Genomic DNA, 144,179 nt, shown 5'->3' with positions numbered 1-144,179 from the left:
CTGTGGCCTCCTGCCCAGGCCTCCTGACCCGGTCCCTGTCCTGTGGCCTCTGCCCAGGCCCCCTGACCCAGTCCCTGTCCTGTGGCCTCCTCCCAGGCCCCCTGACCCGGTCCCTGTCCTGTGGCCTCTGCCCAGGCCCCCTGACCCAGTCCCTGTCCAGTGGCCTCCTCCCAGGTTCCCCAAACCTGTCCTTGCCCAGTGGCCAGCTCCCTGACCACCTGAACTTGTCCTTGCCCTTTGTGCCCCCTTGGACTTCCTGCCTGCCATCTGTGCCCCCTTGGACTTCCTGCCTGCTTTTTGTGCCCCCTGGACTGTCTGTCTGCCCCTCGTTGCCCCCTGGACTGTCTGTCTGCCCCTCATTACCCCCTTGGTCTGTCTGCCCACCTCAAGCTCCCCCCCCAGTCATGGACATTTTGTTTTGTTTTATGTTACTTTGATCGTCTGGAATCCGATCCTTGAGGGGGGGCTATGTTAGGAATTCCTTGTCTTGTTTCACTGTTGCCCTCTGTCTGCCATTTTTGTCACCTTTGCATTCCATAGTTTTCACTTTTGTCCCTTGTTTAGCTCCACTGTCTCACTTGTCATTGTTTAGAACTACACTTCCCAGAATCCACCTGCCATCATCACTGCCATTTTGTTCATTGTTTTCACCTGTGTCTCATTCAGTCATCACTCACTGTGTATTTAAGCCTGCTTTTTGTTCACTCCTTGTTGTTCGTTGAATGTTGTTAGCCTGGTGTGTGTTCTCTGCCTGTGTTTTCTAGTTTTATGTTTATTTCCCCATTGAGGGTTTTCCTTTGTGTTTTTTCTTGCTTGTTTATTTAATAAATTGTAACTGCGTTTAGATCCGCATCTTCTCGTCTGCCTTGCTGCTCAATCGTGACTATATATATATATATATATATATATATAAAAACCAATGGCAACCTGCATTGAGCCTATCTTAGAAGAAAATCGATAAGGTTACCAATGACCACGATTCCCTGAGAGGAGGGATTGAAATTCTGTATCATCGCTGATGCAGTGGGTTTATTCCCACAGGTGTAGCCGATCTCTGAAACTCTTTAAAATATCACCAATTTTAATTGGCAGATAGCACTTTATGTTCTGCCTCCCTTGCGTGCATCAGTGGGCATATATAACAGTGGTGCACAGCGCTACCTCTTCACAATGTTCGACTGAAGGGTGCAAGCAATTCTCTGCCCTTGTTGCGAAGATTCAGAAGTGCGGCCAGCTGACGCAACATTTCATTCCCTCCTTTCAGGAAACCTTGGTTATTGTCGTAACTTTATTATTCCCTTTCAATTCGGTCATTCATGCTGTGCCATAGCTGATGCTGTGGGTAATGTATACCATCAGGCCATGCTACTGATTTGCACAAGTAAAGATAACAACTAGCCAATGGGGTATTAAAAAGCACCAACATAGTCTCCTCTTCATATAGCAATAATAAGTGAGAAACAGAATGATGAATGGATAGATATACATGCCGATAACACTAACCGATTCAGGTAGAAGAATTACATTACTAATATGTGTGAATAAGTGTATATATATATAAGGGACTAACCAAATGGATAGTGAGAACTGAAGTGACAGCTAACTGAGGTTTATGGGATGACCATGTATAAATAAGTTGATAGTAAGCAGCAGAATACACAGTTTAACTCTTCTTCACAGTAAGCACCTGGGAAAAGAGAGAAGAGACATGTAAAATTAGACAATGCCCATGAAGATGCCATGCCTCTAGTAGAGTGAGCTTTTACTCCAACAGGGCACTGTATGTCTTGCAAAGTTGAATGCGAGCACAATAGCATCCACTATTCAATGTGAACACCTTTGTTTGGAAAGAGTATAAACTTTAGAATGATCTGACGCAGACAAAGAGCTGATCCGAATTTGCCTTATGCGATCGACATATGCATAGAGTGAAGGAAGAGGTCAAAACTTTTGACATGTAGCTGTTCCTGTGTTTAAGAACAGCTTTTGATAAACCTGGTCCAAACTCGAAGCAGGAGTCGTTGAGTCCTTTTTTTTTTTTTTTAAACCTTTATTTAACCAGGAAAAGTCCTATTGAGTTACAGTAACTCTTCTCCCAGGGAGTCCTGGCCAAGATAGGCGGCCAAAAAGTTGCAAAGAAAAAAAATTACAATTACATACAAAAGTACATACTACACAACAAATCTCTATACATAGACTATACATATACAAACAAGACATTTTGTTTAACTTAAGTAAATACAAACATATAATTTAAAGGGTACCTATTTAAAAACAATTACACCGTTCAGTCAAAGTTGACTTTAAAAGGTTTTTAAAAATATGAATAGATGGAAGTGATTTTAAATTTAAGGTGTTTTGGAGTTCATTCCAGACATTTGGTGCATATGATGAAAAAGCTGTTTTACCAAATTCTGTTTTTGTTGATGGAATAATTAATAATATTTTTTTTGACAACCTTGTTCTGTAAACACTGTTTTGGTAAATAAGTAAATTTGAAATGTAAATGGGTAATTCACCCATTAGTGCTTTGCCAAATAAAAATCAATAGATAAAATTTTCTTCTGAGAGAGAGGGAGGGCCATTTTACAGTTTCATACAGAGTGCAGTGGTGAGTCCTAGCTGTTGCATCTGTAATGAAACGTAAGGCAGAGTGATATAATACATCTAGTTTTTTAATAAAAATGAGGTAGAGTGCATATAAATTAAATCACCATAATCCAATACTGTTAAGAATGAACTCTGTACCAACCTTTTCCTTGCTGAATAACTTGAAGGTCCCCGACACGTTTTACTGAAGCCAAATCGAGAAGCAGCGCAGTCTTTAATGAGAGTATGCATAAACTCACTGTATTCACTATATAGCTTGAACGGCAGGCCTGTGAGTGCTTTTTACACAAGCTGCAAGTAACAAACCGGTACGGTGATGGGGTGAGACGGTCTCAACCGCCTTGCGCCACATAAGAACTTCAAAATCAGAGAATGTCTACCTATTGTTAGGCCGCCCAGTGGGGTATGTCCAGTTGCTATGGCAGTGACATACACTTTGAGCGTAGACGGGGTGAGACACACGTCTAAACATTCTTGTAGAAAGTGAAGTATAAGCTGTATGGTGCATTGTACAGGGTCCTCGTCTCGAGAGGAGCTCCAGTTAGCTCTTTTCGCTGGCCACACATATAGTTTCCACAATTCTAGTTGTGGATGCCAAATCATGCCCCCTTCCTGCATGAGCATATTCCGAGTCGATCCCATATAATAAGAACTGTCTGAGGATGAAGTCTCCACTCTCCTTTTATAACGCCCTGTCGCAAGAGAAAATCTGCGCTACAGTTCAGGTGACCTGGATGTATTGATAGGAGATGTTCCTCATCTCAGAGGAGAAGCTGGCACACCAGGTTCATCAATGCCATTTATCAAACTCCCCCTTGGTGATTTATGTAGGCAATGACTGCCGCGTTGATTTTGATTTTGGATGGCTGATCGGAAAGTATTAATGCTAGAAATACTAAGTAGATCTAGACCATTTATGTTCCAGGTCGCTAAAGGTTGGTTGTCCATTGCACAGGGCTCCCTGGCCTGTGTTCTACGCATCTGTTATGACCACATTGCATCTGTATACTTGACCGAGTGCTACGCCCATCTGATAGAATGTGAGCATTTTCCAAATGGTCAACGCGGCTAGACAGCGGCATGACACCACAAGACGTAAGCGACAGTCTCGCCATGAATGATGGGGTACGTTCAGTCTGAGCTAGCACTGAAGTGTTATCATCAGCAGTAGTCCCAACAGAGTGACCCCTGTTGCAGAGGCCATGAGGCCCAGGGCCTGCTGAAAAAGCTTCAATGGAATTGTTTTTCCCAGCTTGAAAGTGTTCAAACACTGGTGAATGGAATGAATGCATTCTTCCGTCAGGTGCGCCACCACAGAGACTGAGTTGAGATTCATGTCCAGGAATATAATTTGATGGCTGGGTTTTAATACGCTCTTCGACAAGTCCCAAATGCTCCAAACGTGCAAGCAACAGGTCTCTGTTTTGCAAACTTGTTCCTCTGACTGTGTTTAGAGCAACCAGTCATCGAGGTAATTCATAAAGCGAACGCCGCTCAGCCTCAGTGGAGCGAGCGTCAGCTCACCACATTTCATGAATGTGCGAGGAGCCAGGGATAAGCCGATAGTGAGACAGAATTTGCTTCTGAGTAATCATTTTGAACAGAATGGTCGTGAGAGCTCGGTTCAAACATTTCAGATCCTAAATGGAATCTCGCATCCTTTTTGATGACTTACATCTTCATAATCTGCTTTGGGCACTGATATCGTCTCTATCACGACTTTTGCGAAGAAATGTAAAATATCTGAGCAGAGAATCGGCGCGACCCGTACATTACAGTGGAACAAATAACGCAGTTGAAGCAATGCGGTCTGTAACACATACCCCTTGTTCTATCGTCCTCAGCATTTAACTGGCAATGGCCTGAAGATGATGCCACAGTCTCTCGGGATTGCGATCTTGAGTTTGGGCAAGGGGCGTTGAGACATCACCTGGAGCTCTGACTCCAATTTTCTTCGCTGGTGGTGCAGCGGGTAAGTTGAGCTTGCGGGGGTGAAGACCCAAGTCGGAGGTGTTACAGAGCCCCCCTGCCTCTGCAAGAGGTGCTTATATGCCTGCATCTACTTCTGCGCCACCTGAAACATTTCAGTGAAAGTGCTAATTGTGTCACCAAACAGGCTCGGTTGCAACACCGGGGCATCTAACAGCACGGCTTTGTCCCTGTCATGCATCTCTGGCAAATTAAGCCAAAGGTGGCTCTCGGCGGACACCAGGCAACCCATGGATCTGCCGATGGCTTGTGCAGTGATCTTGGTAGCCTGGAGAGCCGTGTCAGTGGCATGGCGCAGCTCCATAAAGGACTCGGGATCACCACTCATAGTACGAGTGAGAAGTTATCGGCAGGAGAAAATTCTGAAGAGAAAGTGCTGTGCACCGCCGTATTATACGCCCACTGACACTTGCATGGGAGGCGGAACACAAAGCGCTATCTGCAAATTTAAATAGGCCAATGTTTTTAATAGTTTCAGAGATTGGCTACACAGGCGTGAATAAACCCACCGCGTCAGCTATGACACAGCATGAATGACCGACTTGAATGGGAACTGTTGTATTGCAACAGTGTTGTTGCAGTTGATTGTATGAAATTGTTTGAAATGAAGACATAATACTGTTCCCAGTACAGTGTCCTCACCACTCTGTTTTTAATTACTCTCTTTGGCCAGTGATATGATATTATGTATTGTGGGTGTCGCAGTATAAGTTGTGGGTGTCTGTGTTTTTATGATTAAAAACAAGTAAAGACAAACAAAAGTCTTCTTTTACAGCATGTCTGGCAAGCACATGTTCACTTTTCAATGTTTCCTTTTAGAACCAAAAGAGTGCAAATGTATGTAGCAGTAAAACATGAAGTTGTCTTTTACGTTAGTTTTTACAGGCGTTTGATTTGTTAAACAGAAGGGTGGATTTAAGGACACATAAGAACCCTCGTTTTGATGGTAACAGTTAAAGCAGATCACTGTAGGTTGTGTATTTACGAGTGCGTGTGTGTGAATTACCCAGTACAAATAGCTTTAAAATAATGCTGTTGTGCTTAATTGACCAATTACCTAAATTGATTCACGTTGTTAATGTTGGGATGCTAGTTGGGATTCATGTTGTAAAGGTGAATTGACCATTTAAGGACTATATATGTCGGTTTAAGTAAGTGATGTCTTTGTTCCTTGAACATTTTCTACTAGCTGTCGATCTCATTCAAAACAACTGCGGGAGGAGCTTCATTCATAGTGACTTTAACTCGATTAACCTTACTAACGTAAACATGATTATAAAATGTCATTCTTAAAATGTTGGCATGTTGTTTAGTGACTGGATACTCTAACGCAGGCAGCATAATTGAACAGCTTCATTTATTAATACTGGAGTGATCCAATATTCCTGATCTCTCCGGTGAGGAAATAATTGTGATCATCTAAACTAGGATACAATTTCAATACTCTGTTGTGTAGACGCTCAGTATGAACACCAAGTCTGGATAAGTCACATCTGGGAAATATTTGACGTTATTTGAGAAAATATGTTAACTCAGAGCCTTATTTAAAGGATCCACATCCTTTTAATGGTCTACATCCTTGAAATGGTCTTTAGGAAGCTTTATGTGGAACAGAAACAGTTTTAATTCTTTATTTTTTAAAGAAGTGTTAAAAATGTACCAGTTCACACGACCGGAGGTTCTACGCACCTGCCTTCGACTTCCCTGGTGCACAATATGTGTTTATTTATAGGTTTACCAGCACAAGACCTATACTTTATCAGTTTCTAGATCTCTAGTCTAGAGAGATCACTATCTAGTTTCTTTATAATTTCTAGATCCCCACAATGAATTAATAAAACCTAATGAGTGTTGCTTAGAAACAAAATATGTCCCACTGTATCTATGCCCCTCGGTGCCATTGTGAGTCCAACATTGCACAAGGAAAAAGCACCTTATTGAAAAATCTTCAATCTTAATAAAAATAATTCCCAATTTGAACTTCAACCCAGTCAAATGTTCCTGATAAAACTAATAACACTAAGAAGTTGCACCACTTTAATATTTCAGTGCTTTTGTATTTTCATCTTTTTATTCTTAAAATATTATACAAAACACAATTCAATATAAAGATATAGACACATAAAGGCAAAGATATACAGTAGACAAAGATATAGACCTACATACTGTGATAATATCAAAATCCTTAAATATATAGACATTACAAAGAAAGCACTTCAGGTAATAATGGCACTCATCACAAAAATCGAGAGTTTTGGGAAACTTGCTGCAAACTCGCCACTCATTATTTTCACATGCAAACGAGCTTTGCGGCAAACTCTTCATTGTCGCCAAAGGTATCCCGTAAGTTCATCTCTACAGGTGAAGAGCTTCAAACTTCTGGCAAACATTTGCGGTAAATCGCTAGCTCACTTGCACAAGAAAATAATGAGTGATAAATATGCTGTGAGATTTTTTTGTGAGGGATAATAAAATTGACTATCAAACAGTAATATGTGTTTATCTGCTGCCATATTGTTTCTTTGTACATCACAACATGACTGTCAAGTAAGAGCTTTCATAGAATTCAGAGCTTACAACTTCAATTACGAGTTTGACGAAGATGTGAACACTTTTGACAAGTCAGGATCTCGTAATTATGGTAATTACGACAAGATGTGGGTGCACCATAAGTGAGTAGTATTCAGCTGGTCATGTGATTCTAACATGGCAACCCCCATGAGGGGACCCTCTCCATGTAGAATGAAACAGCTTTAATCAGGTGCTCATGATTTTATACGTCTTAAAATTCTATTCATTTCATTAGAAGTGCAACCTTTTTAATGAGGAAAAATATACTCTGAACAAAAGAAATGAATGGTTGATGAAGGTGTCTGTGAGATGCTGATAATTGGACAGGTATTCAATATCAGTAGTCATTAAGGATCTGGTTAGATCCGGCTTTAGCTTTAGTCACACCTCATTAAAGAACCATTGAAACCACTGGAACACCATCTGTTATTTTATGAGTGAATGAGTGTGTTAAAGATGACAGACATCTTGTTTGTTATTCAAGAAGAAACTCACAGCTTAACCACTTCACATGTCATTGTGGAAACAATGGCTCAGACCTTGATGAAAATCCAGCCTGTAGCTGTCGTCATCAATCTAGCTGTTGAGTGATGCTCCCTTGAGCACACACAACATGGCTGCTTTATGTGCCACTGGGGCTCTTTTATTAGCACCCTGAAAGATTTATGTGACATTTAACAACCACACCACTTTGGTTTATCATAAGCAGGGCTGCAAAACAGGTGAAGACCACAATTTAGAAGTGTGCTCATCTTTTCTCAGTTTTGCATTTACACCGGTAGTCAACATGAAATGGCATTCACAACTCATTATACTTCAGTAATGTGACACATTTCATGAAACGGAAAATTCAACAAGAAATAAAAAAGTCTCTATAAAACTAAGATTGGAGAAGTTTTGAAAAACAAGAGGGCTTAATGATGTCAACCGAAAAGGACAATTATTTTAGAGACAGAGCAAGTTATGGAGTTTGATGTGAGATTACAAAAACAAACATGGTTTTCTCTTTGGAATAACATGATGAATTATTCACAATAAGACAAAGAATGTGTATTGAGCAAGTATATACGCTCAGTTTAGATTTCATGTTGACTTTACAGGTAAAGTATATCATTTGTGTGCCACTAGCTTCACCAAACAGAATTGCAAAAATATATAGGCTATAGTTGCAATTAAGAGGAAACCTCGACCTTGTCAGGTCTGTTGTGAGTTTATTCAACTGTAAATAGCTTCCTTTTGAGATTCATTTGGGAAAAACAATTTAATAACCATAGAAAGAACTTGTAAAATCACAAATGCTTTAAACCTTTTGCCAATGGGTGGCGCTGTTATCAAATTGACATGATACTGTCTGAACATGGTTGCAATGACAATCAAAGTTTCATTAATACTGTAATGTGTTGCTGAGATACAGCATCAGATCCTTTTTGGCCTCTTGCCATCAAATTTGTGATGCCTGACACAGAAACGGTTTGACCTCTCTAAAAGTGTTTAAACATTTGGCCAGCATGGTCTGACCCAAATTTGGAAAAGACCCAATTAGTAATTTACATATTTGGCAGACGCTTTTATCCAAAGCAACTTACAGAGCCCTTATTACAGGGGCAATCCCCTAGAGCAACCTGGAGTTAAGTGCCTTGCTCAAGGACACAATGGTGGTGGCTGTGGGGCTCGAACCAGCATCCTTCTGATTACCAGATTACCAGTTATGGTGCTTAGACCACTACACCATCACCAATCCTTTGTAATGTTAGAGGAGTCTGAAAATGGTTTTCAATGAGTTTCCAACAAGTTTGGTAATGATATGCCAATGTGTTTCTAAAATACAGCATTTTATGACAAAGTTGAAATGGTCGACATCCAATATGGCCGACATAGGAACATTAGGTATCATTCAACTCTGTATGCCTAACTATCTCATAATAGGCCAACCTATCTCATAATAGGCCAACCTATTAATAAGTTATAAGTAAATATAGCCATTTTCGTATTTATTGTACAGTTGGTGGCGCTGTGGCGAAACTACTCAGATAACAACAGATCATGATGACTATGACACAAACCAAGTTTTGTTTCAATACACCGTTTGTTGCCAAGATGTAGCTTCACATCCTTTTTGGGCCATCCAATTTGTATTACGAGACTGGTTTGGTCTATCAAAAACCTTTAATATCTTTTATATCTTTTGGCTATGATCTCATGCAAATCTAATGAACACTGTAGGAGGAGTTTGAAAAATTCAGAATGGTGGAAAATCCAAATGGCTGGGAATTCTAATTATGGTATCCATTTGACTCGGCTTGAGCAAAGGAGGGAAACATTTTCTTTATTTTTGAAGAATTGGAATCAAATTATTACATTTTCAAAGATTTTTGTGCAGACAGAAGGCACGCTAGTCAGCGTGAGTGTGCATGAGATATAAAAGCACGAGTTATAAAAGCATTTGGGACAGACTTTTAGACTTCAGTCTGATGACACATTTTTATACAGTATGTTTCTTACATACATATAATATTAAAAATGATTAAAACAGTCAAATGTATAGAAAGGAGAACACACCACCATAGATCACAGAATTCATTACCTTTATATGCACAACCACACTTCTGCAGGTATATATATTGCCGGCAGACTGAACATTACTCTTTAAATAAATACTATGAGTTTTGCTAGCTACAACTGTGAGCAGGAACTTATTCTCTCATGTCCAGGGCTTGAAGTGGAAGAAATAAAGTACTGGTACTCTCCATGTTAGATTTAAATTAGATTTTGTTTGTTTGTTTTTTGGTAAATTATACTCAGAGACCACTTTTATTCACGACATATGTTTATTTAAAAAATAAATAAATAAATTGTGGGGTTACGCGGCAGGGCTACTTTCTTCGTGGGCTAGATTATCCAAATGAAAACTCGATGGGGGCCAAACATTGTTCCATATTTTTCTTATCTAAATTTTACATTGTAACTAACATGTAAAACAAAACACTTTTAATATTGTGTGTTTGTTTACATAAAGAAATTTAGGGATATTTAATATTTTTAAGGTCTGGCCATAAATGTATTTATTTTCTCCCAATTTGGAATGCCCAATTCCCAATGTGCTTTTATGACCTTGTGGTCACATAGTGATTCGCCTCAATCCGGGTGGCGGAGGACAAATCCCATCTGCCTCCGGATCTGAAATGTCAACCTGCGCATCTTATCATGTGGCTTGTTGAGCACATTGCACATGTGAAGGCTTCACGCCATCCACCGCGGCATCCACGCACAACTCACCACATGCCCCACCAAGAACAAATCACATTATAGCGACCATGAGGAGGTTAACATTTACATTTACATTAATGCATTTGGCAGATGTTTTTATCCAAAGCGACTTACAGAGCACTTATTATAGAGTCTCTATTTTAGAGACTCACAATAACGCTAAAATCCTCTTTGTGAAACAACGATAGCAAAGGTTTAATTTAGTAAGTTACTTACTTTAATGAACACAAATCTTCCACAAGAAAAACTATTGAATGTAAACAGAATATGAGTGACTCCAAATCTGGTAAACTGAATAAATATATGTTTTTTAAAGCCAATTATACACATCACATCAAAAGTGAAGAAAGCTAGAGATCCTTCATTTACGATAAGAGAAAACAATTATTGAAATCACTATTAAATCTGCACTTGACATCACCGCGTCCGCCATGATTTTTCCTCAAGCAGGGAAACTGTAGTCTGCTTTGATTAGTCATGAGGATAAGCAGCAGGGACTGTTGAGTAGTAGTCTGCTGGGAGCTCGCACCGATGCAGGTTCATCCAAAGGGATCATAGAGGGCACAATGGATGAAATCACTAGGAGCAACCTTATGAGCGCTAAAATGTAAAATAGGATACCTACAGTCTCGTAGACTTCGCGGGAACACGCAAATGAAGGCCCCCAGACCACTAGTTCACATCAAGTGTGCCATGTGGGACAGGGCCATAGATTCAATACAGGGTTCCTGAACACTCCTCTCATCCTCTATCGGTCAGTCATAGAGATAGTCCCACTCCAAACTCACACAACTGGTTGAGATATTGTTGTGTCTGGCCATTCAGGATACTGAAAATGCTGCAAACTGGAATACAAGAAAGTATTTTAACATTGGAAAAAATAGCACACATCATCTTTAAAACTTCAAAGGCTGTAGGGTTCCAGCACATTCTGTGCCTTGGCAAAGACAGAACCTGATGTTGGTTAATGAGTGCTTGTTAAAAAGCTAAAGGGGTGGCTATGAAGCAATACTGATCATGTTTTGGAGAGGAACAAGCAGTTTGGCTCTTGTGAAGGCATATTGTGTTAGGTGCCTAAAGCAGTGATCAAATTGTGTAAGAGCACTTTGGGGGGTCACCCCTACACGCAACCAGTGTTTTTTCAGAAGTGGACCAGGGGTCCAAATTTGTCAATGTCATCAGAGTCAATGACGTAAATTACATGGGTCAATGAAAATACATTCCTTTTCTTTTTCTTTTTTTGTCTGGATTTATTAGTTTATTAAAAATGACAAATGCATTTCATACATGTTTTCAATTACTGAAGTAAAATCCATTAAAAAAACGTTTTTGTGGTGTCTAAAGACTGTTTTTAATGTTGACATATTATTTATGAAAAATCTAATAAGGAATAAATCAGTATTGTTTTATTTATACTGTATATATTTAGGGTTAGGTCAGAGTTGTGTACACTTACGTGTATTCTATCAGGAAGACTCGCAGACTTGAGTGAAATTGAAGATTACATTTATTTGATGAATATAAAACAGAAAAGTAATGTCTTTTTTTGGCGTAGGCCCCACCTGGCGGTCCGAAGTTGTAGTACTTGGAACCGTCATATCCTGCCGGAGATAGGAGGCAGGGGCGAGGAGCTTACCCCTGTGCGGGACGGGACTCAACTGGTGGAGGTGGGGTGGTGGAGGTTGCCTCGTTAGCACACTGAAACGTCTCGGGTTACATGTGTAACCCTTGTTCCCTGAAAAAGGCGGAACGAGATGTTGCGCTGCTAAGCGCTACGGGGAACAGCTTTAGCTGTGAGCCGAGCTGAATAAATGTGTGGAACACGTCAGTGAACATTGACCGGAATTTATAGCCTCGGCTGATGTAATCATTAGATGCACCTGAGGCCAGGCTATAAATGGATACGTCACCAGGTGTCGTCAGATACTTCTTTTTGAAGAGCAGTCCTGGGACGCCCCAGTGCGGCAAAGCAGCACAACATCTCGTTCCGCCTTTTTCAGGGAACAAGGGTTACACATGTAACCCGAGACGTTCCCTTTACAAAAGGCTTCACTACGATGTTGCGCTGCTAAGCGCTACGGGGAACGCAATACCCACGCCGCCGCACTTGGGGCTGTCCGGACCCCTACGGTTGTGCAGCGTACTCACAAAAACACGAGAGGTCTCAGACATGAGCTTCAGATGTCGACTCAAGGGCATAAGAGCCCGGAGTAGCATAAACATCTAAACCATTCAATTTTGATGAATGTGTGCGGAGAGGACCAGCCTGCCGCATCACAAACTTGTTCAGGCATGAGCTGAGATGTCGACTCAAGGGCATAAGAGCCCGGAGTAGCAAAGCATCTAACCCATAAAGTTCGATGAATGTGTGCGAAGAGAACCCTGTCGCAACACAAACTTGTCATAAAAACTGATGAATGTGAGCGGAGAGGACCAGCCTGCCGCATCACAAACCTGTTCAGGCATGAGCTGAGATGTCGACTCAAGGGCATAAGAGCCCGGAGTAGCAAAGCATCTAACCCATAAAGCTTGATGAATGTGTGCGAAGAGAACCCTGTCGCACCACAAACTTGTCATAAAAACTGATGAATGTGAGCGGGGAGGACCAGCCTGCCGCATCACAAACTTGTTCAGGTATGAGCTGAGATGTCAACTCAAGGGCATAAGAGCCCGGAATGCAGAACATCCAAACTAAAAAAGTCCAATGAATGTGTGCGGAGAGGACAACCTGCCGCATCACACATTTGTTTAGGCATGGGCTGAGATGCCGACTCAAGGGCATAAGAGCCCGGAGTAGCAAAGCATCTAGCCCATAAAGTTCGATGAATGTGTGCGAAGAGAACCCTGTCGCAACACAAACTTGTCATAAAAACTGATGAATGTGAGCGGAGAGGACAAGCCTGCCGCATCACAAACTTGTTCAGGCATGAGCTAAGATGTCGACTCAAGGGCATAAGAGCCCGGAGTAGCAAAGCATCTAACCCATAAAGTTCGATGAATGTGTGCGAAGAGAACCCTATCGCACCACAAACCTGTCATAAAAACTGATGAATGTGAGCGGAGAGGGCCAGCCTGCTGCATCACAAACTTGTTCAGGTATGAGCTGAGATGTCGACTCAAGGGCATAAGAGCCCGGAGTGCAGAACATCCAAACTAAAAAGGTGCAATGAATGTGTGCGGAGGGGACAACCTGCCGCATCACAAAGTTGTTTAGGCATGGGCTGAGATGTCGACTCAAGGACATAAGAGTCCGGAGTAGCAAAGCATCTAACCCATAAAGTTCGATGAATGTGTGTGAAGAGAACCCTATCGCAACACAAACTTGTCATAAAAACGGATGAATGTGAGCGGAGAGGACCAGCCTGCCGCATCACAAACTTGTCCAGACATGAGCTTGAGATGTCGACTCAAGGGCATAAGAGCCCGGAGTGGCAAAACATCCAAACTATAAAAATCCAATGAATGTGTGCGGAGAGGACAACCTGCCGCATCACAAACTTGCTGCAGAGGGAGACCTCTAGCCAAGGTTTTAGAGGAGGAGAGCCCTCTGGTAGAGTGCGCCCTGAAACCTACTGGCGAAGCTTGACCGCGCGCCTCGTAGGCCCGGGCAATAATGAGGATGCCTCTTTGAGGGCACCCCACCCACCAAGCCGTGGCAAACCGCAGTGGCCACATAGAACCTGGCAGTGGCGAGGCAAGTGCCCGCTGACAGTTCTTTCTACAGAAAATCCAGAACTGAAACAAACTGGCAGTTAGCTGGTTCTGTAATAAGAACTTTAGTAGAAGGAAACGCATGCAGGTGCATTTGCGTTACTACTTTCAGCCCCTCCCAAGGGGGAGGGGGAGGGGGGGACTGGGCGACTCGGGGAGAAGTAGAGGAGACATTGCGCTATCAACAGAGGCGAAGAGGTCCTTTTCTGCCCTGTAAAATCTACCCAGATCAGTTCCAAGTGGAGGGAGCCCTAGCACTTGAAATGGTCTCGATAATCTCAAGAGAAAACCCCGTGAACCTCATTTGGTACCCTTAGGGGCCAGACATGAAAGGTTTCACAATTCGGGCCGGGGATGAAATATCGTCCCCTGTGCCTGAGACAGAAGGTCCCTCCTGTCCGGAATCGCCCAAGGCGAGCCGTCGAGGAGAGATTTATATATAAAGACCCACAGAAAAGGATATATCCGGCAGAAGTTTCCACGCTGCCAGGATCTCTGAGATGGGTATTATATTTTAACACTTCCTGTTGAGGGGTTGTCGGGTGTTTCGCGTCCTGAATAAAATGCAGGAACAGCGAAAACACCCAATTTTGACGGAAGCCTCTGCAACACGAAACACCAAGAGGTGGCGGGAATGGAGGGGCTTCGAGGGGGTACCGGGAGGGGTGAAGTGAAGCACGCGCCCCGTCCCGAGGGGAGCTACCCCTAATCTAGGCGCAAGACCATCAGGGTCTTCTCTTACTAGAATTTATAGTCCTGAGGGCTGGCAAGGGTGGCGAGACTGTCCCCAATCCCTGGGAGGAGGAGCACGACTCGCCACGCTTTGCTTTTGAGCCTCCCTTCAGTCAGGACCGAGGTGGGTCTGAGGCTTGCTCGTCAGCGCAGAACCCACACTCAGGTCGTCCAGGAGGTCAGCCTGGTATGCCTGAAAAACAGCATAGTGTGCTGAGCAGCACCAGCCTGACCTGCTGCTTGATAAGCCCTTCCCACTAAAGTGGAGGTTGTCCTATAAGGCTTTGAGGGAGAGAGGGCTTCTTAAGTGACGATGTCGAGCCCGGCGAGAGATAGCCCGCAAGCGTCTCTTCGACCGGCGGCATCACTGAATACCCCCGTGCCTCAGCACCCACGATAGTCGAATATAATGACGTCGAGGGTATGTGAACACGGGAAGAAAATATATATATATTTTTTATATATTTTTTTTTTTTTTTTAGGGGTTCTCCATGAGCGAAAAAGCTCTTCAAGGAGGTTATCAAAGAAAGGGAAGGGACCCATGAGGCGTTCCCTTTCTTAGACTGGAAGATAAAATCTATCCCCTAATTGGAGCGTTTGGGGGTCTCTTTTTCGCGTGGCCAGTCCAATCTGGCAACCGCACGAGTAACAACATCGAGCAATTCCTCCGTAGATTTTTTATCGCGGACGGAAAGCTTCGAGGCGGGAAGAGAATAGCGATCCACCTCATGATCCGAAGAAGCGTCGGAGCAGCCGAGATCATGTGAAGGACCAGCTGGGTTTGGGGAGAGAGTGAGAAAGGGATCAACCCGTCTCTTGCTCCTCAGCCAAATCCATGCACGAGCCCCACGAACGATCTTTTACGTGAGTGCTGACTCCGGAAGCAAGCGAGGCGAGCACGCCCTGCTGCAACGCGAGAGCAGCGTGCTCTACCCCCAAACAAACAGCAAAAACTGATGTGTGCCGTCTTCAGCTATAGAGCAAGAAGAGGGGAACACGCACCGTTTGCTTTCAGTCATTCTCTCTTTCTTTTTTCTTTTTCTTTTTTTTTTTTAGAAATATATATAAATATATGTATATAATATTTTCTAAACAGAAGAGAAAAATAGAACAACGTTCACTGCACACTGCCTAACTGAATCTATCTCCTAACAGAGGAAAGAAAGTTTTGACAGGGTGTGTGAAACACACAGAAACAGAATCGCTCTGAAAAAAGAGTTTTTGACGACACCTGGTGTCGTATCCATTTATAGCCTGGCCTCAGGTGCATCTAATGATTACATCAGCCGAGGCTATAAATTCCGGTCAATGTTCATTGTCGCGTTCCACACATTTATTCAGCTCGGCTCACAGCTAAAGCTGTTCCCCGTAGCGCTTAGCAGCGCAACATCGTAGTGAAGCCTTTTGTAAAGGGAACAGCAATGTGATAGATTGTGAACAGACTTATAAAGCAATGGCTTACATGTGATTGGCTGGGAATTACCCAGCTAATGGTGCAATGATGTACAGCTGCTAATCTTCTCGCTAGAACTAAGCTGTGCTTACATTTCAAGATGCAAGGGCAGTATTTTAGTTTTACTTAATGGTTACATCACTGTGAGGGACAGTTTTAGATTAATTAAGTCTAAATTTTTATAGAAAATAGTATAACGTTTTAAAAAATGTAATGAAATGAAATCAACAAAAATTAAATTTCTAAAGTCCAATTCACACTTCCCCAACAAAATGGTTGGATTTTGTCGGATCAGTGTGTTCACTATGTTGCCGTTTGTTGGTGTCTGTTTTTAGAAATTCAACATGTTCAGTCGAAATTTGTCAGGTCTTGGAATGTTTGTGCAGTCTGGTATGATTTTCCAACAAATATCAACAAACTCTGAAATAATATGACTTTGTGAAGGAACGTTGCCATGGCAATAAAGGTAAGTGTCCCTGTCAACACAGTCAATAAATGTGCGCGGTTGCACTTTAGTAGAGCTGGAGAAATGCAGTAAATCCTAAAAAATAACAATTTTGTAGCAAACTTGATAAAGCATTATGTTAGTGTTGGGTTCAGCAGTTTGTGTGGAGGATGACCCTCATAAGGGAATATGTACTAATAGGATATATAAAGATGCGGACGGAGATTTGTGCTGAAGCACTTTTCTCACTCGCATGAAAAACACATATTCTTTATTTCTCTAACAGCGTCAAATCACACAATAAATGCAAACACTGAATTAAGATCTACAATAGTTAAAATAATAACTTCTCCCACATTTTATGGACATCATCTCATGTGTAAAATAGTTTTGATGCTGGATTGCTGTAAGTTAAAGCCTAATGTTACATTGAACACAAACTAAACATATTTAATCAATTACACTCATATATTTAAATATTAATTTGAGCATGTTTGGCTTCATCCACGACCTCTTCCTTGTTAGTCATCTTCTTAAAAGGCAAATAATGACACACAAAGACCCACGTTTGTTGGTGTTTGTTGGATCAGTGTGAACACAACAGTTGTGTTTCTCAACTTTCTAAATACAACAGTCTACTTTACAATGTTTGAAGTGCTGGTGTCTGTTGGGGCATTGTGATCTGGCCTTATGAACTTAGCCTGCGGCAAAATGTATTTCCAGCCAATCAACAGGTAGCCTGACTGAGCAAAAGCACAGCTGATTTGCTTACTAATTTTGGTAAGCAGCTTACCTTAGCCACTTTTATGGGTGGGCCTGAGTGAACAATTTCAATGAACGTGGTTGTGTCTACTCTAGGTGCACTGTAAAAAATAAATGTATTTTTACAGGAAAAAACGGTAGAATTTAACAGTATTATGACATTTTGATCAGAACTGTGAAATTCCATAAAAAGGATAACTTTGACATCTAATGTACATTTTCCCTGTTTTTTAACTATTTAAATTTGTTACTGCAAAAAAATGACATTTTCATTTAAATAACAGTAATTGTTGACAGTAATCTGGCGCTGGACTGTGTTGTTTATAAAATCATATTTTTTTAGTTTTTTGCCGCTGTCTTTAGTGGCGAAAGGCATCAGTTTTCTCTTGTGGCTGTTAGAGCATTTTATTAACGTTGGTTAGTGGTAGCTTAGTGGTTAGAGAGTCTGGCTTGTATCCCAAGAGTTGCAGGTTTGAGTCTCACGGTCGACGTGTTGCGACTGTTGTGCCCTTGAGCAAGGCACCTTACCCTAATTGTTCCCCACAATGCTCCGGGGGTGTGTGTGTGTTCACCACTCACTGGGATGGGTTAAAGAGGTCACATTTCGAGTATGCGTTTCACTTATTGGTATCCTCATCCAAACACACACTCCTGTCCAACCCACTTGTTACACCACTTCTGGAAAACCATTTATTGTTAAGGTAAGCTAATTGTCATGATTTCCATATCAAAATCCGAAATAACCAGCTGTAGATGCTATTTTCACTAAGTGACAATATCAGCATTTTTACGTAATGCTATTTACATTAGGTGTAAATAATTTTCATTTAATAAATATAATTATCAATTTTGCAGTAAGTGTAAATGCTAATTAGATGCTATCTATATTGGCAGATAGATGCACCTTAGTATTTTTGTAGATTAACAGGATCCAATAATTATCATAGAGTGCAAATGATTATATTTATTAAAATTGTTAAATGGATGCTACATTGTTGTGAGAATAAAAGCCCTTCTACACCGACCCCTAAGCCTACCCAATAAATACTTTATTTTTAATAAACACTCTTCTCTTAAAGGGCAACTAAACCCTAAACCAACTTTTTTTAGTTAATGATCTGTAAGAATGGGGCTTTATTAGTACTGGTCATTGATTCAAGTAATTGTTTTGACATTTGTGTATAAAGTGTTTTAATTCTACAATATATGTTGTAAAAACGTCTGAGTGCTGCCCTCTTCAGGTTGAACGGTGGCTACTGCAGTTGAATTTTCCTATTGGCTGTTTGCGGTACTTCGTGACGTAAGCGGTGACAGCTGACGTAAGCAGGTTCCACACCACGCCCTTGGTACGAGCTACCACGCCCATGGCAGTATAAAAAGCATCTCGTTTCGTCAAAACCACTGTAGCGAGTCAGGAGTTGGAATTGCGAGTATAGAAAACGATCAGGATAATGTATTTTAGCATCTATTTAGCATAGCATTTATATAGTTATTTAGATTATTTCATGTAGCCTAGGTAGTTAATTAGCATATTTGTTAGTGTAGTATTGTTAGAAGCATAGTTAGTTAGTAGCATAGTATTGCATCAGTTAGGATAGCTTCAAGTTAGCGTAGATTATCTGTATTTAGTACAGTGGTCAGGATGGTACCTAGGTGTAGTGTTTCTGGTTGCAACAGCACTGCTGGACTGTATTGCTTTCCATATAGACTTGGAAATTAGGCACCAGGGGTTGCACGTCCTTGTTCTGGAAGACCGTGAGTTCCCGCCTAGAGCTGGAGGAGTGTGCAAACTGCATTTTACGCAGGATTGCTTCTCCAACGCAATGGAGGTGGAAATGGGCTTCTCCAAACAGCTCGCGCTGAAAGCTGACGCAGTGCCAAACGCTGCTCCTCCTGCATGGACTCCACCACCTCAGCGGCGTCTTGAGGTGAGTGATCATATATATTTGAATCACAATTTATGGTTAGGCTAAAGTTAATCCTCTGGGGTCGACAAACGCTGCGTTAGCGATGCGGGAGTGTTAAACGTATTGCACCCTTATACGTTGTATTACGGTATTGACTGTATAGTTTTATTTGGAGGTATACGGTTTTGTACATGATGACGTTACGCTTTACGTCACATTCTTCTAAGTTGAGAGAACAGCTAACTGATGTTATGTTCAAGTGAAGCTTGCTAAATAAAAATCCTGCTAAAAGGATAAACATCACTGAACAGCATTTCGTTTGTTTTTCCTGCACGCGAGTGAAGGTGAATGCGCACTCGGATGCTCAACAGGGAGTTAAAACCGCAGTTTGAGCCAGCGGCTTGAATTGATATGGCTCCGGCCCTGTGTCCACAGACAATTCACTCTCCTCCACTTCAGGTGAAGGTGGGGGAGAAAGGTCCTCGACTTCAAAAGACCGCTCCGTGGCAAAGCTACTTGCGTCACTCCAGTCACTCTCCATTTTAGAGTCTGACAGCAGCTGTCAATTAATCTGTCACTACGGGTCTCAGGTGCACGCCTGAGACCCGTAGTTTTCATTGCAAATAAATGTTTTTTTTATCACAAAAAAGCCAAATCTATAAGCCAGTGGTTCTCAAACTTCCTCGGCGTGCTAATATTGTTTTTGGAAGAGAAAATACAACTGACTTCAGGATGAATTTGAATGTTTTCTACGAGTACACTAACATTGTGCAAGAACAGAACTGCAGCAGCTCCCTTCCATAATGACCAAATAAAAAATAAGTGCAATTAGCAACCATTACAGGTTAGGCACAAAAAGGGTTAAGGGATGCTTTTGTAAAGGAAATTTCCTACAAATGCATATCCAATAAAGATGCAATAATCACTGTACATGCCTTTCTATCAAGTCTTCTGAAAACCCTGACACATTCAGAAAGTGTGCACTGCCACAAATAGTTAGCAAATCTGGGCTTACATGTTTTCATGCCATAATCTTTTTCTAGTGAATTTATTTATTTAAACCAAATGTACAGGGACATATTTGTATACTGTGTGACAGAAGTAATGTTAAAAAACAAATAGAAATACTCTTGAAACACACATTTTAGTAAAATGTTATACAATAAATTATGGTTGCCAGAGTATTGCTGTAAACAACTTCAGCTTTTGATTATATAGCAAACCTTCAAGATCAAACAATGGAAAAACACTTCCCAGCAAAAGTCATGTTTTAGAACACAAATTTGTTCAATTAAATAAAATAAAAAATCCTAATCACATCACAAGGTAATAAAAATTATTTAAGGAACAAAGCGCTGCACTGAAGTACAAAAAGTCGGTCTGTCCTGTTCTTCAGCGAAATGTCAATCTTCTGAAAGACCTGAATCTGTGGGGACACAAACAGTTATAATTAAAACCCAAACCAAAAGAAGAGCAGAAACAGCAACAAGCCTTAACCAAATACTCTCAGTTTTGGCCACAGACAATTACATCACATTTATTGGAGTTAATTATAAAAATTATTGTCCTTTGGTGCACTTTATCATCGATGAATGATAAACACAGAAGATGAAGTCTACCACTACTATACAAGACAGAGCTTCTATACCCGTTACTCTCCCCAGTCAAATGAAGCCATTTTTGACGTCAGACTCAATACTCTGGGGTTGACAGAGTACGCTCTCTTTTTCTCTCTCTTTTCCACCTTGGTACCTTTATGAGGATTTATCCTAAAGATGCACCTTTAAAACACAACACAAACAATATCCTTAAATAATTGTTGTATGCTTCTTAACCAAAGGAATGCAGTCTATGAATTACCTTTGCAAGAATTCTAGTGTGGCTCCCAGTTCTACAGGGTAACTGATGTTCAATATATAGTAAAGAGAGAACATCAGATACAGGGCTTCTGTAAAACTCAAGAGATGGTCATTTACAATCATATGGTCTACTGCTATCATGTACACACTGGCTGTCAGTGGGTTCTCTCCTTTGAACAAACACAAAATCAGTAAGACATAATATTTAACAGAATGTGAGTTCTGGTCACCCGAAACCAGGAAACCACTTTCAACATTTGATATGTTATCTACATTCTATTGTGAATAAAATATAAGTTTATGAGATTTGTAAATTATTCCATTCCTTTTTTACTCACAATTTCTACAGTGTCCCAACTTTTTTGGAATCTGGTTTGTACATATACATATATCGCTCTGTGAACTGCACGTGTGGCACAATTTGTTTGCCAGGCGTGCTAAAGGCTGGGCATGCTCACATTGCAAATTCTCTGTATATGAATTACAAGAATCGACAAATTACATGTTTTGCTTTCAAAATGTTTGTGGATTGTTTAATGTTGTATCAGCGTTTTACTCACGTCTTCCACTTGAAGAGCTGGATGGTGAAATTGAGCATCCAGGAGCAGGTGAACCTGACGCATCAGAAGTGTATTCAGCAGACAAATCATTGGCAGTGTTTTGCAGAGTGGAAGCAATATCTACATGGCATAAACAAAAAACTGCATTAAAAACCATACTGCAGAAACAAGAAACACATTGACATACTGTAATACAAGTAAAGAGTACAGCTAACAAAGTACAGAATGAAAGAGACTGGGGTGTTGTTTTTCCAGTTCATCTAATTGTATGCATGTACACAAGTCAACATTTAAAGTGGATCAAACCTTTCATAATAGTTGTCTTAAAACCAATACCTGTTCTTGTGAACTTAATGAACTTTTTGATCTGCTTCAAATGTTGACTAGTGTATATGTAAAAACAACCACTGATTTGAAAACTTACTTGGGATTTGGGCTATTAGTTTTCTTGCTTCAATCGGTCTCAGAAAGCCACCTAGATCATCATCTTTCAAAAACTGTAGGTCATCTATGGTCTCCACACTTAGGCTGTTCAAACCCTCTATGGCTAGCTTTGAAGTCCATAATCATGCAAATACACTGAGGGGCGGGGAGTCACAAGGAAATTCACCTCATCATCTTTCACGAAAATCAGCTCAATCTGTCCAAACTGTAAAATAGAATACTCCTCTTCACATTTAAGGCAAATTAAATTTCCTTTCCTGTACAGGGTAGCCTTGTATTCTACCCGTGTTGAAACAAAGTCTGGTTCGTTAAGCAAGCTTGTCTCAACAGCTTTGCACACAGCATCACTGTACAAATGAGGAGAGTATGTGACCAAGTCAACACTTTTAAGCTTTGGTGAAAAAAATGACCGTGAGTGAAGATATGCTTGAAGAAGTTGATGGTTGTGTGACAATGTCTTGCATACATTTTTGAAGTTCTGTGTTCTTTTCACACTTCTTTTGAATTAGGAATGTTTGCTTTCAAATCTCAATGACCATAAACGAATTAAAGGTCCAAGACTTAAAATGAGTGACGTATAGTGAAGCATGTAATGATGTTTTGGTTTCAAATTTTCACCAGGAATCAGCTCCTTTCTTGTTTCCAGATATTCTGGTATTAAGACATTGAGATATGCAATCTGTGCAGTGGTAATCTTGGGAGCACACACTAGCTCAACCAGTTCTTTCAACTTAACAGTCAGTTGCCATACAGGGTCTTGTGACTCTACTCTGTCTCCAATTATGACAGGAAGAAATCTGAGGAGACACCAGTTCTCAGCTGCTTGACCACCTAACTTTCTGCCTTTTTCACATATCTGGGAGGGGGCAGAACCAGCATCAGAATCCAGATATTTGAATTGTGCAAGTCTCCTGTTCAGCTGCGTATATGAAAACCACTTCCTTTTTACAAAGTATTCCAAGAAAATGGCAAGATCAATAGCTACAACGCCTTCAAACAAGTCGTGGCCAAGGCATGGGGGAAGGCCAGGCTGAGCAACATGAAAATATTTGAGAGAGTTGAAAATGGAGTCAAACTTCAACCCATTTACAACATTTTCTTCGGGCGTCCTTAGAGTTTCCACTGCCGCCTTATAGGACTCAACTGTGCGATTGGGAAAGTCTACACACACATTTTGAAGTTCACTGCGAGATACCAAGCAATACCTACAGCAATGCTTGGCAGTACTGAAGTTCTGTGAGTAACCACCGATGCAGTGGGACCACAAATTATCACCGATAATAGCCACTATTGTTGCACATACTATGTCACCTGAAGATAACACAAATCCATGCTCTTCAAGTTCTTTGACATCTGCCAACAACTTAGCAAAAATCTTGGTTTGACCAAAATAGTTAAAGTCTCTCTCATAACACAAAAGTGATAACTGAATGTTATCAATGCATGATCTGTAAAATGGCTCAAAGTTGCCAAGTGTAAAATACACTCCAATCATTTTGTGTCTTTTTTAGCTGACCCAAGGGATTCACAATCTCAAAGGCATCCTGGTACAAGATAAGTTGGATTGTAATCTCAGGCTGCTTAAACAAGTCATTGGATTTGAATACTGAGCCATCACAGATGTCAGAGAACACAGAAGAGTGTACATGCTGATGTTTGGCACACTGCTCCCACACCACTGGGTCTATTAACATGGTTTTTAAAGTGTTCTTCAATGGAATATACTGTGCATAACGTTGGTTTCGGTTCTCATCACGACCAAGACACATACTTTGTGGATGCACGTACGAAAAACATTTCTGATAATACTGTCTTCTTTGGTATTCTGTGGAAAGTAATGAATTACAAGCTGAATGTAAATCTTGGCCTTGCGAAGTCTGCACCACAGATTTAATATCACATTGTGAAAGGGCCGTTTTTGACTTGAGTATTTCCCTGAACAGATGACAGATAGAATTTAAACCACTGAATTCCTCCACAATCATCTGAATGGTTGACGATGGCACCAGGTATTTGGCTTGTAGCTGCATATAAAACAGGCAGAGATTTTTCATGTACAATGACTTTGCGTTACATTTCGTCAGTGAGTCTGTGAATTCACTTTCATCAACCTCATCATCCTCAGTAACATCAAAAAATGCTGAAGAAGTTTGCTCAGATAAAGTATCCATAATCCGTAATTGTGCAAATGTAGAAGTCCTGTGCTTTCGTGAAACATGGGCAGTGAAACTTGATCTTAAACTGAAATTTTTGTCACATTTTTCAAAAGGACAACACACCACCTCTCCCTTGGCTAAATGTGACCTGAGATGAGAAAGGACATTGTTCATGTCTGTAAATTGTCTCTTATTTTGGAATTCAACATCAGAATGTCCTGAAACATTGTAGTTCACACCTTGAGAAGGTGTCCTCCCCACCTGAGGTGAAATTGGTCTGTGGAAGCTAGGACTTTTATTTTTATGATTTTCTGAATGTATGGACAAAAAAGGTAATATATGAGTTTTGGGGGGGTTCTTATTTTGGAATTCAATATATCATGCAGTGACAGGTTGTGAGGTGTGCTAAAATCTTTCTTTCTTTCTTTCTGACAGACAGACAGAATAAATGAATGCTTGTGAAATTGCCTTAGCAGGAATTTAATCTGTTTTAGTTCTGACCACAATAACCAGTGTATACGCACACCACGAAATATAGGTGCGGCTAGTTTGACCGCTCATTTCGAAGTGGCGGCTGGCTTGACCCCAGTATCCATATGGTTAAAGGTAACACACCTCATAAGATGAAATCCGTTGTCCATGCATATGGGTGTTCTTAAATGATTGTGAAAGCAACGTTCTATAACAACACAATTCTGAAACCTATTTAGTACTTTTTAATGCAACTTGCATCAAACATTAAGAATAAGATTTAAAAACGTATGTGATTAGCCATTGCAATTGTATTCACCTGTTGCCAATGAACTTTTAAATTACATTGGATGATACGTCAACAGATTTTTTTAAACACTTACCATTCACCACTCGACATCGAGGTCCATGATTGTTTTGATGTCATTCTGTTATATATTGCGTTCATACAGCAGAATATGTTGCCTAAACGGTCACGTTTACACACAAAGCTACTTAACAAAGTCACTTACGATTTTTGAAAACAAACTGATGCCTGTAAATATTCCAGCGAACCCAACAACGCTCCGTGTTTTAGCTTATTTGCCATGTCAATGAGCACGTTTCCCGACCAAAACAAAAACACAGGGATTTTTCCTTGAGGCATTTTTACGCTGTTTTGGAGCCATGATGTGCCTTAACAGGCTGCTGCTTTGTCTCTTGGCTGATGCCGACATGCCGTTGGGCCGAGGGCAATGATTGAGAAGCAGTTTGACCAATGGCGTGCGTGAAGGCGGACTTAACAAGAAAGGTCAAAACAGTGCAGAAAAAAAAATGTCTACCATAGAAAGCAAAAGGGGAAATTTCCTGCGACATTGTGAGGTAATCATACTGGGTAAATATGCTGGCATGTAATATTAAATATAAAATTGTAATCAACAAGTGTTACTGTATTTATGTTGTTTCTGCTGTTGCAGTGCACCCTTGGCCTTGTCAGTGGGTGAGGTCACATCACTAAACTGTCTGAAGAAGTAAGGTGTCCTGGACCATCATCAAATTTGTAAGTGTATTACATATTTAATGAACAAATATTTTTTTTAAGTAAAAAACAATAATTTTTTATGTAAGAAACGCAATAACATCTAAAAAGAGTAACATGATCAGACATTATAATGAATATAGATATGTGATGTATGATATCTAACCATTTTCTCTCTTATTTTTTAAAGGCATCAACATGGAGATTGAATTGGAGACCATTGTTCTGTTCGAAGTGTAGTTTGTGGAAGATGCAATGATTAAATTAATTTGAATTGTCAATGTTGTATTTTAAGCATATAAGCAATGTTCAGATGATGGTACTGTAGCACTGTTTAAAGTTTTTAATATTGTTGTTATTTACAATGGAAACTACTGTAACAGAAGAAAATAAAGAGGGAAAAATACAAATGATTTTCTCTAATGACTTTTTGTGTGACATATAACATACATTTCATGAACTACATATAAAATTATCTGTAAGCCATAATCAAAATCAAAATGCTGTACATGCCTTTCAAAATTATGGTCCATCACAGTTCATTTTTTCAAATAACGGTCAACACATGTTATTTCAATTTACAGTCAAACTCTGTTAAATAATTATTAAAACATGATTTCAGTTTACAGTCAAAACATGCTTTATGAAGTAATGGTGTCAACATGTAATTTATATCTACATTCAAATCATGTTTAGTTAAACAACTGCTACACCATGTTTTTACATTTACAGTTAAAACATGTTTTATTAAATAAGGGTTTAAACATGTTACGTGAACTTACAGTCAAATAATGCCATTACATTTAATTGTCTATGCATGTATTTGCAATTATACAGACAAAATATGTTATTTCTGATTATGTTTTAAACATTTTATAGTACTGTATGGTCAATGTTCTTTTTTATGTTGCTGTGTAAACATGTTACTTCAGTTCATGGGGTTTTACCATTATTTTCATTAATGGCAAACGTTTGGCACCCTGTGCTGCCATGCATTTGCTCATTTTTCTGTGTTTTTTTTTTTACAGTGTGGTAACACCCTGGTTGCCGAAAGTCTGGCGAGAGTCACATTTGACCTTCGCACACTGTGTTTATTGTGTTTATTTGGAGTCCCACAGAAACACTATACCTACCCTTGAATCTAACCCTAACCGTAGTAACGGTGAATGAATCAATTGTGAGACTGGCTGCCGGAGGATTACCTTCTAGACAACCAATGAATGTTCAGCATAGAAGGTCAAGGTGAAAAATGCTTTAAAACCATGTCAGACAATGCAAGACATTAAGTGCTTCTACCTGAGGGTAGCACCAAAGCAAATGAATGACTGCTTAGCCTGCTGCTAATTTTAACAGAACAGGCAGTTAATATTGTCAATTGTTTTTCACTATTCCATGCCCACTTTGGTTCTTGTGTTTGTGAACAAGATAACGCAGTGAATGATCGAAGTGTTGGCCCAGTGAAATCTGTAAACAACTTATGTGAAGGCATGCATGGATGGATGTGCTGTTTGCCAGTGTGTTCAATGTGTGAGTATTTGTGAACTTTTCCATGAAGTCACCACTGCAAATACTAAGAGCGCGTCTGGACCTGTATCACTTATTTCCAAAGCCGAGCGGCCACATGTCAGTAGTTCCCAGGGGGAAAGAGAGATTGTAAAAAAACGAGACAACAAAAGACAACAAATAACAGAGTTAACATTAGACATTAAAAGGAAGTTATTATTCAGGAACATGTCTTCATTTACATTATAAAGAAAAAGAAAGTTTGAAGAACCTTTTAAACACTTGTTAAGCCAAACTCCAGACTCTATAGAACAAGTGATCACTGTTTACCTTCACCTCTCTCTCTCTCTCTCTCTCTCTCTCTCTCTCTCTCTCTCTCTCTCTCTCTCAGGCACGCAGTTGGGGTGAATGTCACTAAATCGTTTTATAACATGTCCGGGTCATATTTCCCCAAAATGAGCATCAAAATCTTTGAAAATCAATTTGAACAACACAAAACATTACATAAAAGATATACAGTTTAAGCACCATTTAGATTTTTTTTTATTGTGAAATGTACTCACCCTCATTTCATTCCAAACCCATAGACATTGTTTCTTCTGCAGAACATAAAAGGAGGAATTGTAAAAGATTCCAAGTTCATAGATTTCCACACAATGGAGGTCTTCTGAAAGCGTGCAATAGGGTTCTTACCATAAAAACGTTACATGGTTACTACAGGTGTACTGCCTGGGGAACCATGGTTTTAAAACATATTTGTACCACAAATGAACCATGGTGTTACTATAGTAAACAGTTTAACCTTTTTTTTTTTTTTGGCTAAATGATTAAGATTTTTATTAAGTTTTGTTTTTCTGTATTATTACTACTGTATTACTATGAAAATCATCTTTAAAATATGGTTACAGTATTTACACAAGAAAATATTTTGGTTACTATGTTTCTACCACATATATGGTTTGATTATGGTTACTGAAGAAAAAACATGGTTATTTATTGCAAGGGAATCCAAACTATTGTAAGGGAATGAAAACTTTTGCAAAGCAACACAAAAATTATTGCAAGGGAATCCAAACTATTGTAAGGGAATGAAAACTTTTGCAAAGCAACACAAAGGGGATGAGGGGACACAAAATATATTAAAAGAGAATGCAAACTATTGTGAGGGCATGCAAACTTTAATGAAGGAACAAAAAACGAATTGGTAGGGAACACAAACTATTGCAAAGAACACAAAACGAGATGCGAGGGAACTAAAACTTTTTTGAGAGAATGCAAACTATTGCAAGAGAACAAATGTTTTTTGTGAGGAAGTGCAAATTTTTGTGAGGAAAATAAAACTAATTGATAAGGAATGCAAACTATTGTAAAGGAAAGCAAAAATTATTGTGAAGGAACAAAACTCATTAAAATGGAACACAAGTTATTGCAAAGAACACAAAACGTATTGAGAGAGAGAGCAAACTATTGCGAGGGAACACAAAGCTAAAAAGGTAGGAAACACAAACAATTGCAAAGAAAGAAAACGAATTGTGAGTGAATGCAAAATATCACAAGGAAACAAAATGTATTGCAAAATATTGCGAGGGAATGCAGAACTTATTGCAATAGAATGCAAAATGTTTTGTAAAGGGACACAAACTATTTAGACTATTTATTTTACTATTCGCTGAACATCGCCGTCAGATTGCGATAGACCTCGGGCACCCCAGTGAAATCTGCCGACACCTGATACACAAGATGAAAATGGGGAGAGAGCAAAGATAGGACATCAAGATAAGCAAAAAGGGCTCCAAGGCAACAAAGACCTCACAGCCCAGATTAAATGAGGTTTGTGAGTTACCAGCCACAGATGTCCCAAGACCACTGGAGCTGAGGGTGACTGGATGACCCAAAAACATAACACTTCCCAGAGATGGTAAGAGTGAAGGGTGCCCTAGCGCAGTGGTTCCCAACTCTGGTCCTGGAGTACCCCAACACTGCATGTTTTGGATGTCTCCCTTATCTAACACACCTGATTCAACTCATCAGCTCATTATTAGAGGCTCCATGAGCAGAATTGGGTGTGTCAAATAAGGGGGACATCCAAAATGTGCAGTTTTGGGGTTACTCCAGGACCAGGGTTGGGAACCACTGCCCTAGCATGTGTAACCATGGTGAGCAGTGTGCCGCAGAGCGTTCTAGCAGAGATGGGATCCTTGAGTGGTGATAGTGGAATTGACCATTTAGTAAACAGTTCAGAGTCCAGAAAATTACCCTAAGCTTCAGGATCGACGAGAGCGAAGATAGAGTGGACGGATTCCTTAAACTGCAACCTGGCCAGGAGGAGTGTCTTGCTTCTAGGGGATTTATGCAGAGGGGTAACACTCACTAGCAACCCCTTGTCTACCTGGTGAGCTATGTCTTTTACCAGACAGAAAGCAGCAGTTTGACCTGGTTGTTCACAGTTCAGACACTGACTAAACATCTGTAGTGTTCCTTGGAGGATACACTTACCCAACTTACATGGGTTCCTCCGACACAGGTTCTGATGGACTGGCCGATGATGTAAAACAGGCAGATGAGACAGGAACCTCCCTACATGAAGCAGCTTTGCAGTATCTTCGTCGAACAGCGTGGCGATTTTCCACTCTGATGTCCAAATCAACTAGATTAGAGGTATTTAGAGGTCCAGAACATAAATATAATCTATAACCTGGTCGGAGAGCCCATTCAGGAACAGGTCACACTGTGCCTGCTCGTTATATCCGCACGATACTGCGAGAGTGCGAAATTCAATAGAGTAGTCCGACACTGACCTGTCGCCTTGACGAAGTTCCGAAAGCACTCTCGCTGCCACCGTGCCCGTGGCAGCATGGTCGAACACCTTACACAGTTCGTCCGAAAATGAGCAGCACCGATGTCCGTTATCCCAAACCAACGTCCCCCTTTCACGAGCCCGGCCAGAGAGCAGTGTGATCACATAAGCAAACTTGCTATTCTCAGTGGGAAAGGATGATGTTGGAGAGTAAAAACCAGATAGCATTGTGACAGAAATTATAGAAAAGTTTTGTGCTCTCCGGATTATGGTGCTGGTGGATTCAGCCGGGGCTCAGAGGATCTGATGAAAGAGACAGTAGTGGGAGGAGCGACGGTGCGGGTGGGACTGGTGCTGAAACTGGTGTAAATGTTGAAGCACTGATGTTAACTCTGCTATTCTCCCTGCCATCTCTTCAATGGCATGACTAGCAGTGTTGAGCTGGTCCTGCCCGTTGACCAAGGAACACCTCCTGTTGGTCAATAGTGGTAAGGAGAGAGGTGTCCTCTGCTGAGTCCATTCTTGGCCAGATTGTTCTGTCATGAAATGAGTGGAGGACGCAGGGATGCAGAGAAACAAATAACAGTTTATTGAAAACACAGTAGAAAAATTTAAACAGTGAAGAGTTCCAGCTGAGGTTGCAGGTGACTGGAGACAATGTGCCAGAGGTGAGGATGAAGACCAACTTGGGACACCTGGGTGGAGAATAGATGACAGAGATTACGGTAAGTATTCCAAAGGTGAGTAAATACAACAGACAGTCCTCAGAGCGATAATCCAACCGATAGCAGAAAACTGGAAAAAACTGGCCGAAGACAAACAAAAGCAAAACAGGACAAGACCAACTGACTGAGATGCTACACAAACAAACAATCTGGCACTAGGCATGAGAACCGAGAGGGTATAAATAGAGTTAACAAGCTGCAGGTGGCAATAATCAGCTCATAAACGGCACAAATGAGCATCCCCATAGAAACATCAATCACGTCATTCACGCTGCAGAAGGAAAACACACGAGAAAAACCACCTCACTCAGACCCACAGGAAAAGACAGGCAGACCCACCGGATCTTGACAAAGATAAGTCAACAAATTGTTGCAGAGTCGTGTTTATTGAAACTATGAATGGGATGCAATCAATATAAGTGCAAACAATAAGAAAAACATGATATTATGTAACTGAAAACTGTGTGTATGTGAAATGTTGGACAAGAGACACCTGCATCAATGAACTGATGAAACAGACATAAAATCACATTTAAAACGCATAAATTACATTTATAAACTGGTTAAAATATTACAAACTTGACAGCATGTACATACAAAGGATTTTGTAAATAGCCTATCTATTTCAGCGCTAGGTAACATTGCATTTGCAAGTGAAATGTGTAGCCTCGGCCGTGATGCCTTTAACACACAGAACACAATTCGCATTACTCAAAAAAACATAAAGTATATTAATGTCCACGCTAATGCTCCTTAAACAGATGTCAACACAAAGCCAACAGAGCTGAGAAACCAGTGGAAACAATTCTCTCTCTCTCTCTCACACAAACACAAGCACACTCTCACACACACACACACTCACGCACACACACTCTCACACACACACTCACGCACACGCACACGCACACTCTCACACACACACACACACACACACACACACACTCACGCACACACGCACACACACACACACACTCTCACACACACACACACGCACACACACACACTCACGCACACACACTCTCACACACGCACACTCACGCATACACACACACTCTCACACACACACTCACGCACACTCTCACACACACACACACTCACGCACACACACACACTCACGCACACACTCTCACACACACACACACTCACGCACACACACACACTCTCGCACACACACACACTCTCACACACACACTCTCACACACACGCACACACACAATTTTCTTTACTAACACAAATTCCACACTTAATCAATTAGAAAGGTACACACATGCATATACATGGGTGACTCACAAAACCTGTCAAGAACATGTTCAGTCATATTTCAACAAAAATCATAAACATTTTTTTTTATATAATGATAATATTTGCTTGTCAATTAAAGGCCATTTTCACCTCAAATTCTCAAAAAAAAAAAAAAGAAAAAAAAAGATTTGTTTTAATTATTTAAATATCATTGTAGTATTTTTCATACCATCTTTCATTTATGCTGATGTAAATTAAACTGAACTTTTTACTGAGTATTTTGTCCTGTTTTCAATGCAGTAAAAATATCTAAACCTTCTTAAAACAAGGAAAATTTACTTTAGAAGCAAGATCTCATTACATATTTTGTCATGTTTTCAGATAAATAGGATAACCTTTATTCTGATAACATATATACTGTATATACTGTACTATAACATATATATACACACACAATCACACTGGCGGCCAAAGGTTTGGAATAATGTACAGATTTTGCTGTTTCAGAAGGAAATTAGTACTTTAATTCACCAAAGTGGCATTCAACTGATCACAAAGTATAGTCAGGACATTACTGATGTTAACAGCACCATCACTATTTGAAGAAGTCATTTTAGATCAAATCTAGACAGCAGCATCATTATTTGAAAAATGTCATTTTAGATCAAATCTAGACAGCAGCATCACTCCAACACCTTATCCTTGCGTTATCATGCTAAATTGATCATTTGGTGCTAGAAAATCACTTGCCATTATATCAAACACAGCTGAAAGATATTTGGTTTGTTAAATGAAGCTTAACATTGTCTTTGTGTTTGTTTTTGAGTTGCTACATTATGCAATAGACTGGCATGTCTTAAGGTCAACATCAGGTCAAAAATTGCAAAAAAGAAACTCATCAGTCAATCATTGATTTGAGGAATGAAGACTATACAATGCTTGATATTGCCCAAAAACTGAAGATTTCATACAAAGGTGTACACTACAGTCTTCAAAGACAAAATACAACTGGCTCTAACAAGAACAGAAAGAGATGTGGAAGACCAGATGTACAACTAAACAAGAGGATAAGTACATCAGAGTCTCTAGTTTGAGAAATAGACACCTCACATGTCCTCAGCTGGAATATGAAGGATCTGCAAAGCTGTCATTGCTGCACGTGAGGATTTTTTGATGAGAACTCTTTGAAGTATTTTAAGTATTTCAATTTCTCAAGTTCTGAACATTGTTTTCAAATTGTAATAGTAATTTTTCACATAATTAATGTTCTGACTATACATTGTGATCAGTTGAATGACACTTTGGTGAATAAAAGTACCAATTTTTTTCCATAAGAGCAAAATCTGTACATTATTCCAAACTTATGGCTGCCAGTGTGTTTATATATATATATACAGTATATTGGTCGATGCAATTAGAAAAAAACTGAATTCAAAGGAAATCAAGTACAGTTTTCTTACCCCATTGGCAAGTAATTGTTTTCAAGTATTCAGTAAATTGATTATTAGCAGTATATTGCAATAATTCTGTTTACTGTAATACAATAAAAAAGTTGATTTTACTGAATTACAGTAATGAGAATCTCCAAAAAATCACTATTAGGAATAATGTGTTTAAATAAAGTTAAAAAAAAAAGTGTTTGCAGTACAGAAATAATAATTTGTGGAGAAAATGTCATTAATTGCCATGCAAATAATGTCACAAAACCTTAATTATTTAAGCAAAATATAATTTATTCATTTATTTATTTGTTTTAAATTTTGGTTCGATTGACCAACATACACCTTTACTGAATCACTTGATGATGTAATAACGGACTGACTCTATTGAAGGGATTTCGAAAGGCGTGCTCCATTGACACTTGATAGTGTGCAATATTTAGGGGGCACATGACCACTTTAGAAAGTGGCCTCCATGGTCCATCGCTGTCATAAAGATGTGTTCCAATACTATAGTTTTAGTGTTTCTCAAATTCCTTCCACTTCTAAGTGATGAGACATCAACATGTTTTACAGCCAGAGTCTCTTACACGCACCTGTTCAGGTAAGATCCTTTAATGGAGGAAGCTGTCTGCACCAATAACTGCACATTAAAAAACATCAAACCATTGTCATGAACTCCTGGGACCTTCAGTCTTTAGTCTTCCTCTCAATCGTTGAGTGCAGACCGTGCTCCTCTCTTTAAGTGTGTTGTTTACTTTTGATCTACACATAGATGTATACTCCTGTGACATCATTTCCTTATACAGCACCATAAGAAATCTTCATTGTACATATGACATGCACGGCTACACGGCTGCCTCTATTGTACAATCAAATCATTAACCTAACCAGTAAAATAAATTAGGGTTTGAATAGTGTAAATAAACATCTAGAAAGATTACAAAGCATATATTTGGTTTAATATTGAGCTTGTTTGGTGAAATGTTGCATGTGATGTCAGTGTTCTTGTGCCGCTGTGGTGGGGTAGACCCTAGAAAGAAACCTAAAGTCTGCAGATTCATTTGTTTTCTTCACTTTTGCGAACTTTCCATCCTCGCTGTTTTTCAGTTCTCTCATCTCCTCATGTCCTTGGCCACAGAGACTTTATAAGTCCATCTCTTTGTGGGTCCATGCTTTTGCTTGTTTACCGTCCAGAGATAGAAAGAGAGTCATGTGAGCTCTTGGAGATGAACGGATGTTCTGTGGTTCTACATGAACTCTAACTGCACTGGCAGCTTTTCACCACCATGTTGGACAACTGCTCCACCTACAAGCAGAATCAAGACAGAATGACTCATGTACATTAGTCTTAGTCTTTCAATCAATGCTCTAATTCAAAGTTGGGACAAAAAAGCTCAGGGTGTTCCCTGGCACTTTTCCCCAAAAAGGTACAAAACAGGCCTTGGCTTCAATTGCTTAAAACTGTCAGTGAAATGAGATTAAGCTGAAGAGAATGTTGTTTTTCAAACTCAGGAGGTCAATCTATTTTTTACTTTCTGAGTATTTTTGTCTTATTTTCTGGTAGAAATTTCTAAACATTCTTCAAACAAGAAAAAATACATGAAGCAGAATGACTTTTTTTCATAGAAATCTAACAATGAATTGAAAGAGTTAATATATATATATACACTCACCTAAAGGATTATTAGGAACACCTGTTAAATTTCTCATTAATGCAATTATCTAATCAACCAATCACATGGCAGTTGCTTCAATGCATTTAGGGGTGTGGTCCTGGTCAAGACAATCTCCTGAACTCCAAACTGAATGTCAGAATGGGAAAGAAAGGTGATTTAAGCAATTTTGAGCGTGGCATGGTTGTTGGTGCCAGACGGGCCGGTCTGAGTATTTAACAATCTGCTCAGTTACTGGGATTTTCACGCACAACCATTTCTAGGGTTTACAAAGAATAGTGTGAAAAGGGAAAAACATCCAGTATGCGGCAGTCCTGTGGGCTGAAAATGCCTTGTTGATGCTAGAGGTCAGAGGAGAATGGGCCGACTGATTCAAGCTGATAGAAGAGCAACTTTGCCTGAAATAACCACTCGTTACAACCGAGGTATGCAGCAAAGCATTTGTGAAGCCACAACACGCACAACCTTGAGGCGGATGGGCTACAACAGCAGAAGACCCCACCGGGTACCACTCATCTCCACTACAAATAGGAAAAAGAGGCTACAATTTGCAAGAGCTCACCAAAATTGGACAGTTGAAGACTGGAAAAATGTTGCCTGGTCTGATGAGTCTCGATTTCTGTTGAGACATTCAGATGGTAGAGTCAGAATTTGGCGTAAACAGAATGAGAACATGGATCCATCATGCCTTGTTACCACTGTGCAGGCTGGTGGTGGTGGTGTAATGGTGTGGGGGATGTTTTCTTGGCACACTTTAGGCCCCTTAGTGCCAATTGGGCATCGTTTAAATGCCATGGCCTACCTGAGCATTGTTTCTGACCATGTCCATCCCTTTATGGCCACCATGTACCCATCCTCTGATGGCTACTTCCAGCAGGATAATGCACCATGCCACAAAGCTCGAATCATTTCAAATTGGTTTCTTGAACATGACAATGAGTTCACTGTACTAAAATGGCCCCCACAGTCACCAGATCTCAACCCAATAGAGCATCTTTGGGATGTGGTGGAATGGGAGCTTCATGCCCTGGATGTGCATCCCACAAATCTCCATCAACTGCAAGATGCTATCCTATCAATATGGGCCAACATTTCTAAAGAATGCTTTCAGCACCTTGTTGAATCAATGCCACGTAGAATTAAGGCAGTTCTGAAGGCGAAAGTGGGTCAAACACAGTATTAGTATGGTGTTCCTAATAATCCTTTAGGTGAGTGTATATATTTACACTATCGTTCAAAAGTTTAGGGTCACTTATTCTTTTTTTTCCACATTTTCTAATAATAGCAAAGTCATCAAAACTGTGTTATATTTGAGCATCTTCACAGTATTCACTCTTTTATTTGTCTACAATTTGCAGACATGAACTCTTGACATTTTCTCCAGCAACTTCTTGAGCAACTTGTATCACGCTGGGATGCTTTTAAACAGTATTGAAGGAGTTCCCATATATGTTGGGCACTTATTGGCTGCTTTTCTTTATTATTTAGTCCACGTCATTAATTTCAATTGGTTTTTTTAAATAAATGAATATGGTGACACAATGTGATGTATTCTCAGTTGACTTTTGTTTGTGTACTTTTATTTTGAAATTTCTTGTTAAAGTTCCTGTTCCCCAGTCATGTTCATATGTCCTGTTTTCCCTCCATGTTTGTGTCTGATTTTCATTGGTTCATTGTTTGATTACTTTATTTTAGAGTTCTGTTTGTTCATTGGCCTTTGTTACCCATGTCTTGTGTATTTAAACCCTCATGTTTGCCTTTGTCGATTGTCAGGTATTGTACATGTAACCTTGTTGTTTTTGCCAAAGTTTAGTCTAGCAAGTGTGCTTGTAACCTTGTTGTTCCAGGCCATAGCCTTAGCCATAGCCTTAGCCATAGCCTTAGCCATAGCCTTAGCCATAGCCTTAGCCTTAGCCTTAGCCTTAGCCTTAGCCTTAGCCTTAGCCTTAGCCTTAGCCTTTCATGTCGTGTCAAGTCTTTTCATACTTAGTTAGGCCCTTGGTTTCTTGTTTTTTGTTTCACTCACATTTATAGTTAGGGATACTGGTTTCACGTTTCTGAATAAACTGCACTTGGGTTCCATCTAAACTTCATCATCATTGTCTCTGCCGTTTGGTCAACACCGTTTCACACAATTATATTTTTGTCTACAAAACTAATTTAAAACATTTAAGCATACACCTTCAGATCAAAATATTTTTAAAATCATGAGAAATATTTCAGTCAAGTGTCTCAAAACCTGTGTGTATGTATATATATTTGTATAAAAAAAATTTTTTTTAGCCATGTATTGGCAAATAGTTTTACAGTATGTTGTTATAAATTAGGTTTCTCTAAAAATTAGAAAAAATATGTCATTTTGATTCTCAAGTAAATGTATCTAGTAAAATGATCTAAACATTCTTAAAACAATAAGACAAAATACACAGTAAGTAAATAATTTTTTTGCAGTGTAAATATTAAATGTTATATTTTAGTTTTCTTTTATATGAGGTTAGCAGTTTTTGCAATCCCAATACCAAAATATGAAACGTGTCTGAAATACTATAAAATATTTATTTGTGTGTTATTTTATGTATGAAAACTTATTATTGTTTTCATAAATGATATATATATTCCATTCCATAAAATGTATAGAATTAAAAATATAACAATATATATATATGTAACAAGGTTGCAGATTTGGCCCAGATTAAGATATCACTCAGTAGGGAATATCTACTTTGCACTTACAACAAGAAAACCAAAAACTTAATGTGTTAAGAAAAAAAAACTTTACTTTTAAGTTCATTTGAAATTCAATGGGAAAACAGTTTTATTTTTCTCAATCCTTTCCATTTCACTACAATCGACACAACATCTCGTTCCTTCCATCAGGGAGCGGAGGTTACAACAGTAACCATGACGGTTTCAGTTTCAGATGCCATTGTAGAAATGTCGTATTCACCATAGGAAATGATTATTTAATTAATGAGTGAAAGTGTCAAACAACAGGGCAGTTACTGAGATTAAGTCAGTATTATACAGCTGGTCATGTGATGCGGACCCTCTAAAACAGCTTTTACTGATATGACTGGAGTCTTCATTTTAATGTGAGTGATTCAGGTGATTTGCTACATATATTGTAAAACTACAATTCATGTCTTTTAGAGTTAAACTTTTTGAATGAAGAAAGCAATACTGAGTGCACCTTTAATTGTTTAAGAAGTAATTAAACACCAATTTCTAAAGTTTGAAAGTTACTCTTAAACATGAAGTTGAGATACTTTTAAAATAGACATGGACGAATTTACCTTATGTTGTCTTCCTACATAGTAAAGAATTGGCAGAGGGTCTAAGACTGCAGGTACACAGCAAGGCTGGGCAGACGCACCAGGGTTGTGGTGTTTGTACAAGGCTAATATCTGTGAGAAACACATACACACAAACACAGATAGATGATCGAACAAAGTATGAAAAAGAGAAGTAACATTTGAAGGTTTGAGAATTGTACATGTTATTTGCTAAATCGTGGCAACTCACACTGCAGTGAGACAGCGTTACTAACCCCTGAACAAACATAGAGCATATGATATGATGGGCAGTTTACACATTACATATTAGCTGTAATCCATTATTTACAGCTTATTTGTTCTTGATTTGGTAGAAGCCATTATTGTTCAATGCGAACTATTAATTGAAATAGAAATTTCAACAACGCACTGTGTTTTTATGTGGTTAAAAACAAAAAATGCCCTCATAAATGTAAAAATGACCCAGAAAATCAATTCCAGGGGGCAAATATTGCGCAATAAAAATAAATCTGACACTGTAGCTCAATAAACGTAGACAGCGAATAGACATTTTGTTAATACACCAATTAAACAGTGCTGTAGTGACGTTATACCAGCTGTTAAGCATGATTGGGATGATTCGAAAATACAAAAAGGGGCTTTAGAATTCAATATATTATTTAATTTCCATTAAGTAATTGAAAATAAACATAGCATTGGCCTACAGTAATCCATTTTGCATTTGAATTAGTCAATCTGTCTGAGGTACATTTGTTGTAAGGGCATCATGTCATGTAGGGGCAGTGGTGGCTCAGCGGTTAAGGCTCTGGGTCACTGACCAGAAGGTTGGGGGTTCAAGCCCCAAGATGCCACTGTTGGGCCCTTGAGCAAGGATCTTGACACTATCTGCTCCAGGGGCGCTATATCGTGTGTTGCCTGGACAGCTGAAGCACTTACTGCCCCTTGCTGACTGGGACTCACAAAAACAAACAGTTTTTTGGGCTGAAATAGCATGTACAAAAGTGGTGCAATTGTTTCGTGAATTCAGCCCTATGACCCTATCTGTCAAGATGCCTTGTTTAATTCAAATAAATATGCTTCAAAAAATCACTAGCTTTGACCAATTCGAAACCTTGATTCTTAATGTACATTTTTCCAATAAGCTTACTAAAAACAACAACTTACTAAAAAACCTGACACTTTACAATGTGCCTCGTCTCCCAGAGTGTCCCAGAATGCATTTTTGGCAGCAATCTAGTTCATGTAAAACTAGTGTAATAACACTGGTCAAACTGAAGCACCTAAATGTAGAACTTAAGAACCTGCAAAACAGTTGAAAATCCCTGTTATTATTCAAGCTGTAATGATGTAAAGTGTATGGCATTTTTGCCCTTGGGGTAACAAGTCATTCAAAACATTTCACTCTCCAAAGTAAGTACCTCAATTGTCTCTGTGGACACTAAACTTGCACTGTAAATGAAGTAAAACACACAGCCCCAGGAGCAACACTGCAGTCTTATTAGATTCCAACTCACAGAAATCTGTCATCGACTTCTTAGGGTGGTGTTATGTATCTCTAGCCTAAAAATGTTTCTAATGGGAACAAGAGCCAGGAAACGGTCCGGGCAGGAAAACAAACAGGCCCTGTGACCCATTTCACATACCATCTGTCCTAAATGGCATGCAAGATTAGAATTAGTGCATACCAAATCAACGTATGTTGAAAATATTATTGCAAACAGCGCCATAATGATACTTTTCTGGTGGAGTTTTGAAGTGTGCACCCATGCATACTTTTCAGCTAAACATATAAGGAGAGTTTGTTATGGTTCAGTTAAAGAAAAGTGCTGATGTAAGTGACTGCTTTAGCAGTATTTAAAAGTATGAACCTAAAAGTGACGTAATAATGAAGTTTAGAAAAAAATAACAGCGTGCCCCTTTGCACGTCCCCAGGAACTGCCAGTCAGTAAACAAAGCTGACTTCATTCCCGCCATTGCCAGTCAGTCAGCTCTCAACATCCTGATCCTGACCAAGACTTGGATTTGTCCAGAGGACACACTGAATGTGCAGCTATCTTCCTTCTCTTATGATGGCTGCCCGATTGTGTCTTTGTGACTTCAACATGCACCTGGATAAACCTCAAGCTGCAGAATATAAACTATAGGACAAACTTCAACCCCTGGCTCTGTCATTCTTTGTCAGAGTAACAACCATCAGCATTTGATTCTCACTGCTAACCCCAGCCAGAACCCAAATAATCCTAAACCTTACCCTAACCCTAAAACAACAAACTTAAAAACACCCACCACCCACATTCCTCTCTCTTATCTGTCTCTCCTCTTACAGAGGCTGATGTCTCTAAACTTCTCTCCAACCAACCGACTTGCCCCCTTCACCCTCTGCCCTCCCATCTTCTTCAAGCTATTTCTTTGACACTTTTACCCAAAACTGGGACCCGCTGAACTTCATGTACTACATAAAAAAGACCAGGTAATGTAGATTTGTCCTCTACAACATTAGGAAAATTGTTGTAGACCTTCATCTCTAGACCGGACTACTGCAATGCTCTTTCTGTTACTCCTCCTTTGTCTCACTCCACTGGCTAGCAGGTTCCACCTGCATTATGTGTAAGGCACTTGTCCTTTTTCACAGAAAGGTGTAAAGGTGGAATGATCTTTCCAAATCCATCAGAACAGCTCGCTTGCTAACTTTAGAAAATGCTCAGTTTTCTTTCTGTTTTCCCACCGTGTCTCACCTACATCTGATTCTGGAATTTTGGATCAAAGCACTTCTTGTAATACTTTTCCCCTTGGATGAATTGCATTTGTTCTACTCTATTGCAAGTTGCTTGGATTGCTTACTTGCAAAAGCAAGCATTATACAACAACGATGTCTGCGGTATCAAGATGCACTACTAGTAGTATGTCCCAATACTGGCACACTCTTTTGGTATGAACTCGGGACACAGCAGTAGTGTTTTCCTATTCTTGAACATACAGTGTGTTAGCCTAACTGATAACAAACACCCTAAAAACAGGCTACCTGTGAGTATTTGTTCTCTGTGTTCCAGATGTAGGTGCAGGAGCCCATGCAGTAGTTGGCAAAGTAGCCCTTGGGCTTGTGGATCCACTTCCAGCCCAAGTCTTTCCGGAAGTCGATATAAAGTTTCCGCATACAACAGGTTTCAGTTTTTCTGCCAGAAAATTTGGGGAATTAGGAGACAGTTTTATTATCATGTAAACTATTTGCAATGTCAAAGATTACAATTGAGGAACCGTAATGATTGAATTGCTGAATTTTGCCTCATCCACTGTAGACTAGAGCTATTTGAGAAGATTGAAAAACTGCTTTTAATATGCTTGTAGGAATACAGATAGTGAAAGATAGAGAGAGAATGAGACTTACTCATTGCAGGTTTCTTCAGTGCCAGTGGCTCGTTTCCTGCGAGCGGACGCAAGAGAGTTGCCATTAGAGGGCAAAGATAAAGCCAAGATATATGGTTTCACCATCATTCCTGCAATATTTTGAGTGTCACCTCTTTGCTTTTCTAGTCCTGAAAACACATACACACAGAAAAAAGGTATATATCAAAGGTTACATCCGCTTTAGATTTTTGGCCACATACTTTCAGCACTATATGTCAAACATTGAGATCATCATACCTGAAATGGTGAATAGGAACTTATCAGCACTCTGCTGGTCTTTGCCGGTTTTACAGCCACAGTATAACCTCAACTCTAAACTCACTTCATCTTCTGTTCAACACACACACACACACACACACACACACACACACACACACACACACACACACACACACACACAAACACTTATTAGAGATTTGAAGAACTCTACTTAATAAACAGTAAATCACAGTATATTACAATAATAATACAACTTTTATTGGTCAACTCCTGCTCATTGCAATATGATTTTAATTTTTCCCCTGTACCTTCAAGATAATCAGTAACACTATACATTAGCATTGCCTTTGTTAAGGGTTTATTAATGATCTATTGATGACTAATAAGTAATTTATAAATGCATTATTTACATTTATGCATCTGGCAGATGCTTTTATCCAAAGCAACTTACAGTGCACTTGTTAAAGGGACAATCCCCCCGGAGCAACCTGAAGTTAAGTGCCTAGCTCAAGGACACAATGGCGGTGACTGTGGGGATCGAACCAGCGACCTTCTGATTAACAGTTATGCGCTTTAGTCCACTACGCCACCACCACTCATTTTAAATAATTTTAATGCAGTTATAGCAACATTAATTAAAGGGCAACTTTCTCCCAATACTTGCCAAATAGTGAGCATTTTCACTTGCATGCTATAAATGCTTAATTATTACACTTATCTATGCTTATATTAATCAAAAACATAAAATGCCTTTATGCCACAATGTAACAGAATAGGATTTTATAGTTAAATTAAGGGGTGTCATTTTGCTTGAATCACTTGAGTTGAGTTGTCACATTGATGTGAAATGAATAGTATTTCCTAGTCCTAGTTACCTAAAGTCCTCTACAAAAACACTTTTCAGGTCTACACACTCATTCACAGAATATATAATCTAATAAAACCTGATGAGCATTAAACAATAATTAACTTTTATGAACAGGATTTTAATGCTTAATAAATGCTTCACAGGTGTCCCCTTTACATGAACAGATTTTCATAGGTTACTAATGTTGAATGTGTGTTATAATGTATAACATGTGTGGTAAAATGGCTTACTATTTGGAAGGTATTTAACAAAAGTCACCCTTTTTAAGTATGTTGTTATAGCCGCATATCATTGATTTATAATGCACTTGTAAATTAATTATTAGTCATTAAAGAACCTCTTTACAATCACGTCAGAACATTCGGCTTGATCTCATGAAAATGACATGACGGTGGCAAAATGTTTGCAAAACGAAATGACGTACTTCATTACATGTTTCGGTGCAGGTTCCAAGTGAAATGTCCAGTGAGGTGAATGAGTTAATGAGTAAATGCACCTCAAACTTCAACCTAAACCTAAACAATACTGTCCTAAACACAAATGAGAGGGGAAAGAATCAGATATCCTTACCCTAAACCACCACCTAAATCTAACCTATAGTGTCTTAAAAGCAAATGTGACATGGAAAGGACATTTTCTGACGCAACCACGTCATTTCGTGTTGTTTCTATGACAGGTTCATCTCAAGTGTCAGTTTAGGTGTTTATCGCACAGGCTAATCACATCTGAATAAGTGTGTAAATGCAGGTGGGTCTGTAAAACATGTGTTAAAATGTATCGTTTTTCAAATGATGCATCGTGGTAATGTTTTGATATCGTAAGATAGCAGTGTGTGAGTAACGGAGCAAAAAATACATGTTTATACAGTCATAATCAGCCATTGTATCTGTAGTATCCCACAGGTAAATGTAAGGCCCCTTAATATCATGGAGTATTTTATAGACACTCAAGAAGAGGATATTATGAGAAGATCATGTGGACTCTAATGCAATGCTCCTGCGCTTACAAACGCTGATTCAAATTGTAAAAACTGAGGTTGATGTAAACTAAATGCAACCGTGACCTCACCTGAACTTTGCAGCCATTCTGTGATTGTATGCTTCACATCAAACGAGAGCCAGCGATTGGCCAAGTCCTTTGAGACGAATCGTGTGCTCAGATATCGGGTCTGGTCACCCACTCCATGGTACAGCTCGACCCTCTGCTCCTGGTCCATGGTGGGAGTCTTGATCCGAAGCCTCAGCTCAGCCTGCGACAGCAGCCTGTAGTCAGGAATGCTCTGTCGCATTTCAGACACGTTAAAAAGCATCTGATATTTCGTACCATTTTCGGCTAAAGCAAGAGAAAGGGGAGAGAATGAAGAGGATCTTGGTTATGATTCAGTCCACCTATTAAAAGATGGGTGACTGACTGTCTACAGTCCATTCACTGACTGTATTATGTATATTATGCACAAGAACTGCAAATGGCTGAAAGTGCCAATTGAAATCTACTCCTTTAATTTAACTTCCAGGTGTCAGTTATGCACCAATCGAAGGCATTGATTCAATGAACACTCTTTGAGCAAGAACTACTCACTGGATTTACCAAAGCTTGTCAGGTTAGTGACACTGAATCCTTTACCTTTATATCCAGTTACAATGCTTGAGTTACCACTGCCATGATCAATAGAAAATCTGTCAATTCCATTTACTGCCTGCCTTCCGTAGGCAGTAATAGTGTATTCTTAATTAGTCTGTGTGGGCGGTTCTTGGCCAGAATAAGCTGAAAAATGGACCATACTTAAAGCTTATTTTCAAACGTAGCCAGACTATAATGCTGCCCTTGCATTTTGACTCTAGCTGTGTCATTTTGAGAGAAAGCCATCATTAGGCTGTATACAGGGTTATGAGCTATAAGGACACCATCTCAGACCCTATGTTTGAGGAATGGAAGTAGTGACACCCGCACCACTAATAGTAATGGTGATATAAACGTATTACAGTTATAGAACAGTTCAAATGCAAATATGAAGGTTTTACATTTATAGAAATGTTAAAAGTTAACCAGAATCAGAAATGTACTGCTTATTTCCCCCTGTAAAACACAACTGGTCACTATTTCTAAAACTTCCCCTAATTCTTCAGAATTGTAATACTTATATTTAGATATTTTTCCTCCAACTGTTGGGAAATTAGGGTTTTGGAATAACTGACAGGTCTTTTTCACACTTACTGTAAAATCGATTAAGCTGTATTTGCATTACCCTACTGCTTTTTAGCAGCTATATAACAGTTGCTCTGTGGAAAACAAACCCACAAAAGGTTTCTGCATATGACATTAAAACAAAACTCTTTTTAGTCTGACATTTAAAGGCAGAGATGTTTTTTTCAGAAAGGGGACTTCCTTTACTGAAGCCCCGGATGTTCTGAGAACAGATGCTGACATGGTTGAGAGCCATCAAAGGATGCTGGATAGAGGATGTGGGAGGATGGGTGGAGCATTTACACTGATTAATTCCACAAACCATCCATCCACATGCGTCCATGTATCTGACACCAAACCATAATTACTCTCCATGATCTGCCAACACCTACAGTGATATCAGAATACAGTACAAATATTGACTTTGTATAATCATTAATCAAAGACAGGAACTGTCTGTAAATTAAATACGAATATTACTGTTGTAACCAACAAAACAATAGAACGAATCTCACAAAACTTGTAAAAAACATGGTCATTTTTTACCCCTAAATTAAAATGAATAAGAAACATAAAGGCAGTTTTTAGGACTATTAAGCATTTTGGCATTGTAAACTTAACTGTAAAAATCCCAACCTGGTCCAAGTCATAATTATTAGTACAAGAGGGTGAAATAGTTCGAAATTGAATGCGTTTTCTTGTTCAAAAACAAACCACTTATACTTCCATAGAGAAAAATAAATGAACCAAAGTACAATGTTATAAAAAAGTGTTGTCACGGTACCAAAATGTCAGGAGTCGGAACCGATACCAAAGAAATTTCAGGGTTCTCAATACCAATTTTCGATACCACAGAAATCATTCTCCTTTAGCCTATTTGAAGTTCAATTTGCAACTTCAAACAATGAAAATAATGAATTAAAACATATGCATGTTTCCCTTTTGTGTTTCTATCACCTGTTTGTATTTAAGGATGGCCCTACTGAAATCTGTTTTATTTATTCCCCAAATCCTTTTTTTTTTTAAATTCCCAGAATTCCCTATTTTAAAGTTTAATTTAATTGAATTATTAAAATGGTTTAAAAAAAATGTCCTTAAACTTTTACAAACTTTTAACAAGAAAAACAATTGCTTATCAACATACCATTGCAATTAAAAAAAAGCACTCTTCTTGTCACATATTGCTAAATTTGTATTATTATTCCAGTCATTATTTATTATTATTATAATCATTATTATTATGTAAAAATAACGTTTCAGAGTGGGTTAGTGCTCTGCTCTGTCATCTCATACAACGTGAATGATGCTCATATATGTTTCATCTAAAGCTCATACGGACTAAGATTGCAGTATTTTATGGTTTAATAATCACACTAGGACATATCACGATTTTAATTTGATAAGTTGTGCATTTCAGTGTAAAAGGAGTAACAGAGCACACACTAAAATATGCGTGTTAGCATTTGAAATCAGTCGTGTGTCAGTAAGACCGGATTAAGTGGGTGCTCGATACTATCGGTTCTGTAGAATCACAGTATCGCTACATATTTTTTTATTTTAGTACCAACTTGACACCGAAGTACTTAATCTAAATGTATTTCCAAACCTAAACCTAACCATTCAGTGAAACCACTTACCACAACACTAAACCTAAACTAAAAAAATCCTGTAAAATAACAGCTGTGTATCTGTCATGTTCACTGTTGTCTTTTGTTTTTGTGCTGTTATTTTGAAGTTTAGTTTAGTTCCTGTTTCCTGTTTGGTTTTTGTAGTCCTCTGTAGTTTCTTTGTATCATTAGTCTTTCCCTGATTGCTTCCTCCAGGTGTCCCTCATTCCCTTGTTTGTTCCCTTCTGTATTTAAACCTGGTTCTTTGTTCAGTCTTTGTCGATCGTTGTTGAATGTTGACGTTTCATTTCATGCTCTTCGTATTCGCTGTCTTCGTTCGAGGTTTCCCTGATTTCTATGGATATTTCCCCAACCTGTTTAGCCCCTTTATGTTTTCCTCATTTAGTTTATTTTTCTCATCGTGGACTTTTCGTTTGTTCCTGAGTTAGTTTTTGTTTGTGCTTGCTAATAAAAGCTGCATGTGGATCCGAACCTCCCGTCTGCCTTCTCCTGATTTCCCAGATCATTACAGTATCAAGGAAGAACGAAAACATTGGGGTTTGCAATGTAACAAGGGAAGCATATTCCAGGTTATTGGCATGCATCAGTCATTTGTATTGCATAAATAGCCTAAATATGGAATGAGTAACCAAATGTGTTCGCAGATGTTTCCCTTCTTAAAAAAAAAGTTTTGGATTAGGCACGGCAACATGCAAAAGAAAGTTGCATGCCTTATTACACATTCGGCTGCAGTTTCCCAGTGAAATGTCCAGCAGGGGCCGACAGAAGTGAGTGAAATGAAGCCGTAATCAGATGAGGTTTTTAAGGTGAACATTAGATGAAGGATTTCATGAGTAAAACGTACCTACTTAAACCAAAACTTTACCCTTAACCTAAACAATAGTGAAAAAATCAAATGCAAGGTGAACAAAGCAGATATCGTCACTCTTAACCAACACCTAACCTAATTGAAGAGTCCAAAAACAAAATGAGAAATAAAAAGCACATTTTCTGAAGCAACCACATGATCTCATTTCACTTCTATGACACTCTTGTCTCGCATGTCAGCTTGTGTGCTTGACTGGTTTTCGAACTGCTTGTCTAATTATATTAACTCACCTGACATTAGATGGAAATATTGTCTTGTTTGAAACTATCGTGAATGTTGCATGCATCAACACCTGTGCCCACAAATAAAGATGTCAAGGACAGAAAGAGCGGCTCTTTGTTGCTGGTGCAGTAAGATGAGGGTGGAGAGGGATTTGTGTGTGTTTACGCAGGTTGACGTTCAGTTAAGCTCAGGACAGCTGTCCTAACAGGCATTGAGACAGGTCTATCATTACTGATGGGTGCAACCAGATTCCAGCAGGCTTAAATATCTGCCTCTCCTACACACGCTTTACCTATCCTCTCTTACTATATCCATTTTTTACTCTCTCTAGTTCAGAACAGTTTCCAGACCAAACAAGATGAGATTTTCACGTTTGTTTGTTTTTTATTAGGTGGAGGTTTTAATGAGTAAAACGTACCTCCCTAACCTAAAACTTAAACCTAAACCTAACCGATAGTGTCCTAACAGCAATTGTGACATGAAAAGCAATTGTTTTGAAGCATTAAGTTATTTTGTGCCATTTCTATGACACTTTCATCTCATGTATCAGCTTCCATGTCCAAAGTTCGACACAGTATGAGGTGAGCTACCGCACAAGCTACTCAGAAATAAATGTGCATTGTAAATGTAGTCTGTATTACATGCGTTAAAATGTATCGTTTTTCAAATGATGCCTTAAGAGTAAATGTGTTTCAATATCATAACAAAACAGCGTGAGATTAAAAGAGAGAAAAATATGTGTTTATAAAGTGTTAATCAGCCGTTGTGCTTGTGATTTGTGTGAATGGTAATAAAACGCACAGTTGTTGTAGCACCTCTAATGTTCATTCAACCACGAAACTGCGGCGAAACTTAAAACTCGGCACACAAAACTCATTTAGCAAAAATGACGTTACTGTATATTAACATTCACTCTATGAGACTAGGTTGGTTTTACTGTGTTATGTCTGGTGAATATGCATGCTTTTGTGTTTTATGAGCATGTGTTAATGCGGTCTGAAATGACATGAACATGGCATGTATGAAGATGTCGTTTTTTCAAATGCACAATAAAATGTTTGCCTATTTTGAAATCTACTTAATAAATGTCCAAGGAATTCGTTTTGTTTCTGAATGTATATTAAGTTACTATTGACTCAATGATGAGGTATTTATTAGTTATATACATTTAAAGAATAGCATACTTTAATTGTTTTATTTACCAGAAGTAAAGAAATATTTTTTTAGTGTTAAATAAGCCATATTGAATGTATAATTTGTAATATATTATATGTTCTTGATGTAAAACGTTTTGAATTTATCAGGGTTTACAGTGTAAGGGGCATTATTTTCATACACATGGTAAAAATGTGGGGCATTTTGTTCACTTTGAGTGGCTTTTTGCCCAGAGCCCTGGTTAGTTACTTGTTCTGTCTTGTCAATTGTCAAGCCACTCACACTTTAAACAGTAAACTAGAGTCAAACTACTAACAAAAATAGATAAAAAGCAACAATGAATATACATGATCATCAAAATAATCCATGTTATTGATGCTCTGTACTCAGGACCTTAACCCCCAAACCCCCCTTGGCTGTACTCCGGATCTTCCAGATACGGTGTGATCACTTTCTGTGAAGAACAGATCCAATTTTCAGTCTTTAACGTTCCTATTTGCCATAACAGTCAGATCCCAATGTGTGCTCATTTAAACATTTACAATTTCTAAATCAACAAGCATTACTACAGCTTTGACGTCAGTGAAGTCCAATAGCATTGGCTCTTGTGTGTCATGTAACTGACTGTGACATTCTAATGTTTGGATGTATATATTTGAATGAGATGCGACTGCCTTGACAGGGAGAAAGCTAATCAGAGATTAAAACCTTTAGTTTCACTCTGGGCTCAATAGCCCATTCAAATAAACAATTATAAAACTTCATAATCTGTAATGTATTATATATTCTACTACTTTTATCTGTTTGTTCTGCCTTTTATATGGTTAGTCGGTGATATTGCCATTATGTTACTGGTTAGGTTTAGGCGTGGGTCTAGGTTAACGTTACATTTACTCGCCTGTTATGTTTTATATCGTTTATAAGTGTTTATGGGTGGGGTTTCTAATATATCAATATGACAGTATAATGTAACTACGAAACACATTGCGGTTAAACATGCACGACAAATCCGAGGATTGCCAAACCTGTAATGGAATTGTCCAAACTGAGATGACAATGGAACGACAAAGACATTTTGATGGTTTTTGTCATAAGACTGCCCTTACCGTTTATACTTAGCGATTGTTGCAGAGGTTTTGCATCACTATACCTCTACTTGTTGGTAAAAGTAGCTTTTTACTGTGAAGCAACTCTTTTTAGATATAGTTTAGTTAGCATCATTCCACACACGCAAACCCTGCCACACTTTCCCGGCAGATGAGCTGTGCAGTCAGCACAATCTTTGACATGTAATAACATGAGATGAAAAGTAACATGTATGCAGCAAAACTCAGACTGATGACACTTACGAAGGACATGTAAAATCAGCAGTATACCTGCAGGGCAATGGCTGTAAACGTAAGTGTCAGTGAGTGCACTTTATTTGCCGGCATAATGTATGAATAGATAACTGCTTGGTCAGATCCCAAAACAAACAACCTCTCATTTTACATTAGAAACCTCCTGACGGATATTATGTTTATCAAGCCATACTAAAAAATAAGGTTTGTAAAGGCTGATGTCTTTGGAAAACATGGTTCATTGTTTTCCTCTGATTTTCTCCCCAATTTGGAATGCCCAATTCCCAATGCGCTCTAAGTCCTCGTGGTGGCGTAGTGACTCGCCTCAATCCGGGTGGCAGAGGACGAAACTCAGTTGCCTCTGTGAGCAGATCATTGGCACGAGTGGTTCTGTGATGGCTAGTGCCACCCTCGTGGGAAAACCTGCAACCCACCAGTTGAGAAACTCTGCTTTAGAAAACCATATATGCTGCATACTGATGGGTTGAAGAACCCAAAAACCAATACATTGATTTGAAGAACTTATAATCAACTGTCAGGGAAGCTACTTTGAAACTCTCCTAATAATTGAAATGAGTTAGATTACAGTCAAGATATCCTTTTGATGAAGTAATTAGCTATACTACAAGCTGCTATCAAAAAGTCAGAAGCATTGTAGCTAATTAAGGGGTCTTGCACAGGGCTGGACTGGTTATCTGGCATTTTCCCAGTGGGCAAACGCACATTGGGGCCAATCAGGGGCAGACTGTCCATCGGGAGAACCGAGCGGGCCAGTGGGTTGGCCACGAAACGTGCCGAATGGGCCGTGATATACAGAAAAGGACAGCGATGTAAAAGTTGCCATGTAAAATCCTGTGCCGATTTCTCTTCCCAGTCCAGACCTGGCCTTGGCATTTTTTTTATTACTAAATAGAGACAGGATTTCCAGTTCTGGATGCTGATTGATCCAGTGTTCCAGTTGTACTAAAACACCTGTTCACAATGTCACTGCGCTGCACCCATAGCTGATCTCTTTGTGTTTTGCTACATGTGGACGAAATTATGCAGAAGCAACCCTACATCCAGGAAAAAACTATGTTTCAACACACACTTATTGCTAAAGCAAGTGGTTCTATTCAGCCATCACGAGAAACATTGGACAGATGTATTTCATGTTGTAAAACACTCAACATAAGACTTTTATTCATGTTAATCAAGTGTAAACTATCGACAGATCTTCACAAGATCTGCTGAGAAAGAAAAACCTTTGTGAAGAAAACATCAATGACCTCTGGGCAACTGGCTCAGTGTAAGTTGAGTTACTGGAAGGAATTTAAAACGATATGACACATTCAAATAATGATGCCCGGGGCACTGCAGCATTACTGGCATATAAATGAGATGTAGAGGAGACACAGCGGTGCTAATTAACTGAGATTTTATTGCGTTCATGATTAGTCCTCCGAAATAATGTGTGGTTTTTGCCAAGATGTCAGATGAAAAAGGTGCTTGTTAGTAGCACAATGGTGTTGTGGTACTGGAGAGTTCAGAGGCAATGTTTCGAAGGATCCTTCTCACTGGAAGGATCATCTTTAGTTTTGCCTGTGCTTCACTACAGTATTTCAAAAGAGACGGTTCACGTGAGCTCAATCTCTTCACTTCCATTTCTAGTCGCTCTGCATTTGCAATTAGTTAAAACTTTACTCAACTTTGTTGCGTTGCTGGATACACCCACATGTCGCAAGCAGTCATTGATGCTCATGTCACTGTATGTCGGCAGCTTTGTTGCTTTCATTGTGGGCTGTACTATTCTCATTTAATTAAACATTTTGTGAGTAACTCGTCATAACAGTTTGTTCTACAGACATGAAAGATACCTCAAATCATGTACTGTAGATTTACTAGCTTATTAAAGAGAGGCCACTAAGCTATCAGACTTACAATTTTCACCTAGTGGACAATAAAAAAAGCAAATCATTCTATAGACTTACATTGATGGAGGAACCATACTGTATTTAGATGTATATATTCTATAGAATATACAGTATGTTACATTTATTATTTTTATTATACATTAAATTATATTTCATTTGACATTTTATTTTATATATTAAAGAGAAAAGCCATGCAATATATTGCTGTTAGAGGCAAAATTCAACATTCAATAATGGTAATGTAATTTCTTAATGGTATATTTCACCCAAAAATGAAAATTCTCATTTACTCACCCTCATGCCATCCCAGATGTGTATGACTTTCTTCCATCTGCTGAAAACAAATTAAGATTTTTAGAAGAATTTCTCAGCTCTTTCGGTCCATAAAATGCAAGTGAATTGTTGCCAAAATTTTGAAGCTAAAAAATGCTTTAAAAAAAAATCTCAAATATCAGCATAAAATTAATCCATATGATTCCAGTTGTTAAATCCATGTCTTCTGAAGTGATATGATAGGTAAAGGTGAGAAACAGAACAATATTTAAGTTCTTTTTCCAGCACTTTCACATTCTTCTTCTTGTGTTTTTGTTGATTCACATTCTTCATGCATATCGCCCCCTACAGGGCAGGGAGAAGTATTTCAAGTCAAAAGAGTTTCTCACCCATATCTAACATATCACTTCAGAAAATATGGTTTTATGGAGTTGTAAAACTTGAGTTGTATGGATAACTTTTATGATGCCTTTATGTGATTTTTGGAGCATCACATTTTGGTACCGTTCACTTGTGTTGTAAGGACCTACAGAGCAGAAATATTCTTCTAAAAATCACAATTTGTATTCTTCACAAGTAAGAAAGTCATACACATCTGGGATGGCATGAGGGTGAGTAAATGGTGAGATCATTTTCATGTTTGGGTCAACTATCCCTTAAACATTCACGCATCTTTTGCTAAAAGCAAGCCGTACTCAAACCACCTCCCGAGATGAGCACGTGTGGAGATTGATAGGAATGTTCACATCTGAGTCAAAATCGTGTAAATTGCACTCATACCTTTACGAATCAACACCCTTACAGACCTGGACATTAGCCAGTAAGCTTTGACCTAGCAACCTCAAAGTAACCAACTAGCAATGCCCAAGCAACCACCTAGAACATCTTAGCAACCACATAGCAATGCGCTGAAAACTGCCTACTATTGTGGCGGCAACTTTTGCTCAAACTCCAAACGTAGCTTTGCTTTTTGTGCTGTGCAAGAATAAATTCTTGCATTGCAACAGTGAGCAATTACTACAATTGTAATTGCTTTAAACAGTGAGAGGCATTGAAATTGCATCAGAATTTATTGATTTATTAATTTATGTTCCACCTTAAACAAATGCATGAAGCCAAGCCCAAACACAAGAGCATTAAGAGCTGTTCTGTTCCACAAGGGGAACCACATAAGGGGGAATTTTCAAGCTTGCTATTTGGGACTGTTTCCTCTGAACCTTTATCACGCCTCAGAAATAAGCAGCCCTCTTTCCTGTCAAATGCTTCTGTCCAAAACAAAGTGATAAAGAATGAAGGAATGGAATAAAAGACAGAAACAAAGAGACACTGAATAAAGACAGAGCTCTCAAGTTACAGGTAAGCCCCCAGTCCTGAAAAACCTGGCTTATCTACCCTCATCACCAGTTTCTCTTTGTTTGTGTCTTTGTCTTCGGTTTACACCCTTCGAGAGGTGAGCAACATCTCCTCAAAGGTCTCATTTATAGCATGTACATCTGAGCACAGGCCTGATGTTTATGTCTCTGAGTGTTTGAAGTGGTTAAAGGAGTAAAAGAGGAACAGATTATACTGTAAAAAAAGGGTGGGGAAGGATGAAAGCAGGTGGGTGCAAGCATCAAATGTGAAGTTATTTACCCATCAACAAACAGATGCTAAGCATTAAAAACAGGTCTATATGGTGCAATGTGAACAAACAACTGTCAGAACGATCAAACAAACCGATCTTTTAGAACAAACAGACAGAAGTGCACTCAAAATGTTTGCCCCTCAGCAAGAGCTTTAACAGCTTTGGATGTGGACACCAGACCTTTAACAATCTAATGCATGAAGCCAACAGCACAAACAAGTGGGCTATTAAAATACCACAGATACACAGAGGGAATTGCATGACATCTGAACACATGTAGGATTAAATACTGGCCCTCTACTGGCTCTGGAATTTCTGAGAAAGTATGAGGGAAACACATGCAAGAGAATGAGAGACAGGTTGGCATGATTCATTGCATGCAAGTCATTTCTGCTTTAGAGGACAACATTAAATAATCAAACATAATTTGCATGATGAAACTGGTCATGATGTTTTGATTTCCAAAGAGATTGACAAAAGCTTTGGTACTTGGAGGGAACATTTTCAGTTGTGGAAAATATACAGTATACAGCACATTAGTGTTTGATTAGAAAACTAAATATAAAATCAAAAATGTATTTATGTTAAAGAACGAAAGCACAAGTAGACATTTCAAGCACAACACTTCACAAGAAGAAACGTGGCACAGTCAGTGCTTGGGGTGGGCTTGGGGGGGCTTAAGCCCCGAATGTTTTTATCAACTTGTCTTGATCACTAATTTTTCATGCCTTGTAATAGTGTATGACTATCGGCATAAAAGGACATATAATTAATGCGATATTGGTATATTGTAGCTTATCTGCATCAAATGATTATTTAAAATGTTGTTGAAGCGCTCCGCTCTGTAGACAACACAGACTATATAAACCTGTTTTGTGGGCAGTACAACTAAGGTATTACATGCAGCATTTCAAATGCAAGACTTTGATATTTGGGCATGTATTAGGTTGAGACTCATTTGTGTTGCATTAATAAATATGGAATGAGTAACCACATTTTTGTGTATTGAGTAATATAGTTTCTTTCTTAAAATAGGTTATTGGAAGGCTAGCTAAAATGTTATGCCTGTATTGTACCAATTTGAAACTGTATTTGTTGATCGGTTGGTCTCTTGGGAATAAAAGTTGCACCTTTTAATTCGAGCCATGTCGTAAGCTATTTTAGGATTTCGCTGTCACATACAAATTGTTACCAGTTGTCATGAGACCATGTTGGACGCAGCAGAAGTTGAAACCATGCTATTGACAACATTTCCTGTTCCTCATCGCTTGTTGTGATCACGGCTGTTTGGAACAAAGGTCATGGAAGTTTAACATGGAAGAGATCCCTTTTATTGTGTTTTTCTTTACTGCATCATGCCTGGTTACAACACTGTGTGAGATTATCATCTGTAATGTATTTAGAAATAAGACACTTACCTTGCTTTATGATGAACTTGTGCACCTCCTTGCCAAAGTAGTCATCATCTTCTGGCTGCACGGGGACAGGCTTCATCTTAATTTCCTCACTCAGTTCCACCGTGCTGTTGTACAGTGAGAGTAGGTCATCTGGGATCTTCTGTCCTTCATTTTCTGTCTCAGCCTGAATTGGTTCTTTGGCCATGCGGAGTTTGCTGAGGATCTGACCACGAATGGCCTCTATCCTCTTCTTCTTCACCACCTCCAGGTCCAGGGTCTTACAGGTGGACATACCATCTGTTCCAGCCACCATGAAAAGGGGCAACAGTGCCAAGAACAACAACCTCATGGTGCCAAATCTGCATCCAAACTGTCCTAGATTTACTTTTAAAGAAGCCAAGAGGGATTGACGTCAAACAAACGCAGTAGTTTTGTGGAGGCGATGCTACCTGATGGTGATGCTGGAAAGCACCTTGAAATGTCTGTTGGCTTTGGGAGATTCCTGATTTTTCCGCTGTCTCTTTTCCGTTGTCTCAGAGCGACATTCAGTCCATTCCTAGGCTGAACCAAATTAGCCTTGACATATACAGACACAAGCAAATAGATAGCTTTTCATCCTTCGCACAACCTTAGTGCTGGCTCATTGCTGGCAGTTGCACACAGAAATACTTGTTCACATCCACACGTCAGTGATTGACTGACTCTCAAATGGTCTTGGACAAGCTTTCAGTCCTGCTGAAAGATGTCCAGTCACAATGATACGCCTGTAAGCGCGTTTGCTCACTAACTTTCCACTCTACTTACAACCGGCTTCCCTGGTCTTGGTGCTTAACCCAAAGGTTTGTCAGCTCACATAAAACCCCTAAACAAGTCCTGTTAACTCATTAATAAACCAGCATGCTGCTGCATGCATTCCCAATGAGACAATGGCTGTGTCAAATTAAGATAGCCGAGCGTTTACCTTAGTGGTTTTATCAGAGGATCCCCTGCCAGTCAGATTGATTTTTCTGAAGCTTTGACTTAGCCTCCAGATGATCAGATAACAGTAATGATGACTTGCAGGACTTAAAATACTTCAGCTAACATGCAAACGTCTGGCAAATAAGCTGCATTCAAAACAATACATCATTGGAAATTTTGTCTACCACCCCCCGCAAGTTCTAATAACTCCAGAGCAAGAGCTTCACTTTAAATTAGTAATATCAGAAGCATGTTTTGTTTAAACTTGGTTTCACAAAAGCTACTACCTCATGTTCCCTTCAAACAAGAAGTTCCCACTGCTTCAAAGACAAGTGGAGGATCCATTACATGCCTAATGCTGCACACACACTACTTCACTGTGAAATTGAAAAGAAAACAGATCCTCTTGGAAAATACCCTGACGTTTTGCCCTTGATGATGTAATATGTCAGGCAAATCAAACTAACCACGTCCAACCCACGAGTCTCGAGTGACAGACAGAGTAAATAAAAACAGCATCCAGAAGCGTCCAAAAGTGAACTGCAGTAGTGCCGGCAGGCAATGAGGTGCAAAGTCCTTTTGCTTTAGTTTTCTCACCTCACTTCAGTTCTCTCTGTATTTATTAGTTCCTTCTCTCTCTCTCTCTCTCTCTCTCTCTGGGTTCCTGTTGCTTCACTATTAGAGTCAAGAGCTCTCCGCCCAGGAAATGAGGCTAACGGACTCTCTGAAACATCTGCTGCTCAAACAGCCCTTCTCTTATACTGGCCAGGAAGCTTTCTGCAGCTTTTGAAAGACACACACGCACACACACATAGTGAAGGAACAGACAGGTAAATAACATGGGCATGACACTAACGTCTGGCCAAACTAACCACACACCTTACTAACTGAGTGCCAAGGTAGGATGATGACAGGCACATATAATTATCCAACAAACCAAACTAAACTCTGACAGGGGCAGCACAAATGGTGACTGTTATCAAGCACACATTTATGTAATGTGGTGAGTTTTCACCCACCTTTTTGTTGGTTTTCTGGTTTAAGACCTTTATATAACATATTTTGAAGGGAGAACAGTTTGTTATGAAATATTAGTCACATGCGATCCAAATCCACATTTTGCTGGATTGAGACTGAAGAAGAATGCTCCCTCTGTAGCTATATAGACAGCCATACTTTGGAAATATGTTTTGCTTTTTGTATTTAATGTAGTTGTTTGCTTAGTATCATCAGTAATTGCTGGTGTTTGCTAAGGTAAAGTATCAAAATGTGCATGCATTTTTGTTGAGAAGAGGTGTGCTATTACTTTTCTAAGTGATCAGAAATTGTGATAAAATGGTAAAAACATTAAGAGTGACCAGAGCCTATATATAGGGACCAGAATATCACAGAGACTTGAGGGTAGGCTCCTTTAACAACCACCTAGCAATTACAACATGACAGCATATTTAGCATGAACTAGCATCACTCGCATCATACATTTTCTTCAGAAAATGTCAAATCTAGTTTAGTTCTCTGATAATCTCACTGCCCAATGAAAATCAGTTCAGTCAAGGGGATCTAGGGTACATTTCTGGCCATGAGTATTTACACAAAACATACAAAGTTTTGGCTAATGTGTGAATTTGGTGTATACCTACAGGTGGTTTTTACTTACATTTGCATACATACATATCTCTCAGTGTTTGTTTTCAATGCTGATACAAAGGACAAAAATATCTATTGGTAGAATTTTGGTTTATTGTGTTTTCTGTGCTTTAGCAAGGTGTAATTGAAAGCGTCTGCATCGTGCTCTGACCGCATCCATGTTGGTTGGTTTCTGGCACCCCCTTGTGTTATTAAATGGGCAGTGGAGGGATCTGTTGCTTTAAATGTCTGACTAGAATTTACTCTTGCAGTTTTATGCACCTATTACCAATTTTTCTTTATAACTTCATCGATTACAAGCATGAAGACAAGAACATACTGATTTGGGGAACACTCATTACTGGAATGTAATTAGCCCAAATGTGTAGAGGGCACAAATGTAATAATTGGTCCAAAACACAACAAAAGCCTTAAGTGTAATAACATTTGCTCCTAAAATGTACTTGAGCCACTAAATGTAATAACTTGGTCCTAAATGTAGTAAAGTCCCTGAATGTAATAACATTTGGTCTTATAAGTGAAATAAAGGCCCTGACTTTACAGTGATACCTCCTGGTCCTATATGCAATGAAGTGCCTAAATGCAAACACTTTTGGTTCTGAACATAGACCATTTCAATGGCCATTTTGAGAAACATTAATGAATTAAAATGTGTCTAAACATGTGTCCTTTAATCTCAATGCATCCATCAGGTTAATGTGGTACACAAGTTTATCCGTCCAACAAACCAATACCATTTGTGTTTGTGGGTACAACCAGCACTGATCTGTGATCTCTCTCACAAACTGAAGCCAAGGACAGCAGGCTCCTAAACTAGAGAGTACTGACAGCAGCACCACAAACGTGTTGACTGTCAGGAAAGCTGGGGTCTGTAGATGTCACAGCGTACATTCTCAGAAGAGTGCATGAAAAAGAAACTGAAAATCAAATGTGACACTTGTGTGTGTATGGACTTCCACCAAAGATACTCTGAGAAAATAACAAGCATACTGACAGTTTGTGAACTACAAGGTGAATGGTTTCATAAACTACTGACAACATTTTTGTTTAGGTATTAAAACATTTGAAAGGGGAATTTTACATTTAGCTTGTTCTCATGAGAGGACCAAGCTTTAATGCATTATTTTGCACTTTCTATGCACAAGTAGGCTACAAAGTTGAGCAATAAAGGCAATTTGTTATTTTAGAGAGAGAGAGAGAACAATTAGTTATCCTACTAGAAAGGCAATTAGATACCGGTAAATGAATTACTGTAGATAAACTATTATTAAACTACAATAATCATAGCATAGAAATGAGTTTTTCACTGTATCCTAACATTTAAAATCATACAAGAATATTTTAATAATAATTCCTTACATTTATATAGCGCTTTTCCAGGCACTCAAAGCACTTTACATAGCATAGGGATGATAATGCAACAGCAGCCATAGTGCACCAGAACGCCCACCACACACCACACACCAGCTATTGATGGGGAGGAGAGAGTAGAGTGATGTAGCCAATTCAGGGATGGAGATTAATACAAGGCCATGATAGATAGGGGCCAATGGGGGGAATTTGGCCAGGACACCAGGGTTACACACCTACTCTTTACAAGAAGTGTCCTGGGATTAAAAAATGACCACAGAGAGTCAGGACCTCTGTTCAACATCTCATCCAAAGGACGGTGCATTTTTTTTTTTTTTTTTACAGTATAGTGTTCCCGTCACTATACTGGGGCATTAGGACCCACACAGCCCATAGGGTGAGCACCCCCTGCTGACCTCCCTAATACCACTTCCAGCAGCAACCTTGGTTTACCCCAGGAGGTCTCTCATCCAGGTACTGGCCAGACTCAACCCTGCTTAGCTTTAGTGGGTAACCAGGCAAGAGCTGCAGGGTGATATGGCTGATTTTTTTTTTTACAATAATTGAATTGATAAAAAACTTTTTTTTTCTGTCCCACAATATTTGCACAACCCTGTTACCTCATGATATTTAAAGTTGAACATTTCATAACATTTCAATACCCTTTCTACAGCATGGAGGGAAAACTAGCAAATAATCTCACTCCATTTCAATTAAAATTTTACACAAACTATATTGTTGACTGCATACATCAAGTTCAACAATTCATTTTGAGGATTATAAAACACACACACACTCACACATTCAAAACCGGTCAAAAGTTTTGAAACACTCATTCGTTATTACATATATATATATAATAAAAAATATACAGATAATTAAAATGCATTACATTCCTGTAGCAGAAGAGTTAATCATTAATAATATAATACAAAAAGCGTCTTTAGAATACAATGTATTGTTTACTACCATATTATTGATCATAAGTCAATCATTGACACACAGTTCACAGCAATCCATTACACAAGTGAATTTGTCAATCAGAGATTTATTATGAGGGCTTGTTTAAGAGCCCGTCAATTTACACCTACGTCAGATGTCTCGGGTGCATTGTGTCATAAACAGAAAATTTTTAGTTCACTGTTTCAAGTTAAATATAGTTTAATATTCAATCTTTAAACACATCTTGAGATCCCTTAGTTCACATTTGCGCTCCTTCAAGTGTTTTGAACGCAAGAATGTAATGCAAGTTTGCGTTGTTCTGCCTACTGAAGTGATTTCTTCACTGTATAAATTGTGTGTTGCTCACACAGCTGAATTTTTACTTACTGCCCTCTGGAGTAAACAGGTGGTACTACAAGCTTGCATTTCTCAGGACTCTTCCTTATTATGGTGCGATTAATTGCGTAAATTTTTTTAATGCGTTATTTTTGGTCAAACTAATCGCACTGAATTAACGCGTTAAAAACAGCCCTAATATATATATGTACAGTGGGTACGGAAAGTATTCAGACCCGCTTACATTTTTCACTCTTTGTTATATTGCAGCCATTTGCTAAAATCATTTAAGTTCATTTTTTTTCCTCATTATTGTACACACAGCACCCCATATTGACAGAAAAACACAGAATTGTTGACATTTTTGCACATTTATTAAAAAAGAAAAACTGAAATATCACACGGTCCTAAGTATTCAGACCCTTTGTTCAGTATTTAGTAGAAGCACCCTTTTGATCTAATACAGCCATGAGTCTTTTTGGGAAAGATGCAATAAGTTTTTCACATCTGGATTTGGGTATCCTCTGCCATTCCTCCTTGCAGATCCTCTCCAGTGCTGTCAGGTTGGATGGTAAACGTTGGTGGACAGCCATTTTCAGGTCTCTCCAGAGATGCTCAATTGGGTTTAAGTCAGGGCTCTGGCTGGGCCATTCAAGAACAGTCACAGAGTTGTTGTGAAGCCACTCCTTCGTTATTTTAGCAGTGTGCTTAGGGTCATTGTCTTGTTGGAAGGTGAACCTTCGGCCCAGTCTGAGGTCCAGAGCACTCTGGAGAAGGTTTTCGTCCAGGATATCCCGGCATTCATCTTCCCCTCGATTGCAACCAGTCGTCCTGTCCCTGCAGCTGAAAAACACCCCCACAGCATGATGCTGCCACCACCATGCTTCACTGTTGAGACTGCATTGGACAGGTGATGAGCAGTGCCTGGTTTTCTCCACACATACCGCTTAGAATTAAGGCCAAAAAGTTCTATCTTGGTCTCATCAGAACAGAGAATCTTATTTATCACCATCTTGGAGTCCTTCAGGTATTTTTTTTAGCAAACTCCATGCGGGCTTTCATGTGTCTTGCATTGAGGAGAGGCTTCGTCGGGCCACTCTGCCATAAAGCCCCGACTGGTGGATGGCTGCAGTCTGCACCGGTAGTGGTGAACCTGCAGCAAATATTTAGCAACAATGAAGAGTTTGCCATAAATCTCATTTGCATGTGAAAATAATGAGTGGTGAATTTGCAGCAAGTTTGCAGGAACTGAGTGTATTGTATATTGTGTGTCATTTGAGACACAGCTTATGACTGATAGAGTGATGGAGGATAAATAGCATGTGGTAGAATTATCAAGACAACATAATAAAAATGTTTTTTTTTTTTTGTTTTTTTTTTTGTGAAATTACATTTAGATGAAATTTGAAACATACACTATTGTTAATTATGTTAATTTTAATTATGTTGTTCTCGTGATAGAGCAAGTCTCTAATGCACATGCAAATCTAATAAAAATCATAATTATGAAATCATAATATTATGTTTGAATTAGTCTTTATTTCCCTTTCATTTTTACCCTGCAGTTGGACTGTTACACTCTTAGCCTCTTACACTTTGACCAACACTAGATTGTAGGATTCGTTTTCAATAGTTATTGCAATTTTTCCCATTTCCGCACTTCACAATCAGAGTAGAAAATGCGCAGGTTCTGAATGGGCCTCAAAGACGATATGTGGGTCGTGTTGAATTGCTTTTAAAGGTAACTTACACGTCCACCAGCTCACATCCCGATCAGCCTCAAGTGTTCTTCGTGTTGTGGATACACTGAAGTACACTAAAGCAAGTGCAGCGCTGGACACGACCTCACCGCCTTTGCGTACAAGAAGACTTCTGAAAGGAGCCGCTGGAGCGAACAAATCGATGAATTACCCTGTAACATGTCCAGATATTGTGATTGATCGAGTGGAATGACGGCTTGTGGTTACTATGGCAAAGCTCTCTGGAAGACAATGAACGAGGAAAGAGCAACAGACAGACTGCGGGATTGCCTCTCATGAGGAATATTTACATTTGCTACTCTCATATAAACTGGAATGATATTCGGATTAAATGCAAAGATGAAGGACTGTTATTCTTTAACATGAGAAGAGAAACGCTTCGGAAATGTAATTTACGCGAGAAGACTTTCTCCAGGTAATGTGATGTTTATGCATTTGAGAGAACAACTGTCTACATTTTATCTTATTTGAATGCGAATTATTCCGATTATTGTTTGTGTCACGGCCAGTCATTGAAATGAAAATACACGTTTCCATAAATGTTTTAATAATAAAAAAAAATTATAAAAATAAAAAGTTTAAACAGTAATCACGTTATTATGCATCTACATATCAGTATAAAATGGAAAGTTGATTTTAAGATGGGTTTTTTTTTTTTGCAGTCAAACAAGATGTCATCTAAAACTGTATATTATAATTATCATAATTAGTATATGCCTACATGCAATGTTTATGATCATATTAATAAATATAGTACGTGTAATATTTATTTATCACACAACAGAACCATTTAAAATGACCTAGAGACATATTTTGTTTTATTATTATTATTATTTTTAAAGTAGTGAAAATTGCGGAAATGTTAAAAGAAATGGTGTCCAATTAGAGGACCTGCCTACACTTTATAAATGCAAATGCTAACCTTAAATCTTGATGTTAAGACTTGGAAAGAAATGTTCATATCAGTTACCCTAAAACTAATAAACAACATAGGCTATACTGATACTATAAAGTACATATTTGTATTTTTTTACATTGTGACATTATTTTCATGACAGTTACACACATACCCCTAATTCTAATTACTAAAATGCAAAAAAAAAAAAAAAAAAAAACAGAAAGAAGAAGAAAAAAGATGGTCATTATGATTTTCTCATTACCGCAATATAAAAAAGTATATATATTATTTACATTGTAATGCATTTTATACATCAAGGTAATAACCCCTTGGTACTCCCTATAATTTCCACTGATATTATAGAAAAAAAATCATAAAAAAAAAAAACACACTGTTATACAACAGCATCTTTTTACTGTAATACAGTAAAAATGACTCTGTTACAGTAATGAGAATTATCATTGAAAACAATGGAAATAGTAAAAGTAAAACTTCTGTACGTTACGGTAATGATCACTGTTTCGAAAATGTGTTTAAGTGTGCTGAAAATAATGTCTCAATGCAAAATAAAAAATAAATAAAAATACAATCATTATCATAATGGTTCTTAATGTACTCCTTTATATAAAATCTAATATCATAAATAAATATATATATATATATATATATATATATATATATATATATATATATATATATATATATATACATACACACACTCTGCATTCAGAAAGTATCCAGCATTTTTTAAATGCTTTAAAAAAAATAATTCACTTCAATCTTACACTCTGTACCCCATAATTGCAAAGCAAAATAAACCCAGATTTTTGATAACTTATTCAAGTTTATTAAAATGTATTAAAAAGACAAAACTGATATATCACATTGACATAAGTTTTCAGACCCTTAACTCGGCACCTTTGGCAGCGATTACAGCCTCAAGTATTTTGGGGTATGATCCACCAGCTTTGCACATTTGGATTTGGGGATTTCTGCCATTCTTCTCTGCAGATCCTCTCAAGCTCTGTCAGGTTGGATGGGGACTGTTGGTGGACAGACATTTTTAGGTCTCTCCAGAGATGTTTGATTGGGATCAACTCACTGCTCTGGCTGGGCCACTCAAGGACATTCACAGAGTTGTCCCCAAGCCACTCTTGCGTAGAGGTCTGCAACCTGACCCGGGTCAGTTTTTCAAGTAGGACTTTGGGTTAGGGTCGGGTTTGTAATTAATAAAAAAATAATCAGGCTTATTGAACTTGTTTCACGCACATGCTCTCACTCACAGATGCACGAATGAACGATTTTGGGGCCGTTCACACCGAATGTGTTTTTTGCACGCTTCTATTCTTTTTTTCCATTTTTTAAACATTTGCTGGATGATTGTCTTATATGTTTGCATAAAATATAGCCTATTGCATCAGTACTTGCTAGGAGAAGAAATTAGATGGTAAGCAATTTCAGGTTCGGGCTTAAAATCTGATGGTATCATTGGGGCTGGGTAGGGTACGGTCTCAGGAACCCTACACGGTTCGGGTTTCATTTTAAGGCCCGTGCAGACCTCTACTCTTGTCTGTGTGCTTAGGGTGATTGTCCTGTTGGAAGGTGAACCATCATTCCAGTCTGAGGTCCTGAGCGCTCTGGACCAGGTTTTAATTAAGGATATCTCTGTATTTGACTGTGTTCCTTCAACCCTGACCAGTCCCAGAGTCCCGGCCACTGAAAAACACCCCCAAAGTATAATGCTACCACCACCATGCTTCACCGTTGGGATGGTATTGCACAGATGATGAGTGTGTGCCTGTTACCTCCAGACATGACTCTTGGAATTGAGGCCAAAAAGTTAAATCTTTGTATCATCAGACGAGAGAATCTTGTTTCACACAGTCTGAGAGTCCTTTAGGTGCTTTTTTATGTCTTGCACCGAGGAGAGGTTTCCATCTGGCCACTCTGCCATAAAGCCCAGATCAGTGGAGTGTTGCAGTGATGGTTGTCCTTCTGCAAGTTTCTCTCATCTCCACACATGATCTCTGGAGCTCAACCAGAGTGACCATCAGGTTCTTTGTCACCTCTCTTACCAAGGTCCTTCTCCCCCGATCGCTCAGTTTGGCCACGCAGCCAGCTCTAGGAAGAGTCCTGGTTGTTCCAAACTTCTTCCATTTAAGAACTATGAAGGCCACTATTCTTTGGGAACCTTTTTTTTTGTAGCCTTCCCCTGATCTGTGCCTCGACACAATCCTGTCTCTGAGCTCTGCAGGCAGTTCCTTTGACCTCTTGTCTTGGTTTTTGCTCTGATATGCATTTTCAGCTGTGAGACCTTATTTAGACAGGTGTGTGTCTTTCCAAATCATGTCCAATCAATTGAATTTTCCATAGGTGGACTCCAGTGTAGAAACATCTCAAAGATGATACAGAGAAATCTGTTTTTTGCTTTGACAATGAGGTATTGAGTTTAGATTGATGCGAAAAATAAAGCATAGCGAATGATGTAATCAAATGAAAAACAATGGAAAAATATAAAAATATTGGTTTAAAGTTATTTATTTTAAATATAGAAACAATATATTTTGATTTTATGATTTTTTTGTCCCCCACTTGCTTGTTTGCAGGATATAACCCTTCATGTTCTCTCTGAGATGGATAAGTATGAGAAGCTGGCGAAGATTGGTGAGGGCTCATATGGGGTGGTGTTCAAATGCAGACACAGAGACACGGGTCAGATTGTGGCCATTAAAAAGTTTGTGGAGTCTGAAGATGACCCGGTCATCAAGAAAATAGCACTGAGGGAAATCCGCATGCTGAAAGTACGTAGACATTCTCTTCCACTGTTGTATTTCAACAAAGACATGGAAAAACATACTGCAAATTCTACTCATGCACTTTTCGTTTTATATCTGTGTAGCAGTTGAAGCATGTGAATTTGGTGAACTTGCTGGAGGTGTTCAGGAGAAAGAGACGTCTTCACCTGGTGTTTGAGTTCTGTGAGCAAACAGTTTTGAACGAACTGGACAGACACCCAAGAGGGTCAGTCACTCTTTTCGCTCAATCTTCCATTACATTTTGCCTGTTTACAATCTAAAGGTGAGAGCAGGGCTAGCTGTCACATGGGAAAGTTTCCCATATAGTATGTCAACATGCCCCACTATTCGGTAAAAAGGCCAACACAGGTTCAATGAACAGTGTCTATTTTCCGGGAAAATAATATTCTATAGTTTTTTGTAGCCAAGATTTTGTAAAAAAGATTTTTGTTACAACATTCCTGATATATACTGTATTTCTGGGTGCACTGCGGGCACTTTCATGTACAAGGGTTGAATTTTATTAAAGCAGATTTTAACAACTTATTTCTTTTTGCTATATGAAGGCCACACTAAAACTGAATTGAATACTTTTTAACAGACCTTCATCATTTATATTTGAAACTTTCTAAATGCCTTTGATGTACAGATTCGACTGTTTAGCCTTGTCTGAAACTATGAAAAAAAACATAATAAAAATACTAATTATTACACGGTTAAAGCTATGATAATCAAAACAAAGAGTAAACAAGTATTTATTGTGAAAATGATTTATAGCTTTTTCAAAAATGATGACTGACCCCACAGTTCTGACATCACCACCAATCCCAACCATTTTGCCCCTAACATTTTTTTCTTGTTTTTCAAAAGTAGTTTTACTTCTTCACCAAGCTGACAAAAGTGTCACTGAAGACATCATTTTTGAAGACATTAAATGAAAGAGATTAACCGTTTTCTTTTAAAATATTATACAAAATATATTTTCCATCAGCTTCATGGAAATTACACTGTGGTGGGAATATTTAATATATTAAATATATTTAACACATAGTTATATGTGAAGTCCTTTTTTATTTATTTATTTATTTTGCAGGAAAATGGACCATTTTGATTTGGTTTCTCCAAAATTATGTCAACAACATTAACATTGTCTGCCATTTTGCTCCCTAAAGCAGCTATGTTCCAGCTCACTAAACAAACTCACTTGTGAGCACACTGAATGAAAATAAAATACCAAAAATGCAGAACCGTAAATTTAAAATTTTATTTACAGCATACACATAATTTGCCAGTGGTAAATGTGAAGATTTGTAATCATTAAACAATTGTGTTAAATCAACTGCAATCAATTTCTTCAGCACCGCCAATCACTTCTGCACCTACTGATTGACAACGATTGTGTTTTCATTCGAAATACTGTCACTCACATACATCATCGTTTCAATGATTGGGTGTTTTTGTTACATGGTTCAACCCATTTGAGAGCTCGACCAATCATCAGATAGAGAAGCCGGCTTCCAGGTGGGATAGAAATCCATTGATTGAAAGCCCACTGTCCAATCAACAATCAGATCATTTCCCTCTTGTAAATAGCACTAATGAAGCTCCCATAGACCCCCAGAGACGCACGCCGTCTGTGATTGACCCAAAAGGACACAAATAGAGCCTCTTTTCCAATGAACATTGATCTACACACAACATCAATGGAACGAACATCGCAAAAATGTTGTGTGCTTTTGTTAAATTAAATATTGATTTGGGACCGTAATCATCTGAATTATAGAGAAGTTATATGCAATTTGATAAACAAGTCATTGCGCAATTTTAATGAAATATAAAGGGAAGCAGTGCTTCCCATGTTGTCTTATAGCAATCACTATTGACACGTACAGTATATATAATCCATGTTTCTAAGGCCTCAGGGAGTCTGTGATTTATCCTAAATTTAGAATAAATGTGTGAACGTATCGACGAATTATGATTTCTGCATGAAAATGTTTGCACGCAGTTACACACAAATAGTGAGTGAGACTGTGAGAGTCAGTCTCCATTATGGAATTTTAATGTACAAGGACTTATTTATTGTTTTACTCACTATTTTGCTGTATTTATTGGGATTTTATTGTGCAAATGCTTTATCTGTCCAATTTACTGGTTTGGATTTAACTCTCATGCATCTCTTGTTCTGATGTATTTATTCAGTGATATTTGATTTAAGAACGGGGAGGGGAGGGTTCATTTTATTTAAGATAATTGAACAGTCCAATTAGAAAAGGCAGAAAATGTCTCTATTTAACCAATTCTCCACTTGGGGGAAGGACAAGATGGACGACGAGTGTTTGGAGCACAGGGACAAGGTTGCTAGTGCTGTTTGAGTGCAACCAAAATCTTTCTAGAAAATGTATCCACTGTCAGCCATCTTTGAAACGCTCTCAGGAGGCTATTTCCAGTCTTGTAGTGCAGCTCCCATTTACTTGAATGAGCGAACACTGAAATCTCAATAACAGTTGGTCAATATTGCGATCAAAGAACATACAGTATTTCAAATCATCATTAAAATGTGATAATATTACAATCTTAAATTGTGCTTCTTTACATCAGATTACATTAAAACATATTTAAAGCTAATGCGCATGCACGTTTTCGAGTTGAATGACAGGCAATGTCTGTATCTAAAAGGTGATTGGTTGTTTTACCTGTAAGGCAGGACTTCCTTTCCACATCCGTTGACCGTTGAGCGCTAGAGCTTCTTGGTTGGGCATTCCAATTTGTCCCATTCATTTAAATAGAATAGAAGCCAGGTTCTGCTTAAGAGTTTCTTGCACAACATAATCCAGCCTCCATTGTTGAGGGAGGGGAGTTAGTTATGCTTTAGTACCTAAAACGTTATTTTTTGTGTTTTTTTTAATTTTTCTTATTTTTTGATCGTAAGCTTGTTTTTATGCTCTCTTTTAAACACAATGTTTCTAAAGGCGAAAGTATACTTTGGTTGTCCAAGTTGCTGAACGCTCCTCTCGCAGTATGTGTCATGCAAATTTCGTCATCAGCACAGTCCGTTCGTGGCCTAGATTTTCTGGACATGTGCACTGTCCTCGTCTGTGTGCATCATCAGCACATGTGCCTGCTGTTAACTGTACCAAAAGAGTAACACAAAGCAATTGTAGTGCATATGAGTCAAACACGTTCATATTCACTCACGGTCAGAAGAGTATACTTTGAAAGGCACGTGATTGATCGGGCGCAAACTGGTCTGGAAGGCGAAGTATACCCGTGCCTTCAGACATACAGTAATTTGATTGTGCTGTTGGCTAAGCAGGTGTAACACAAAGATTTGACTTAAGGAACAAAACCAAGAGAGTGAAAGGCTTTGGTCCAAGTCGGCAATCTGCTAATGTATCTGACTCAGGACAGTAGACAGAGTTGTATCAGCTCTTGTTCTTCAGAGCTGCTGAGCTGGTCAGGCCGCAAAAACTGGTGCCCTCCCAACACTCTCTCTCTCGCTTTCCCAGAAGGTCTTTCAGTTGTAACCTTAGCTGCTCCTGAAAACAAAGGCGCTGGTCGCCAGGCACTGCAGGCCCATGGTTACAGCAGATACAAGGGAGCTTTCTAATAGGTGGTTTGCCCTTTAGCGAACAAGAGAATTGAACTGCAAACCTGTCCTGTAGCTGTCAGTGTCTCAGCCAGCAGTCTTGGTCTTTATGTTAACATTTCTCCTTTTTCCTTTTTTCCTCAGGGTTCCTGAAGCTCAACTTAAGAGCATTGTGTGGCAAACTCTACAGGCTGTGAACTTCTGCCACAAACACAACGTCAGTGTGCACAACCTCTCTTTTTCTAGCTATCAATGTCTCATGACTGCTATGTTGAAAGACAAAATGTGTTCCATTGTGTTGTGTGTTACTTCCACTGTTTGTGCACCACCAGTAGGGTTATCAATAGATTATAATATATAATATATGATATTATATTACTATATTATTAATGATTTTCTGTAGTTTTTAACACAGTACATTTTTAATTTACCTAAATTTGCCTCTTATATATATATATATATATATTTCCATTTTAAAATACAGTATCTTTCATTCATCAAATTCAAAACCTGCGTCTTGTTCACTAACCGCCCACAATAGAGCACTATTGTATTGTAAAAGTATTTTTCTTATTTCTTTTTTTCAATGGGAATTTCATAAAATCCTTCATTAAAGAGTTTTAAACCATGAACATAACCAAACAGTTCCGAGGTGAATCCCAACATTGCAAACTTGGAAAAACGTTTTTGAAAATTTGACAAAAAGACCAACGTCTTTAATGAGGGAATTAAATACAATCCCATAAAGCATAGCGAATGATGTAATCAAATGAAAAACAATGGAAAAATATGAAAAAATTGGTTTAAAGTTATTTATTTTAAATATAGAAACAATATATTTTGATTTTATAGCAAAATATTCAGATATACACACAAATAAATACAACCCCTATTCCAAAATAATGCTAATAAAACAAAAAGGAGTGATTTGTAAATTATATTCACCCTTTGCTATACTGAAAGCACTACAACTAAACATTACATGATGTTTTACCTTTGTGAATTAAATATATATATATATATACATTTTAAATAGTAATTGTACTTTTCAAATCAGATGATTGCAACACCTCCAAAAAAGTTGAGACGGGCAATTTAAGACTAATAACAATTTGATTTAAAAAACAAGGTGATGTGAAACAGGTGAGGCAATCTTGTCATAGTGTATAAGGAGCCCCTAAAACAGTCCTATAGGCGGATCTTTTGTGACGTCATTGTTTATGTTTGTCGCGTTGCATCATGGGAATCATGTGGCAGGAAACACCGCTAGATACCTGTAATTTGATTGTTTTGCACGTTTGGAGGGGGATTTAGAGAAGAGGATGGTTCACTCTTGCTGTGTGGTCGATTGTACGGCTCGTTGGGGGCCTGATAAAAAGTTTTTTCGAATTCCCTCTGAAAAGGATCGCGAATTTTCAACAATTTTTCACCATAGTACAGACGCCATTGAAAGTCTCACACTGAACACAATTGAATTGGTACAACAGTCACTACATTTTCAATAAATAAATAAGAACACTGATCAATGAAGACTTACCCGGCTTTGCAGTCGCAGTGAGCAGTGATTATTTCGCCGTTCTCTTTGGCGATCACCCACGGGAGATGCGAATCACGCTGTGACTCTGCTTGGCCAGGTCTAACCTCTGCTTTTAGCACGATCACTGCTTTCTGTTTGGCAGAAAAGATCGGCCCAACTTTTCGAGAAACAAAATAGTCATAGGCCTCCAGACATTTGAAAGCCTTTAATCTTTGATGAGTGAAGGGTCCAGGGTTTTCTATTAAATAAGAATAAATGTCTCCCCAGCAGATTGGTGGCCAAGACATGGTCGAGTCGGACCAACGTTTTTTGTCATCCCAGATCTCATATGGGCTTTGAATAACTTCGATTTTGTCACCAATACAAATTTTGAGCTTCTCTCCAAACCTCCTCCGGTCTTCAGATGTTAAAGTGCTTCTATATTGTGGATTTCGCCCGCTAACTCTCTTGAAAGTGCTCGTCGCGTCTTTACAGCCCGCCATACTGTTTGTTTTGTTGCCACACAACCACTCGCACATGCGTACAAAGATGTCAACAAAGATCCTCCTATAGGAGCAAGGATCGTTCAAATCAGAAATCAGAAAAAGCTTTATTGCCAAGTACGTTTTTTACGCATACAATGAATTTGTTGAGGTGTTGTAGGTGCATTCACACAGTCTCTAATATATATGAACAAGAATAAAAATAAGCAATATAAATATACATATGTCCACACAGTATCAATTAAAAGTAAGTATAAAATAAAAGAGAGCAGAGTAGTGCAGTGAAATGTAGAGCCAGAGGTGGAGTGTGGAGAGTGTCAGGGTGGGTACCGGGCATTGTTGATAAGGCAAGTGGCGGATGGGAAGAAACTGTTCTTGTGGTGTGAGGTTTTTGTCCTGATGGACCTCAGCCTTCTGCCAGAGGGTAGTGATTCAAAGAGATTGTGGCCAGGGTGGGAGACATCAGCCACAATCTTTCCAGCAGGCTTCAGGGTCCTGGAGTCGTACAGGTCCTGGAGCGGCGGCAGATTGCAGCCAATCACCTTCTCTGCAGACCGGATGACACGCTGCAGTCTTCCCGTGTCCTTGGCAGTAGTAGCAGCGTACCAGATAGTGATGGAGGAAGTGAGGATGGACTCGATGATGGCTGTGTAGAAGTGCACCATCATTGACTTTGGCAGGTTGAATTTCTTCAGCTGCCGCAGGAAGTACATCCTCTGTTGTGCTTTCTTGATGAGGGCGCTGATGTTCAGCTCCCACTTGAGGTCCTGGGAGATGATAGTTCCCAGGTAGTGGAAAGACTCCACAGTGTCAATTGTGGAGTCGCAGAGGGTGATGGGGGCAGGTGCAGGTGAGGCTGAGTTCTTCCTGAAGTCCACAACCATCTCCACTGTCTTTAGAGCTTTGAGCTCTAGGTTGTTTTGGTTGCACCAGGTCACCAGGTGGTCGACCTCCCACCTGTAAGCGGACTTGTCACCATCAGAGATGAGTCCGATGAGGGAGGTGTCGTCCGCAAACTTCAGAAGCTTGACAGACTGGTGACTGGAGGTGCAACTGTTAGTGTACAGAGGAGAAAGAACGCAGCCCTGGGGGGATCCAGTGCTAATGGACTGTGAGTCAGAGACGTGTTTCCCCAGCCTCACGTGCTGCTTCCTGTCAGACAGGAAGTCAGTGATCCACCTGCAGGTGGAGTCAGGCACACTTAGCTGGGAGAGCTTCTCCTGGAGCAGAGCCGGGATGATGGTGTTAAAAGCAGAGCTGAAATCAACAAACAGAATCCTGGCATAGGTTCCTGCGGAGTCCAGGTGCTGGAGGATGTAGTGGAGGGCCAAGTTGACTGCATCGTCTACAGACCTGTTGGCTCTGTATGCAAACTACAGGGGGTCCAGGAGGGGGTCGGTGATGACTTTGAGCTGAGAAAGCACAAGGCGCATCACCACAGAGGTCAGGGCGACGGGTCTGAAGTCGTTAAGTTCTGTGGTCCTTGACTTCTTGGGAACAGTGATGATAGTTGAAGACTTGAAGCAGGCTGGCATGTGACATGTCTCCAGTGAGGTGTTGAAAATGTCTGTGAACACTGGAGACAGCTGATCAGCACAGTGCTTCAAGCTGGATGGGGAGACAGCATCCGGTCCAGCAGCTTTCCGGGGGTTCTGTCTCCTGAAGAGTTTGTTGACGTCCCTCTCATGGGTGGAAAGAGTTGTCACTGGGGTGGGTGGGGGGGTGGAGGGGGGTACCTTTAAGGTGGGTATTGGTGGGGGTGCCCCAGCCCCTGCTGAGGTGGGGGAGGTGGAGGTAATGCACTGTGGCTGGAGCTGTTGGGATGTGTCATGAGGGATGGTTTCAGGATTGGCCCTTTGTCTTTCAAAGCGGCAGTAGAACTCATTTAGGTCGTTGGCTAGGCGACGGTCGTTGATGGCCTGGGGGATTTAGGCTTGTAATTGGTGATTTGCCTAAGCCCTTTCCAGACAGATGCAGAGTCGTTGGCTGAGAGCCGGTGTTGGAGCTTCTCAGAGTACCGTCGTTTAGCCTCTTTCACCGCCTTGCTAAACTTGTACTTCGCCTCTTTAAATCTGTCTTTGTCCCTAGTCCTGAAGGCCTCTTCCTTATCGAACCTTAACCTTCTGAGTTTGGCTGTAAACCAGGGTTTGTCGTTGTTGTAACTCACCCTGGTGCGTGATGGAATACAGCAGTCCTCGCAGAAGCTGATATACAGTGGGTACGGAAAGTATTCAGACCCCCTTAAATTTTTCACTCTTTGTTATATTGCAGCCAGTTGCTAAAATCATTTAAGTTCATTTTTTTCCTCATTATTGTACACACAGCACCCCATATTGACAGAAAAACACAGAATTGTTGACATTTTTGCACATTTATTAAAAAAGAAAAACTGAAATATCACACGGTCCTAAGTATTCAGACCCTTTGTTCAGTATTTAGTAGAAGCACCCTTTTGATCTAATACAGCCATGAGTCTTTTTGGGAAAGATGCAACAAGTTTTTCACATCTGGATTTGGGTATCCTCTGCCATTCCTCCTTGCAGATCCTCTCCAGTTCTGTCAGGTTGGATGGTAGACATTGGTGGACAGCCATTTTCAGGTCTCTCCAGAGATGCTCAATTGGGTTTAAGTCAGGGCTCTGGCTGGGCCATTCAAGAACAGTCACGGAGTTGTTGTGATGCCACTCCTTCGTTATTTTAGCAGTGTGCTTAGGGTCATTGTCTTGTTGGAAGGTGAACCTTCGGCCCAGTCTGAGGTCCAGAGCACTCTGGAGAAGGTTTTCGTCCAGGATATCCCTGTACATGGCCGCATTCATCTTTCCCTCGACAACCAGTTGTCCTGTCCCTGCAGCTGAAAAACACCCCCACAGCATGATGCTGCCACCACCATGCTTCACTGTTGAGACTGTATTGGACAGGTGATGAGCAGTGCCTGGTTTTCTCCACACATTCCGCTTAGAATTAAGGCCAAAAAGTTCTATCTTGGTCTCAATAATCTTATTTATCACCATCTTGGAGTCCTTCAGGTGTTTTTTAGCAAACTCCATGTGGGCTTTCATGTGTCTTGCACTGAGGAGAGGCTTCCGTCGGGCCACTCTGCCATAAAGCCCCGACTGGTGGTTGGTGCAGTGATGGTTGACTTACTACAACTTTCTCACATCTCCCGACTGCATCTCTGGAGCTCAGCCACAGTGATCTTTGGGTTCTTCTTTACCTCTCTCACCAAGGCTCTTCTCCCCCGATAGCTCAGTTTGGCCGGACGGCCAGCTCTAGGAAGGGTTCTGGTCGTCCCAAACGTCTTCCATTTAAGGATTATGGAGGCCACTGTGCTCTTATGAACCTTAAGTGCAGCAGAAATGTTTTGTAACCTTGGCCAGATCTGTTCCTTGCCACAATTCTGTCTCTGAGCTCTTCAGGCAGTTCCTTTGACCTCATAATTCTCATTTGCTCTGACATGCACTGTGAGCTGTAAGGTCTTATATAGACAGGTGTGTGGCTTTCCTAATCAAGTCCAATCAGTATAATCAAACACAGCTGGACTCAATTGAAGGTGTAGAACCATCTCAAGGATGATCAGAAGAAATGGACAGCACCTGAGTTAAATATATGAGTGTCACAGCAAAGGGTCTGAATACTTAGGACCATGTGATATTTCATTTTTTCTTTTTTAATAAATGTGCAAAAATGTCAACAATTCCGTGTTTTTCTGTCAATATGGGGTGCTGTGTGTACAATAATGAGGAAAAAAAATGAACTTAAATGATTTTAGCAAATGGCTGCAATATAACAAAGAGTGAAAAATTTAAGGGGGTCTGAATACTTTCCGTACCCACTGTATGACGTCACAGCCTCTGTGTAATCATCTAGACTGTTTGTGGCAGTCCTGAACACATCCCAGTCAGTGGTGTCAAAACATGTCTGGAGATCCTCCACAGCATCACTGGTCCACTTCCTTGATGTCCTCACTACAGGTTTGCAGAGCTTTAGTTTCTGCCTGTACGCAGGAATCAGGTGGACCATGACGTGGTCAGAGTTTCCCAGTGCAGCACGGGGGACGGCATGATAAGCATTCCTGACTGTGGTGTAATAGTGATCCAGAATGTTCTCCTCTCTGGTCGGGCATTTAATAAACTGTCTGAATTTAGGGAGTTCATGAGTGAGGTTTCCTTTGTTGAAGTCACCAAGGACAATAACTAAAGAGTCCGGGTTGGTCCGCTCCACACACAGTATCTGGTCGGCGAGCATGCGCTGTGCGGCCTGCACGTTGGCCCACGGCGGGATGTAAACACCGACCAGAATGAATGAAGCAAACTCACGGGGTGAATAAAAAGGCTTACAGTTTATGATGAAAGATTCCAGGTCAGGAGAACAGTGCTGCTGGATCACTGTCACATCGTTGCACCAACCGCTGTTGATGTAAAAACAGATTCCTCCACCTTTAGTTTTGCCGGAAAGTTCCGTGTCTCTGTCCGCTCTGTAAATTTGGAAGCCTGCCAGCTGCAGCGCAGAGTCCAGTATTAATCCACAAAGCCACGTCTCCGTGAAGCACAAAACAGTAGATGAAGAAAAGTCCCTGTTTTTCCCCAAAAGCAGTTGTAATTCCTCCAGTTTGTTGGACAGTGAACGCACGTTAGAGAGAAATATTCCCGGTAACGGTGTGCGTAATCCTCGCTGGTGAAGACGCACAAGCGCACCAGCCCGTTTCCCTCTCCTTCGGCATTTCACTGCTTGAGTAAAGGTGAGCGCACCTTTGACCAGAATGTCTAAAATTTCCAGTGTAGGGAGAAGAAAAGTAGGACATAAGTCCTCTGGAGTTGTACCCCTTATGTTCATGAGCTCATCTCTGGTGAAAGAGCTCCTGGTACCGACGCAAAAAACAGAGTTAAAACACAAAACAAAACAAAACAACGCACATACACACACCGAGGCGGCCGTCTGTGGCGCCATCTTGTGATCATTACCAATGTCAACTTGTCAATTTTCCAACAGATGCTTCAGCAAATAATCCAGCACTTTGAGAACAATGTTCCCCAAAGACTAATTGGGAGGAGTTTGGGCATTTCACCCTCTACAGTGCACAATATAGTTAAAAGTTTCTGGTCAAATATTGGTGCGTAAAGGGCAAGACGAAAACCACTTCCTAATGTGAGTAATCTCTGATCCCTCAGAAGCCACTGTCTTAAAAAACATCAATCATCTGTAATGGATATCATGAACATGGGTTTGGGATAACTTTAGTAAACCTTTGTTAGTCAACTCTACTCGTCGCTGCATCCACAGATGCAAGTTAAGATTTTACTATGCAAAGGAGGTATGTACACATTTTGGAGCAACATATACTGCTATCCAGCACCATCTTTTCCAGGGACATCCCTGCATTTTCATGCAGGACAACTTCAAACCACATACTGCCTGGATTACAAGTGTGAGCAGAGAGTGTGGGTGCTAGACTGGCCTGCTTACAGTCCTGATCTGTCTCCAATTGAAAATGTGTTGCGTATTATGAAGCGCACCATCTGGCAAAGAAGACCCCGTACAATTGAGTATCTAAAGTCCTGCATAATGGATGAATGGTGAAAATTCCACTTTCTGAACTTAGCAAACTTGTGTCTTCAGTGGCTAAATGCTTCATAAGTGTTATTAGAAGAAATGGTGATGTTTCACAGTGGTAAACACTCAATTGTCCCAATGTTTTTGGAGTGTGTTGCAATAATCTGATTTGAAATTACTGTACATTTATACAAAATAAAAAAAGCAATGAAATTCACAAGGAAAAACATCATATAATATTTAGTTGTAGTGCTTTCAATATAACAAAGGGCGAATATAATTACAAAAATAACTAATTTCTGAACTGCAGTGCTAATTCAAAATATTGGCGAGTTGTCTGCCCCGCCCCAGACTTGAAGCTCTTGCGGGTTTCCAGAATGAGGACATGCAACAGGAACGAGCAAAACTGAAAATGTCTCCAATATGTATCCTTGTTTTACTACGCCTCTGGTCATGGTGGTTTTTAGATTGATGGCGAGGCTTTTTAGGTCGAGTTGAATCTGGCAATCCGCCGGTGTCAAAATACTATTGGTGAGTGGGCAGTGGGCGGGATCACACAAGCCAAAACATAAATATAAATATTCATGGTCACTTTCTGCATTTTAAAGAGGTGATTCAGGTTCCAGGATCACAGTGTCAGAGCATTGATGTACAGTCCCAGTATGCCAGATCGAGATACAACTGAACACTCAGAACTGACTTGTAGTTGTGCCATGCAAATTAGCAATCAACACAGATTTTTTTGCCGCGTGTGCATCTTTGCCTCATTTGCTCAGGTGCTAAAAGAGTGCAGACAGTGCGTGCAAATAGACAATGCTGTCAGAGGACCCAATCCTGGTGATGCTAGTGGCAAAGTAATTGAACACCAAAATACTAAAAATGGCATGCACATCCAAAAATGGATACATGTGTGTGCAGGATCCAAAATAAAATAAAAGGAAATGAAAGGAAAGGAACCGCACACCATCACATTGATTTTGACAGCCCTATTTTTTACACAGACAGAATAAAATGTGCCTGTCTTTGTGTATCTCTAACAGCATCAGTATTTGTGTGTGTTCATCAGTGTATCCATCGGGATGTCAAACCAGAAAACATTCTACTGACCAAGACGGGTGTGATCAAGCTGTGTGATTTTGGCTTCGCTCGCATCCTCAGTAGGTTTCTCTCTCTGTCTCTCTCTTGCCCACTCACTCTCTAGTCATTTATGTGTATTTAGCATCTTCACTTGGTATATGACTTATTTATATTTCCTCCCTACATCATCTGTCATGCATCCTGAGCTCACTTTCAGGGCAGCGTAAAGCTGTACAGATGCATTCATGCACTCAGGCTCTGCTTACATGCATCACTCTTGGGTTTCAGCATATTGTTTCTATAGGCTAACACCAGGTCGATCCATCAGCATGTTGTAATCCTTCTGTGTGATGTATGTGTAACTCTATGTCTATATGGTTCAGTGACAAATAAGAATGTCAGAGATGAGAAGCAGAAATCTTGCTGAAAACACGAGTGTCACGTTTGGAGAAATGTAATCTTTGGGCCTCATTCATGAAACACGAGCAGAACTCATTTTTGTGTAAGTTGTTCTGCAGGAACATTTCTGATTCATGAAAGTTTTTGTATTTTCAAAATGTTAGTTGGTACGAACAATGAACAAACTTTCTCAGCCACGCTCCATTCCAAAACCCTGCCCTCCAAAGATGATTTTGAGACCAAAAAATGAGCAAAAGAGCTGCTTTGTTTGTTCCTGTGGCTGTCAAACTCAACAGTGGCACAATAGCGCCCGCAACTAATAAACATTATGAAACATAGTTTCAATTATCTGCTTCAAATCTGCTCAGTAAAAAAAGAAACGTCCTCTAACTTTCTACTGCTTTTATTTTCAGAAAACTTAACATGTGTAAATATTTCTATGAACATAGTAAGATTCAACAACTAAGACATGTGACTAACAGAAATTGAATAATGTGTCCCTGAACAAAGGGGTCAAAATCAAAAGTAACATTCAGTATCTGATGTGGCCACCAGCTGCATTAAGTACTGCAGTGCATCTCCTCCTCATGGTGGCCCTAGCCCTCACCCTCCGATCCAACAGGTCCCAGACGTGCACAATGGGATTGAGATCAGGGCTTTTCACTGGCCATGGCAGAACACTGACCTTCCTGTCTTGTAGGATATGTTTTCTTGTTGTTAACGATCATTCCTTCGATGATAAACGTGAGTCCGACCATCAACCCTGCTGAGACAAAACCATGACTCGTCAGTGAAGAGCGCTTTTTGCCAGTCCTGTCTGGTCCAGCGAAGGTGGGTTTGTTGCCGGTAATGTCTGGTAAGGACCTGCCATTCAACAGGTCTACAAGCCCTCAGTCCAGCCTCTCTCAGCTTATTGCGGACAGTCTGAGCACTGATGGAGGGATTGTGCGTTCCAGGTGTACCGTTCCCGTGCAGGTGTTGTTCCACGTGGTTTGCCACTGCGAGGACGATTTTTGCTACATCCTCAGACACGTTCAGGGAGATGAGCAGGAACCCTGGGCATCTTTCTTTTGGTGTTTTTCAGAGTCAGTAGAAAGGTTGCTTTAGTGTCCTGAGTTTTTTTAACTGTGACCTTAATTGCCTACCGTCTGTAAGCTGTAAGTGTCTTAATGACGTTCCACAGGTGCATGCTCATTAATGGTTTATGGTTCATAGAACAAGCATGAAAAACATTGTTTAAACCCTTTACAATAAAGATCTGTAAAGTTATTTGGATTTTTACTAAATTATCTTTAAAAGAATGATATTTTTTTGCTGAGACCATATGAGAACGAGCAAAATGATTGAGAGGTAAAAATCGTCAATGTCAGTGGTTTGCAGACACATGTTTGTTTGTTGTTTACAAAGTCTACAGCTGTCACAGAGACCGGTGAGACATCTCAGGACACTTATTTCATTAATATCTTTAAGGGAGTTGAAAATTGTTTTTGCATAATTTTCCATGAAAAAAATAATATCTTACAACACCTTTAAAGGTTTAATTTTCTTAGATGGTTTGGTGTCAACACCCAACTGATCAGTCTAAAATTAATAAATCTTCCCATTGATTAAAGCATTTTTTTTTTCAATACAAATCTTTCGCATGAACATTAACCAATGTAACACCAATGAAATATTGAAATGAACCATGTGAAAAAATACAGTTAAAATGTAAATTCATATTTTTATTCTTTTCAAGCTCATTCAAGCTTCCTCTGAACTTTGACCTTGGTAGTTCTATTCTAGAACTTTTTATTTTCAAAATACAAGTTTTTAACATTGATAACACTGTAACACTTCAAATTGGTCACATATATCATTGAGGGGAATCCATTCATCTAAGAGTGAAGTTTAAGTGTTTTTATAAAATTGTGATTCACCCTCATTTAAATATGTGACCAATTTGAAGTCTTACATAAAATTGGCACCCAGTGTGGGGCCCGAACCCATGACCCTGAGATTAAGAGTCTCATGTTCTACTGATTTAGCTAGTCAATATAATTCAGCATGAATGATAATCCGAAGCATAACAAGGCAATAATCCAAGTGGGTGACATCAATAGACGAATACAGTCAAAGTCTAATGTGTAATCCAGTTGAAATATCCTCAGCATTGGATGAACAACAAAGCACAATAAACCCTCTAAAAAAAACTACAAACAATGAAATAAACAAATGAGAGCGAACATTGAATCAAGTAACAAAATAAGAAACAAGCAGCAGGCAACTTAAATTGAGCTGTAGAACACAAGATGTTCCTCAACATAGGGCTTTGGTGTAAAGAAGCTATAGTTGAGCAAACACTCATATGCTGTGTCTTGTTTCGAAGGCTGCTTGCTAGGTAGGACACGTCCTTTGAAGGCAGCAGTATACTGAGTGTCCTCCTTAAATGAGAGTTCGAAGGACAAACGGAAACAGAACTTATCATGGTTGCTATGACAGCACGCCACTTTTTAACAAGTGAGAGCGCTCTGGAAGGTAATGTATGACAAAATTTTAGGAGAGTTATAATGATGTAGAGAGAAAAGAAAATACATTTTACAGGTGTTCTTTTAGCGTATAATACTTTAATTTAATAATATATTACTATAGTCGTACATATGAAATACTCTGGATTCGTCTACTGAGGTACGTGAACTTGGGAATTAACATTACTTGCATTTGAACGTCCGTCCGTGCGTTCACTGGCGTCCTCTATACTCTGCGGGTTCGCATTCGTCACTTAAACCACGCCTGCATCATACGCCGGAACTCGACTTTCTCTCGAGAACGCGCGGACAGCCGTTACCGGAAGCCAGTGATTGTTGTTTATAAAGTTATAAATATGGATATTTTTCTTACAAAAATGCATTGTTTTACCAGTTCTCAAAAGTCTTGTGAACAAATTACTTACATTTTAAGTTTTTTCAAAAACCATGCATAAATGTTATTTTCTCAAAAATACAAACCTGTACACACATGTTGCTCAGATATTATTGTAGCCCAGTTTGTGCAGAATACAGTGTTATCAGACATTAGTCATTAATGTGTTTTTATGCAACTGAAAAAAGGATAAAGGGTCCACCCAAAAATGAATATTATCCCATAATTCACTCACCCTCAAGCCATCCTTGTTGTATATGTCAGTGTCTGCACATACAGATTTATCCATGTATAAAGAGAGAGCGGGCAAAGTCATTCTTGAAATACCTTCAGCTTTAGCAAGGAGGGTTCGTCCTCTCAGAGATAGATCTCTCTAACCACAAATTTAATTTCCTCTTAGCTTTTTCAATAACTGGGTCAAAGTTCAATCTGCATCTGACTTTACCTTCTTTACATATGGATACACCTAGATAGATCACCTTTGACTTAACTGGAATACCGCAAAGAGAGAGAGCAGGACAGGTTTTAATAGCTAACAACTCACATACAGGTCCTTCTCAAAAAATTAGCATATTGTGATAAAGTTCATTATTTTCCATAATGTAATGATAAAAATTAAACTTTCATATATTTTAGATTCATTGCACACCAACTGAAATATTTCAGGTCTTTTATTGTTTTAATACTGATGATTTTGGCATACAGCTCATGAAAACCCAAAATTCCTATCTCAAAAAATTAGCATATCATGAAAAGGGTCTCTAAACGAGCTATTAACCTAATCATCTGAATCAACTAATTAACTCTAAACACCTGCAAAAGATTCCTGAGGCTTTTAAAAACTGCCAGCCTGTTTCATTACTCAAAACCGCAATCATGGGTAAGACTGCCGACCTGACTGCTGTCCAGAAGGCCATCATTGACACCCTCAAGCAAGAGGGTAAGACACAGAAAGAAAGTTCTGTACAAATAGGCTGTTCCCAGAGTGCTGTATCAAGGCACCTCAGTGGGAAGTCTGTGGGAAGGAAAAAGTGTGGCAAAAACGCTGCACAACGAGAAGAGGTGACCGGACTCTGAGGAAGATTGTGGAGAAGGACCGATTCCAGACCTTGGGGACCTCGCGGAAGCAGTGGACTGAGTCTGGAGTAGAAACATCCAGAGCCACCGTGCACAGGCGTGTGCAGGAAATGGGCTACAGGTGCCGCATTGACCAGGTCAAGCCACTTTTGAACCAGTGGCTACAGAGAAGCAGCACTGGACTGTTGCTCAGTGGTCCAAAGTACTTTTTTCGGATGAAAGCAAATTTTGCATGTCATTCGAAATCAAGGTGCCAGAGTCTGGAGGAAGACTGGGGAGAAGGAAATGCCAAAATGCCTGAAGTCCAGTGTCAAGTACCCACAGTCAGTGATGGTCTGGGGTGCCATGTCAGCTGCTGGTGTTGGTCCACTGTGTTTTATCAAGGGCAGGGTCAATGCAGTTAGCTATCAGGAGATTTTGGAGCACTTCATGCTTCCATCTGCTGAAAAGCTTTATGGAGATGAAGATTTCATTTTTCAGCATGACCTGGCACCTGCTCACAGTGCCAAAACCACTGGTAAATGGTTTACTGACCATGGTATTACTGTGCTCAATTGGCCTGCCAACTCTCCTGACCTGAACCCCATAGAGAATCTGTGGGATATTGTGAAGAGAAAGTTGAGAGACGCAAGACCCAACACTCTGGGTGAGCTTAAGGCCGCTATCTAAGCATCCTGGGCCTCCATAACACCTCAGCAGTGCCACAGGCTGATTGCCTCCATGCCACGCCGCATTGAAGCAGTCATTTCTGCAAAAGGATTCCCGACCAAGTATTGAGTGCATAACTGAACATAATTATTTGAAGGTTGATTTTTTTTTTGTATTAAAAACACTTCTTTTATTGGTCGGATGAAATATGCTAATTTTTTGAGATAGGAATTTTGGGTTTTCATGAGCTGTATGCCAAAATCATCAGTATTAAAACAATAAAAGACCTGAAATATTTCAGTTGGTGTGCAATGAATCTAAAATATATGAAAGTTTAATTTTTATCATTACATTATGGAAAATAATGACCTTTATCACAATATGCTAATTTTTTGAGAAGGACCTGTATATCAAAATTTAAATTTAAGCCAGAAGCTTTGGAGAAAAATGTAATGTATTCAATAGCAATTGGAATCTGTGATTCGTCTTTTAAAAACAGGGTAGTGTCATCTAGTAATACCCTGCAGACAACTACTCAAAAAAAGGAGGAGGTGCAGCTAAAACAAATCAATAAGGGGATACAAGGCAACCCTGACAAATTCCTCTTGACAATTCAAATCTAGGAGTGTGCCCGATTTAAGATTGATGGAACAATTGGCATTATTGTAAAGAGTTCTTATAAATATACAGAATGGATCACCAAACCCAAGCTTTTTAAGAGATAAATAAACTCATGTTCTAGAGAGTCAAAAGATTTGTAAAAATCTTCAAAGAAAATAAAACTGTCATCATCGACTAATTCGGTATAGTCTAATAAATCTAAAACAAGTCTTTTTGGCATAAACCCTGATTAGGTCTCATCAATAACAGAACTCAGGACACATTTAAGTCTTTTGGCCAAAATCCAAGCTAATATTTTATAATCATTTTTAAGGAGACAAATAGGTCTCCAATTATCTATCAGAGAAGAATCTTTTTCAGCAGTGCACATGTTAAAGCTGATCTGTGTTGTACTTTTGTTTGTAAATCTAACATCTTGGAATGTCTGGTATTCTCACTTTGTGGTCATGTACATTTGTTGAGGAATATGATATCATTTGTGGATGTTCTGTAAGCAGGTTCCTGGTTAGACAAGGAATAACAGCTTGGAATTGTGGAAGGAGGATTGTGAAGGATTGTCATCAGTGGTGGAATTAAGCAGTTGGTAGATCTGAAAAGATTTCAATCCAACTAATTTTATCCTGAACCATAAATATAATTTTATAAAAAACAAAATTGATAGACTCTTTGCCGATGTAACTTTTAAAATACTTTAAAGTGTATCCAGTGTATTATGATGCATGCATGGATGTCTCTGGGCTAAGCCCCAGATATCCACTGACCCTAAAAATGCCCTTTCAAAAAAATGGAGCGTTCTGGAAAACTAGCCGCAAACTTGCCGCTCATTATTTTCACATGCAAATGAACTTGTGACTCGCCACAAATGTTTGCCAGAAGTTTGCAGCTCTTCACTGGTAGTGGTGAACCTACTGCAACCCTTTGGCAACAACTGACAATTTGCCGCAAAAGCTCATTTGAATATGAAAATGATCATTGGCGAATTAGCAGCAAGTTTGAGGCAAATTTGCAATGAACTCCTGATTTAATAACTTGCAGTATTATTTTTCTTGTCATATTTACATCAACAGCATGTTTTAATTCAAACCGTTTCATTTTCACCATGATGCACTTTTCATGTTCATCATGTTTTTGTTATTGTTGACAAAATTAAAAAACATCAGCGAACATTTTCATCAGTAATTTCATTGACAAGATTAACACTGGTCAATGCCTATATGAACTGCATTTTTTAAGTATTTTTGAATAACTTCATAGATCCAGACCAACATGTTTGTGTCATTGAGTGTGTATGTGTGTGTTTTTGTGTGTTAGCTGGTCCAGGTGATGATTACACTGACTATGTGGCAACTCGGTGGTACCGGGCCCCGGAGCTCTTGGTGGGAGACACTCAGTACGGCCCCCCTGTGGATGTCTGGGCTCTTGGTTGTGTGTTTGCTGAGCTGCTGTCTGGAAATCCTCTTTGGCCAGGACGTTCAGACGTGGATCAACTGTATCTCATTCGACAAACGCTGGGTACAGACAAAGACTGGACAAAGACTTTTTGTAGAAGCATTAGAATATTGTAGAATATAAAGCGGGGGAAATCAGGAGGCAAACGAGTTGGACAGGTGGGGCAAATTAACAGATAAAAATGCAAAAGAGGGGTCTGGAACAAGACAGAACACATGAAGGAAAACAAACACAAGACCAAATCAAAAGCTAGAGCATAGGTGACAGGATCCTGACACTAAATAATAACTCAACAAGAGTGTCGTGAACCTGACACTACCCAATCTCCATGGGACGAATTCCATGCGTCCCAACCTGACCACAAATAAACAAACATGACAAAAGACACAAATAAGTTAAATTGATGGGGGAGGGAGGTAGGGAAGGATGGGCAGACTAAACAGTCCAGGGCGAGGCTGGCGGAACAGTCCAGCGTGGAGCAGGAAGACAGGGAACAGACCAGAGTGCCGGCTGGACAGACCAGAGGGGGAGGGGGCAGGCGGCAGGGAGGCAGCTCTAGGAAGGGGGCAGGATCAGGTGTTTCAGAAGCGGGGACGAGGTCAGGCAGCCTTGGAGTAGGAAGAGGACCAGGCAGCTCCAGAGCAGCTACAAGGTTGGGCAAGGATGAGGACAGGGTAGGCGGCAGCCGCTGGGGAGAGGACAGGGTTGGTGGTGGCTGTTGGGGAGAGGACAGGGTCAAGGGTTGCAGAGGAGAGGGCGGGCGCCTCCAGAGGGATTGCATCTACAAGCGCGGGCACCCCTAGGGGAGCTTCAGCGGTGAGGGTGGGCACTTCCAGGGGTCAAAAAATGCCTAGACACAGTAAAATAATGAGAATTTTGTGGGGAAATGTGTGTAATTGTCATGAAAATAATGTCATAATGCAAAACAGCTTTTGATAAAAATAGACCATGTTCTATTTTTTTGGAGTGAAATGTTATCTTGAGATGTTTTCATGCAATACATCTATAGATTAGTTGAGTGATTTTTCCATCGGCTCGGGAATTTTTTAAGAAGGTTCTTAAAAAGAAAGGTAAAGACTGGCTCTTAACCCCTGAACTTTGACCTCTGATAGGTGACCTGATCCCACGGCATCAGCAGGTGTTCCGGTCCAATGTCTTCTTTAGTGGAGTCAGCATCCCCGAACCTGATACCATGGTAACACAAATACACAAACGCACAAATACATGCATAAAGCCTTGTGAAAGTGTCTCAAGACTGAATTGTTTTGTGTTCTGATGCAGGAGCCACTAGAGAAGAGATTTCAAGGTGTTTCTCCTCATGCTGTTATTGTCATGAAGGTGAGCTATTAATAGTGACGTATAGGCATCACAATGCATCATTTTGGCTAAATTCAGCTAAATTAGAACCAGATTAATGCATATTGTGTTAAAGGAATATTCTGGGTTCAACACAAGTTAAGCTCCAACAACAACATTTGTGAAATAATGTTGATTAATATTATAGTATAAATCACAGTAACAGGAGCACATTTGCAGTACAATGAGTTCAACAGTTTTTAGGCGTGTTTCCTGTGGCTTAGCTACAGGAAGTGCAGGGCGGGCCTTCACCTATGACAGGTGCTTTTTGGGCCGAATTAATTTGCATGGTGCAAAAGAACAAAGTTGCATGTGACTGTAACATTAAATGTTTGTAACATGCTATTTTACAAAGGAGTGTCTAATTATGTGCTAGTGCAGTGTTTCCTAATCTTTTTTGCTGTAAGCAGAGCCAGAGTGGGATTCATATTCAGCCTGGGAATTTCATGTCCAAGTCCGTTTCTGTCATTCAGGATGTCCACCACCATTAACCTTCACTGGTTCAGTTTGCAGCACATGGCCAGTATAATTCCTGAAACTTCTCAAGGAAATCATCATGGTTGCAACTGGAAGAATCTTCAGAGATATTAATACAAGAATGTAAAAAGATATGTGACCAAAACGCTGTTAGATATTACAGATTTGCAAGCTATACGACAGAGTGCATGAGCATTAGCTTTGACTTTTGTGACATTGTGGGGACAATTTGATGGTCCCCATGTGGTAAACAGCTTATAAATCATACTAAATGATGTTTTTTGAACATGTAAAAATACAGAAAGTTTCCTGTGAGGGTTAGGTTTAGGGTTAGGGGATAGACTTTAAAGTTTGTACTGTATGAAAACCATTATGTCTATGGAAAGTCCCCATAAAACATGGTAACACAGTGTGTGAGTGTGTGTGTGTGTGTGTGTGTGTGTAGTCTTGTCTGGTCATGGATCCCTCTGGCAGACTGTCATGTGAAGAGCTGCTAGAGCTCCCATACTTCCAGGAGGAGGGTTGGACCGGTTGGGGCAGAGAAACAGATCGACCTGGACGACGCTACGAGAAAGGCTCTAGACGTAGAGCTCCCGGGGTACAAATCAACATAAAACAAAATATTATGTTAATGAGTGAATTTCATGAAACCCATCCAGAACTCCAAAATCTAAATAAAGAATATGTTGCATAAAGTATATGAAGCCTATTTTACGACTTTTATGATTTATGAGTTGTACCTCACTTAGTTGACTACTCATTGACACAGAGCCAAATTGTGTTTTCCAGCCTCAATACTTCCCACAGCTGACCAGCAGCAACATCTCACCAGCACCTGAACTGAAGAATAAACACAGGCACAAACATGACCACCATCTACCAAACATCTGACCCCTGCACCAGTGCAGTTGTGTTTCTTAGGGCACATATGCTTGCAGTGAATAGCGTGTCACTGGTGCATTTATTGCAAGCAAACCACAGAATAGTTTGAAGGACTGACATTTTAGACTGTATTCATTAACTGTGTTACTGAAGTAGCTTTTGCAACACTTACTGTATTCAGACTTAACCTGTATTGATGAGTTGATCAAAATAGACACGGGACCTGGTATTCTGTATGAAAGCAAAAAGAAAAGCTTTCAAAAGCAATAATTGTCTGCATGTTTGATAGCAGTTATTATACAGTTTTGTGTGCCATCCAGACCGTAACATACTGCTTTTGTGTTGTGGATAAATAAAATAGATTTTCTAGTTTATTTGTTTTCTTGTCAATTTCTTTTGTATTTTCCTTCTACAATAACCTATCTTAACTTGATCTCAATTCTCAGCAGAACAAAATACAATACTTAATGCATATAATAACAACTAACAATATGATCTTGCATAGTTAGCATTGCAAAATAAATAGGCTTACTGTAGTAAAACCTTGGTGCATTTAGATTACAATGGTTTTTACTACCAATACCATAGTTCATATATGGTATATGGTATAATTTCAGAAATATATTTCCTCCCTGTCCTCCAAAAGGGCTCCGTAACATTGTAGTCACAACTTTGTTTTACTAACATTTTGACTTAAACATTTTCACATTGAAATAATGTAAAGGAATAGCTTTTTCCTTTCTTCCTTGAAACACAAAATGAGGTGTTAGGATGAAGGTCTGAGCTTTATACTGTCAAGCTCCAAAAATGACTTCACTTGACATGTGAACAACTATTGCTTTAATGATTTGAAACAGAACAGAGACAGTTTAAACAATGTTGTTTCAGTTTTTTCTCAGTGGGTCAGAAACAGTATGTATACAGTATGCTCCAGCTCTCCAGTCATTAATATTCCACATGAGACAGTGACACTCGGCTTGACTGATTGTCTGCAGCTCTCATCAGATTACCGGCTGCTTGAGTGACGTCCAGTCCACAGTGTGCTGGCACTGACCTAACCTCATCACAGACAGCCCTTATACAGCTCCATTAGCATGAAGGCAATACATATGACTTCAGACTTTCAACCAAGCTCTCATTTTGTTAAAAATAAAAAGTATTTTTTTTTTTTACTGTATGGTTATAATTATTTCCATAGTTTTGCTTTTTTTCTGCTAAAATAGTCACTGTCATAAAACCATGCTACTTTATTGCAAAGGAATACCAAATGTACAATTAAACGAGGGAACGCTAAACATTTTGTTGAATGGGGAAACTACATGGGGGGAAAAAAATAAAAAATACAAAAACACAGAATATATTTAATTTATATCTATATAATATATATCTAATATATCTATATCTAATAACTCTCAGTGAGGTTTGAGAATTTTTATGAACTCTAATAGATTTAAAGGTATCTCCAAGGAAACGGCATGAATGCCATTGCAAACCTCCTACAAAATTGAACATTGAAAATCTGGTCAAAATTATGATATTTTTTTGGTTTATTTCAGTGGTTTGTAATAGCTTGTCAGGGCAAACATTCAGGACTTCTTACCTGCTGCCATTGGTCCACGTCATCGTTAGGTGTGAGCTGGAGCGCCACCTACTTTGAGGCCGACATCTAATTCCCATTCAGTCAACTTGAACACACCTTTACCATTATTCTACCCATTTACACTCTTTTTAACACCCATTTTTGCAGTAGTTTCAGTGTCATCATAAATCACAATAACAGTGTAATTGGTGCCTATTTAAGCCTCATATAATGTGTTAGCACATTAGCACTATGAACACAAAACATAAACAAGACAAATTTCACATTATCTACAGCATATATTACTTTAAATCATCATCAAGTAGTTAAAACAGCTTCTTTTACTGATCTCAAGTGAATTCGACTCATAGAATGAGGCATGAAGTCATTAATTACACATTTTAATGTCATATTAGTTGAAGTTTTACATGCAGTCTTGAGCGTCCTCATATTTAAATGCTCATCTAACGCATCCCACAGTGGTGTAGCCATTGTCTGAATGTTCACAAACAGTAGGTCATTGCTCAGCTGTTTCTAACTTCTTTTTGGATCTGAGCGAAGAACAAAGAGGAACTTCTTTGTAAGTGTGCCGGGGCTTTTAGATGTGGTCGTGTGCCACATGTTTCATGACAAAGGGTAGGCATGATGTTCAGCGGGGGGCGGCAATGAGCTGATAGAATCGAGGCGTGTTGGCGAAGATGCTTAGTTCAGGACTGGGATCAATGTCATCTGGACCATTTGGACTACTGAAATTGAACTTCTGAAGCAGAGACACGATGAACAGAAAGAGCTCCATACGAGCTAGAGACTCGCCAACACAAGAGCGTTTACCTGCAGAGATACAACACAGAGGAGACGACAGTGACCATTTATGCTAAAAACATTATGCAACTGTACCTCTTATAACAGCTCCTTTATGCTTAAACGAAGACCCCTTTGTGTTTAGAAATTATGCATTTGATGAACTTTGAATTAAAACCTGACATGAGTACCAGACATACCTGAACATTACAGCATTTAGCTTGTAATTGTGAATGTACAGTACTGTATCTTGACCTACATTATGAAATTAAATTTTACTTAATAATCTGGGAGGGACTATGGAACATTTAGTAGATTTTTAGCTTTAATTGAAGTTAACAGAATATTGTCATTTTATCCACAAAAATGACTGGATCAATCAATAATTGATGGACCCCTGCAGTACTGCTGTGAACCCCCTGTTGAAGACCCCTGATTAATGCATTTTGTGTCTCATGTGCTTGTTCTAAACATAAAATTCACAGAGACAGACATACATAGTTCTGCTTTCTCTCTTACCTTCATAAAGCTTTTAAAGGGTGCACGCATTTCCATCATTGGTAAGTTACCAATCAGTGGCAGCGCCAGTGGTCCCGGGGGCAAAGAAAGTTCACTCGCCTTCCTACACCATCTGACCAACATCAATATGGCCAATATTAAGACCAACACCAATAAGCCGGAGACTTCCATCTCTCTTCTCCAAACTGTTATGTGCAGCCAATGTTTTCTGTTTTCCTTCTTTCTGCTGGATAGCTCTCTTCTCTTTAGGGGTTTTATAAGCTCAAAGGGACAAGAGTACAATAGGGTTGGGGTGGGGGGGTCACATAAGATATGGGAGAGAGGTAAGGCTTGTGACCAGCAAACCAAGCCACTAATGCTCAAAAAACAAAGAACTAAGCAGGGTCTCATAAAAGATGTGTTTCGTTAAATTGCATGGTACATTGTGTACATTGGAGTCCAAAGATTAATTTTTGCATTTGTCTCATTTAGTAGATTTTTATCTTGTCAACATAAGAATTTGAGTGAAAACTTGTAATAAATCTGTACATGAATTTCAGAATTGCTTAGAAATGGAGACTTAGTTTGTTTAATACATACATTTAACATACTTTAACAGTGCATCTTTTATTATTAATATTAACTATGAATATCTTAATAATAGCAGATCCCTTTTCTCACATGTTATGAAGGTTCCAACAAAACTTCAGGCTGGAACAACAGAAATTCAAGCTCAACAACAAAGCAGACACACACACCCCCAAATATTTTTTAATATGTTTAAAATAAGCTAAATGCATTTACTGACATTTACAAATGGGAGAAACATCCAGGTAAACATTATCGTGCCATTACGGAGGTGTTACTGGTACTCACTCTGCTGTCTGTGTGGGTCCTAATGCCCCAGTACAGTGACAAAAAACACTATACTGTAAAGAGGCACAGTCTTTCGGATGAGACGTTAAACTGAGTTCCTGACTCAGTTTAGCGGTATAACCCCGCTGTCCTGGCCATATTCCCTCCATAGGCCCTCCTAATAATCCCCATCCATTAATTGGCTCTATCACTCCACTCTCTCCTCTCCACCAATAGCTGGTGTGTGGTGAGCGTACTGGTGCACAATGGCTGCTGTGGCATCATCCAAGTGGATGCTGCACACTGGTGGTTGTTGAGGAGAACCCTGTTCACTATGTGAAGTGCTTTGAGTGTAGTGTCAGAAAAGCACAATATATGTGCATCAATCATTTATATTCATTAGGCCTTGTAGAGAGGAGGGGCATACCGATAGTGGGTGGGCTTTGTGTGACGTCGATCTGTGAATGCAGATATGATGGCGATTGTGTTTAGATTACACACATATAAATACAGAGAGTAGAAGTAGCATGCTCACATCCAAACATTGAGGCAGATGCACAATCAAAAATGGCACACTGCTATAAACGCTCCAATATAATTTAATAGAAAAGACAAAAACTAAATTTCAACAAGTTGGGTCTTCGCCAGGCAGTAAAAAAACACCAGATATTGAAGGCCTATATAAATACTAACACCTGGCAGTGGGTGTGGGTAGCAAACAAGCAAACAATTATCTAATGAGGACATACGAAATCAATTTTCCTATCTAAAACAATCAATAGTGACCTACAATAGAGATCATACAACACCAATAACACCAATCCTGAAAGAATAACATCAGAACACCAACAATGTATTACAAAAGCAACTGAAACGTAAGTAGTTCAGTTCTCTTTATTTCACAAATATGTAGCAAATAGCTTCAGAATATATAATATTCAAGCAACTAAAGTATACATAAACACATTTCACAGAAATTAAGCCAGAAATTTTGGACAGAGGTTATTGAGTGTACATACATACAGTATATAAAATGCCTCTCTCTGAAAGGAGTTTGTTGATATCTTCAAGATAAACCGAATTTTTTTTTTTTATCATTTAGTCGAATGTTGCTTCTATGTTCAGCAATATTTGTTTTTAAACTCTGTTGTGTTTTTCCAATGTGAGCCAAACCACATGGACACATTATCATATAAATGACATTTCTGGTATTACTTGAAATTAATAATGAATTGAATTATACAGGACAAGCAATTGCTTTTAGATACGTTGTTTTCTGTTGAGGCATTCATTTTGACCTGTATATTCGAACGCAGCAGAAGCTTTTTTTAATCCAGCTGTGTGCATATCCTCTTTCCTGAAACACGTGGTTCAAATCAGTAAGTTGTTTTTATATGTTTCTTCAGAACTACAAATGTGACATACTGTATCCTATTGAACACATTTTTGTTAAAAGAGACCCACATAAATTTGCATAATTAGGGGCCATAGTGCTCCCCATTGCTGTTCCCTTAATCTGCAGATAGAAGTCATTTTTATACATAAAGTACCAGCTTAACAAATTACATTATGCAGTCAATGCCAGGAGTTTTATTAGACAAACAATCATGTAGAGAAAATATCAAAAGCATCAATGCCATCATCATGGGGAACGTTGTATATAGTGACTCAACATATAACGTGGCAAGTAAGAAGTCATTGCTGGGGAGTTTTACAGATTGTAATATCTTAATCATTTCCATAGAGTCCTGCACAAATGACCATCAGAATAAACACGTCCTAATGGATCTAACCTTTTTGCATTTCACACTACTGTAACCCACACACAAGACGAGACAGTCACAATGTCGGAGTAAAACTGCTTTATTAAACAGAGCAGGCAACAGTACAAAAAGGGCAAATCCAGTGAAGAGTAGTCGAGGGGAGCGTTGGGTCGAAGCCGGGGAATCAGAGTATATCAAAGGAGACGAGACAAGCGAGAGGAAAAGACAGGGGAAGCTAGGGGAACACTAGAGCTGGCAAAGCGAAGGGGTAAACTAAACAATAACCAACAAGAGTGAAGCGAAAGGGCAGCGTATAGGGGAAAACGAACAGTGCAGGTGAGACTAATAATCTAGTGATTAGAACGAGTGCGGGTGAAACTAATACTCTGATGATTGTGAGCGAGCGCGAGAGCCAGAGGGGGCGGGTGCAGGTGAAACTAATAACAGAGAACATGAACGCTAACAAGGGGACTGTGGAGTTAAATAAGGGACGAAAGTAAAACTTACGGAAGACCAAAAGGGACAAAATGGGCAAAGAAGAGGTAAGGGCAAAACGAGACAAGGTGAATGTTACAACTACAAAATAAAAAAAGAAAAGAAATCATGGACACTTTCACACATCTATATCAGTGCGCTGGCCACACATGAGTGGATGCAATTTTTTAACTGCAAAATTGTAATTTGATTAGATGCTATTTACCTGACCTTTTTGACATGACCATTGTGGTATTTCTACACTAGGAGGCGCACAAAACGACTTTGCCTGTGAGAAGCACATGAGCTCGCTATGAATGTAATTTGGCTGGACTTTAATGAACAGTAAATTTCAATGAACGGCTCAGAATTGTCTTCACATACCCCCATCACCACCTTGTGTTTGGGAAACACTGTCATAGAGTGTCCGCCTCCCTCATGTCAGCGCTGCTCTTTCCCTTCAACCACAGCCCTGCAGTCAGTCTCTATGTTTTACACACACCTTAGTCAAATACATTTAAACTCAGTTTTTCACAATTCCTGACATTTAACCAGAGAAAGCCTTCCCTGTCTTAGGTCAGTTAGGATCACTACTTTATTTGAAGAATATTAAATGTCAGAATATTAGTAGAGAGAATTATTTATTTCAGCTTTTATTTCTTTCATCACATTCCCAGTGGGCCAGAAGTTTACAAACAATTTGTTAGTATATGGTAGCATTGCCTTTAAATTGTTTAACTTGGGTCAAACAATTTGGGTATCCTTCCACAATCTTTTTGGCTCATTCCCCCAGAATTGGTGTAACTCAGTCAGATTTGTTGGTCTCCTTATTCGCACACACTTTTTCAGTTCTGCCCACAAATTTTCTATCGGATTGAGGTCAGGGCTTTATGATGGCCACTCCAAATCCTTGACTTTGTTGTCCTTAAGCCATTTTGCCACAAGTTTGGAGGTATGCTTGGGGTCATTGTCCATTTGGAAGACCCATTTGTGACCGATCTTTAACTTCCTGGCTGATGTCTTGAGGTGTTGCTTGAATATATCCACATACATTTCCTTCCTCATGATGACATCTATTTTGTGAGGTGCACCAGTCCCTCCTGCAGCAAAGCACCCCCACAACATAATGCTGCCACCCCCATGCTTCACGGTTGGGATGGTGTTCTTCGGCTTGCCAGCCTCACCCATTTTCCTCCAAACATAACGATGGTCATTATGGCCAAACACTTTGATTTTTGTTTTATCAGACCAGAAGATCTTTGTCCTCACTTGCAAACTGTAGTCTAGCATTTTTATGGCAGTTTTGGAGCAGTGGCTTCTTCCTTGCTGAGCAGCCTTTGAGGTAATTTTGATATAGGACCCTTTTTACTGTGGATATAGATACTTGTCTACCTGTTTCCTCCAGCATCTTCACAAGGTCCTACCAGACTATGGTTCTGGGATTGATGTGCACTTTTCACACCAATCTACGTTCATCTCTATTAGACCGAACGCGTCTCCTTCCTGAGCAGTATGATGGCTGCGTGGACCTATGTTGTTTATACTTGTGTACTGTTGTTTGTACAGATGAACGTGGTACCTTCAGGCATTTGGAAATTGCTCCCAATGATGAACCAGACTTGTAGAGGTCTTGGCTGATTTCTTTTGATTTTCATGATGTCAAGCAAAGAGACACTTTTATTTTGGAAGTCTAGTTCCTGTTCTATAGTCATGTGTTTCATGTTGTGTGATTTCCTGTTTTATAGTCATGTGTCTACGTGTCTTGTTTTCATTGGTTTATTATCTTGTTAACTCGTTATCAGTTCTAGTTTGTCATTGGTTTAAGGTTATTAGTCTTGTTATCTTGTTTATAGTTCTGTCTGTTCATTGGTTGTCTTGATACCCGTGTCCATGTACTTTAACACTCATGTTTGCCACAGTCCTTTGTCAGGTATTGTTAATGTAACATTGTTTGGTTGTCTAGTCTAGTCCAGTCAAGTCAAGTCAAGACCATGTTTATGTTTACGGTTTTTGAATTTCATGTAATAAATAAATCCACTTGGGTTCTTCAGAGATGGAAGGGAGAGCAATGATGCAGTCAAGTAAGGCTCTTTATTTCTCTGCCTTCAACACTCTGCGTGCACTCTTCCTCACACAAATTTGTCAACATAAACTTCTCTGAGACTTCAGCTTCACAGTACATATAAACTTCAATCTAAACTCTACAGCTTCACAATAAACATTTAATAAGACACGCCAGTCACTGGTCACTCGTGTTGTTCTCTCTCTCTCTCTCTCTCTCTCTGGCGGTGGCGTGGCCGTTTATATGCAGCTCTCCCCATGCTCACTGGAATTAGAGACAGGTGTTAGACATAATTTAGCTCAGGTGTAAGCGCCCTTACCACATTCTCTCTCTCTCTGGATGGCAGGGGCGAGGAGCCTACCCCCGTGCGGGACAGGGCTCAGATGGTGGTGGTGGGGTGGCGGAGGTTGCCTGTGTTTTAGCGCACTGAAACAGCAATGTGATGGATTGTGAGCAGACTTATAAAGCAATGGCTTACATGCGATTGGCTAGGAATTACCCAGCTAATGAAGTGATGGTGTACAGCTGCTAGTCTTCCCACTAGAACTACGCTGCACTACGTTGCACTTCCATTTCTATCGGGAAGACACGCAGGCTTGAGTGAAGTTTAAGATGCCATTTATTTGATAAATGTAAAACAAAGTAATGTCTCTCTCTATGGCGTAGGCCCCGTCCGGCGGACCGAGGGAGTTGTGCCTCGAACCGTCATATCCTGCCGGAGATAGGAGGCAGGGGCGAGGAGCCTACCCCCAAAAAGAGAGAAAGTAGTATACTACCCCCAAAAGAGATGATCCTGTTTGGTACGAACCGGGTCTTGTGTTGGGCGTTCATTCTGGAGAAGAAAAATAGAGATGTGAGCATCAGAATTGACATGAAATTTGTGATATCTCTGGTATGGTTGTGTGAAGCCTTTGCAATGGGAAGGTTTTTTTTTATTTTTTTTGTGTGTTTTTGGGCTCTCCGTTGAGGCCCCTGGTTGTGAGGTGTCCGCTAGGTGTCAGAGGCGCGCCGCAACAGTGGTGCTAGCGATGAGAACATGGAAGAATGTCTGGAGTAAGAAAATTCTGCGTTTTATGCAAAGCAAAATAAATGCGCCCTTGGAGGCGCTCTGGGAACCTCATTGAATGTTGTACTGATCGAAGTAAATTCTTTCACAAGGCTTAGTGAAGGCTATATTAACCCGTTGATACATATTTGTTTGCACTCGGGAGTGGAGTCACTCTGCTTACGTTTAATATATTTGCATTCTGATACATGCATGCATGGATATGCGATTAATGATAACAGATTATACGTCTTTTCGAAGGTCTAATTGTTCGACGTTGATATCCAATCTCTGTTGCATGATAGCAGTCCTCCAGAAACAGCAATTGTAGTATATTTTTATCAAGTTAATCAGGAATAATCAATGAAAACATTGTTGATTTATACCACAGTTATGTCTGAGGGGCAAACATGCAGTTTACTGTATGTAAAGGCCTGTGACGTGATGAATATGTGCTCACATATGTTTGACTATTTGACTGTGTGTGCAGAAACATAAATAGCATTACTTAGGGGGGAGAATTGATCTCTTCCAAAGGTGGTGCTGTTACTTCCTAATATGGTCAAGACCAGAGTCAATGAAGAGGATGATAACGAATGCATGTTTAAAAAAGTGTAAGCCCCACCTTGTTTGAGGAGATGTATTTAAGTGAAAACAAACCCAGAGATGTTTTAGTTGTTGTTACTGTGGTTTCACGGTAGGCAACTCGGCTTTATGGTATGATAATAAAGTCTATTCTTCTGTAATCAAAACCCCAAAGATGTTGAGTGATTTTTCACAAAATTGGCACAAGAAACTACGACACAATTTGTTTATTTGTGCCGGAAGTGTGGATGACAACATGCAATATCAAAAACGGGACTTCATACCTTATGAAATCGCGATCGCCAGATGTATCCAGTTCAGCCTGCTTGGGTCAATTGTCCGTGACAGAGTTCATTCTATAACGTCCAGTAGCACTTTTGTACATATTTATAAATCTTGATGTGTTCTCCATGTTTACATGAGATCTCGCCTGGAAGATTTACACTTCATCGTTCTTCGACAGACTATGCAATCTGAGCAGCATTTGTAAAACTGCATTTACCTGTTGTAAAACTGTATACAGTATTATCTTATATATGAAGTCTTCTAAACAGAATGAGCCCATCTCAAAGTCCAAAACATTTATTTTTTTCACTTTAAAACAAACAACATATATTAATTCTGAAACTTGAGAAGTGAAGCCCAAAGTGTCTTCTTTCAAAAGATACTACAACTGTGTCCATACTCCAGGGGAGCCAGTAGATACAGCCATTTAAGTTGGGTATGTAATTTGCATGGTTTGTGCTCGGGAAGGGGGGGCGTGCACATCGACAGGTGAAACTGATGTCATGCTCCCTCGGAATGCTCACATCGTGGGCTCGGTCTTCCTAGTGAGTAGGGCATAGGGAAGATGAATTGGATTGGAACACGCTACGTGATTTGGGCGAATGCGGCCGCAAAATGCAGGGAATCTTACTGAATGAAGTAATGAGAGCCCGTATGATAAGCGTTGACTGTACATGATGATATGCATGAATAATTATCTCAACGCTCGGGCATGCAGACTGTGAATGATAAGTGAATGAACCTTGACCGGGTTGCGCTCATGAGATTACGCGATTGCCTGCCATACTATGAGAGTGAATGCGCTGTTGACATGAAATACTGGCTTTTGATATTGATGCGAATGCGTTATGATGAACAGGCAGCGTTGCAACTTTGTGATGAACAGGTTGAATGGCAACGGAAGGTTTAGACCCATGACTAGATCTGAATGCATTTGATGGATATGAAAATGACTTAGCTTATTTCTGATGGAAGCCGGCTGCTGCCTGAGCCGATGATTTTGCAGTATTCGCGGGGTGCGTGCTCCTTCCGCGACGGGTCGTGCAATGCGATTGAGAGAGATCTCCTGAGTGAATGAGATATGTTTGCTGGTTGTTTACTCCCCATGGGATTGATGTTGGCAGAAGTTGAGATGAAGTGACGATGTCGTTGGAAAGGGAAGGCAGGCTTCCGGAGAAGTGCTGTGCACTGGTTATATGTGGCCAGGAGACATTGAAGCGCGTCTAGTTGCCTGTGTTTTAGCGCACTGAACAGCAATGTGATGGATTGTGAGCAGACTTATAAAGCAATGGCTTACATGCGATTGGCTAGGAATTACCCCGCTAATGAAGTGATGATGTACAGCTGCTAGTCTTCCCGCTAGAACTATGCTGCACTACGTTGCACTTCCATTTCCATCAGTTTTATTTTGAATTCAGGGGGTGTCACTCCCAAGGGGAAGGGGGAGGGGGGGGGGGTTAAGTGGAAATATGTCACATGGTCTTGCCGAGTCTAGTCGAAAGTATGTCATGTGGAGAAGTCCCATGGTAGGTCCTACCCAGTGAGCATGGAGACTGGGGAAGAGGGGTCTCTGCCCAAAGAGGTTGCAGTTTGCCAACCGGGAAAAGTTTTTTAGGGGAAAATACATTGCAAGGGGTTGCCTATGGGGAACCAGCGCATGCAGAGCACCTATCCCAGTACAGGGCATAGTTAGCACAAGTACTGGGCTGGCAGTGAGTTTCTCCGAAGAATCTGCCACTGGGCTAGGAGGAAATCAACCAGGGAACACATTTGTGAACACTGCTGAGAATCAACAATGCACATCTTCAGCTCGAGGGAGGTGAAAGGTGCTAGGCGCAAGCGGTATACCCGGCCGGTCGGTCTGGACTTACCCGTTTGTTCCTGCTAACACACAGGCTCAACTCGGAGATTGTAGAATCTCACAAAGGTGGTGTAGCCCAGCCCGCTGCTCTGCAAATGTCAGCTAGAGAGGCGCCACTGGTCAGAGCCCAGGAGACCACCACACTCCTGGTAGAATGGGCTCGTAGCCCTGCAGGGGCCGTTCGGCTCCGAAGAGAAAATCTAATTAGCAGAATGCACGTCCAATCCTTTTATTCCCGTATGTCTGGGAGAGGGTTATGCAAATACCACTCGCCAATTCCTATTGTCCTTTTATCAAAGATCAGAGGTGTCTCGGGCTCTCAAGAGTGACCCCTAGAGTCACTACATCGACACAATTTCGAGTGAGTGACAGATAGGGAACTGGGTTTACAGGGCTTCAGACCAGGGCTGGTTCTAGACATTTGGAGGCCCTAGGCCAAATTTATGTTGGAGGGCCCCTGCACCCCTCCTCCACTCCAATTTTCAGAATAAATAAATAGCACTTGAAACAAATATGACTCCTAACCTTTTTATTTATACAACATCTGTCAATCTGAAGGTCCTTCAGCCTATTTAGGATTACCGTTGACACATTTTTGCCAGTTGTCTCTTCTACAAACAAGAATCCTAGGAAATGCTCTTATTTCTGGCTCTGGTTGCAGTTCCACAATGTATATAATGATAGACATCTGTTCCTGGTAGCTAATGTCTGGTGTACAATCAAGGATGATTGAAAAGTACTTTGCAGTGTGGATTTTTGCAACTATTTCTTTTGTCAGTTGACTGCTCATCAGATTCAGAAGCTCATTTTGTATATCTTTCCCCAAGTAGTGTGTGTGTGTACTGCCATCTTTGATTTTAGCCAAGTGTTCCTGCATGACTGGATCAAACTTTGCCAGGAGCTCAACTTCCTTTAGGATATGACCATTATCATAAACAATGAGTTTGTCTGTGGATCCCCTAAATCCAAGATTCCTCTCAGCAAGAGACTGTGTAATTGCTAACAGTCTTGTGAGAACATTTCGTCTTTCTTCCTCCAAGATGGTCATCTGTCTCTGGTCTATGGTTTGACATGTTGTAGACTGTTTTTCACTTCTGAATATGCCAACCATGATCTTTTGTCTCTTTTACCATTAGCATTTTTCTATAAAACAGACTGTGTCTTTTTTTATTTTGGAAAAACAACTTTCTTTGACTTTAAATGGTCCTCTTTGCACTGTCTCTGCTCTGAAACTTTGCTAAATTGTGTCAGGCCACAAGGCTGGATCAATGTTGAGCTTCAGGTACTGTGCTTCCTATTTCACTTTTTGTTGATGTTCCAGGTGTGGCGTTGTCTCCTCCAGACTCAATGACTTCCAGTCTCTCACTACTATTGCCTTTGACCTCATGGCTACTCTCTGGCCCTTCACTCTCCTTGTGCAGTTGATGCTCTGCCACAAGGCCATTCTCTTGCTCCTCTGTCTCTTTCCCCTGTAGTTCTTCTGACTCACCACTGGTCTTCAAAATCCTCATAATTGATCCTACAACAGGTAGTGTTTAAAACAAGTAATGTAATTAGGCTACATTGGTTTATCTACACTGTAAAAGATAAAATACATAAAATGCGGGTGGATCACCAAACTAGATTGCGCAACCTTAAAGCCCAGGGCCGCCCCAGGCAGACAAGGGCCCCCTGGTAGTCAAGGGCCCCTCAGCACTGGCCCCATTGGACCGGTCGGTAATCCGTCCCTGATCACGAGTTGCACTTTCTTTGCTGCCCTCGTTTTGGTGCCCTCATAAGTCATTGACTTAAAGTCAGTCAACTGCAGAAAAGTTGCAATTTATTTTCATCGTACCCTATCTCTTCATACATTTAGAGGGTGGGATCCACTTTGAAATGGTGACATTAATTGGTTTCACTACAGGTGAGTGACAATTCATCTATATCCAATGGACAAAGAGCGTAGTCTTTTCCTGCCGTCTTGATTGGTGGACTAGCGAATATGGATGTTATGGAGCCCTGCCTCCAAGCCCGAAGCCCTAGGCAATTTCCTACTCTGCCTATAGGTAGTGCCGGCTCTGCTACAGACTGTGAATAAAATGGTTGCTAATGTGACCAAAAATAATTGATTGTGACAATAATTATCATCTAGTTGCCACTGGTGATAGTCGCGTTGTGTGCTGTCATATGCGGTTTTGCGCCACTTTTTACCCGTTCTGTTGTGATGAGCTCGCTGCACCGCACGCAATAACAAACCCAGCGTGAGAGAGTTGTGAACAAATTACTCTTTTGAACCGGTTCTTTTTCATGAATCACCCAAAAAGAACTAAGGGTTTGAACTCAGGAGCTCAGGTTGCGCCAGCTGCGGCCTTCTCTCTCTCTATGTTTTCTCTCCATAGATTGTTAGATGCGGCTGGGGCCATCTAACACTATAACATGCATCGGGTAAGGCGTTCTTTTTCAATCCTATTCTTTCAGGGGGAAAGACTCTGCAGAGACCACTTCCTGCCCAATAGGAGAGGTTAACATGTGGCAAATATGTCACATGGGCTTACCAGCCACACAAGGAAGTAGGTCCTGCCTCGACAGGGAGGAGCTCTACAAACAGAGTGACCGGGGGTCCGAGGGAGCTCTGCCCAAGGGAGATGCAGGTTTGGAGCCAGAGGGCTAGGGAGGAAGGACACCCAGTGCCCGTGACTTGTGGACTCGACTGAGGGAGTAGAGTGCACGTCTTCAACTCAGGGGACGAGGTGAAGACACGGGACATCAACCTGCTAGATTTAAAGTTAGCTACAGCGATAGCAGTATCATTTGTTCACGCGACTTTCAAATCGTAAAAAGAAATGGCTGTGCACAAAACCATGCCATGGTCAATAAACAAGGTGCAGTCATTCCTCTAGCAACTTAAGTAAAAGCAATAAAAGATAACTTTTTACATCGAAAATTACATTGAGGATATTGAGTTACATTACTTGGGGATTGTTTTGTAGTTTACATTTAGAGTTAGTTTGCAGTTCTAGAGGTCTGGTTAAACATTTAATTAATGCTTGATTTCAAGGGCTAAAATCAATAGAAGAAAGGGTAAACATGCTACATGTGTGTGTGTGTGTGTGTGTGTGTGTGTGTGTGTGTGTGTGTGTGTGTGTGTGTGTGTGTGTGTGTCTTTGCATTGTGACAGTTGTTTAGTGTGTTGATTCTAAGACATTTTATCAGTATACATATGTATGTATATAAATGTCTAACATTTGGTTTGTGCATAGTGAGGGAAAAGATAACAATGTTGTCTCAGTGTGTTGCCTCTTTGTAAACGCTATATTGTACCACACTAGAGTTGGAATTGAAAAAATGTTTTTTTTACAGCTTTGTTACAGAAATAGTGAAAATTTAACCTGACATGTGGCACTTTCCTACTACAACAAACTCCCTGACGGCTGAATATCGCATCATTCTATTGGAAAGCTATAAAGATAACTATAACTTAAATGTCATGTGAAAGGTTATAGACCGCCCAGTGTTTACCTGCAGAGAAGGGGATAAAGGCTGAACTCTTCTTAATGTTGCCTTTGGCATCCAAAAAGTGTTCAGGGTTGAATGTCCAAGGGGTTTCCCACTGTCAGAGACAGAGTGCAACAGGGGAATAATCACTGTGTCTTGGAGGAATTCATTTGAATTTATTATTACACATATATACATATTGTGAAAGATTTGGTGCATCCGCAACAATTGGTACAACTGTATATGTTGTTGATTGTTACCTTTGGTCACATAACCTCTGAATGAAATGTCTTGTGTGGCGTAATGAGGAACACTTAGTGGGACAATCGCTGCACTTCACGAATCACAGCATCAGTGAATGGGAGGGACTTCCTGTCGTCTATTCAAGCGATTCTGTTCCGTTCTATACCTCTATCAATCTCCTGCTGCATTTGTTCTAAGGAAACATGATAATAATAATAAAGTTAATAAAGATCATGTATGCACTTGCTTCGTGTTTTTTTCCTTTATGTTGTTAATTTACTTGGTGTGAATTGGCTGAATAGAAGGATGTATAGATGCCTCACCCTGTATGTGTGGGTGCTTGATCAACAGCATCAGGGTGCAGAGGTGGATAGTAATGCACTACATTTACTCTGCTACATTTACTTGAGTAGCTTTTTGGGACAAAATATATATTTTAGATTTCTAATCAATACTTTTACTTGTTTACAAGTAAATTTTAGTTTAATTTTAGTTAATGTGTAATTATTGAGAAATTATTGAATCAGACTTTTCGAAAGCGGAAGTACACACAGCTGCGCATGCTGCTGACACAGACTGTCACTCAAGCCGGGTCCCTCACTGCTAGTGATGGGAAGATCAGATCACTTTACTGACTTGAATTTTTTAGTCTCGTTCAGCAAAATGAAGGAGTCTTCATTCAAGTAATTTCGTTCATTTGAGCAGAATTAAATTAAAATGTTACATTTTCTACTTACGCAAACTTTGTTAATAGTCTCAATAAGGAAAAATGTATAATGCAGCCAATGACAAATTATGAGATACAGAAATGATTAGTTCACCTCTGGAATGAATCTTCTTGTCCGAGTCTGTGCACGTGACAAAAGAACGAATGTCGGACCAAAAGTGTTGAAAGGTGAACTAGTCATTTCTGTTTCCTGTGCAGCGCCTATGCAGTTTTCACGTAACAGACAAACGGAGGTTGCGCAATGCGCATGCGTGGCCAACACAAAATGAACGGATCACTCTCTGAGAATACTCGTTCTTCTGAGTCACATAAAAGATACGTTCAAAATGAACAAATTGTTCATGAACTACCCATCGCTAATCACTGCTGCAGCATATGCTCTTCAAAAAAGTTAAACACTTTTTCCGCTCCGGACAGTGAAAAAAAATTGTTTTAACATGCAATGCCTTCATTTAACACCAAGACAAGCTGATATTTTAAGATTAAGCACGCTGAGGTCAATTTTGGCTCTAATACTACCATGGGCTTTTCTGTGTAATGTGGTAATTTTCAGGATGATAATGTAACTGGGCTCTTATGACAGCAGTTTTTAAGTGTACATTTTTAAATCAGTGCAGCAATATATGTATAAATGTTTTCCATCTGAAAGTACTAAATATTAAATTAAACAAATTACAATAAAAAGCAAAGTAATCTCTTCAGTAATCAAATACTTTTTGAATGTAACTGTATTCTAATTACCAATTATTTAAATTGTAACTGTAGTGGAATACAGTTACTTATATTTTGTATTTTAAATACGTAATCCCATTACATGTATTCCATTACTATGTCGTGAATTCTGACGCTGATGTATTCACAGAGTGTCGGAGCTCTTGGGCTGTCGCAGAATCAACGTCACATGTGAACGTTTAAAATACATTTTTAATATATACTGTACGGTATGTTAATGTTTGTGTTTTGTTTGTTTGTTTGTTTTTTCTCCAGAACTCTTGTTACAGCTCTATTGAGGAATACACTGAGCAATTATACTGAAGAATGAACCACATTAAACCACCTGTTTATGAAACAGCAGAAAACTAAAATGCACTCATACCATAACCTTTCACAACTCTCATGAGAATGGGGGCTCTGACTGTAAAGTCTTCTCCTTGGTCCAGTAGGGCCTCCTTCATTGTATCGTAACCAACCAGAACAACCATTCTCTGGGGCTCGAGTTTCACCGTCATCACAGGCCCATAAGTTTTACTCCACTGTTTGAGAGAAAAGACTTTACCACCACACACCAGTGCAAGCTTGGACAGGTTCTCTAGTAGTCATGATTGTTAGTAGTTTGCTCTACTGAAGACTAACAGCAGGCAAGAACTACCTTAAGATTGTCCATCCTCACTCTGCCTGTCTTGACAGCTGCCTTAGGCATCACTGGTGGCTCTTCATCGGTTTGAGTTCTACCAAACTTTAAGGTTAAGGTTAAGTCCTTTAAGGTTAACTAATCTAGGTTTAAATATTAGGCTTTTTAAGGCTGTTGTTGTTTTCAGTTGGTCATTATGGTGTATTTACACACTGAGTAAATTGCTCTTCCCATATATAGTACGGTCAAGTCTCATAAAGTCACTTTAGAGTGCAATTTGGAAAAACATTCTTAATTTTACATACAATACACAATAAACGAACAGTATCAAGAAGTAGGTCTAAAACACTTGCACAGAAAGCATTTTGAAATGTGAAATGTTAGCAAAGTTGACGTTGTCTATTAACTTAATCCACTAGTGCAAATAGCTGCATTATGATAAATGAGTAAACATCTGCACAAGACCCAATGCCCCTTGCAGTCTCCTTACAATAACCTTGCAATTCATTTGAAACATAAGATTCGAACATACAAAATCCTGCTTTCTCTCTTACCTTCATAAAGCTTTTAAAGGGTGCACACTTGTCCATCATTGTAAGTTGCCAATCAGTGGCAGTGCCAGTGGTCCTGGGGGCAAAGAAAGTCCACTTAATTTCCATCTGGCCAACATCAGCATGGCAAAGATTACGACTAACACCAGTTGTAGGAGATTTCCATTTCTCTTCTCTAAAATGTTACATACAGATAAGTTTTCTATACATCTGTTTTCTGCTTTTATCTGTTCCATGTTGCATCTTTAGGATTTTTATATGAACATAGGTAGCAGAACACGAAGGGGTAGTTCCAGCGTGAATGGCATAGAGGTCAGCTATGTGGTGAGGTATGTGGTCTGTTTGTACATGTTATCCAGGGAGCCCCCTCACCTCCTTTCTGCTGTCTAACGTCTCGGTTACTGACGTAACCTCCGTTACCTGATGGAGGGAACGAGACATTGTGTCGCTGAGTTGACACTAGGGGTCGCTCCTGCGGAGCCCGGACATCTCTGATTTTGAGAAAAGGCCAATAAGAATTGGCGAGTGGAATTTGCATGTCACTCCCCTGGACATACGGGTATAAAAGGAGTGACGCTGCAAATACACATCAGGTATCGCACTGAGGTGCCGAGCCAAAGACCCAGCCCTTTCAGCGGATGGTTCAGTATTATGGCTAGCGGGGACACAACGTCTCGTTCCCTCCATCAGGGAATGGAGGTTACGTCAGTAACGAGACACTCCCCGTCTGTCACTCAGTCAACATTGTGTCGCTGAGTTGACACTAGGGGTCCCCATGGAAAACGCCACAGAGCTGAACCGAGTTACGTCGACTGGCAGTGCGAGACGGGCAAACCTCTGTGTGCCTCGTAGCCAGCGCAGCAAGCCGTCGCATAACTACCCCCAACACACTTGCAGGCATGAAGCGGATCCCCTGCACCTAGGGGAACGGCTAACTGCTCAGAAGTATAAGGACTGGCTGGTCCAGCCAGGGCCTTCTCTCTATTATTCTCCCCTGTAAAAGGAACGAAATCGTTCGGCTGGGGGCCAAATATATATGGTCCAAGCTGGGGGGTGTCCCCAGCGGAAGCACATCATGTGGAATGCGTCGTGGTAGACCCTACCCAATGGTGGGGAGGGGTTACTACAAACACGGCGACCCAGGGCAGAGGGCCCTCTGTCCAAGGAAGACGTGGTTTACCGGTAGGGAAACCATTTTGCGGGATATACATCACACGGGGTTGCCGAAGAGGACAACCAGCACATGTGGAGCACTTACCTCAGTACGGGGGCCTAGTGACGCCCGTACCGGGGTGGCTGCGAGCCTCTCTGAAGACTCGACGGCCGCTAGGCTAGGGAGGAAGGACGTCCAGGGTTCACACTTCCTGCGAACGCAACTGGGAAAAGAGCACACGTCTTCACCTGAAGGGAGGGGAAAGGCGCTATGCACAAGCGATACACCCAGCCAGCTGACCCGAACTTACCTGTTTGTGTCACCTGATAACACACGGGACGAAACTGGCTCAACCCTGAGGTTATAGAACCTTGCAAAGGTGTTAGGTGTTGCCCAACCCGCGGCTCTACATATGTCTGCTAGAGAGGCGCCATGGGAAAACGGCCATGAAGCCGCAACGCCCCTGGTAGAATGGGCTCGTAGGCCAGCAGGGGGCGGCACGTGCTGGGCGTGGTATGCCATCGTGGTGGCATCGACGACCCAGTGGGCGATCCTCTGTTTGGAGACAGCGCTTCCCTTCCGTTGTTCACCGAAGCAAACAAAGAGCTGCTCGGAGCTTCTAAAGCTCTGTGTGCGGTCCAAGAAGATGCGAAGAGCACGCACCGGACACAGCAACGCCAAGGTTGGGTCTGCCTCCTCCTGGGGCAGCACTTGCAGGTTCACCACTTGATCCCAAAAGGGGTCGTGGTAACCTTGGGCACGTAGCCCGGTCGGGGTCTCAGGATGACGTGAGAGTAAGCCAGACCGAACTCTAGGAACAGTTCGCTAACAGAGAACGGGTGCAGGTCCCCTACCCTCTTGATGGAGGTGAGCGCCGTCAGGAGGGCGGTCTTCAGAGAGAGCGCCTTTAGCTCTGCTGACTCAAGGGGCTTGAAGGGAGCTCCCCGAAGGCACCGAAGGACCACTGAGAGGTCCCGCGAGGGAACGAGGCGTGGCCTGGGGGGGTTTAACCTCCTCGTGCCTCTCAGGAACCGGATGATCAAATCGTGCTTCCCTAAAAACATACCTTCCACTGCATCGTGAAATCCGGGAGGGCCAATAAGGGGCCACTAAGAGGACCTGCTCCCCGTCCTCCCTGACTTTGCACAACGTCTGTGCAAGTAGGCTCACTGGGGGAAATGCATCCTTCGAAGCCCTGGGGGCCAGCTGTGTGCCAGGGCATCTGTGCCGAGGGGGGCCTCGGTCAGAGAGTACCAAAGTGGGCAATAGGAGGATTCCGGGGAGCGAACAGGTCTACCTGCGCTTGGCCGAATCGACTCCAGATCAGCTGAACCACCTGGGGGTGGAGCCTCCACTCTCCCCTGGATGTAACCTGCTGCGACAGCGCGTCCGCTGTGCTGTTGAGGTAACCTGGGATGTGAGTGGCCCGCAGCGACTTGAGCGTAGACCGTCTTAGCGGTTGATATACACTGCCGCGGCTGTATTGTCCGTCCGGAGCAACACATGCTTGCCCCGGATCAACGGCAAAAGCCTCCTCAGGGCAAGTAGTACTGCCAGCAACTCGAGGCAGTTGATGTTCCAATGCAGTCGCGGGCCCGTCCAAGGGCCGGCGACAGAGTGCCCGCTGCACACAGCACCCCAGCCCCGTTGGGAGGCATCTGTCGTGACCATGACGTGCCTGGAGACCTGGCCTAGGGGAACTCCTGCCCGCAAGAACGCTAGGTCTGACCAGGGGCTGAGAGAGCGGCAACACATCTTCATGAAAAGGATGCGGTGTGTGCCGTGGCGCCATGCTCGTCTCTCGACTCAGGTCTGCAGCCAGTGCTGGAGTGGTCTCATATGCATCAACCCAAGCGGTGTAACCGTGGCTGATGATGCCATATGCCCCAGGAGCCTCTGAAAGGGTTTCAGTGGGACCAACGTGTTCCTTCTGAACGTACGCAGACAGCTCAGCACTGACTGTGTGAGCTCGCTGGTGAGACGTGCCAACATTGAGACCGAGTCCAACTCCATACCGAGAAAAGAGATGCTCTGAACCGGGACGAGCTTGCTCTTTTCCCAGTTGACCCGAAGCCCCAAGCGGCTGAGGTGCCTGAGCACCAAGTCCCTGTGAGCACACAACATGTCTCGCAAGTGAGCTAAGATTAGCCAGTCGTCGAGATAGCTGAGGATGCCCTCAGTGGGGCAAAGGCTGCCTCCAGCGGGGGAGGGAGTGGTCTGCTTACCAGCTCCCGAAGTGCAGTTTCCTGAGTCCCAGGGCTGCCCGTCTCAGGTAGCTCTGCGTCGGGGCCGGCCCCGAGGGAGGGGCCTGTGGTGGGGCTGGTGTTGGTACCGCAGGGGGACGTGCTGGGCGATGAGGAGACGGGGTCTGTAGCTCCGCCTGGGCAGGATGTGCTGTATCGCCTCCGTCTGCCTCCTCGCCGTTGAGAACTGCCGGGCGAAGACTCCAATGGTGTCGCCAAACAGCCCAACCTGGGAGATGGGGCGTCAAGGAAACGCACCTTGTCAGCCTCTCGTGACTCGACCAGGTTGATCCATTGGCCACTGAGCCATTGGCCGAGAGCCTGCCCGAGAGCCCGCGCCGTGACCTTCGTTGCCCGGAGGGCGAAGTCGGTCGCCGAACGCAGCTCCTGCATTAGACCCGGGTCAGGACTACCCTCATGTAGTTCTCTAAGTGCCTTGCCTTGGTGCACCTGCAGGAGTGCCATGGCATGCAAGGCAGAGGCGGCATGTCCAGCGGTGCTGTAGGCTTTAGCCGTCAGAGACGATGTCAGCCTACAGGCCCTGGACGGAAGCCTCGGGTGGTTCCGCCAGGTGGAGGTGTTTTGCGAGCATAAGTGCACTGCGACCGCTTGGTCCACCTGGGGAATCGCCACGTAGCCCCTTGCTGCCCCGCCGTCGAGGGTAGTGAGAGCAGAGGAGCTTACCGCTCGCGTGCGGGCAGTAAACGGTGCCTGCCACGAGCGCGTAAGCTCCTCATGCGCCTCCGGGAAGAAAGGAATGGGGCGGAGCGTGGCCGTAAGTGGCGCTCTGGCCCCAGGAACCAATCGTCGAGCCGCGAGGGTTCGGGTGGAGGTGGAAGATTCCACTCCAGCCCAACACTCGCGGCTGCCCGGGCAAGCATGGCTGTCAGCTTTCCGCAGGAGCGACCCCTAGTGTCAACTCAGCGACACAACGTCGACTGAGTGACAGACGGGGAACCACCAGTATCCAACACAAAAATAGAAGATGGTTCAAGTGAACTTGATTTTATGGTTTTGCTTCTTTAAGCATTATGAAATCTGAATGATCAATTGAATAATTGTAGTTTCATCCAATTGGTATCAACCTGCAATAGCAACTATTTATTAAGTTTATATACTACAACAAACTGAAATAAAAAAAAATATTTGAATGTGTTGACAGTTGCATTATGATGTTTTTATGGGGTTGGCAAATTTAGACTGACTAAAATATGCAAGCACTGAAAAATTCAAAATTTAACATTACAAAAATGTTGCGTGGCCCCTGTGTGAGGCTGCCAGCCACCATAATAAATTAGAATGCCACAACATTTGTAAAGAATGGGGAATCATGCAAAGATTGCAGGTGGCCTCGCAATTGCTTTTGTTTTCATTTAATATATGTTATTAAATGTAATTCTTATTTAATCAAGACAGCCTATACATCAAGAGTGTAGGTTGGAAGGGTTCACTCCAACTTTGAACCAGCTTTTGGCATTTTTAAAAGAGCTCAAAACTATTGAAAACGTCATGGTTACTGTTGTAACCTCCGTTTCCCGAGGTAAGGAACAAGACGTTGTGTCGATTGAAATGACACAAGGGGTCTTCCTGGGATGCCAAACATACCTCTGAACCTGAGAAAAGGCCAATGTTAAGTTGGCAGACAGAATTTGCATGCCCCACCCCAGACATACGGGTATAAAGGGAAGCGGGGCAGCGAATGCCAGTCAGGATTTTGCCCTGAGGAGCCGAAAATAAGGTACGACCATTTACAGTTGTAGGTATAGTGCTGTGGCAGGAGGGACACAATGTCTCGTTCCTTCCCTCGGGGAATAGAGGTTACAACAGTAACCATGACGTTCCCTTTCTGTCAATTACTCGACGTTGTGTCGAATGACATGACACAAGGGCTCCCATATAAACTGTGAACTTTCGAGACAGTTGCAATCAGGCCACTGCGTGCTAGAGGCAACTGTGTCGGCTGCACATAGCCCTCCCCAACACACCCCAAAGAGATGTCACATACAGACCTTAGGTTCCCCACACCCCTGAGGGGGGGGACAGGTGCTACATGACTAGCATGGGAGCAAGCCTGGCAGCCGCGGCCTTCTCTCTCACTATGTCTCTCACATAGGACGTGAAGTGGCTGGGGCTATCTTAATGCTATGAAATGCATCGGGGAAGGCGGTCTTTCCCAGTCCTATATTTTCAGGGGGAAAAGACCCTGCAGAGGACACATCCTGCCCAGTCTAGGGGGAGGTAACATGTGGCAAATACACCATGAGGGTTGTGAAGCCGTATGTGGGAAATGTTGCGGTGGTAGGTCCGGCCTAATGAGGGGGGACCCTACAAGCACGGCGACAGGGGCAGCGGGCTGCCCAAGGGAAACGCGAGTGCGCCGACAGGGGGACCGTACCGCGGGAAATACATCATGGGGTGTTTGCCTGAAAAAGGAACTAAGCCCGAGGAGCCCAACCCCAGTACAGAGCACCTGTGACTCGTAGTGTGTCTGGACGCGAATTGCTCTGCTGAATTTGCAGGCCAGAAGGCTAGGGAGGAGAACATCCAGGGAGCGATGCTTAGTGGCTGACCAGGGATTGAAGGCGCACTGGATCAACTTGGTGAAGGGCAATGTGTGCAAGCGGAACACCTGGTCGGTTGTGCTGCGTTACCAAGTTCTATCGGCTCGGACCTGACAAAACACGGTACTCAACCGACTCAACCCTGAGATTGTAAAATCTGGCAAAGGTATTGGGTGTTGCCCAGTCCGCTGCTCTGCAGATGTCTGCTGAGGTGCCATGGGCCAGTGCCCATGAGGATGCCACACTTCTCGTAGAGTGTGCTTGAACCCGCAAGGGGGCGGGCACGGCCTGGGTGTGATAAGCTAAGGAAATAGCATCAACGACCCAGTGAGCTAACCTCTGTTTGGAGATGGTGTTCCCTTTCCACTGTCCGCCGAAGCAGACAAAGAGCTGCTCAGAACATCTAAAGCTCTGCGTGCGGCCCAAGTAGTTATGCAAAGCACGTACCGGACACAGCAACGAAAGGGCTGGGTCTGCCTCCTCCTGGGGCAGCGCTTGCAGGTTCACGACCTGGTCCCTGAAGGGGGTCGTAGGAACCTTGGGCACATAGCCCGGTCGTGGCCTCAGGATAATATGAAAATGTGCTGGACCGAACTCCAGGCTGGTGTCGCTGACAGAGAATGCTTGCAAGTCCCCAACCCTCTTGATGGAGGCTAACGCGATCAGGAGGGCCATCTTAAGGGAGAGGGCCTTGAGCTCAACTGAATCAAGCGGCTCGAAGGGGGATCTCTGAAGGCCCAAGAGGACCACTGAGAGATCCCAGGAGGGGAATTGGCTAGGCCGGGGAGGGTTCAGTCTCCGGATGCCTTTCAGGAACCTGATAATCAAGTCTCGCTTACCTAGGAACTTGCCATCTACTTCGTCATGGTGGGCTGCGATAGCAGCTACATACACCTTCAAGGTGGAGGGGGACAGCCTCCCCTGTAGCCTCTCCTGCAAGAATGAAAGCACTGACCGAACTGCGCACCTCTGCGGGTCTTCGGCTCGGGAAGAACACCAATTTGCGAACAAGCGCCACTTTAGGGTGTAAAGTTACCTGGTGGAGGGAGTTCTGGGTTGGTTGATGGGTGGAAGGGCATTCAACGCTGCTGTGTATTGCTATTTTGTGAGTGGGAAACTCAAACTCTTGAGTAATCAAAACACTTTTAGGAGGAGAACACTCTTTTAACAGCGAAAAGTGCTGTCGAAGCGCCCAGGGGGATAGAATGCACAGCATGCAGAGAGAGAGAACGACAGCTGGAAACATGCCGTAGATCCAACAGCAATGCTTGTCGCTGACAGGGGTGAGTGAAACAGTGGTGAACTTCAGCTTGCTGTTGCACAACCATTCGGCTCCGAAGAATAATTCTGACTGGCACTCGCACTTCCCTTTATACCCGTATGTCCGGGGTGGGGCATGCAAATTCTGTCTACCAACTTGACATTGGCCTTTTCTCAGGTTCAGAGGTACGTTTGGCATCCCTGGAAGACCCCTTGTGTCACTTCATTCGACACAACGTCAAGTGAGTGACAGAAGGGGAACTTGCATTGCCTTCAGTGACATAAGTTTCGTGAGAACACTAGAAAGGACACATCAACCCATTACTAAATTTCAACATACCTGTTTGCCAGTGTTTTCAGAACGCCTGTGCCTTTTCGCATTGTAGAGAGAACTTGCACGCTCATGGTTGCCAGGTTGCACAACTAAAGCATAACACTGGCAAAATGTTTGTAAACTGTGCAAGTATAAAGATCTGATTGGGAGATTGCCCCTCTTGATGTCTGACAACCCCAAATATGTTGAAATCTAATTCTGATCGACTAATCACTGTTATTTAAATTCTGTTAGTTATCAAATGTAGATAATTAATTGATCTTAATTAAGGGGATGGTGGTTTGCACAAGGGGATGGTTTTTGCCATTTCTTTATCAATGGTGATGGTATCCCCTCGCATCCCCCCTCAACTCGAGCGCTGAGTTTATATATTCAACTGGGTTTGCCTTTCTTGCTGAAAAGACCATCTTACTGTATGTTTTGGGTGTTGTTCCCCTGCATGGGATGCTAGTGTGCTTTTGGTCCACCAGCTAGACCAGCCAAACCAGTACTAGCCAGCATAAACCAGTGTAGACCATGGAAATTGTATGCTTGTTTAGCTGGTCTTTTTTTTAGCAGAGTTTAGACTGGTGTTGTTTGTGCAACCTGGCAATTTGAGGATTGTTATTTTGCCGTATTTTCCCTTACATGAAAGGGAAATTTATGGCAAGTTTGCAGCAATTTTGCAGCAACTCTAAATTTTTTGTAAGGGTTGCCTTGAATTTGCTTTACCTCCAAAACTGTTTTTAACCAAGAAAGGCTTGCCTTGTATGGCCACACCTCAATTAGTCTCATTAAGATATTTTGGGCTTTGTTAGTATTTTTGTAAATAAACCTCACTTGGGTTTATACTTCTCAACGCTCTTTGTTTTTTGTTTTCCTACAGAACTCTTGTTATAGCTCTATTGAGGAAAACACTGAGCAATTTTTATGATGGTGTTGTCAAGGATTTTAAAGGCATTGTTGACTAGAACATTTAACATGCTTCTAAAGCCTAAGAAATGTGATATATAAAAATAAAAACTACCAATAGAAATGCAATATGTGTCTTTACTGCTGAAATGATTAACCCACATACAGTAAATAATAATATTCTTACTTCAGTATGATCATATTCCATGTCAAAATTTTATAACAGCTGGTTTAGATTGAACAATATTGTTTACTGCATTCAAAATAAATGCAAATACATAATTTTAGCAGTATGACATAATTTTTTTTCACTTTTCACAAACAATAGTCCATGCACTGCGGTGCTGGAGGCGGGATCTGTTCCTCCTGTTATTGCACTGTATGTGGTGGTTTTGAACAGAATGGTTTAAACAAGCCTCTAAGATAGTGTCCGCTAGGAGGCATAGTTAAGCCGAGTCAAGTAAAGTTTATTTACCATGCTTTAAAGCTAGAATTAAATCAAGTCATTTTGATTTGTATAACACTTTTAATAATACACATAGTTTCAAAGCAGCTTTACAGAACACTATGATGTAATGTCTTAAGTCTGCATTGATAATATCACTGAAAAACATGATCGAAATTCATGTCTTAAAAATTATTTGTCTTTAGGGCCCCAGTAAGCAAGTGGCTAGTGAAACAGTGGCTAGTGAAACATCCCTTGTTGCACGGCTGGAGTTGGCAGCAGTTCATCCTCTGAATTCAACCATGTTAGACTGAAATGAATCAGACAGTGATCATCAAAGTATCCCTTATTGTCTGGCTGGCTCAGGCTGCAGTTAGCAATCATCGCTCAGTGACAAATAGTGGTGGGAGTGGGACATCAGGCTAAACCGAAACTGGATCTGGCAGGTTCTAGTAACCTTAGGACATGTAGAACATGTGTCGTAACTAAAAATGTTATTCTTTAAAGCTAGAAGAGTGGTTCTATGAAATACTGCAGGAGTGCTGTAGGAAACCCACACTCTTCCCAAAGAGGACTCCAGTTCTCTTCCCATGGTGGACTCGCTGGTCACCCTGTGGGGAATCATGTCCCTAAGTTAGCTTCTCCTATACTCTTCCCAATCCTGAAACTACTGCTGTTCCTGAGTCTGTTCCTACTCCAGAGACTTAGTCTGTCATTGCATGACTCTTGTCATTGCACCCATCATGCCTGCTCCCAACCATGTCTGTCCATAATCATGTTCAAGCCAGGTCAGAGTCTGTCTTATCAATGTTTTCACATCTACATCCTCAATGTAGGTCATACTTTCATTTATATGTCTATGTCTGTGACTATTATTATATAACTGCCCATGCCATTGTCCCCAACCAATAAGAATGTGTCCCCTTCTCATTCTCAAAGTCTGTTCCTTAAGAGTTTGTTCTTTGAGTATTCAGTTGTTATTTTTAATATTCAGCAGCAATAACCCAGTGTCATCTCAACACCTGTGCCATTCAGACTTGGCCAATGCTCCTGTGTCTATGTCCTAAATCTGTTTGAGGATTTAGTGTCTGCATGTTCTTTTGTCCCCAGGGCTTTGTCATCTACCTGTGTCTTGATGCCAGTGTTGTTCACTTGTTTTGTGTCTGTGTAGGAGTTTCTAGCTTCAATGTCCATGTCTGTAGTCTTAGATCATGTCTGCAATGTCAGCCTCAACTCTGGTGTCTGTGCCATCAACCCTTCATCCAGTTATTCTGTCTTTTTCTCTTGATTGTTCTACACAGCTGGTTTTCTCAGTCCCTGCCCCATTGTGTTCTTGGAGCCTCAGCTCCTATTTCTGCTCTGGTATCTTAATCAAGTTAGTCGCTTCTATATTAGATTACATTAATTCAGTTAAACAACTGGTTATGACAGTGATTATCCCTAGTCCCAGTTTCCATGTGTCTATAGGGTCTTTTCCACTGGCGGTACTAAAGCCCATTTTAGGTACTTTTCCCCGGGTCTAGTGCATTTCTTTGCTTTCGCACCCAAGGAATGTTTTAGGGGCATTTTTAGCTCCTACTCCTGGGTAGATACTTTTGGGGCGTATATGAACTGTGGGAGTTGCTGCCGCCTGTGATTGGTCAAACGCCTGTATTGAGAGAGGAGAGAATCTCCACAGCCACCGTTAGGAAACAAACGAGCTGCTAGCCTGCTACTAGGAGGGCTGCGCTAATTTTACAATTCCCTTAACAGAAATCATATATAACAAAAATGTATTCAAAAAGAATCATCCATTTCATATGTGTGTGTGTGTGTGTGTGACTTCATCAGAAGATACTATTTGAGTTTCATCGCATCTGTACTGTGTGACTATACTACATTGACTTTTTCCTGGGAAGATGGATATAAATAATCAGATACAAAAATAAAAAAATATTCCAAGGCACTCGAATTGTGTAGAAAAAAGTTAAAAAGCCTTTATTAAATCATGGCTTTAAGCAGTAAAATTGGTGACAGATACACCTACGCGTTGCGGCTTAAGCCTTCGTCAGGGTGTGTGTAAAAAAGTCACAGGTACATTTTAAGTAGCAGTTAATTAATCAAACAGCAAACACCTGGTCACACTATGCAAGGCAACCTGAAGGGAGAAAAGAGCGGACAAGGGAGGTGCAGTTGTGGTATGGGGCAGAGATCAGTATATTGAAGAAGCTTTGAGACAATTACAAAACCGTGAGTACTACCAGCGCCTGAAATCCAATCCAATAGAAGGAATCAAAAATGAACTGATTGATATTTTATTACATGCTAAAGAGGAGGGATGGATTTCAAAAAATGAGTGTGATTTTCTTTTTTGTAAAAATCCTAGGATTCCCACTTTTTATATGCTTCCTAAAATACATAAAAATCTTGAAAAATCCGCCAGGGAGACCTATAATCAGTGGAAATGAATCTATTACAGAGCCAGTTTCAAAATTTGTGGATAGTTTTATCAAACCATTGGTCGGTAAGCTTCCTTCATTTATTCAGGATACAACCCATGTATTAAATACCATTAAAACGATTAAAACTACTGAATCATCTATATTGGTGACTATGGATGTTGAATCATTGTATACAAACAATGGCTATGTGCTGTGGCTATGCTTACTGATGTAGGAAAAACGCCATATTTAATTTTCCTGTAGATTTTAGATTTGGTTAGAGTAGAACAAAAAGTACAAAATTGAACTTGAAATTAATTTAAGGTTAGACTGCTTCCCATCAGCTTCTATTCACATTATTTTCACTGATACAAAAATACTACCAGTTCTCAATATGGATAATAATGGTGGCTAGTGAATTTTCATAGCATACAAACTTTAAAAGAATACATATATACAAATGCTTACTAAATTTAGACAGTTTACTTTGATCAACAGGCTGCAATATCCATGTTATTCAGCGACGGGAGGCAATAAGCTGATAAAATCGAGGCAAGTTGCCAAAGCCGCTTAGTTCAGGACTGGGATCGATGTCATCTGGACCATTTGGACTACTGAAGTTGAACTTCTGAAGCAGAGACACGATGAACAGAAAGAGCTCCATACTGAGCTAGAGACTCGCCAACACAAGAGCGTTTACCTGCAGAGATACAACACAGAGGAGACGACAGTGACCATTTATGCTGTTACCATGAAAAGTCTTGATCCTCAATTTGTTGCTTGCTTTTGTAGCTATTCTGTGGAGCTAGAGGTCTTGTTAAACATTATTTGATACTTGATTGGGGGTGGGGTTATTACTGACAGATAAAGCTATTCAAAGTTTAACCACATATTTGGACAAACAGCACTTTCAGTCCTACAATGCCAAACGACATAATTGCTAGAAAATTTATTTTCCATTGCTAAGCTCAAAAGATAACTGTGATTAATCCTGGTTTGATATACTGTAAGAGAATTCCTATAATTGACCTGCAGAGAAGGGGATAAAGGCTGGATTCTTTTTAAAATGGCCATTGGCATCCAAAAAGTGTTCAGGGTTGAATGTCCAAGGGGTTTCCCACTGTCCTTCATCCTTTAGGACAGAGTGCAACAGGGGAATAATCACTGTGTCCTGGAAGAACGAAAAACCATGTTCAGATTTCAACACAACACATATATTAAGATTACTGGGTTTGGTTTTGTACATTCTCTACAGTTAGAATTGGAGGACAAAATAATCTAGTAATCTCTAAAAGAAGCTGGCCACTGTATATGTTGTTGATTGTTACCTTTGGTATCATATAACCTCTGAATGAGATGTCTTTTGTGATGTAATGAGGAATACTGAGTGGGACAATGTCCAGATATCGCTGCACTTCATGAATCACAGCATCAGTGAATGGGAGGGACTTCCTGTCGTCCATTGTAGGGCTTCTGTTCGGTCCTATAACTCTATCAATCTCCTTCTGAATTTGTTCTACATCAAATACACCAAAAATTTATTGCTATTATTGTTTATTCTTTTTAATTGTGACCAAAAAACATAAAAAAGACAAATGGAGAAACATGCATGTAACTATACTTAATTTATGACGGTAACTTGATGAGTATTGATCACTATGCAAGTGTTAAAAATGTGCAAATGTTTTTCTGGTATGTATTTTTAGAAGTATTAAAATATTCATTTCATTTATTTATTTAAGTAGGGACCATGCACAATTTTTAACATAAAATGTCCATTTCATGTATTGTACCGGATTTAGCCAGAGGCTATTTTTCATCCGTAGTCCCCCAAACGAGACAAAGCTAACAAAACATTACACAAACAATACCTATATTCACATACAATACATACATACACACATACTGTCAATGCCATAGAAAAACATTAATAAATCAAACAATTTAACTACAACAATCTCAATGGTTACATAATTGGTTCCGTATTAAAAAGGATTTTAACTTCAATTTAAAAAAACCATGAGCTTTACACCCTTTTATGTCCTCTGGTAGGGCATTCCATTGATTAGTGGCTTTCACTGCGAAAGATGATAGTCCAAATGCGGAACGACGAAAGGGAACCAGACAATTGCTCATAAGTGATAGTCTGATAGATCTCACAGAGGTTTCACAGCGAAGATTAATAAAGTCACATAATACAGAAGGAGCCAGACCATTAAGGATTTTATGAACCATACACAAACTTGAATAAAGTCTAAAGTTGTCAAAGGTTAGAAAATTATGTTTCTCTATGATCCTACAAAAATGAAAATGGTTAGGTTTTTTATCTAAAATTTTTAATGTCTGTTTATATAGAGATTTTAAGGGTTTAATAACAGTTTCACCCGCTTGACCCCAACATGTCAAACAGTAAGACATGTGAGAAAAGATTGTAGCATGCATAAAAGCCTTAGCTACATCAAAAAAAGACACTGTCTAATTTGTCTAAAATTTGCCATATTATATTTAATATTCCTCACCATTTTCTTTACATGTTTTTTAAAACTGAGATTTGAGTCCAATATTATACCAAGGTAATTGAGCTCATTTACTATTTCTAACTTTTCACCGTTAATAAAAATATCAACATCAGGAGATTTAACATTTGTTTTAGAGAAAAAAATTCCCTTTGTTTTACTGATGTTTAAGCTAAGACATGACTGTTCCAGCCACTGTGTGATCCTTTCTGTAGCAGCTTTTAACTTCTCAGCCGCTAATTCTGCTGTTTTCGCATGTGTAAAAATAACAGTATCATCAGCATACATTTGTACTTGTATCCCTTCACACTGTTGCGGAAGATCATTAATATACAAACTAAATAGTAAAGGACCTAGTACTGATCCTTGGGGTACACCCATTGTACAATGCAGATCACAGGACTTGACCCCTTTAATTTTTACACATTGTTCTCTGTTAAATAAGTATGAGGATACCCATGCCAAAGATTCAGGTGAAAAGTGGAAAGTAGACAATTTAGAAAGGAGAACTGTATGATTAACAGTATCAAAGGCCTTACGTAGATCTAAAAATATAGCCCCAACAAATCCTCCTTTGTCAACTTTAGATTTTATTTGCTCTATTAAATGTAAAGTAGCTGTTTCGGTTGAATGATTTATTCTGAAACCAAACTGCATACAATGTAGGCCAACCTCAATGGTGTTAAGATGGGATGTCAGCTGTTCAAAAACAATCTTCTCTGCAATCTTAGAGAGTACTGGCAGTATGCTTATGGGTCTGTAGTTACTAACTTTATAATGGTCTCCAGATTTAAAAATAGGAGTAACAATAGCTTTTTTCCACGCAGTGGGAAAAACACTACTTTCAAATGACAGATTAATTAAATGAGTAACGACCGGGTTAAACTATCTTTGTGAGTTTTAACAAACACAGTATCCAAATAATGAGCATCTTTACATTTTGAATTTTTCAATGAGCTAATAACTTTATTAACTTGCGTTTCATTTACCTTGATTAGATTAAAACTTTTACATACATCCTCAACTGGACTGATATTTATTTCCCTTTTTGAAAATGTATCCCCTAATTCTTTAACGGAGTCAATAAAATAATTATTAAAAATAGTAGCAATGGCAGAATCATCTTCAATTAACTTTCCCTCAACTTTAAGATTGATATCTCCTATAAAATTTGGTTCCTTTCAGTAAAGAGTATTTATGTTTTTCCAAATTAGCTTACTATTCCCTTTAGCCTCACTCATTTGATGAAGATAATAATTAGATTTGGCTACTCTCAGCTCTCGAATAACTTTGTTACGCAGACCCTTGTAACAAAGCCTATCAATATCTCTTCCAGTCCTAATAGCTTTCTTCAATGCTGAATCCCTACTCTTCATTAGCGTCCATAAATTCTCATTGAACCACGGTAAAACATTCTTATGCTTGAATTTCTTCTGAACACCAACAGTAAATTTCTCTCTTACAGAATTAATTCTATTATAAAATGTATTACAACCGTAATCTATATCCTTGGAGGATAGAATATCATTCCACTCTAGCTCTGCTATTTCTTCATCAAATGCTGCTAATTTTCCTTTAGGTATACAATGAAAAACATTAGTAGGAGTTACTATATTATTTTTAAATCTGTTTTTCGTTAGTTTCCGTGCAACTAAAGTTAAATTGTGATCAGATAACCCAGTGATCAAATTATAACTCTTGATTATCCTTTCAGGTTTATTAGCAAATATTAAGTCTAACTGTGTCTTTGAAGATTTAGCAATTCTAGTTGGCCCTTTAATTAACTGATTTAGATTAAATTTATCTGCGACAATTTTGAATTTTTTCCTATTGTAAAAGCATATGTTCTTCTGTCAGAATGATAAGGGAGGAACACAGACAAATGTTCAGGATTTGTCTGGTTAGTTTCAGCAGTTATATGCTTGCTGGTAGATGCCAGAATTATGCCATTATGCTGTTTCTCCATTGACAGCCATTCAAAAGTATCAGGGTATTCAGTATTGATCTTCACAGTTTTTTTTTACATATTTTATATATTGTATTGTATACTGCATTATCTGTGTAAATGTGTATTCTGACTAAATATTTTTTCAAGCAACTTATGAACGACACACATTATAATTATTATAATATCATTATATTCCAGTAGATATTTTGCCAGTCATCGATTATTTGTATATTTTTTATAAAAGCTTGAAATTGTCTTATTTTATTTTTCCATCTGCTGCTTTTGTGCTTATTACTGCAGTGTTATCAGCAATTTGCCTCTTGCAGTTCCAGAATGACAAAACACATGGCATTTAGTGATCAGGTGACTAACTCAAAATAATAATAATAATAATAATAATAATAAGTAAGCTGCGAAAATTACAGGATGCATGTTTGTGTACTTCCGGCTCTGTGTGTACCAGTCGAGTAACTGCTATTGAGATGAATGGTAAAACTAGCAGATTGGTCTCTTAGGAATTATAGACCTCCTTGTCACAAACACAAAGTTGCATTCTCAACGTTTACCCTTTAACCCCTTAAGGAAAAATTCACCAAATAATGAAAATTCTCTCACAATTTACTCACCCTCATGCCATCCCAGACTTTCTTTCTTCTGCTAAACACAAACAAATCATTTTAGAAGAATATCTAAACTATGTTGGTCCATACAATGCATGTCCACAGGGTCCAGAACGTTAAAGCTCCAATAGCACATAAAGGCGGTATTGAAGTAATCCAATTGACTCCAGTGGTTAAATCTCTATTTTCAGAAGCTACATGTATGGGTTTGGGGGAGAAACAGATCAATATGTAAGTCCTTTCCAACCCCCAATTTTTTTTCTCTTTCTATTTCTTTTTTTTTTTTTAATTATTATTATAAATCTACTTTCAAACAGCTCTCCTATGCGCATTCATGAGAGTTCTTACTTCATTCTGTTTTTTTGCCGATTCTAATTCTTCGTGCATATCACCACCTACTGGGATGTTGTGCAAATATACTTTTTTTATCCCTCCTTTTTTCTTTCTCCTTCCTGCTCAGTAGGTGGTGATATGCACGAAGAATGTGAATCACTAAAAAACAAAATAAAAGAAGAACTCTAGTTAACACATGGGATGCTGTTTGAAAGTAGATTTATAATAAAAAGGACTTTCTCCTGATCTTCTTCTCATGCACACCAGTCATACTGCATCAGAACATATAGATTTAACCACTGGAATTGTATGGATGTGGTTTTTGGAGATTCAATGTTCTGGCCACCATTCACTTGCATTGTATGGACCAACAGAGCTGAAATATTCTTCTAAAAATATTCATTTCTGTTCTGCAGAAGAAAGAAAGTCAAACACATCTGGGATGGCATTAGGGGATGGCATAAGTAAACAATGAAATATTTTTATGTATTTTTAGCTATACTAATAGTACGATACTATTCATTTAAACAGCAAGAAGATCTGTCACAGAGAACCATTGGGACATCAGGTGTATTTGTGTACAACTCTCACCCTGTATGTGTGGATGCTTGATCAGCAGCATCAGGGCATATCTGATAGTTGTGCTGGTGGTCTCCGTACCAGCTGCAAACAGATTTAAAACTGTCCCAGTCAAGTTCTCTTTGTGGAATTCTGTCTCAAGATTGTCTTTCTCCTGTTATAGCGCGCACACACACACACATAAAATTACAACATAAATTATGCTTATTTTAGATAATTGCTTAAGCTCAACTGGTGCTATCAATACAAATGTTGTGAATTGCACTCTAGGATAAAAGATTGGATCTAGCATAAGTAGATCAAAGCACAACAAAAAGATAACAACAGAAACACTTAAAGTGTTTTAAACTTTGCCTACCTGTTTGAGTCTGATAAGAAAGCAGTCAATAAAGTCTCTTGGATCGCTGAAGTCCAGAGTCTGCTCGTGCTCTTTGACCTTAGACATAATAAAGGATCTGATGTCATCTGTCTCTCTAAACACTTTGTTATGATTCCCAGGTAAGAATTCCATTAGTCGAGGGAAGATGTTGTAGAGCTGTTGGTGTTGAGAAGTCTAGTGAGTTTTTATGTATAAATTGCAAGTTAGTATCTTGTAAGTGGAAAAATTCTGAAAGGGTGGGTTCCACTATTTATTCAGTGCCTTCAACACATTCAATACCTTAGCGTGGCTCATAACTGTAATAAACTGCTTTGGCTGCCATGTACCATATATTATACACCGATCAGCCACAACATTAAAACCACCTGCCTACAGTTGTGTATATCCCCCTCGTGCTGCCAAAACAGCACCAACCTACATCTCAGAACAGCATTCATAAATGAAATTCTTCTCACCACAATTTTACAGAGTGGTTATCTGAGTTACTGTAGAGTTTGTCTACACACCTTTGTCAGACAGACAAACCCGTCTGGCCATTCTCTGTTGACCTCTCTCATCAACAAGGTGTTTCAGTCCACAGAACTGCCACTCACTGGATGATTTTTGTTTTTGGCACCATTCAGAGTAAATTCTAGAGACTTGTGCGTGAAAATCCCAGAAATAGTCAAACCAGCCCATCTGACACTAACAATCATCCATGTGATTATCAAATCAGCCAATCATGTGGCAGCAGTGCAGTGCATAAAATCATGCAGATACAGGTCAGGAGCTTCAGTTAATGTTCACATTCAGAATTCTGAAAAATGTGATCTCAGTGATTTGGACCATGGTATGATTGTTGGTGCCAGACGGGCTGGTTTGAGTATTTCTGTAACTGCTGATCTCACACACAACAGTCTCTAGAATTTACTCAGAATGGTGCCAAAAACAGAAAACATCCAGTGAGGGGCAGTTCTGTTGACTAAAATGCCTTGTTGATGAAAGAGGTCAACAGAGAATGACCAGACTGGTTCGAACTGACAAAGTCTACGGTAAGGCTTAAGGGGGATCTAACTACCGTAATTTCCGGACTATAAGCCGCGACTTTTTTCCGACGCTTTGAACCTCGCGGCTTAAACAACGACGCGGCTAATAGATGGATTTTTCCCGCTTTCAAATTTTATTTAAAAAAAAAAAAAAAAACATTCTGTGACGTGCTCAGTTTTTTGGCGGCATGAAGCTTTCATTAGACCAATGAAATTGCCGAACGGGTTAAGGTCAAACAACTTTTTTGTTTACTGTTTAGATTAAATCGAGCGCGCTCAAACTTCCCATCATTTTGATTACGGTAGTCATTTTGTCACCCTCAAGACACGGAGAAATGCATATGATGCAGCTTTCACGTTGAAGGCGATTGATCTGGCTGTTGGAAAAGGAAATAGAGCTGCTGCACGGGAGACGTTGGAAACAGCCGTGTGATGAATTGACTCAGTGCAAAAAGACAACTAAAACTCCGACACCGAAGGAGATGACTTCAGTGGTTTCAGTGCACAGGACAAGGAAGATAGTGACCAATGACTTTCTTGCTAGGCGACTGTTTACTGCAAATTTTTTATTTTTTGTTACAAGCCGTGTGTGGCAGCGGGGGCGTGGTCAAGCGCCGTCCGGGAGAGAAAAGCGGTAAGGACGCTTACACCTGAGCTAATGTCTAACACCTGTGTCTAATTTCAGTAAGCGTGGGGAGAGCGGCATAAAAAGGCAGCAGAGAGAGAGTGAGTGAGTGAGTGACAGACAGACAAACGTCAGTCTAGTGTTGGCGCATAGAAGACCAAGAATTGAGAAACTTTATAAAATTGATTGTAAACATTGCTGTGGCCATTAAAAGCCTTACCTGGAACGTCAAGAGCCCTGCTTCATGTGTCCTTCTTGGGAAAACTGTCACACTGGAACCAGTGTGACAGTTTTCAGCACTTGATGCACCTTACCGCTTTTCTCTCCCGGACGGGCGCTTGACCACGCCCCCGCTGCCACACCGTGTTTCGTTAAAGCCTGTGTAAAGTTCATTTGTTTCAATGTACCGGTAGGCACCTGCGGCTTATAGACACGTGCGGCTTATTTATGTTTAAAATAATATTTTTTTTTAAATTTAGTGGGTGCGGCTTATATTCAGGTGCGCTCAATAGTCCGGAAATTACGGTAATACAAATTAAATAATACATTTTCGCTGGAGTGCCAGCCCCTCGAAGTTCTGTGGATATTATTATTTCTGGATTGTGCATTTAAATTCACATTTTTGACCAAGTTTGTGGTCGCACTACTTTTTCTCTTTGATTTAGAATAAGCAGAGATAGGCTAAGAGGCTAATTAACTCTGGCAAGTGATCATGGTTTAAGCGGGATAATCCACGGCTAAGTGTGTGTAAAATTATTTTAAATGGACTTCGTGGAGGCTTCACATCAGGTGGTTCTTCGCCTACATGTTGTGCATTTAAAATAATTTAACACTCACCTGTTAAATTACTCCACTGATGATGCCATTGCATCTACAATACACACTGCTCTATCCCACCTGGAAAAAAGGAACACATATGTGAGAATGCTGTTTGTAGACTACAGCTCAGCATTCAACAACATAGTGCCCTCCAAGCTTGATGAGAAACTCCGGGCTCTGGGCTTAAACAGCTCGCTGTGCAGCTGGATCCTGGATTTCCTGTCAGGCAGAAGTGGGGTGGTTAGAATGGGCAGCAACATCTCCTCATCCCTGACCCTCAACACTGGAGCCCCGCAGGGCTGTGTTCTCAGCCCACTCCTGTATTCCCTATACACACATGACTGTGTGGCAACACATAGCTCCAATGCCATCATTAAGTTTGCTGACGATACGACGGTGGTAGGTCTGACCACTGACAATGATGAAACAGCCTACAGAGAGGAGGTGCACACTCTGACACGCTGGTGTCAGGAGCACAACCTCTCCCTCAACGTCAGTAAAACCAAGGAGCTTGTAGTGGACTTCAGGAAGAAAGACAGAGAACACAGCCCCATCACCATTAACGGAGCACCGGTAGAGAAAGTCAGCAGTTTCAAGTTCCTCGGTGTCCACATTACTGAGGAACTCACATGGTCCGTCCACACTGAGGCCGTTGTGAAGAAGGCTCACTAGCGCCTCTTCTTCCTGAGACGGCTGAGGAAGTTTGGAATGAACCAGCACATCCTCACACGGTTCTACACTAGTACTGTAGAGAGCATCCTGACTGGCTGCATCACTGCCTAATTAGCACTGCACTTTATTCATCTATAATCTCTGGATTATCAACATATTCTCCTCAATACAACTACTTAGTATATGAAATATATATATATATATATATATATATATTTCATATACTCTTACTTATTGTATATTGTGTATTCTATATTGTATGTATTGTTTACTGTACATTGTATATAATTATTGTGTTGTGTAAGTATGTGTACATTTGATATGTAAATTGTGTTGTGCAAGTATTTTGTTTATTGTAACTGGTATATGTCTTGTCACTGTCATGACTGCTATGTTGCTCGGAACTGCACACAAGAATTTCACCTACTGTTGCACTTGTGTACATGGTCACGTGACAATAAAGTGATTTGATTTGATTTTGACCAAGCTGTGGATTATTCCTTACATATAATACTGTATATATGATAAATCTATAATACAGACTGAAATGTATCCAGTTCTCACAGTTCATGTTCTTGCGTTCCGTCTGCACTATTTTTAATTGTCGCTTTATGTACATGTGCGTCAGACGGATTCTCAATGGGATTCAGCATCATAAACGTCTCATTTTCAGGTTTCTTTTGTCACGTTAAAAGCAATGGAAACTCTGAAAATCAAATCTCAAGATTCCTGTGTTCTGTTGTGCTTCTCCATCCCCTTATGAGGTTTGTTGAGGCACGCTGCCACCTATTGATGCTGCTTGTAAAAACTTCAAGCTTGAATTGCTTGAATGGAAGGAAAATCTGTACTTTTATTCTGGAATTTACATACACGTCAGTGGGCATTATTAATTGCATTAATTTTGTTAACATATTATTTGTTATATAATTAATAGCACTAAATTAACACGTTAAATAAACAGCCATAGTTTAAAAAAAAGTCCTGTTCCAATTCCTTTCCTCACTTATTTGTCCTGCCCCGACCCACCCTGTCCCACCTGCTCACCTGGCCACAAGTGCTGCTGGCAAAGCGCAAGAGTCTGGAGATGATCTGGAGTAAGTGCAGGAAGTTTTTGTCTTCATAATCAAAGCGCTGCCCAAACACCAAGGAGCAGATCACATTGGACACAGCTCGGCTCAGGAAGAAGGTCGGGTCAACTGGTGCAGCTGAGGGAGAGAAAACCTTAATGTTAACATTGACTACTTTCAATGCCAAAAACTCAGTAGATTGCTGACACTCTCTTCTCTCACATTTGGTTTCCTCAAAACTGTTCAGCAAGTGTCTGCTCTCTTCTTGAATCCACTGATCCATTCTTTTGCGTCCCATCCCAAAATCCCTCAGTGTGGTGAGAGTGAACCTCCTCAATTGACGCCAACGTTCGCCATTACTGATGACCAGACCTACAAACATGCAGGAAGGACAAAGATCTAGACTGAACAGAATTCAAATGAACACCGTTGTCAAAGAAACATAGAAACATTACTCTCACCGTAGCCTCTCACAATTCTTTGGAGAAAGGGAATGGGGGCTCTGCCGGCAAAGTCTTCACCTTGGTCCACTAGGGCCTCCTTCACTGTATCATAACCGACCAGCACCACCACTCTCTGGGGCCCAAGGTACACCGTCATCACAGGTCCATAAGTTCTACTCCACTGTTTAAAAGAAAAGACTTTACCACCACACACCAGTGCAAGCTTGGACAGGTGGGTCACTGTGACAAGTTCCTTAATTGTCATGATTGGAGATCTTTGTAGCATCTAAAGTTTTAGTGTAGTTTATGTGTATTTTAGAGTCCATTTGGATAAATCACTTCTGATTTAAATAAAAAAATTAAACATGCATATTGTACAAGCACTAGTTCTTACAGACTTGCACACCAAGCGTTTGTAGGTGCGAGGAACATTAGCAAAACTGTAGTTGTCTGTCAACTTTATCCAGAAAAGACAGCTACACTGTGATACACTGGCAATCATCTGTTCCAGTGCATGAGCTTATATTTGAAACACTTTCATAAAACATCTCTCTTACCTTCATAAAACTTTTAAAGGGTGCACGCTTTTCTATCATCGTTAAGTTACCAATCAGTGGCAGTGCCAAAGGTCCCGGAGGTAGAGTAAGTCCACTTGCTTTCCTCCACCATCTGACCAACATCAACATGGCAAAGACTGTAAACAACACAAATGAGCTGGAGATTTCCATTCTTCTTCTACAAAACGTTGTTTGAAGAACAGCTTATTTCTTCCTGAACATCTGTTTTCATTCTCAGTAGGGATGCACCGAAATTTCGGACGCCGAAAATTTTCGGCCGAAAGAGAAAAAAGGCCGAAAATATTAGCCGAAAATACCTCCTCGCCCCGCCCCTCAGTGCTCAGATTTCAATCTTGATCGATCTAGCCCTTATCACGGCGCTACCAAACAAAGGCCGATCATGTCAGCGGTGTGGGAATTATTCAAAGTTTCTGATAAGGACATCAAATTTGCGATCTGCAGTGTTTGTTCAGCACAGCTTTCAAGATATACAGAGTACAGCAAGAGATTCTACAGGAAAGTGCCCCGATCCACAGCAGTGCCACAACTAGCGCAGCTACACCACAACTTGAGACGTATCTACCGGAACTACGCCAGAAGCGACTACGGTCGCACACTTCACTACCCTTGACTACGGTCGCATAAACAAAGACGGCTTTCCCTTGCTTGCGCGGATTGCGCACAGGTATCTGCCCAAGCACCAGCACAGAGAGTGAGAGACTGTTCAGTGCAGCATCTCATGTTCTTGATGAGCTTTCAGACAGGAGAGACTGTCAGAAAGTTTAGCAACTTTTGTTCTTGAAGAGAAACCGGTCACTTGTACTTAAATAGAAAGCGGTCCAATATGATGTGTATAGCAATTACATTACACTTGTTCTTCACTTGAGGATACATCTGTCGTTTACAGTTGAGGTTGGATTTAGTTCAATTACTGCTGTTTTGCACAATAATGTTCACTTAAAGTGGACATACGTTTACATAAACAGAATAGGCCTTTATCACAGTGCTCGTGTTGTCACTTCCAATGGCGGATAGTAGCGTAAAGCGACTTCCGGTTTAGTCTGTAGCAATGGCGGCGAGCACAGCGAGGAATTGTTGTTGCGTTCCTAAATGTTCTAATAGTTCAACTAAACAGCCGTATCTCAGTTTCCATTCTTTTCCAACCGATGAAAAAGCGAAGAAAATGTGGATTCATGCTATTCGGCGGGATGAAGGCAAAAGTTCTGCAGTTTTAAAAGGGAGTACGTACGTGTGCGGGAAACACTTCACAGAGTCTGACTGGAGAGATGAGAGTTTAATTGTCTTGATGAGGGACAAAGCAGACATTTTTTTCTTTAATATATACATGAATGTGTTTTCTAACTCTAGGAGTTGTTAAACTAATACTGGTGTTGATTGATTGCTTGTTTGTTTATTGTTAAAGAATAGGTCACCCAAAAATGTAATGTATGCAATTTACTCACCCTCGTGCCATCCTAGAGGTACATGATGCACTCTCTCTCTCTCTCTATATATACACATATGTATACATACGTATATACACACACACGTATACATATGTATGTATACATATATACACACTAACTCTTAAGAGTGCTGATGTTGATAAATTCAATTTTTGGGTAAACTACTCTTAAAGATTCTTCAAATGTCTATTTTGGTTGGACAACTTTTTGTCTTAAATTTTTTATAGTGCCTATTCATAACCAAGTTCTCTGTAAATTGTCAATGAATAAATGAGAAATTGTAACTTAACTTTTTAATTGTCACAATGCAGTCAATACTTGTACATATCAATGCAGTCAATACTTGTACATATGTATAAAAGTGGTGCAATAAAAAAAAAATCCAATTTTTAAGTTTGCAAATTTTAGGCTCATTTACTAAAAAAATGTTGCAACATTAAATGCAAGTTTTCACAATTCAATATTTTTGTACAAATTAAACTAAACTTAAAGTTATGAAATGACAGGCATTTGATTGGTGGCAACTTAAATCATGTTTCTTTTCTGTATATACATTTTATACAACAACATTTACATAAAGTGGGCCTTGGTAATTAGCCATTAAACAGCAGTTCGCCCATATTTGGTTCAATGTGCCTGTCAGTGTGAGAGGAATGGTAGAGTCCCAGATGTGGTTTTCTTTAATTCGTCGAATTACTCTTTCCACCACAATCCTTAGACGGCTATTGATTGTGTACGTTTCGTCTCTTTTGTAAATTGTGCTGCTCTTCTGAATGGAGGGATAACAAGTCTGGCTCCCACATTTTCAAGCAGTGGCTCTATGGTAAAGCCTTTTCTGCCATACAACAGTCTCCAGGCTCGAGCAGTTCCAAAAGTCCAGACTGTTTTGTTATCTCCCTGTCTGAGATGGATCCAGTGAACAGCTGTGACACAAAGGTTATGGCCCCACATGGAGCAACACCAACCAAGCCTTTGAAGGTAGGGTAGTTTTTGTAATATGAAAACATCTCTGACTGTAGTGTAAGTGCTGTGGGGTTTTCACATCTGATCTCTGTACAGTCCAAAATAACACGGACATCTGGGCAGTACTCCTTAAATGTTGCTGGCATGGTTGCTCTGACTTGCTCTTTGGTCATCCAAATAGGCAAAGACCCCAAAACAAGGTACAGAAAATTTGCTCATGTTATGATTACTCGACTGACCGTTGTCGTACTCACATTAAATATATCTGCCAGGACCTTCTCTCGTAGACCTGCAGACACGCGACAGCAATAAAGAAAAACTCATCAAAAAGCTGAAGCTTTCTATTAGGGCTTGGTCCTGGAACCGTCTCTAGACTATGTCTCTGTGCCTTAGACCAATACACAAGGTTCGATGCTGATGGTTCCACATTTTCTTCGCTTTTTCATCGGTTGGAAAAGAATGGAAACTGAGATACGGCTGTTTAGTTGAACTATTAGAACATTAAGGAACGCAACAACAATTCTTCGCTGTGCTCGCCGCCATTGCTACAGACTAAACCGGAAGTCGCTTTACGCTACTATCCGCCATTGGAAGTGACGACACGAGCACTGTGATAAAGGCCTATAGAGCACTGATCTATATATATACAGAGGTTAAATTGGGCCGGAGCGCAGCTCCGCCTCCTCAGGTCCACAACACACCCTGACGGAGCTCAGCTCCGTCTCCTTCAGAGGCGGCGGCAGCCGATTTTGAATGTTTTGAGTGTAGCCCCGAATGAATTTTGAAAAGTTGACTGACAAATATGAAACCGGACAAAAGCCTATGTAAACCCCCGAAATCATAAGTTGCCTTATTTCATTGTGCTTTGGCTTTGCACATACTGCATACAGCCTGTAAAAATAGACATAGGCATAATCTAGCCTATAGAATAAGTTCCTTTGCTGTCGGTAGCCTATGGGCGACTCCGTTTCTTCCTCTCTGTTGAATATGCAGCAGGTAGGGGAGGAGCTGACATAAACTAACGTTACTTAGTGGCGCGTTAACAGCAGTTAGCAGGAAAGACAGCAAAAATGAAGCAAATGAGGCTTCTAAAACTTCCGAAAGAAGTCAGTGGGTAAGAATTCTCATTTGTTTTTGTCCTTAAAGTCTAAAAATCATCATCTAGCTGGCTTTCACCCACAGTAGGCTAAACCTCAAGACATCCACTACCGCCTATTATCATATGTTATAGCTTCTGGTCTCGTGGTTAGTTCAATCTCCTCTCACGACGGAGACGTCGGTTCGAGTCCCATTCGTAGCATAATTTTCTTGTTTATTAGGTTTTGTTTTCTCTAAGGATAATCAATAAGCATTAACATAAAATGTATGTGTGACTTGTTTTGTGATATTAGTTTGTAGTAAATATACACTTTGAGGGTAGGAAAGATGTGCCAGAATCAGGCATGGAAACTGGCAATTAATCAGTCACTTTACTTTAGAGAAAGTTAAAAGTGAAACATTGTTTATCTCAATGATCCTAATGAAAGGATTTTGACAGATGAATTATTCTCATAGAGATGATGAGAATTATATACAGTTCGATGCCATAGTGTGTCAATGAACTTAGACTAAAGTTATTCATGTATTGCTTTAACTTAGGATCTTATACATGATTTTGACTATTTATGTCAAAAAATATAAATTATTTATATAAAAATATTTTTTTTGCTTCACTTTACTCACTATAATATAACTCTTTTGTGATGACTTTATGTTAATGTACATGAAAATTCAAGAATAATGATAGATATTAGGGCAATCCCTCTGATCTGCTCTTCCCTATACATTTTCTTCAATGGTATTGGTCCACAATTTGACATATGTAGCACTTGATGAATTAGTTGTGTGAAGCTGATTTGCAATAAGTTATGTGCTGTATCTGTTCTTTTGCATCACAGATGATTCAGGGAGGAGAGAGGATATTGAGGATAGTACTAGAGAGGAATATTTAGGAACTGTAGAAACAGGCCCAGCCAGAGCAAAACTCAAAGAATACCCTCTCACCAGCTTTGGACTACAGAGAAGTGGTTGCTAGTGTGAAAATAAAATGGTCTGGGCTAAGCCCCGGATGTCCTTCAATGCTGGAAACGCCTCTGTGTCGTCCTGCCATAGATTAAACATAACCTGTATTTAATGTATCCTGGGTTGCATTTCCTTTTATGTTGCATAGATTTGTTCATGGTTTTCCGGTACAAGGACATGCATCATGTGACATTATTTTTGTTGTTGATGTCAAAATCTACAGAAACTGTACTTAATATGGGCCCATTATTATCTCATTTATTACATAATATTACATATTTATACACATATTACACAGAAGGAAAGGCTCCTCATTACCATGGTTAGGTCAGTGTGCTATAGTCTTAAATAATAATAATAAATTAATGTATTTATGAAAAATAAATACTAGCTGAAACACATCTTGAAACTTTAAACGGCCACTGTTGATGTCTAATAATAATTCTAATAATTCTACCTTTAGATTATTTCATATGAAACTGAAACTTTTACTCGTGTAAAATCCTGAAACAAATTTGTAAAGGTGATGTGTGTAATTATTAATATTTGTAACTATTTTGGTAAAGGGGCCACATTGGGCTGTAAGTAGTGCATGGGGTTCCACATTGTAATGCTTTTGAGATACAATGTTCTGCATTGATTTGGTTTGTTGTAACTTTTAAGTCCAGAAATAGTTGTGTACTCAATTTTCTGAAGTGTATCTGTGACTAATGGGACAATTCTGCAATTGTCTAAAGTATCATATTGCTCTCAAAGATAGATACTTTTCTATCAGGCATTACAAAACTCAATAAAGGCGGAGATTATACATTTATTTTGCCATCTCTACTTCCCTGTTAATTTATTATTCAGTTTTAATAATAATAATAAAAAAAAATGTATAGAACGACTAATGTTTGTCGCAAAGCGGACGAGTTTACTCTTTTTTTTTTTCTTTAAAACTTGTCATGATGCGTTTCTCCTCGATGGTTTTTCAACACTCAACAGAATAACACAGGCAGCATGAATATGATAAATAATTACTGCAAGAGTTACATTAACATACAGGTGCGAAGGGACTTCAACGTTTCTAAATTGCACAAATAAAAAATAATAATAAAATAAGTGAATTGTAAAGTATTTGTCTTTGTTTGAATAACTACTCAACCCTACCTTACACATTAATACTGGAAAAAGAGCCCTTTGGTGTAAAAACACATTAAGTCATTTTACTGTGGGATTTTAAATGATGACCATTCACCGTAAATAAGGGCTCCCCTCCCTACAAAAGCCAATATATATATATATATATATATATATATATATATATATATAATTATAGTTATATATAGATCAGTGGAATAGAGGCCCTCTGCCATTCTGTCTTCTGCCTTTTAGTTTTAATTAAAATTACTGTTGCATATTTAAACTTTTGAAAGATGCAAGTTCATTACTTGACTGTTGTTTTGCATATAATAGTTTTCTAAAACTTTACATTATTTGGATAATTGTTAATAAAATCTGTCAAATTAGATTTTTACAGAACTGAATGAAGAATAATATTTAATAATGTTTTAATATATTTTTTGTCCAAATTTGGTGTGTTACTTTCAATAAAAATGTGATTTATTTTATTGGTTTGTAGTTTTTCAATTCAGATTCATTAAATTCATGAACTTAATGAATAAGTATAATATTAATACAATTATACACAATATAATTTCTCAGTGTTTCTTAACTGTCTGTTCTATATTGGCTTTAGGGTTTTTATGTGTAAAGAGGGAGCAGAGCAGGAGGGGGTGGTTCCAGTGTGAATGGGACAGAGGTGAGGTATGTGGCCAATAACCTGTTTGTAACCAGGGTGCACATTAACCTCCTTTCTGTTGTTTTGCCACCAGTAAATAACGTAAAGAATCCATCAGTTCAGGCATAAGAAGAATCTAGATGGGTCAGTAAACTTGAGTAGATCTCAGTTAGATTGGAAGATCTTGGCTCTCGAGTTAAATACAGAAACCTGTAATAGCTTTAAAATAGGAGAAAAAAAGGGCTGTTGGGTTTGCCAAAGTTTTTAAGTTATTTTAGCATAATTTCGTACAATCATAAAAGTAAAAAAATTTAAATAAAAGTAAATGCCAGCACGTCTTACATGTCCTTGATCACATCTCTACATGAGCCTTTGTTTTCAGAGTTATATACCAGATGTCCATGACAAGAAATCGGGACGCAAATCCGCCTCATTTGGATTTTATTTTGCAATTTGATAACCTTGATGTTCTGTACGCCACTATTATCATCCATCCCTCCTTGGTTTTTGGCTCTAGCAGGTGAGGAGACTTTTGTTATGGACAGACAGACAGCAGCAGCAGAAGTTGGAGGAAGTGGCAAGGGGGAAGTTTTGCACAGGCTGGGAGCTGCACGGAGAAAGGACAACTGATTTAGACTGCTTAAATGAATGATTTTTCTCATTACTTGTTTATGTAAATAATACAAAAATAATCAATATTTATGTTGACTTATGATGACATATCTTACAGTACATCAGCACAAAGATTGCGCAGCTGTGTAAGAGCACCCCCTGCATTTCGGATCTGTGTATAGTAATAGAAGGTGATGGAGGAAAATGTTTTTTATTCAACACTTTTAGCAGGGACATAGAGCAAACAGAGCCTGAATCACAGGCTTTCAAAGACAGGATAAAAAAGAAATAGCGATGCCATCGTAGCGATCGTGGTGGCATCAATGACCCAGTGGGCGATACTCTGTTTGGAGATAGCGCCTCCTTTCCGCTGTCCACCAAAGCAGACAAAGAGCTGCTTGGAGCTTCTAAAGCTCTGCGTGCTATCCAATAGATGCACAAAGCACACACCAGACACAGCAACGCCAAGGCTGGGTCTGACTCCTCCTGGGCATCGGGGCAGCGCTTGCAAGTTCACCACCTTGGTTGACCAGGTTGAGCCAAAGGTGGCGTTCCTGGACAACCACGGTGGACATCGCCTGCCTGCGCAGTTCTCTGAGCACCTCGGCTTGGTGCACTTGCAGGAGAGCCACTTGCATGTCCTGCCCCAAACTCACACCACTGGTTGATCCAACTCTGGTGTCTGTGCCATCAACCCTTCATCCAGTTATTCTGTCTTTTTCTCTTGATTGTTCTACGCAGCTGGTTTTCTCAGTCCCTGCCCCATTGTGTTCTTGGAGCCTCAGCTCCTATTTCTGCTCTGGTATCGTAATCAATTTAGTCGCTTCTATATTAGATTACATTAATTCAGTTAAACAACTGGTTATGACAGTGATTATCCCTAGTCCCAGTTTCCATGTGTCTATAGGGTCTTTTCCACTGGCGGTACTAAAGCCCATTTTAGGTACTTTTCCCCGGGTCTAGTGCATTTCGTTGCTTTCCAATGAACGTTTTAGGGGGCATTTTTAGCTCCTACTCCCGGGTAGATACTTTTGGGGCGTATATGAACTGTGGGAGTTGCTGCCGCCTGTGATTGGTCAAACGCCTGTATTGAGAGAGGAGAGGATCTCCACAGCCACCGTTAGGAAACAAACGAACTGCTAGCCTGCTACTAGGAGGGCTGCGCTTATTTTACAATTCCCTTAACAGAAATCATATATAACAAAAACGTATTCAAAAAGAATCATCCATTTCATATGTGTGTATGTGTGTGAGTGTGTGACTTCATCAGAAGATACTATTTGAGTTTCATCTGTACTGTGTAATACTATTTTTCCTGGGAAGATGGATATAAATAATCAGATGTTTATCGAAAGAGGGTAATTGAACTTTATACATTAAAACATCATTAAATCTAGTTTACATGAGGGAAGTATTGCGTGCCTGTTACAGCATGGTTAACTTGCATCAAGATGTCTTTTTTAACTCAGTGAGTGAGTATTTCAGTACAGTAATTTATGCTGAGTCATAAAAGCCTTTATTGTAAAAGAATGTGTGGACAAATAGGTTTATAGTGAAGTTTCAACATGTTGTCCATTGAGTTCAGAGTGTGCTCCGTATTTAAAGCACGCTTTTGCCGCCTCTCCTCTCTCTCCGGCTGCAGCATGGAGCACCTCATGTGTAGCCCTGTTTAAACTGTAACCTGAAGACATAAGCTAAAAACTGGAAAATGCTGCCTTCGGTGGTTGTATAAGGATGGATGAAGGGAGGATGAAATAAGGTGATTTTTAAACTGTTCAGAGAGTTCCATTAATCCAAAAAAACTGTTGTGTAACCCATTAACTGATAGGGCAGCTGCCTACGTTTCCCAATGCAGCCACAGTTTGTATAAAACAGCCCTAAACAAACAAAAGTGTAGCTCTGATCCCGGTGTCCTCTGTTGGTGTTGTTGATTTTGTTGTTGCTATTGAAACACGAGTTCACGAATAACATGAGAAAAATGGTTGATAATAGATGATGTCACTACAGTGGTTCCTTTTGTGAATGCGAATGCAACAGGGTAAAATTCTCCTCAGGTGTTCCTTTCCTCATTAGAGTTCTGATCTAGAAAATTACTGAGGGAAAAGTACCAGGACTGTTGGTGGTAAAGGGTCTTTATAGGTTCATTTCCACCATTGTTGTAAATGTGTCTCATTGCGGAACTGTGCTGTTGTGTACCGATCTGGGCTTGTTGGCACGGTTACTGATTATTTCTCCATTGTGGTGCTGCAAAATCAGGATTAGAATGGACTGACTGGGCAAGAGACCAATCATGAGTAGCCAGGTCACAACAGGGATTCCACCAGAACAGTTCTCTGTCCTGATTGTGGTTAGCTAACCATACTGAGAAGTCCGGGCCAGGAATGGTTTATAATTTAACCATAGTTTAAAGTGCTTTGTCATTCCTATGACTCAATGATTCATACAATAATTCATTTATTAATTGCATTTTTAATAATAATAATAATAATTAAAGCTGCGAGCAGCGATGACGGGCCCAAGCCGGTGGCACCGCCACCCCCGTGCCTTTAGGGTTGCTGTGCACGATGGGCAATAACATAACCTCGCTTTGACTGTCGAGAAGAAGATGTGTGCTGTAGAGCTCCAACGAACATTCGCAACGACAGCTCTCGACCTAGTTAGAAGCATTTCTTGTTTGCATGACATGTGGACTTAATAAATCCTTATCTTGAGCCAAATAAACAAGCTGACATTCAGTACAACCTGTGTCTTTTGTTTAGAACACATACAAATGTTATTTATGTACCGTTTTTGTACGGTACATAAATAAATAAAGCACCGTTTTTGAAGACTGCGCATGTGCTGAACGTGCTCTACTATGTAAGAATGAGCCGATTATTGAATCTGGAAATGGGTGGGGCCTGTAACACCTTTAGGAACCAAACGTGCAACACTCATAAATACCGGTTGTAAATCACATTCCCTCACTCGTCTTTGAGATGGCTTCACGTGTTTGGATCGTCGGCAGTTCCATCATCCGCACACTGCATACTCGCTTCTGTGAGCAGCGCCTGGACGGAAACCTCGGTCTTCAGTGTGAGATCACCTGGGACGGCAGAGGAGGCAGACTCTGGGAGCAGCTGTTTCCAGCTCTGCGCTCTCTCAGGGCCAAAGCTACAGCTCCAGATATTCTCATTATTCACCTGGGAGGGAACAGTTTGTGTCGGGTGGGCCGCAACCGCCTCGATTTTCTTCGGAAATAAAGAGTGACCTGACCGAAGTCTTACAAATGTTTCCCAGAACCAGGCTGGTGTTTTCTGGCATTTTACCCCGTCTAAATTGGAGAGGACAGACTGGCAGGACTGGCTATGGCATTGAACGAAGCCGGCGGTGGATCAACGGCGCCATGTCTGGCTTCTTGGCAGAGAAGCAGATGCGCTGCATTCACCACAGAAACATCGGCTTGTTCCATCTGTGCAGAGACGGAGTCCACCTGAGACCAGAGGGAAACCAGCTTCTGCCGAGCAACCTCCGAGAAGCTCTGCAGGTGGAACTCAGAAGATGAAGCAACAAATGTCCTTTTAAGGGCAGCAACAATGGCTCTTTTAAGAGCCACATTCACTCATTCAAATAAAAAGCATTTTCCAAGTGTGTGAAATTCGTTGTTCCTCACCTTACTTGATGTCAGGTTTCAGATGACTTGTTTTTAAATAAAAATGTCGATTCCTCTTATCCATTCCTTTGTAAGCATTTCAATATAACTTTCAAACCATTTAAGAATCGTGCGCTGTTTTCTGTGCTGACCACAATCCAAAACGTGCCATAAAGCAGCGGTGCTCAAACTTTTTTGTTTTGGTTTATTTATATAAAGACACAGAGAATATTACTTGCCTTACCTGATTAGAATTATAAAAAAAATAACTAGGGAATCACTAAAACGAGAGAATTATTCTTATTTGATGATACTCTCAAAACATTCCACAACAAATCCTTGAAATTGAATGATATTCAGAACAGAACACGAATAAAAAAACGCTCTCTTTACAATCAAAATGTTTTTACATTTGCGATGTATTTGGATGCTAAACTATTCTTTATTATAGGCTTTGTACTTTACTCACGCTCCAATACCGACGTAGAAAATCATCCGCTTTACATGCGCAAAAATATGCTTGGAAACATCACAGTGGAGCGGTGCTTACTGTGAATGATACGAATTGTACTACTGACTATTTAAACTAGGGCTGGGCGATATGGCAAAATATATTATCACGATATTTTTTCCATATTGATCGATATCGATATTTGTTACGATATATAATTTAATAATGCTGCCCGTTTGAAAAGTATACTGATAATGATGCCTGAAGAAACCAGAAGGTTCAATAGTTGAACTATATAGTTTATTAACATAAATAAATAACAATGCAAACATTTAACTGTGCAAACATGGATTGGTTGAGAATATGTTTTGTTATAAAAGAATATTGATAAATTTTAAATCTAAATGTTAACATTTTACTTTTAGCAAACATGCTTTATCTGCCTTGACAAAACAATGCAAGTTAGCTTGCCTTGTAACTGATTATAAAATATCAAACTAAAAGCTGTGACTACAGTACTATCACATCAAATTTCTTTGGCAGGGCAGCAAACATTTCAAAATGTTTGCAGAGGTACAACCAAGACAACAAATGTAAACAAGTGAACCACAAAGTCCCTGGCAGATTTAAGTACTTAACTGTCAGATAAATAAAATATTAATTGTGTACTGGTTTTAAATATCTCAAATGTTTTAGAGGTAGCAATCTGAGTAAAAAGTGCAAAATGTAAACATTGTAAACCAGTCACTATGCTACACCTTTTAGGTAGTGCTCATGTAACCCTAATTACCCTATTATAGGTTTTTTGCCAGAAAGACTAGTCTGCAAAAATTTTGGACGGAGTAACATTAACATGGGCCCGCATTTTCATACTCTCGGTGTGGTCGCTGGGATGGTACCTTTTCAGGTGACCGAAAAGGTTTTATTTGTGTTTCCCGTCTTGGTTATCACCGACCGACGGCATATTTCGCAGACCGTCTTTATTTGCGCGTCGTCAGCTTTTCAGATATCCAAACCACTTCCATATAATTGACGTCTTGTTACCTTTTTTGTCAACAATTTCCTCAGCTTTGGAAGATAGTTCGAGTTCAGTCGTTTCCACTAATTTTTTCTTTACACTCACTTTCTTCACTGCCGGTAGCTCAAACAGTGCTCTGCTAGCAAATGGGCGTGTACTTAGACGCACAAGCCAAAATCTGCGTTCTGACTGGCTGTTGTCCGTTTATTTCTGCTTTGTAATAGGCTGTTAGGTCTATCCATATCGAGTAAACATGTCAAAAGTTTATCATCGTAGTCTAAATAAATATTATCGCGATGCCATATTGAGATCGTTTTATCGCCCAGCCCTAATTTAAACAGAGTAATTTTTATATGTTAGGTTTACTATTTTATTATTATATTTTATTGCGGATATAATGAACAGGCTGCGATGTCAAGATTGCAATGATGGAGTGTGTGTGTGTGTATTTGTAACCTTAAGTAATCATGGTTTATTTATTCATTTATTTATTCATTTGTTCTTTTATTTATTTATTATTTAACATGCATGTGTGCATTATTAAAAGTACCATTGCAGCAACGAGAACGGGTCTGAGCCAAATTATGTTAAAGATGTGTTCTGGTGACTGGCGTGTTTTTAAACCAATCAGATAAGAGTAAATCGAGAGTTAGCGATTAGCTCATCTGATTGGCTACATGAAGAAGGTGGACCCGCCCTCCACTTCGCACTCCCGTTGGAACTACGTCATTTCAACAACAAATGGTAGATTTATCAGAAAATTAATCAGAAAGAAAATCAATCGCAAAGATCGCAAAACAATAATTATAAAAGTGGTTGTTTGCTGCCATTTTTTTTGTTTTCTTAAAAATGTAAAACACAAGCATATATGTTTTATCACAGGTTTACAATAAAAATAAGAGTGTGATTTCAAAGCATTTTGAAATTTGATCATCATTCTCGGACGTTTTGATACGTTCGGATCGATCAGCCCATCCCTACTTTCTTTAGACATATGTTTCATGTGTTGGTTTTAATAAAGACTCGGAGTACTCATAAAACTCACAGAACGAAATATGCGTCACACTTTACTGCGTTCTCAACAACATGTACAAGTCTTCTTCATACGTTAAAACAACGAGAATACAGAAAATAGGCTTAGAACTCCACCTAGTGGTTATATTATAGAATTAAAGGAGAAATTACATGAGACAGCTTTATAACTGAAATGGCTTTAACTGAAATAGACTAAAGTTTAATATAACTATTCTGATAAGTGTATATTTCCAACATCATGTTTGTGTTATCAGTTTCTGTAAGTTTTTGTGACGTGTTTCAGAAAGATAATGGCTTAGACAGAGCAATAGTTTATTTTCATCTTAACCGGACATTAAAGTTGATCACTGCAATAATTCATAATTCAATATATTGATACCCGATGTCTTTATCAACTGTTTGTTCAATTGAGACATAAGGGGTGATTTCAAAGCATTTTGAAAGTGACACACTTCCTTCTGCCAGTTGGTGGCGCTATAACTTTGACTCACAGTAGTCACATCCATGTGACACACTGCTGAAGTTTCATCGAGATCAGTTAATATATGCAAAAGTTATAACACACTTCCTTGCTTTTATGCTTCCTTTGTGTGCTTTTGGAGCTTCAAAGTTCATTTGCAATGTGTTCCACATTCAAACCAAAATATCTGACTCTAGGTCAAAGTATGAAACCAATACCCCACTTTTGTCTGAAGGTGGCGCTACTGAGCCCCTGCACCAGGCATCAAAAAGAAAATTCAAGTTTGAAGAGCTGCCACAACAACAGTATTTAAGATATCAATAATCCTTTCACACGTCTACATCTGCCGGGTGTTTACATTATACACATAAAGTTTGAAGTAAATCGTGTAACAATAAGTGGGTGATTTTAAAGCATTTTGAAAGTGACACACTTCCTTCTGCCAGTTGGTGGCGCTATAACTTTGACTCACAATAGTCACATCCATGCGATCGGCCTCTTACAGCGAACACACTGCTGAAGTTTCATCGAGATCAATTAATGTATGTAGAAGTTATAACACTCTGACTGTTTCTCGTTCTCGCCATCATTTCGTTTCCTCGCCACGGCCAAACCGTTAGAGATATCAAAAATCTGCCGGCAATTTTTCATGCTCAATGTCTTGACATCATGCTGACTGAGTTTGGTGGCGATTGGTGGAATTCTCTGGGAGGAGTATTCCAAATTCCATTGCGTACGTTTTCAAACAACCCTAAATAGACGGTTTCCTGTTGGTCTGGGGTAAAAAGTAAAAGTATGAAGGATATATGAAACGATGAGATCTATATGTGTACCCAGTTTCATATTATTACATGCAAGCGTGTTTGAGTTATAGACCAAGTTTTCGGACCCTGTTCCAGGGGGCGCTGTCGAGCCCCCCTGCCACGCCCGGGTACCAGCTTCAGCCCGGCCCTAATGACCGCAGGTTCTGACCCGTGTGCAAAGTTTCAAGAGTTTTTGAGCATGTTAAGAGCCCCAAAAGTGCCCCGTAAGTCGTAAAAAAAAAAATAATAATAATAATAATAATAAATATAGCTGCAAGCAGCGATGGCGGGCCCAAGCCGGTGGCACCGCCACCCCCGTGCCTTTAGGGTTGCTGTGCACGATGGGCAAAAACGTAACCTCGCTTTGACCGTCGAGAAGATGTGTGCTGTAGAG

At 40.1% G+C, this 144,179-nt stretch overlaps 3 protein-coding genes across 4 annotated transcripts; 1 reads left to right on the top strand and 2 right to left on the bottom strand.

Moving 5' to 3' along the window:
• Window positions 1-31,363: 31,363 nt before the first annotated feature.
• Window positions 31,364-57,319, bottom strand: tgfb1a (transforming growth factor, beta 1a). The gene is made up of 7 exons (XM_052109671.1): window positions 55,748-57,319; window positions 44,191-44,454; window positions 42,273-42,365; window positions 42,016-42,163; window positions 41,653-41,803; window positions 38,631-38,741; window positions 31,364-34,970 (listed from the first exon to the last, which is right to left on the bottom strand). Exons 1-7 carry the CDS (start codon window positions 56,073-56,075, stop codon window positions 34,923-34,925), a joined length of 1,143 nt encoding a protein of 380 aa, XP_051965631.1. The 5' UTR covers window positions 56,076-57,319; the 3' UTR covers window positions 31,364-34,922.
• Window positions 57,320-62,580: 5,261 nt separating this feature from the next.
• On the top strand, window positions 62,581-88,786 carry LOC127631520 (cyclin-dependent kinase-like 1). Of its 2 annotated transcripts, none has more exons than XM_052109674.1 (10): window positions 62,581-63,136; window positions 66,226-66,420; window positions 66,522-66,640; window positions 70,148-70,220; window positions 78,638-78,728; window positions 85,606-85,806; window positions 86,856-86,938; window positions 87,025-87,081; window positions 88,022-88,174; window positions 88,366-88,786. In XM_052109674.1, exons 2-10 carry the CDS (start codon window positions 66,253-66,255, stop codon window positions 88,465-88,467), a joined length of 1,047 nt encoding a protein of 348 aa, XP_051965634.1. In that variant the 5' UTR covers window positions 62,581-63,136; window positions 66,226-66,252; the 3' UTR covers window positions 88,468-88,786. The 2 variants fall into 2 exon arrangements, with proteins under 2 accessions (XP_051965634.1, XP_051965633.1); XM_052109673.1 differs by having other exon boundaries at window positions 66,519-66,640.
• A 1,900-nt stretch (window positions 88,787-90,686) lies between these two features.
• Window positions 90,687-131,099, bottom strand: LOC127631401 (cytochrome P450 2G1-like). The gene is made up of 9 exons (XM_052109515.1): window positions 129,503-131,099; window positions 128,964-129,126; window positions 128,725-128,874; window positions 128,480-128,640; window positions 124,274-124,450; window positions 123,928-124,069; window positions 119,248-119,435; window positions 118,949-119,090; window positions 90,687-90,868 (listed from the first exon to the last, which is right to left on the bottom strand). Exons 1-9 carry the CDS (start codon window positions 129,671-129,673, stop codon window positions 90,687-90,689), a joined length of 1,476 nt encoding a protein of 491 aa, XP_051965475.1. The 5' UTR covers window positions 129,674-131,099.
• Between the last annotated feature and the right edge of the window lie 13,080 nt (window positions 131,100-144,179).

The sequence above is a fragment of the Xyrauchen texanus genome, chromosome 38 (assembly GCF_025860055.1).
Source record: "Xyrauchen texanus isolate HMW12.3.18 chromosome 38, RBS_HiC_50CHRs, whole genome shotgun sequence".
NCBI classification, from domain to species: domain Eukaryota; kingdom Metazoa; phylum Chordata; class Actinopteri; order Cypriniformes; family Catostomidae; genus Xyrauchen; species Xyrauchen texanus.
The sequence above is the reverse complement of the archived record's forward strand: the minus strand, read 5'-3'. Positions and strand labels throughout refer to the sequence as shown.

What these genes read in the sequence shown, in the direction of transcription:
- tgfb1a (XM_052109671.1), bottom strand. Translation starts at nt 56,075, where the DNA reads ATGAGGTTGTTGTTCTTGGCACTGTTGCCCCTTTTCATGGTGGCTGGA. An exon ending in ACTGAAGAAACCTGCAATGA is followed by an intron (nt 41,804 to 42,015) that starts GTAAGTCTCATT and finishes ATTTTCTGGCAG; the next exon opens with AAAAACTGAAACCTGTTGTA. An exon ending in CAGAGAACAAATACTCACAG is followed by an intron (nt 38,742 to 41,652) that starts GTAGCCTGTTTT and finishes TGTTTCTCACAG; the next exon opens with ATATTAGCCTTGTACAAACA.
- LOC127631520 (XM_052109673.1), top strand. Translation starts at nt 66,253, where the DNA reads ATGGATAAGTATGAGAAGCTGGCGAAGATTGGTGAGGGCTCATATGGG. An exon ending in GGGAAATCCGCATGCTGAAA is followed by an intron (nt 66,421 to 66,518) that starts GTACGTAGACAT and finishes ATATCTGTGTAG; the next exon opens with CAGTTGAAGCATGTGAATTT. An exon ending in TCCCCGAACCTGATACCATG is followed by an intron (nt 86,939 to 87,024) that starts GTAACACAAATA and finishes GTTCTGATGCAG; the next exon opens with GAGCCACTAGAGAAGAGATT.
- LOC127631401 (XM_052109515.1), bottom strand. Translation starts at nt 129,673, where the DNA reads ATGGAAATCTCCAGCTCATTTGTGTTGTTTACAGTCTTTGCCATGTTG. An exon ending in CCAGCAGCACTTGTGGCCAG is followed by an intron (nt 124,451 to 128,479) that starts GTGAGCAGGTGG and finishes CAACACCAACAG; the next exon opens with CTCTACAACATCTTCCCTCG. An exon ending in CTTTATCCCCTTCTCTGCAG is followed by an intron (nt 90,869 to 118,948) that starts GTCAATTATAGG and finishes GTATCTCTGCAG; the next exon opens with GTAAACGCTCTTGTGTTGGC.